Source organism: Magnolia sinica, chromosome 2, assembly GCF_029962835.1.
Source record: "Magnolia sinica isolate HGM2019 chromosome 2, MsV1, whole genome shotgun sequence".
In the NCBI taxonomy this organism is placed as follows: Eukaryota; Viridiplantae; Streptophyta; class Magnoliopsida; order Magnoliales; family Magnoliaceae; genus Magnolia; species Magnolia sinica.
In genome coordinates, this window is record NC_080574.1 from 8001452 (window position 1) to 8145630 (window position 144179).

The window sequence follows — 144179 nt, forward strand, 5'->3', positions numbered from 1 at the left end:
ATACAGATTCTAAACCTTCTATAATCCACGCCATTTGGCATAATCACATCACGCCCATCCATTTCGACGCCCAGAATAAAAAAAAAAAGGGACGTACAATCATCCACATTCTTACATGTTTGGCCCACCTGATGAGCGGGTGGGGTATTTTTTTGGACTTAGACAGGCTGACCCAAGGACACGTCCAACAAAAGTTCAAAATCTCATGCACGTGTGCTGCATTCCTCTCCCTCCACGTTCACACAAGTCCATTTGCAACTTCAGCTCAGGTGCTAGGAAAAACTACATCACCTGCAGAGGGAGATACATCTAACTGGATAACACAAGGGCAGTTATACAATACTCAAGCACCTTGTAGCACTTGATACGCAGGCCCTATGAAATTTTACAACTAATTTACAACAACTCAAATTATACCGACTAAATTGTCGAGCCCACTGTATCTAAATCAAATTCAAAATTTTAGATCGTTTCAACGAGCCTAACTTCTGATTCTTGGACAATTGTTTGTTGAAACAGGACCATTGAATTTTTTCAATTTAACCGTCCATTAAATTTCCACCAATCTAATAATTATATAAAAAAATAAGCATAAATTTTGGTTAATGGTAGATCTAAGCTTGGAAGAATAGTTTGGACAGTTTAATTTGACTTAAGTCTTGCCACGTATGCAATTTATAAGTAACTTCTAGCGCCAGAGTATCAAAGCTTCTTATAACCTGAATGTCATGAGTTATGGGGCTTTTTATTATTATTTATAACAAGAGAAAATTACAACTGTACGACCCCTATATGGCCCATTTACATTTTTACACCCACTCCCTTTCACCTCTCAAGAATAAGCCCCAGATGTACGGACGGCTTGCCAAAGGCCGAAAATGCCCCCTGCTTTTTCCTTCAAGCGGATCGGTGGTGCTTGAAGACGAGCTGACACTCTTCGAACTCCAAGTTGTACGAACGGTTTAAAAGAGATCAAAGTTACATGGCCCCACAGTTATGTATTTATTATATCCACAACGTTCATCCAAATTTCGAGATCATTTCGGAGCATTATCAAAAAAAAAAAAAATCATATCCAAAGATCAACTGGACCACACTACAAAGAGCAGCAGGAAAATTGACTTTCACCGTTAAAAATTTTGTAGGGCCTACCATAACATATATTTTCCATCCAATCTATTCATAAGGTCACAAAGACCCGGATGAAGAGGGAAAACAAATTTCATAATGATCCAAAACTTCTGTGACCCCTAAAAGGGTTTCAATGGTAGACATTCAATCCTCCACTGCCTTTTACAGTGTGGTCCACTTGATAGCTAGATCTGTCTTATTTTTCGTCTCAAGCCTTAATACGAGTTTGCCAAATAGATGGACGGTTCGGATATAACACATACCTCATACTAGGACCCACAAAAAGCATTGGGGATTACAACAGCAAAATAATAATAATAAATAAATAAATAAAACTAAGAAGTTATGGCTATGGATTTTTCTATGGCTACGAATCATAACCGTAGCCATAGCCGTAGCCCATGCTTTTTCTATGTCCTTTGATATGTATCAAAGGTATTTCGATATGTATTGAAGGTCTTTCAATACAACCGAAAAAGGTCAGAACTGTCCAGCGAGTTTGCATCAAATATCCAGCAATTTTAGATACAAATGAAAGGTATTTCTACCTATAGCTACGGATTATAACCGTAGCCAAAACTGTAGGCCGACTACTCTGTGCAAATTTTATTTTATTTATTTATTTATTTTACATGGAGAACTTTATTCTACCTACAATTTTCTCTAACACATATTTATATAAATATGTATATATAAGCATATAAAAAAATTTCTCTTTTTTTTTCATTTCTTTCTTTATTCATTTAACAAGAATATCTTCTAAACCAAAATTAGTTACTTGACGTACCATATATGATTTTGGGGTAGGAAAAGCTACTTTAGCCAACCAACCTGGTTATTTTTCAAGATTCTATCAGGTCGATGGTCGAAAATCCATTTCATTCACTTCACGGTCAATTTCATTCATGCCATTTACTTCACAATCAATTCTATGCATTTCACGGTCAATCCCGGCGATTCCCCTTCACTTCACGGTCAATTCCCTTCATTTCACGGTCAATTCCCTTCATTTCACGATCAATTCCATGTGTTTCACGGTCAATCCTGGCTATTCCCCTTCACTTCACGGTCAATTCCATGCATCTCACAGTCTCACGGTCAATTCAATGCATTTCACGGTCAATTCCCTTCATTTCATGGTCAATTCCATGCATTTCACGGTCAATCTCGGCGATTCCCCTTCACTTCACGGTCAATTCCATGCATTTCATGGTCAATTCCCTTTACTTCACGGTCAATTCAATGCATTTCACGGTCAATTCCCTTCATTTCACGGTCAATTCCATGCATTTCACGGTCAATCCTAGCGATTCCCCTTCACTTCACGGTCAATTCCATGCATTTCACAGTCAATTCCCTTTACTTCACGATCAATTTCGTGCATTTCATGATCAATTCCCTTTATTTCACGATCAATTTCATGCATTTCACAACCATTGAATTGAAGGGAATTGACCGTGAAATGCATGGAATTGACCATGAAATGAAGGGAATTGACCGTGAAATGCACGGTATTGACCATGAAGTAAAGGGAATTGACCATGAAATGCATAGAATTGACCGTGAAGTGAAGGGGAATTCATGGGATTGACCGTGAAATGCATGGAATTGACCGTAAATGAAGGGAATTGACTGTAAAATGCATTGAATTGACCATGAAGTAAAGGGAATTGATCGTGAAATGAAGGGAATTGACCGCAAAATGTATAGAATTGACCGTGAAGTGAAGGGAATTGACCATGAAATGCATGGAATTGACCGTGAAGTGAAGGGGTATCGCCGAATTGACCGTGAAATGCATGGAATTGACCGTGAAATGAAGGGATTTGACCGTGAAATGCACGAAATTGACTGTGAAGTAAAGGGAATTGACTGTGAAATGCATGGAATTGACCGTGAAGTGAAGGGGAATCGCCGGAATTAACCGTGAAATGCATGGAATTGACCGTGAAATGTAGGGAATTGACCGTGAAATGCACGGAATTGACCGTGAAGTAAAGGGAACTGACCGTGAAATGCATGGAATTGACCATGAAATGAAGGAAAATCACCGGGATTGACCGTGAAATGCATGGAATTGACCATGAAATAAAGGGAATTGACCCTGAAATGTATTGAATTGACCGTGAAATGCATGGAAATGCATGGAATCGACCGTGAAATGATGGAATCGATCCGTGAAATGCATGAATGATGAAAAAGGAATTCGACCGTGAAATGCATGAATTGATTGTGAAGTAAAAGGAATTGACCGTGAAATGCATGGAATTGGCCATGAAGTGAAGGGGAATAGCCGGGATTGACCGTAAAATGAAGGGAATTGACCGTGAAATGCACGGAATTGACCATGAAGTGAAGGGAATTAACCGTCAAATGCATGGAATTGACCGTGAAGTAAAGGGGAATCGCCGGGATTGACCGTGAAATGCATGGAATTGATCGCGAAGTAAATTAAATGAATGAAATTGACCGCGAACTAATTGAAATTGATCGCGAAGTGAATGAAATGGATTTTCGACCATCAACCTGATGGAATATTGAAAAATAACCAGGTTGGTTGGCTAAAGTAGCTTCTCCTACCCCAAAATCATATAGGGTACGTCAAGTAACTAATTTTGGTTTAAAAGATATTCTTATTAAATGAATAAAGAAAGAAATGAAAAAAAAAAAAAAAAAAAACAGAGAGAGAAAAAATTTTATATGCTTATATATACATATTTATATAAATATGTACTAGAGAAAATTGTAGTTAGAATAAATTTCTCCATGTAAAAAATAAATAAATAAAAAATTGCATAGATTGGCACAAACTACAGTTATGGCTACGGTTATGACCGTGAAGAATATTCGATATGTATCGAAAATTACAGGATTTTTGAGGCAAACTTGGTGGACAGTTCTGGACCTTTTTCAATCATATCGAAGTACATATCGAAATACCTTCGATATACATCAAAGGACATATCGAAAAAGCAAGGGCTACGGTTATGGCTATGATTATAATCCGTAGCCATAAGGAACCCCAACTTTCAGAAATCACATTTCTCAAAAAGCAGGGGCATTTTCAACCTTTGGCAAGTCGTCCATACATATGGGGATTATTCTCGTGAGGTAAAAAGAAGTGGGCTTAGAAATGTAAATAGGCCATAAATGGGTCGTACAGTTATAAATTTCTCTTATAATATGGCCTTTACGGTATGTCCAAATAAAGGTTTTAGCCTTACCTTTCTAACCGTTAGTATTTCTTTTTTTACTTTTGGCCAACTTTTTACTCTTTTTTGGGACAAAATGCTCTTCTTGTATTGTACGACGGTGCATGTCTGGAATTGAAAAGCCTTTTTCAAAATCGGAGTGTAGGCCCCACTAAAATAGGATTGGGCTCCAATCCTTAGGAATTTTGATCCGTTCATTTTAATTGGATAGTTGTGAATTATAAAAAGAATTTTTTTTCTATTAAAACTTTATGTGGCCTACAAGGGCATTGTTTGTTAATTTTGAACTATTTTCTGTAATGTAATATATTTGTAATGATTTTTCCCTCAAACTTGAGTCGATGACATTAAATTAAAACTCATTTCATTTGTATAGGGTGAATTTACTCCATGACAATTTAATGGACCCTACATAAGGAAAGTATGGACTTATACATAACACTTACTTATTGGATTGACCTCCTTTCTTACGCTTACTCAAATTCCTTTATTAATGCTCTCCTATGCTTCAATCAGTTTCCATTTTGCTTCCCCGATCATTGATATTGATACTTCAGCTCAAAGATCAAACACCTTCCATGGGGCTCCATTAAGGTGACCAAGGTTATGGAAGTTGGGTTGAATTTCCTACAACTAAGGATTGGAGTTAATACCTAGTAGGGATTCACTTATATGGATGTTGTAGAGGATCTAGACATAGATTTTACTATTGATTCAAGTTTAATATGTTGAACAATGTGGGGATCAAGTTCATCTTTTTCATTAAGATTTTAGCCCTCTTTCAAGTGATAAATTATAAGGAATGTGACTTAGATCTCATGAAATTTAGAGGCTAAGAATGAGAGATATGAGTGGGGAATCTCATAAGCTTCTATTGCACCAAAAATTAATGAAAAAACCCAAACACCGAATGACTTATATAAAAAACTAAGTTCTAACTTCTAACAGTAAAAAAATGAAAAATTTTGACTATTGCAATGGAATTGAAATAACTTTAATGGGATCGAGCAAATAACATTTTCATATGAAATATTTCTGGACAAGTATGATACTCTTACTCGAAGTCATCAAGTCGTTTTAAATGTCATTGAGAAGCTTCTTTGATCCCATTAAGTGGGATCTCGATGCCGTCGAGCAACTCAAATAAACAGGTCAATGCTTGCTGGATAGTTTTGAGTTTCCTACTTGATACCATCGAGTGTATCTTCGATGTCGTCGAGACCCATCGATTGTTAGTCAATGAGATCAAGGACCACTCGAAATTTATTATTTTGATCATTTGATTTCACAACTTTACACTTCTTCTAGCCTTACTTATCATGTTCCAATTGAGCCCATAAGACTAAAGGATGATCAAAAAAAGTTTACCTATTACGGTTAGAATCATGTAGAGGCCAAAATTGTTTTGGGTCTAAAGTTAGGGTCGCTAAGGCACTTTACTTATATGTTCTTTACTTTCTTAATGATATAATCTTCATGTGTCTTCGGTCTTCAGCTTCCAATGGCTCAACTGACTGCCTAACACACCAACGCATATAATTGAAGGTGCACAATACTAACACGATGTACATTGGTATGATCACATTTCTACATTGGTATATCAAGCTTAAAGCTAATACTTTGTCTTTCATGCACTATAGATTCCTTTTGCAAACCAAGAAAACCCGATCCTTGCTTACACTATGATAATGTAAAGGTCTCCCTCAATTGTTCAATATTATTTTTATAGTATGTGAAGGATGATTTCAACAAGTGCCATGTCAGGAGAAAGATGTTTAGAAAAACCCACTTTGAATATTTGCTTGATGAAGTTAGCCCCACAAAGGTCATGGTTGTTGTTGAAGAGTGATCCCCTCTCAAAAAAACTTGACAAAGTCACCTAAAAGCTGTCAAAGTGGAGTGAATGACATTGGATGAATGCCAAGAGCTTACCGGAGTGGGTCACATAGAAATGGCAACAACGGTCCTGACGACCATCTAAGGTGGAGGTGGTGGTCCCTCTCTCCAAAATAAATAAAATAATAATGATAATAACATAAATGGGGCCGTGGCCCCGTATATATAGATTTTTTGACTGATTTTATAGGGCCCACCATTCAATTCCATTGAAATCCACTCCGATCAGTAGCTCAGAAAATTAATTTTAAGGTATGATCCTAAGAATAAGGGAAAAGGACATAAACGATGGCCCATACCAGAAAAAAAACAGCTCCGAAAGAAATGTCATCGTTATCTCGATTTGAGAGCCACAGAAGAGTTCAACAAAGATGAAATCAACACCTTCAAAGGTCTCAAAATATACATAATAAAATAAGCTCTTCAACAAAGATGAAATCAACGCCTTCAAAGGTCTCAAAATACACATAATAAAATAAGTGGGTCAGATTTCACATAAAGTGGACCAAATCCTTATTTAATAGAACCTACTCTTTTCTGTACGCTGTTAAAATGACATTTTTGTCCTTTATTTTATATATATATATATATATAAGTAAAAAGCTAACCAGGGTTTTATAATAAAAAATAAATAAATAAATAAACTAGCAGTATGGAAAGCAAGGCTTAAACCTAACTTTTATAAGACCATAGGACCACTGTTATAAATAAATAACCTCCTGACTTGTAGAAATGCTCCAGTGGTGAGTTATAAGTTATAGTGCTCCTTTGTATCAATTAACTTGGACATTCCAATCTCTTGATCTTAACTGTCCATTAAATAAAGACCAAACTTCATGGTCCATCATGCCGAAATCACACGGATAGGAATATCCAATCCATCCTTCAGCTGGGCTTATTTCCTATAGCCATCGTTTTTCCAAGCCATGCATGGATACGAAGGTTAGGATTGCCTGATAAAAGTGATTCTTTAGAATCATATGCAATCCACAGTTGTCCCAACAAATAGATGGGTCAAATTGTTTTTTAGACCTATTTGTGTGAAATGATCTAGACCGCCCATATTAAGGCCATTGATCAAACGGTTAATATGTGACGTCATATTAGTGTGACGTTTTAGTGATAACGCTTGAAATGTGCGCTGGACCTAATGAACAGTCTAGATCAATGGATTGGACAGTGCAACAAAGAGCACCATAGCCTACAATGCTATGCGAAGACTGGAGCAGTTCTCTATGGCTTATTTGGCTGAGATGAGAATGTAAAGAACAGAAGCATAGGTTTCAAAGGAATTCCATATATAGACATTGACAAGAGGCCTTTATAGCATTGGGCTTGGGTTTTGAAGTGTTTGTCATGGCCAAGCAACCTTCTTCTCCCGTTTGGATGATGCATTCACCTGTGGCTAATAATCTCTACGTGGAAGATGGGATATCCAGTGTAGATAAAGAATCTGTGGTGAGTGAAATCGTTTATCCAATCAAGTCCCACAAGGCAAATCATCTACCACCGTCGCCGCATCCTCTTCCACCGCCTTCTCATGAAGTTGGGAAGAAAGCCGTCGTTTATCTGACTCACACTCACAAGGTAAACCACCTTCAATAAACTAACATCAGCTTAATCATTGTGAATGCTTGGCTCTACAGATCAATCAATCCGGACCATCGAATTGATGGGCCACCTTGTCATTAATATCATCTGTACTTACTATATATCTTTACTGTTTGTTTCATGAACAGATAATCGCAGAGCTCGTGGGGACCTACATTCTTGTATTTGCAGGGTGTGGATCGGCGCTCATTGACCAAAGAGGTCCCATATCGTTGGTAGGCATGGCCGTTGTGTGGGGCCTAGCAGTGATGGTGATGATCTACACCATCGGGCATGTCTCAGGTGCCCATATCAATCCTGCCGTCACCATCGCCTTGGCTGTCTCCAGAAAATTTCCATGGAAACATGTAAAATCAGCAACCCATGCACTAATAATAACATAGTAAACCATAATCCTATGTATATATTGTACCATGTATGATGTACTATCAGTGTACATAGCCATCAATCTAGACCATCCATTTTATTGAATTCCCGAACAATGTATGATGTGCTATCAGTGTATGTTGATCTGTCTCGGTCGCGTATTCCCAACCGTTTGATCAGTTCATGCTAACTAATGATAGTAGAATATACGGACTATGGATTTTATTTGATTTAATTTTTAATTATTCTAGAGCTGAAACAATGCACTTGGCTTGGCAGGTGCCAGCTTATGTACTAGGTCAGGTGATTGGTGGGATCCTGGCGAGCCTCACCCTCCATGCATTGTTCGGGAAAGATAATCTACGGCCGACGCTCACTCTACCTCAGGGAGACACCAGCCCTATCAATACTATTATTTGGGAATTCATCATCACCTTCATTTTGATGTTCGTAGTGTCTGGCGTGGCCACCGATCAGAGGGCGGTATGATGCTTGATGCCATTTGATGCTTTGATTGCTCTTTTATGTTTTCTGATATAGAAGAATTGGAGGTATAGACGTAGGGCATCTATTATAGGGCTGAAAGCCGGGCGGGTTCAACCCAACCGACCCACTGGGCTGGGCTCCTGCAGGATGTATCGGGTTCAGTCCCGGGCTTGGGCTATGCAAGCACCAACCTAATAAAACTTGGGCCAGGCTTGGGTTGAGGTCTTAGGTTGCCTGACCCAACCCGAACCCGATCGAATTATAAGTTATAAATTGTAATTGAGTGCGGATTGTCTGTGTTAAAGGCACATGAAATTTCAATGCAATCGGGTCTCATTAGTCCACATCATTTTTGATGACTCAAGCTAACAAGATACTTAAGAGAAGTCGTATATTTTAGCTTGTTTGTTTAGAGAAAAATTGAAGTTTTTTACTATAAATAACTACATATATAATTAATAAATTAAATTATTGGTATAAAAATTAAGAGTAAGGATCCTTTGTTTGCGTCAAGCATGACTTTCCAGCTGTTCTGTTTTGTCATTGGCCCATGGCAATCAACAATGCAGTATTAAATGCAGTGTGTAATAACATAGTCCAATTAAATTGCAACAACCATAATTTTCCTGCTTTGACACAAACAGAGGATCTGGACTCAAAATTTAAAATGTGTATTGAAGTATATAAATTAATGTAATCACGAAAATATTAGCATGTCTCCACTCGACCAACCCGGCCTGCAAACTAACCGAACCTGCTTGGGTTGGGCTTGGGCTAAGAACTTCTAAGGGTTGGGTTGGGTTGGGTTAGGGTTGGGGTATAGGATGGTCTGATTATCACAGTAGAGTGCATCCAAGTAGTGGTCCATCCATGGATTAACCCATGATTGGACGGTGAAGATGGTCTAAATGTCAGTTGGAGAGGAATATAGTTTATACACAAGACATTTGCTCGGGCCAGTGCGCAGCTCTTTTTCACCAGTTTACCTACATTACTGGACCCTTAGATAGTCCCATTTTTATTTGAATGCTTCTGCAACCACATCTTTTTAAAAATACCAGGGTATTCTTGTCCTTGGAGAGATTAACATTCCTCCGCTTTGAAAGATGGAGGGTATTTTAGTCTTTTGCTAATGCTTTTTCTTCTTACAGGTCAACGAACTGGCAGGAGTTGCGGTAGGAGCAACGGTCCTGTTTAACGCTCTCATCGCTGGGTAAGGACTCCAGATCATCATCACTCTACATTTTACATTTAATGTCAGATGATCTTGTAATAAGATCAACGGTATGGATCAATAAACCATGTGCCCACCATGAATGGGCCATAGGTGAGCATGAGCTGCTAAAAAATGATCCTAACCATCAATCTATGGTCAGTTAAAATAACATAATTGTCAATGGTTTTCACTAGAGGTGGGCATCGAGTCGAGTCGGACCGGATTGGGTCCAACTTGACTCGATCCGATCCAAATCCTTGCTGGCCTGACTCGAACTGAGTCCCACTCGGTCTAAGAAACCTAATCGAGTTGGATCGAGTTGAGTCTAGGCAGAGAGAGGGAGAGAAAGGAGGAGAGAAAGAAGGACATGTGAGAAATCGGAAGAGAAAGAAGGAGAGAAAGGAGGAGAGAAGAAAGGAGATGAGGGAAATCGGGAGAGAAAGAGGGAGAGAAAAGAGGAGAGATGGGTGGGTGCGGTGCCTCCTTCGGGTAGAGAAAGAGGGATTAGCGTTCGTTCGGATTTCGGATTGGATCGATCCAGATTGACCACGATCCAAACTCGATCCGATGTACGATCGGATCTGAGTGGTCCTACTCAATCTGCACCGATCCAGGCCTTCGAATCGGACCAGATCTACCAGATCGGGTCAGATTCGCCGGATTGGATCGGATTCTGCCCAACTCTAGTTTTCACTCAAGTCCATATTTTGAATGATTTGAACAACGAACTATAAAGATGAAGCATGAGTTGCCGAAAAATATCCTAAACATCTTCATGGAAGCCCATTTTTTTAATGGTCAGGATCATTTTAAATTAGTGGTCTATCCATGCTGTGCACTCGATCCCGAACTGAGCCTTTCACTGATGGGTGGTGGATTCTGACTTTGGTGTCCTGCAGGCAAGTGACTGGAGCTTCCATGAATCCTGCAAGGAGCATTGGACCTGCCATTGCTGCAAAACACTTCCATTCTCTTTGGATTTACGTGGTTGCGCCTATCTTCGGCGCCATCGCGGGATCAGCCGTCTACACGCTCATTCAGTTGCCTGACAAATACAACAAAGACATTTAAATATGCTCTAATCAATAAGTGATCAAATCGGTTTTGATGCAATGTGAATTTCATTAGATATTTTCTTACTTCTTAATGTGTATATTTATTAAGATCTTTATAATTTTTTATAAATTTCTTAAAGATCTCTCACCTCTTTTATACATTTGTGTTAGGGAGTCATTTGAAGGGATTGAGCTCCTTATTGTAATTGCTTTACTTTCAAGTTGAAAATGGAAAAGAATGCAACTCCATTTTGAGCACTACCTGTGGAAATGTAATATCTGGTGTTTCAACATGATTGAAGTCCATAGGAGGTGATCGGTGTCGCGAGACAGGTGATTGCTAATGACCAGTTTAGATTCTAGCAAGAATTCTTTTCATTCCAATATTTTAAATGACTTATATGGATTAAATGTTCACTTTTAAAATTTTCATAAGGGTCACTTTAATATTAATATGACATCTAACATGTTAATGAGGTCACACAAACTTGAATGTATAAGCAGTTCTAGAATCTGTAAGTAGCTTTTGAATCAACAAAAAAAAATGAGGAAAACTTTGAAATTGCATTGAGAAATATTCATTTGATTACATCACTTACAAAGATAAAATCAAAACCTTGAATCGGTTAGAAATAATCTGAAATAGCAAAACTTTTCTAAAGCATAACTCGCTAGAAATAAAAACATGTGGATAAATTTATTAAAATTGAAATTTTCTAAAAATGATAATCTTCTTGAAAATTGTATTGTTAAACCAAAAGCGTGTGTTTTCTTGCTAAACACTCATCCTCAACCTGTTGTTTGGGTTGTGCTGACCCCATAAGCACTATTACATAAAGATTGATAAGTTATGCATTTCGTGATGATACTTAAATTAAAAGTTACAATTGATTTATAGTACACACTTCAAACAACAATTTCTCATTATCTGAAATGAATTTCTTTGAATTAGACATATATAAGGCTAGTTATGTCATAATCTACGTTTGGATTCTTTTGGTTCAATCATGCTAAGAAGGTATATGTGGCCGACAGAGTCATGCACTTCCTACTTCGGCCAAGTCACAACACGACTCAAGACTGGGCAAGCTAGTAAGAAAATATTGTATTAGATTACCTGTCTCCCAATACCTTGAATATGAAAATGGTCGGTATTTCCCTGTGAATAGGATTACTGTGAAAATCCAAGCCATGCAAAAGATCGGCACCATCATGATGATTGTCATACAAGAAAATTAGGCTGATCGGTTGATCACGTGGGAAGAACTGTATATTGGTTCAGATTATCGGGAATGCATTTACTTTTATGATGTGGTGAAGTTCATATTTGGATCGACCAGATTTTTAAGGTGGATGATTTTCATGATGAGGCCAACATTTTGGACGTCTTGGATGTATTACACATATAACATTGGTGGAGAGAAAAGACCGATGCCGTAGGCTTATGGTGATGAGGGCAGCACAGAGCTATAATATCTCTAGCCATTTAAAGACGGTCCATTAATTTTTTTAAATATGGGTTTAGATTGCTCGCATGATCGTTGGATCGTGGGAGTCGTGCATACAACAATGCATGATTCAAGTTTACAGGCTGAACAGGTGGCGTGGTCCAATCATACAAACCATTGATATCGTGGGCCCCACTGTCAAAGTTTTATAAACTAAGGCCCCATTTGTTAAATCTGAAGTCTAAAGCCTAAATATGAAGTCTAAATCCTGAATCTGAAATCTGAAGCCTCAATCAGAAATGAAGTCAAAAAACTCGTTTGATAATTATGGCTGAAGTTTGAAAATTTAGTACTGAATTTGAAACAATCTGTTTGTTAACAAACATCTGAAATGTCTAAAGTATGTTAATTTGATACATTTAACTTTATCTCTTGTTTGAAAATTTTTTATATTATAAAGAAATTATTTTTTATTAAATAAAAATAAAATTATTCTATTTAATTCAAATAAAATATGAAGTACTTGATAGAAAATTAAAATATCATTATTCACAAAAGTCAAGGTGTGCCCATATACGTTTCCAGCACAGGAACTTCCTACGAAGACGAGCTATATAGCTGGTGTAAATACGTGTTGTGCGAAGACGAGCGCGGACGCTTCTCAAGGTCTGAGTTATACAAACGGTTCAAAGGAGATCAAAGTTACATGTTCCCTACAATAATGTATTTATTATATCCACACCGTTCATCAAATTTTTGAGATCATTTTAAAGCATTATCCAAAAAATGAATCATATCCAAAACTCAAATGAGCCACAACAAAAATAGCAGCGGCATAATGATTTTCACCTCTAAAAAATTCACAGGGCCCACTATAACATTTATTTTCCATTTAATCTATTCATAAAATTAAAAATATCTAGATGAAAAGGAAAAACAAATTTCATATTGATCCGAAACTTCAGCAACCCTAAAAGGGTTTCAATGGTAGACATTCAATCTCCCATTGCTTTTTCCAGTGTGGTCTAGTTTATCTTTAGATCTGTCTTATTTTTCAGCTCAAGCCTTACAACAAGCTCACAAAATGGATGGACGGTTTGGAAATAACAAATACATCATGATGGGACCCACGAAACTTGCTGACGTCAGTAAACCAGCCAATCCTCTTCCTAATTCCGTCCCAGCCTGGCCGTGGATTAGCTACTGACAGGTTGAGTAGCAAGACCGGCTACTGAAGTAACGTCACCAAGTTTTTTAGGCCCCACCATGATGTATGTTTTGTATCCACGCCGTCCATTCATTTGGAGAGATCATTTTAAGGCAAGATCTAAAGAATGAGTTAAATCCAAAGCTCCAGTGGACCCCAGCACAGAAAACAGTGGAGGCAATGACGCCCACCATTAAAAATTTCTAAAAGCCACGAAGTTTTAGATCAACCTGATATTTGTGTTTTCCTTCTTTCATGTCTTTTTTAATCTTTTGAACAGGTTCGATTTCAAATAAACATTATGGTGGGCCTTAGGATAGTTTCAATGGTGGGAATCACTCTCCCCACTGTTTTCTGTGGTGAGGTCCACTACAGCTTTTTATCTGCCTCATTCCTTGGATCATGCCCTAAAATGATATCTCAAAATGGATTGACGGTGTGGATAAAACACATACATCACAGTGGGGCCCATATAACTTGGTGAAGTCACTTCAGTACCTGACACACTGCTCAACCTGACAGTATCTAATCCGCCTCCCCCAGCCCATCCGCTTCAAACGCGGATTGCGTCCTACCCCCGTCCGGATGGAAGGGCTCTGTGGGGCCCACCATGATGTAAGTGTTTTATCTAAGCCGTTCATCATTTTTCTCATATTATTTTAATATGTGATCTTAAAGATGAAGCAGGTCCAAAGCTCCAGTGAACCACACCAAAGGATGCTGCGGTGATAATGACATCCACAATTGAAACCTTTCTAATGGCCACTATGATGTTTTTTTTTACCATCCACTTATTCATTAGGTCAGGTAGATGTGGATGAAGTGAAAACACAAATATCAACATGATCTGAAACTTCTCCAGCTCCCAAGAAGTTTTTAATTGTGGACGTTCAATCCCTACCTTATGGTCCAATTAATTATTGGACCTGCTTCTTGTATTAGCTCTCACCTTAAATGATCTGAAAAAGTTGATGGACAATGTGGATCAAACACATAAATCATGGTGGGGCATAAAAAAGTTTCACAGGTTAAAGGTTGATTTTGTATTTCGCATACAATTTAAAAGAAAAAATTATCGTAGTTATTTGAAAAAAGGGTACTTTAGGAAGCAAAAAATTTTCGTTTAATGAAAAATCACAGCGCACATTCCGCGTTCACCATTAAGCCAGACTCTTATCACGGAAAGAATTCAGTGAAAAACCACTTAGCGCTTTCCATCTTCCGCGTTAATAATGCATTAACAAACACCACTAAACATGGAAAGTTTTCCCTATTCCGCGTTAAGTGCAAAAATTCAGCGTTAACAAACACGGCCTAAATGATATTCCAATCTCGGGGAGTCTATGGTTAATGAACCACCAAAGGTGGCGCCATCATATCAAAGGTCTGGATCAACCAACATGGACCCAGCTTTTTCAATTTGAAAACATGAACCGTGGATTATTAATGACGCGTGCATCAATCCAGACCGTAAACGGCTTTACAGCAAATTAGCGTCCGATCGGGGGAATGATCACGTACGTTAGCAGATACGCTAATTACATGCTTTCGAGCAGTGTGGAGCCCACCCGTGATGTGATGTCTATATGAATTCCCTGGACAGAATGCCAAATTTCTTAGAAGCCGGCAACAGTTAGCGATTTCACAAAAATTCCCTGTGAAACTGACAAACATCGCTAGCTGTATGGTTCGGATTACTGTAATTAAGGTATTTAGTTTCTTCTTTTGTTTCTTTGCTTATGAAAGTGACAGAGATATCGGTTCTTGTAATGGTTGTTTGACAAAGATATGTATGACGGCTTCTAAGAAATTTGGCATTCTGTCCAGGGGATTCATATAAACATCGCTAGCTGTTTGAAATATCTTCTCTGTCACTTTCATAAGCAAAGAAACAAAAGAAGAAACTAAATACCTTACAATAATTCAAACCATACAGATTCTAGCTAAAGCTCCTCTAATCCACGCCATTTGGCATAATAACATCACGCCCATCCATTTCGTCCATCTAATCCAAAATTCACCCGCACCGCCAAACCAAAATACAAGCGCCCCACACATGCCAACACGGTGCACATGTGCCAGATCCCAGCCTTTCATCAGGCGGGTGGGGGTATTTTTTCGGACTAAGACATGCTGACCCAAGGACATATCCAAGAAAAGTCCAAAATCTCATGCCCATGTGCTGCATTCCTCTCCCTCCATGTTCACACAAGGCCATTTGCAACTTCAGCTCAGGTGCTAGGAAAAACTACATCACCGGCAGAGGGAGCTACATCTAACTGAATAACACAAGGGCAGTTATACGATACTCAAGCAGATTGTAGCACTTGATACGCAGGCACTCTGAAATTGTACAAGTAATATACAACAACTCAATTTAAACCGAGTAAACTGTCGAACGCACTGTATCTAAATCAAATTCAAAATTTTAGATCGTTTTAATGAGCCTATAGCCTCTGATTCTTGGACATTTGTTTGTTGAAATAGGACCATTGAATTTTTTTTCAATTTAATCGTCAATTAAATTTCCACCAATCTAATAATTATATAATGAAATAATCATAATTTTTGGTTAATGATACATCTAAGCTTGAAATAATAGTTTGGAAAGTTTAATTTGACTTAATTATTGCCACGTATGCAATTATTAAGTAACTTCTAACGCCAGAGTATCAAAGCTTCTTATAACCTGACCGTCATGAGTTATGGGGTTTTTTATTATTATTTATAACGATGACCTTTAAGGTATGTTCCAAACGAAGGATTGGGCCTTTTGTAACCGTTAGTTTTTTTCACTTTTGGCCAGCCTTTTTCCCTTTTTTTTGGGACAAAATGCTCTTCTCGTATTGCATTGTACGGTGGTGCATGTCTCAGGAGTTGAAAAGACTTTTTCAGAATAGGAGCGTAGGCCACGCTAAGATCGGATTGGGCATCACTCCTAGGGAAATTTACTCCTTTAATTTTAATTGAATAGTTGTGAACTATAAAAGGGTTTTTTTTTTTTTTTTTTCTTCTATTAAAACTTTATGTGGCCAACATGGTGTTGTTTGTTAATTTAGAACTATTTTCTCCAATGTGATCTATTTGTAACCTCAAGCTTAAGTCGATGACATTAAATTAAAATTCATTTCATTTGTTCAGGGTGGATTTACTTCATGACAATCTAATGAACACTACATTAGGAAAAAAAGTATGGACTCATAAATAGCACTTACTTATTAGATTGATCTCCTTTATTACGCATACTCATATTCTTTGAGTGATGCTCTCCCGTACTTCAATCAGCTCCCATTTTACTCCCTCAATCGTTGATATTAATACTTTAACTCAAAGATCAAATATCTTGCATGCAGCCCCATTAAGGTGACCAAGGTTATGGAAGTTGGGTTGAATCTCCTACAACTAAGTATTGGAGTTGATACCTAGTAGGGATTCACCTATATAGATGTTCTAAAGGATTTAGACATAGATTTTACTATTGGTTCAAGTTTAAAATGTTGAACAATGTAGGGATCAAGTTCATCTTTTTCATTAAGGTTGTAATCCTCTTTCAAGTGATAAATCACAAGGAAGATGACTTAGATCTCATGGAATTTAGAGGCTAGGAATGAAAGATATGAGTGGGGAATCTTATAAGCTTCAATTGCACCAAAAATCAATGAAAAAATTCAAATACCGAATGGCTTATACAATAACCAAGTTCTAACTTCTAATAGTAAAAAAATGGCAAAATTTGACCGGTTCAATGGAATTGAAATACCTTTAATGGAATCAAGCAAATAGAATTTTCAGATGAAATATTTCTAGACAGATATGATGCTCTTACTCGATACCATCAAGTAGTTTCAATGCCATTAAGAAGCTTCTTTGATTCCATTAAGTGGGATCTCGATGCCATCGAGCAACTCAAATAAACAGGTCAATACTTGTTGGATAGTTCTGAGTTTCTTACTCGATACCATCGAATGTATCTTTGATATCATCGAGACCCATCGACTGCTAGTCAATGAGATTAAGGACCACTCGAAAATTATTGTTTTGATTATTTGATTTGATGGCAGCTTCGCACATCTTCTAGCCTTACTTATCATGTTTCAATTGAACCCATAAGACTAATTAAGGAATGATCAAATAAAGTTTATCTATTATGGTTAAGATCATCTAGAGGCTAAAGTTGTTTTGGATCTAAAGTTATGGTTACCAAGACACTTTATTTACATGCTTGTTTCACTTCCTTGATGATATAGTCTTCATGTGTCTTCGATCTTCAGCTTCCAAGGGTTTAACTGGCTCTCTAACATACCGACGCACATAATTAACAAACAAGGTACACAAATAAATGTACTAACACAATATGCATTGGTATGATCACATTTCTACATTGGTATATCAAGCTTAAAGCTATTACTTTGTCTTTCATGCATTATAGATTCCTTTTGCAAACTTAGAAAACCTAGTCATTGCTTACACTGCGATAAAGTAAAGGTCTTCCTCAAGTGTTCAGTATTATTTTTACAGTATGTGAAGGATGATTTTAACAAGTACCATGTCGGGAAAAAGATGTTTAGAAAAACCCATTGGATATCTGCTTGATGAAATTAGCCTTACAAAGATCATGATTGTTGTCGAAGAGTGATCCCCTCTCGAAAAAAAAATACTTGAAAAAGTCACTAAAAAGCTGTCGAAATGGAGTGAATGACATTGGATGAATGCCGAGAATTCATCGGAGTGGATTCCACGAATATGGCAACAACCGTCCTAACGACCATCTAAGGTGGAGATGGTCCCCTCTCTCCAAAATAATTTTTTTTTTTAAAAAAAAAAAAAAACATAAACGGGTCGTGGCTATATATATATATATATGGACTGATTTTATAGGGCTCGGCATTTCCATTGAAATTCACTCCGATCATTAGCTCAGAAAATTAATTTTAAAATATGATCCTAAGAGTAAGGGAAGAAGGTATAAAGGATGGACCATGCCAGAAAAAACAGCTCAGAAAGAAATGTCACCGTTATTTCGATTCGGGAGCCACAGAGGATTTTAACAAAGATGAAATCAACACTTTCTACACGGAATAAAATAAACGGATGAGATTTCACATAGGGTGGACCAAATCCTTATTTAATGTGACCTACTCTTTTCTGTACGCTGTTAAAATGACATTTTTGTCTTTAAAAAAGAAGTGAAAAGCTAACCACGGTGTGTGTGTGTGTATAAAACTAACAGCAAGGAAAGCAAGGCTTAAACCTAAGTTTTATAAGACCACGGGACAACTGTTATAAAATTTAAAATAAAAATAAAAAAACCTCGTGACTTATAGAAATGCTCCAGTGGTGAGTTATAAGTGATAGTGCTCCTTTGTATCAATTAACTTGGACATTCCAATCTATCGATCTTAACTGTCCATTAAATAAAGACCAAAATTCATGGTCCATCATGCCAAAATCACACTGATAGGAATATCCAATCCATCCTTCCGTTGGGCTTATTTCCTATAGCCATGCTTGGATACGTAGGTTAGGATTGCCTGATAAAAGTGATTCTTTAGAATCATAACCAATCCACAGTGGTCCCAACAAATGGATGGATCAAATTGGTTTTTAGACTTATTTGTGTGAAATGATCTAGACCGCCCATATTAAGGCCATTGATCAAACGGTTAATATGTGTCATATTAGTGTGACGTTTCAGTGGTAACGCTAGAAATGTGCGCTGGACCTAATGAACAGTCTAGATCAACGGATTGGACAGTGCAACAAAGAGCACCATAACCTACAATGCTATGCGAAGACTGGAGCAGTTCTCTATGGCTTATTTGGCTGAGATGAGAATGTAAAGAACAAGAGCATAGGTTTCAAAGGAATTCCATATATAGATATTGACAAGGGGCCTTTATAGCATTGGGCTTGGGTTTTGAAGTGTTTGTCATGGCCAAGCTACCTTCTTCTCCCGTTTGAATGACGCATTCACCTGTGGCTAATAATCATTACGTGGAAGATGGGATATCCAGTGTAGATAAAGAATCTGTGGTGAGTGAAATCGTTCATCCAATCAAGTCCCACAAGGCAAATCATCTACCACCGTCGCCGCATCCTCTTCCACCGCCTTCTCATGAAGTTGGGAAGAAAGCCGTCGTTTATCTGACTCACACTCACAAGGTAAATCACCTTCAATGAACTAACATCAGCTTAATCATTGTTGTTGCTTGGCTCTACAGATCAATCAATCTGGACCATCGAATTGATGGGCCACCTTATCATTAATATCATCTGTACTTACTATATATATTTACTGTTTGTTTCATGAACAGATAATCGCAGAGCTCGTGGGGACCTACATTCTTGTATTTGCAGGGTGTGGATCGGCGCTCATCGACCAAAGAGGTCCCATAACGTCGTTGTTTCTCTGGACTCCTCACAGAGACTTCTCGAATCCACGAGGAAAGAAAGCAGAAAATAGAAATAAATTCTGATAAATTCGAAATTGATTGATGAATGATTAAAAACGAGTTTACAACCCTTTAAATAAGGGTATCAAGCAATGGGAAAGAAATCATAATCAAACTACAACTCAAACTCCTAAAATCCGCGACTTACTATAAATAGTAAACTTACTATTTATGACGGTCGTGATGTCTACTAGTGCGCAAGGTTTTCGGCCAAAAATAGTAAGTGTCCTATTTGGCTTCACCAAACCGTTCCCCTAATTATTCTAAGCTCTTTTCACGTTGGACGCAACTCCTAAAGCCTGACGGATGAAGAGTTATAATCAAACTAAAACTTATTATTTATAGTAAAAACGAAATTAAAACAGGAAAACGACCGTCGATCAAGGGGTTTTTCGCAATTCCGGGCTGCGCAACCCGGCGTAGCAGGGTTGGTTGGCTAAAGTAGCTCGTTCTACCCCAAAATCATATATTTTACGTCAGATAACTCATTCCGGATTGCAAGATACGCCCGATCTAAGGTCCGATGGTCTGGATCACTTCTGTCGTCGACCGGGCCTTTTCTGATCCATCTTTGCCATGAAACTGTCCACAACCCGCTCTACATCAGTCTCCTCTACTTCAAAAGAACTCGTCCTCGAGTTCTCATCCTGCGCTGGTTCATGATACTCGGTCAGGTCTGCGACGTTGAAAGTCCGTGAGATTGTCATGTCATTTGGAAGATCAACAACATAAGCGTTGTCATTGATCTTTCGGATGATTGGTACCGGTCTAATCTTTTTATTCTTCAACTTGTTGTACGTTTCGGTCGAAAATCTTTCTTTACGCAGATGGACCATTACTTGGTCGCCCACCTCGAACACTTTTTATTGCCGATGCTTGTCCGCTTGCTCCTTGTATTTTTCGTTCGAGGCATGTAGCTTAGTTTGTGCCTTCGCATGAATGCCCATGATCTTGTCAGCCATATGTTCCGCCGCAATGCTCATGCCTGGGAGCTTGGGCAGAGGGACAAAGTCTAGTGTGTAGCGAGGTACTTGTCCATAAACAACCTGGAACGGGAATTTCTCTGTCGAGCGGTTCACCATGTTGTTGAATGCAAACTCCGCTTGAGATAAGGCTAAATCCCACTGCTTCGGTTTTTCTCCTCAAATACATCGAAAGAGGTTTCCCAACGTGCAATTCACAACTTCAGTTTGACCGTCAGTCTGTGGATGGTAGGCGCTGCTGAACTGAAGTCGTGTATCGAATCGAGTCCACAAAGTCCGCCAAAAGTGGCTTATGAACTTCGTGTCATGGTCAGAAGTAATAGTCTTGGGAACCCCGTGTAGCCGCACAATTTCTCTGAAGAATAGATTCGCCACGTGTGTTGCATCGAGAGTCTTCTTGCATGGAATAAAGTGCGCCATCTTGGAGAAACGATCTACTACCACGAACACCGAATCCATGCCGCGTTGTGTTCGTGGGAGACCAAGCACGAAGTCCATAGATAAATCCTCCCAAGGGCCGTCAGGCACGGGTAACGGAGTGTAAAGGCCTGTATTATGAGATTGCCCCTTAGAGGTCTGACAAATATAACAACGTTGGACGGCCTTTCCCACATCACGTACCAATTGCGGCCAGTAATACCGTTCTTCCACAAGAGCTCGCGTCTTGTCTCGCCCAAGGTGTCCACTGAGGCCACCTCCATGTAGCTCTTGGATTATCTGTTCCCTTAGCGAACTGTTTGGGATGCACAGTCGATTTCCCTTGAAAAGGAACCCGTCTTGCATATGTAAGTCGCCGGGGTGACCTTCTTGGCATCTAACCCATGCGTCCTTGAAGTCGTCGTCATCGGCATATATGTCCTTGAGGCGCTCGAACCCGACAACCTCATTGCTCATAGTAACTAACAAAGTTGCACGGCGACTCAGTGCATCAGCTACCTTGTTCTGTTGCCCTGACTTATGCTTTAGTACGAATGTGAATTCCTGCAAAAACGAGATCCATCTAGCATGCACACGGTTAATGTTAGCTTGACTATTAATGAATTTGAGAGCTTGATGGTCCGTGTAAAGTATGAATTCCCTTTGAATCAAATAATGTCGTCAATGCCGCAGTGCCTGGACCACCGCATATAACTCGATCTCATATGTAGACCACTTCTTACGTGCATCGCTAAGTTTCTCGCTGTAGAAGGCTACCGGCCTACCTTCTTGAGACAAAACTCCCCCAATTCCGACATATGAGGCATCACATTCGACTTCAAACAGTTTGTCGAAGTTGGGAAGTACAAGAACTGGGGTCGTGGATAGTCTGCACTTGATTTCGACAAAGCTCCTGTCGGCTTCGTCAGTCCACTGAAACTGCCCTTTCTTCATGCAATCTGTGATTGGTGACACAATGGTACTGAAATTTTTCACGAACCGACGATAGAATGTTGTCAATCCATGAAAACTTCGCACTTCTTGAATATTTGTAGGAACCGACTATTCTCTAATTGCCTTCACCTTTTCCTCATCCACCCAAATGCCCGTGGATGTGACGATAAAACCTAGGAACAATAGGCTATCAGTCATGAAGCTGTACTTTTTAAAATTGAGGTACAACTTATTTTTAGTGAGCACTTGAAGGACCTTCTTGAGGTGTTCCATATGGGTGGTTTCGTCTTGACTGTATATCAAAATATCATCGAAGTAAACCACAACGAACCGCCCAATGAAAGGTTTCAGAACTTGGTTCATCAATCTCATAAATGTGCTAGGCGCATTCGAAAGACCGAAGGGCATGACCATCCATTCGTATAATCCTTCCTTGGTCTTAAAGGTCGTTTTCCACTCATCACCTGATTGTATTCGAATCTGATGGTAGCCGCTCCTTAGGTCCAATTTAGAGAATATTTTTGCACCCTCTAGCATGTCCAGCATATTATCCAACCGTAGTATAGGAAACTTATATTTTATGGTGATTTTGTTGATGGCTCGGCTATCGACACACATGTGCTAACTCCTATCTTTCTTTGGAGTTAACAGAGCTGGTACAACACATAGACTCATGCTTTCTCGAATAAGAACCTTACAGATTAACTCCTCCACTTACCCTTGCAGAATCTTGCACTCATTCGGACTCATTCGATAATGAGGACGATTAGGTAAACTGGACCCGAGGACAAAGTCGATATAGTGTTCGATATCCCACGTGGGGGGTAACCCATCAAGAAGGTCATTAGGCCAAATTTATTTGAATTCATGTAACAAGGGCCTTAGTCTTTAAGAGATGATGGTAGGCTCGAGTTCTTCTCCTTTTACAATTAATACATAAGCCTGTCTTGTTTTTTTAGATTCTTCCACAAAGTTCTGTATGGTTAAGAGAAAATGACCCTCCACTTTAGAAGTTTCAAGTGGTCTCCCTGAATCCATAGGGGCCAATATGGTCTTTCGGCTATCCTTGACGAAGATATATATGTTATCTCGCCCTTTATGAGTGGCGTTACGGTCAGATTACCAGGGTCGACCGAGTAGTATATGACATGCTTCCATGTTAACCACATCGCATACTATTTCATCCTTATAATGTTTGCTAATTGAAAAGGATATGGTACATCGTTCAGTTACCTTTGTTTCGCTGACCTTCTTGATCCAACCGATTATATATGGGGAGGGATGACGCTCTGTTTTTAATTACAATTTTTCTACCATGACATTGGAGACGATGTTCTCGCTGCTTCCACTGTCAATAATCACGTCACAAACCTTTCGATTCACCGTACGCCTAGTGCTGAAGATGTTATGCCGCTGTAAATGCACTTCTTTTCTTGGCGCATATAATAACCGCCTCACGACGAGTGACTCGCTGCGATCTCACAATCCAACCTCAATCATCTCGCCTCGCCCTGGTGGTATGCTCCTCGTTCTTCAATATCCGGATCTTCATAAGCGTTATCGGCATTACCATCATCGATGGCGAGGTTTGCCACTTTTCGCCTGGGACAAGTATTTGATAGGTGGCCCGTTTGGCCACAACGATAGCAGTTATCTGTTGGCCGAGCATAGGGGTTCGGGATTCTACTTGGACCAGCAGCAGTCGATACGCCCCTTTGGGGTCTAGCTTGCCCACTTCCCTGATCTCGGTTCTCAAACGTAGGAGGTTGAGTGCGTGCTCCTACGGGCTCCTTCCCCTTAGGCTGTGCAGTTCCCTGGGGCAGCCCTGCCACAGGAATCCTTGCAGTAGGATAGGTCCGTGTGTTAGGACGTTCAAGTTGCACTTCTGCACGAGTAGCCAACTTGATCGCATCATTCATCGTCCAGACGGACTGCATCTGGACCCGATCCTGGATAGCCATACGCAATCCACCGTTGAATCGGGCGACTTGCTGCGATTCAGTCTCGACCAAATCGTTACGCGCCGCCAGGCGGTAAAATTCTTCTGCGTATTCTCTCACCGACCGACTACCCTGTCGACAATTTTGGTATTGTTGGAATAATACCTGATCGTAATCGCTAAGGAGGAATCAAGCACGTAGTAGCTGCTTCATCCGCTGTCAGGTGCAAATTAGTGCTTTTGTCTGCCTGGTTCGCGCGAGTTGCAGTTGTTCCCACCAAGCTGAAGCTTCTCCTTTCAACTTGTAAGCCACAAGCTTGACCTTCTTTGCTTCAGGGATGTCCATATAGTCGAAAAATCGCTCAACTTTAGAAAGCCAATTGAGAAAATCTTCAATATGTAGTTGGCCATTGAAGCTAGGAATATCAACCCACAACCTGAATTTTTGATCTGTTCGATCTACTCGATCGCCGCTATGTCTGGGGTATTAGAAGATTATGTCATCGATTTCCTCTTCACTGGAGCCCCCTTCCTCAGGAATGACCCTTGGATGCACCGCCGGTACTATCCTGCGATCAGGGCGATTACGAGTTTCAGTAATTGGCGGTGAAGGATTACAACTAGGAATACGGAATTGCCTTAGATTTTTCACTAAGAGATCCGCTATGCGGTTGATGGAAGTTTGCAGCCCTTGCATGGCTTGCTGATTCTCTCGTTGCGCTACTTCGAAAGCTGCCGCCGTTAAAGGTAAATTCCCTGGAGCACCGCCCATGGGATTGTTGCCCAACCCGTCGTTAGAAGCCATCGATCCGAGGAGAAACCTCGATCTGATACCAAACTGACGCAGGGGAGGACGTGAGGTCGAGCACAGTCTTCCTCAAGAGGATAACTACTCTGAATCCATGGAGCTTCTTTGGACTCCTCACAGAGACTTCTCGAATCTACGAGGAAAGAAAGTAGCAAAATAGAAATAAATTCTAATAAATTCGAAATTGATTAATTGATCCATAAAAATGAGTTCATAACCCTTTAAATAGGGGTACCAAGCAATGGGAAAGAAATCAGAATCAAACTATAACTAAAACTCCTAGAATTCGCGACTTTCTATAAATAGTAAACTTACTATTTATGGACGGTCATGATGTCTACTAGTGCGCAAGGTTTTCGGTCAAAAATAGTAAGTGTCCTATTTGGCTTCACCAAACCGTTCTCCTAATTATTCTAAGCTCTTTTCACGTTGGACGCAACTCCTAAAGCCCAACGGATGAAGAGTTATAATCAAACTAAAACTTACTATTTATAGTAAAAACGAAATTAAAACAGGGAAACGACCGTCAATCAAGGGGTTTTTCGCAATTCCGGGCTGCGCAACCCGGCGTAGCAGGGTTGGTTGGCTAAAGTAGCTCGTTCTACCCCAAAATCATATATTTTACGTCAGCTAACTCATTCCGGATTGCGAGATACGCCCGATCTAAGGTCCGATGGTCCGGATCACTTCTGTCGTCGACCGGGCCTTTTCTGATCCATCTTGGCCATGAACAGATAATCGCAGAGCTCGTGGGGACCTACATTCTTGTATTTGCAGGGTGTGGATCGGCGCTCATCGACCAAAGAGGTCCCATAACGTCGTTGGGCATGGCCATTGTGTGGGGCCTAGCAGTGATGGTGATGATCTACACCATCGGGCATGTCTCAGGTGCCCAGATCAATCCTGCCGTCACCATCGCCTTGGCCGTCTCCAGAAAATTCCCATGGAAACATGTAAAATCAGTAACCCATGTACTAATAATAACATAATCAACCCTAATCCTATGTATATATTGTACTATGTATGATGTACTATCAGTGTACATGGCCATCAATCTAGACCAGCCAACCTGTTGATCTGTCTTGGTCGCGTGTTCCCAACCGTTTGATCAGTTCGTGCTGACTAATGATAGTAGATTATAGGGATTATGGATATTTATTTTTAATTATTCTAGAGCTGAAACAATGCACTTGGCTTGGCAGGTGCCAGCTTATGTAATAGGTCAGGTGATTGGTGGGATCCTGGCGAGTCTCACACTCCATGCAGTGTTCGGGAAAGATAATCTACGGCCGACACTCACTCTGCCTCAGGGAGACACCAGCCCTCTCAATACTATTATTTGGGAATTCATCATCACCTTCATTTTGATGTTCGTAGTTTCCAGCGTGGCCACCGATGAGAGAGCGGTATGATGCTTGATTCCATTCTGCTTTGATTGTTTTTCTTGTTTGTTATCTGATATAGAAGAATTCGATAGATAAACGTCCTCAACCGTTTGATTGGTGCGGGTCATCCGATATAGAAGAGTTGGAATAATTGGATGTATAGACGTAGGGCATCTACTATAGGGCTGAAAGTCGACCAATCCGACGCTGGGCTGGGCTCATGCAGGACGTATCGGGTTCAGTCTCGGGCTTGGGCTATACAACCACCAACCCGATAAAACTCAGGTTGAGGTCTTGGGTTGCCTGACCCAACCCAAACCTGATTGAATTATAAGTTACTTATAAATTGTAATCGAGTGCAGATTGTCTGTGTTAAAGGCACATGAAATTCCAATGCGGTCGGGTCTCATTAGTCCACGTCATTTATGATGACTCAAGCTAACAAGATACGGTGGAGTTCTCTCCTAAATAGATTGGGTGCTATACAACATGGCTTTTAAAGGAATAGTTGTCCTATATTTTAGCTTGTTTGTTTAGAAAAATAAAAATAAAATGAAGTTCTTTACCATAAATAACTACATATATAATTAATAAATTAAATTATAGGTACGAAAATTAAAATGTGTATTGAAGTATAATAGATTAATGTAATAAGAGAAATATTAGCATGTATCCACCCGACCAACCCAACCAACCTAACCAAACCCTCTTGGGTTGGGCTTGGGCTAAGAATTTCTAAGGGTTGGGTTGGGTCAGGGTCGAGGTATAGGAACCGTTGGTCAGTCTGATTATCACAGTAGAGTGCATCCAAGTAGTGGTCCATCCATGGATTAACCCGTGATTGGACGGTGAAGATGGTCTAAATGTCAGTTCGAGAGGAATATAGTTTATACACAAGACATTTGCTCGGGCCAGTGCAGCTCATTTTCACCAGTTTACCTACATTACTGGACGCTTAGATAGTCCCATTTTTATTTGAATGTTTCTGCAACCACACCTTTTTAAAAATACCAGGGTATTCTTGTCCTTGGAGAGATTAACATTCCTCCACTTTGAAAGATGGAGGGTATTGTAGTCTTTTGCTAATGCTTTTCCTACTAACAGGTCAACGAACTGGCAGGAGTTGCGGTAGGAGCAACGGTCCTGTTTAACGTTCTCATCGCTGGGTAAGGATTCCAGATCATCATCACTCTACATGTGACATTTAATGTCAGATCATCTTGTAATAAGATCAACGGTCTGGATCAACAAACTATATGCCCACGATGACTGGGCTAAAAAATGATCCTAACCATCAATCTATGGACAGTTAAAATAACATAATTGTCAATGGTTTTCACTAAGTCCATATTTTGAATGATTAGAACAACAAACCACATAGATGAAGCATGAGTTGCCGAAAAAGGATCCTAACCATCTTCACCGAAGCCCATTTTTTGAATGGTCAGGATCATTTTAATTGTGTGCACTCGCTCCCGAACTGAGCCTTTCACTGATGGGTGGTGGATTCTGACTTTGGCGTCCTGCAGACAGGTGACTGGAGCTTCCATGAATCCTGCAAGGAGCATTGGGCCTGCCATTGCTGCAAAACACTTCCATTCTCTTTGGATTTACGTGGTTGCGCCTATCGTCGGCGCCATTGCGGGATCAGCCGTCTACACGCTCATTCAGTTGCCTGACAAATACAACAAAGGCATTTAAATATGCGCTGATCAATAAGTGAAATCGGTTTTGATAGCATGTGAATTTCATTAAGATATTTTCTTACTTCTTAATATGTATATTTATTAAGATTTTATAATTTTTTATAAATTTCTTAAAGATCTCTCACTTCTTTTATACATTTGTGTTAGGGAGTCATTTGAAGAGATTGAGCTCCTTATTGTAATTGCTTTACTTTCAAGTTGAAAATGAAAAAGAATGCAACTCTATTTTGAGCACTACCTGTGGAAATGTAATATCTGCTGTTTCAACATGATTGAAGTCCATGGGAGGAGATCGGTGTCACGAAACGGGTGATTGCTAATGACCAGTTTAGATTCTAGCAAGAATTCTCTACGTCCTAGTATTTTAAATGACTTATATAAATTGAATGTTCACTTTTAAAATTTTCATAAGGGTCACTTTAATATTAATAAGACATCTAACATGTTAATAAGGTCACACAAACTTAAATAAAGTGAAAACAAGAGTATCATGCAATTTCTTCTAATACTTTTTTTAGGGCTAGTAAGGAGTTTGTAACAGTCAACCGTCATTGTTTCCTATGGTTGGGGTTCACTTGATATTTAAATTTACCTTAGTAGCTTTATTTTCTTAAACTAAGCTAGCAAAATGGACGAACAGCATAGCTGCATGCACAGTACATATAATCCGACTTGACTTGATGTTACCAAGTCATCTCTCAAAGCCGCATATGAATCAGTCAAACCTGCCATGTAAGCCATGGACGTCTGTGATGACAGGGTCAACATGCAATCGGGCCACGTGGGACACGGACTCTCTGGTGGTAGGGTCAACATGCAATCGTGCCACGTGGGACAAGGACGTCTGTGGAGACAGGGCAGCTAATCGGAAACGGATTGGCTACTCCCCCTGCCACCAGCCAATAGCTGGTGGTCGGTGCTCCGTGGGCCACACTATAATGTATGTGTTTCATCCATGTTGTCCATCTATTTTTTTTTCTTTTAAATCATTTGATGATTTGGTACCAAAAATTAGATACATCCAGATCTCAAGTGGACCACATTACAGGAAACAGTGTCGAATGAACGTTGACCATTGAAAACTTTTTGGGGGCCATAAAAGTTTTGGATCAAGCTGATCTTTGTTTTTTACCTTCATCTAGGTCTGTACGACCTAATCAACAGATTGAATGTCAAATAAACAGTACAGTGGGCCTTAGGAATATTTTAATGGTGGATATCTAATCACTATTGTTTTCTTGTGGTGTGGTCCAAATGAAATCTATATACCTCTAATTTTTTGTATTAAGCACTAAAATGATCTGTAAAAATGGATGAACGGAATGGATGAAACACATACATCATGGTGGGGCCCAAAGAACACCGACCATCAGCCACGGGGATGGTGGCAGGGGGGAGTAGCCAATCCATTTCCCATGTAATCCGCATCTGCTCTATGGTGATGACCATAATATATTGTCCGTGTAAAATCTACCAAGTCCATCGAGTGAGAAAGAATTATAATGAAGAGATGCTTCAAACCTCCAAGTTCACATGGTGTGGTCCATCTGAGCTTTCAATCAGACTGATTTCTATATATTATCTTTCGTGCCGACGATTTACATCTGATTAAAGGAATTCGATGAAAGATAGACATCATGGTCGCCCCACACACAAACCTATGGTTGGCGTCTCATACCCATTGTTCTCTGAGGTGAGGACTGTGGGACTTAATTTATATGTGGAATAGGCCCACGGATTTGTCTGTGTATGGGACATGGCGATCAGGGGTTCAGATAGCATACCTAGATGAGACGCCGCCATGGAAGCCGAATAAGAATACCAGAACACCTGTAGAGCTTAGGATCTTCCTCTCCTTCTCACCCTTTATGTAATTCACAAGATGGGCTCGAATTCTACCATGGTGTAAGATCAGGGACCCAGCTCTCTTTTATAGAATCTGTGGAGAGAGAGTTTGAAACCCATCACAACTCTCTCTCCCACGCTTCACATTGTAGCATCCTAGTGAAACTCAAATTGCTGTCTGCGTAAGACAGCTATAGCATTTCAACCCTAGTATGCAAAGCTGCGTAGATAAACTGCGCAGCGCATCACCTGCAGTGGGGTCCACTGGTCTACTCAATCATCCAGTCCAACTGAATGACAATCCAGACCGTTGATCAGTAAGGCCCACTAAATAGAGTTCTTACATTCTCCCACTTGGGCCTCATTGAGCAACGTCAATGATAGTCATATAAAATAATTTTGTAAACAAGTTTTAATCTTTTAAGAAAACATCCAAATAGTTAACCAATGAAATAGTTGGACAATATGAGTAATGCTATTCAATCTGGTCCATTAAAACTATCAGTATCGAAACGCGGTAGTCGTCACAACATTAATTTAAGCGAAGTGAGACTAAGTGCGATCACAAATACTTTCAATCTTAAAGACATAGATCAAGAATTAGGCAACGTGGTATAAGGATTACACACTTTAGTGTGATAAGATGTGTCTATCCTTAAGAGGTCCTGAAGCTTTTATATGTCTTCAACAAGACACGACTGTAGTTTTACTTACTCAAAATTTGCGCATATAAAGAAGCAGAAATAAATCTTTATATCAAAATCATCCAAACAAACTATATAAAACGAGATCTTTAAGTGTCTGTGAAAATCAAAGTATGCTCAACTCCCACTAACTGAAAACATCTGTGGGATCAATGACTCCCATGGATGTTACATGCTCTTGAAATAGCGTGATAGGGAGCCTTTTAGTGAGCTGATTTGCAATCATCTGCTTAGTGCCGATAAATTCCACGGACATTTGATGATTCTGAACCTTTTCCTTTACAATAAGGTATTTGATGTCGATATGTCTTAACCTTGACAAATGCTTGTTGTTACTAGAGAAGGAATAGCAGCCGAATTATCACAAAATATTTTCAATGGTTTCGTGATATGCTCCAGTACCCGTAAACTTGAGAAGAAACTCTGTAACCATAGTGCCTGATTAGATGCCTTATGGTAAGCAATAAATTCAGCTTCCATAGTAGATGAGGCTGTGGTAGATTGTTTCATGCTTTTTCACGACACAGCTCCTCACACTATTATGAAGATGTATCCTGAAGTAGACTTCTTAGTGTCAATGCAACTTGTGAAATCTGCGTCTGAATATCCGATCAACTTCAACCGATCAGATCTTTTGTATGTGAGTCTGAAGTCTTTCGTTCTTTGTAGATACCATAATACTTTCTTTGCAACTATCCAATGTTGCATTCTTGGATTAGATAGGTATCTTCCTAACATTCTAACAACAAAGGCAATGTCCGGTTGCATACAGACTTGTGCATACATGATGCTCCCTACTACTGATGCGTACGAAAATTCCTTCATTCAATTCTTTTCTAAATCATTCTTTAGACACTGAAATAGACCAAATATGTCGCTCTTCACAATGAACGACTTTTCTGAAGCACAATTTTGCATGTTATACCTTTCGAGTACCCTAGTAATAAAGGCCCTCTGTGACAAGCTGAGCAGTCCAAGTGTTCTGTCACGGTGAATCTCAATGTCGATGACGTAAGAAGTTTCACCAAGGTCTTTCATTTCAAACCTTTGAGATAAGAATTTTTTGGTGTCACTCAACATCCTGGTATCACTGCTAGCTAATAGAATATTATCAACATACAAAATCATCATAACGAACTTACTCCCACTGATTTTAATGTAAATGCATTCATCTGCAGTGTTTTCTATAAAGCCATATGAGGAAATTACTTCATGAAACTTAAGGTATCACTGTCGCGATGCCTGTCTCAACCCATAGATGGACTTCTTAAGTTTGCAAACCAAATATTCTGAGCTAGTAGCTACAAAACCTTCGGGCTACAACATGTATACATTCTCATTTAGATCCCCATTGAGAAATGCAGTCTTTACATCCATCTGATGTAACTATAAATCCATATGAGCTACAAGAGCCATTATGATTCTGAATGAGTCTTTCTAAGATACTAGTGAGAAAGTTTCCTTAAAATCAATGCCCTCACGTTGGTTAAAACCCTTGGCAACAAGTCTGACTTTATATCGTTCGACATTACCTTTGGAGTCTCGTTTGGTTTTAAATATCCATTTAGAACTAATCGGCCATATTCCAGTAGGTAACTGTACAAGATCTCATACTTTATTGTCCTTCATTGATTTCAACTCATCTTTCATGGCATCAAACCAACGAGAAGGATTAGCACTTTATTTGACTTGTGTAAAGAATTCAGGATCTTTTTCCACCCCTATGTCAAAGTCGTGCTTCTGTAAGTATACGATATAATTGCCTCGATTTACAAGCCTTCTATCTCTTTCAGATCTTCTTAATGGTTCAACTTGTTGGGTTTGATCTTGATTTTTCTCATCAGTGGTTTGTATATGAAGTTCTACGTGATGCTCTGCAGTGACTGCAGAATCGACTACATCATTAATGTCCACGTGATCTGGATTGACTATGATAAGAGTCACAGTCCTTTGTTCCTCAAATACAAAATTTTTCATGTTTGTACTCTCACTGTGTTCAGTGTCCTCAATGAATCTAGCATTCCTAGTCTCAACAATCCTAATGGAGTGGGAAGGACAATAGAATCGATAGCCTTTTGATCTTTCTGGGTATCCAATGAAGAAACAAGTTACGGTTCTAGGATCAAGCTTCTTTTCATGCGGGTTATAAATTTTGGCCTCAGCAGGACAACCCCAAACATGTAGATATCAGAGACTTAGTTTTCTCCCATTCCACAACTCAAAAGGAGTTTTGTTTACTGCTTTGCTGGAAACCCTATTTAGTATATGAACTACGGTTTTAATCACATCACGCCACAGAGATTCTAGCAATGTCGAATTGCTGACCATGCTTCACACCATGTCCATAAGGGTGCGATTGCGTCTCTTAGCCACTCCATTCTACTCTGGAGTACCAGGCATAGTGTACTGAGCGACAATGCAACAATCCTGTAAGTATTTAGTGAATGGCCTTGGATTGCGTCCTGATTCGTCATATCTGTCATAGTATTCACCACCACGGTCAGATCTGATAACTTTAATTCTCTTATCGAGTTGATTTTCAACCTCGGCCTTATAGATTTTAAAAGCATCCAGGGCATCTGATTTCTCACTGATAAGATATAGGTACCCAAAGCGAGAGTAGTCATCTATAAAGGTAATGAAATATTTGTGGCCACTCCATGAGGCTGTAGGGAATGGTCCACAGATATCTATATGTATAATATCTAATAAATCTACACTCCTGGTTGCACCTTTGTTTCTCGTTCTAGTCTGTTTTCCTTTTATGCAATCAATGCATACTTTATAATCAGAGAAGTCTAGAGAATGTAAAATTTCTTCTCGCACAAGCCTGTCTAATCTCTCACGAGATATATGGCATAACCGCCTGTGCCACAACATGGAGAAATTCTCATAGTCTAATCTTCACTTGGATCCCACTATATTTCCATGCAAGGAATTAATCTTATAGACGTGAGAAGCAATCAAGTCTAATTGGTATAAGTTGTTTACTATAAAATCGGTTCCAACTTTAATCGAATTAAAATAAATACTAAAACTTTTATTTCCAAAGTGGAATGAATATCCCAACTTATCCAAACAAAAAATTGAAACTAAATTATGCCTTATAGACGGCCCACAGAATGTATCTACAAAATTCAAAAAATGACCAGACTTCAACTTACGCCTATAGACTCTTATTGCCTCCACGTCAACCTTAACACCATTGCCTACGTATACTAAACGCTTTGCATCAGTTGGTGACCTAACCTGTAGTAATTCCTACATAGAAGTATATATGTGAATAGTAATTCTTGAATCTATCCACCAGGAATCTGCTTACACATCGGTCAGATTAGATTCAAAACAGACAAGAACAGAATGATTACCTTTCTTTATGAGCCAATTCTGAAAACCTTCACAGTCTTTCTTTAAATGACCCGTCTTTTTACAAAATAAGCACGGTTTACCTTTAACCCGTTTACGTTTAGATCCATTTCCAGATTGATTCGCATGGTTTCCAGATGGAGGACTAGAGAATCCATTATTAGAACCTTGTTTTCTTTTTCCCTTTCCCTTTATTCCCTTGCTCATGTCCATGACTGGAGGTCACCATATTAACATTTTGAACTTTTACCATCTGCCTGATCATGTCTTCTTCTTGGATGCACTGAGTGATGAGTTCATCCAATGTCCACATGTCCTTCAGAGTGTTATAGTTTACCAGGAACATGTCGAATTGGGAAAATAGGTTATTCATAATCAAATGAACCAGTTGATCATCAGTGAGTACAAGTCCTATCTCACGCCCCAAACTCAGAAACCGGGCTCACAAAATTTTTGATCGCCGAATCCGGTGCCGACAGCCTCCGTAGTACCTCATTCTCGGCTCTCAGCGCGCATGTGCCAGATTCCGATCTTGGGATCCTACAAGGAGGATTTCCAACGTACTTTTGTCTCATAATAAGCATAACCACGAGTTTACCCAAATCACAAGAACAACATCATCACCACATATCCACTAATATAATCATTCGAGTACAATGATGAAATGGAAATACAATATAAAGGTATCAAAGCAAAACTCCAAAAGCTCCACCGCACACTCCTCCCTCAGATCGGTTGCATTCTAACATCACCTGCACGCATCTATCGTGCATAAGCTTACAAAAGCTTAGAGGGTGGTGTAAGTGTGTGCTCAAGATAAGTGTCAAGTATACGATAAAGTCCATAAATCATACATCATTGGAATAAGCGGAAATACTGACAATATCATGAATCATACGATATCAGAGTAAGCGAAAATATACTAGAAAGTCCATGAGTGCTATCAGCCGTACCAAGGTTATGCGATGCAAAACATAATAAGACAATAACAGATGCTGATGATGCATTGCAATATGCAAATCCTGACGAGCCACGAATACCATCAACCTTATTTAGGCGATATAAGTGCAAAAACATAGTAACCCAAAATGCTAAGTACTGCGAATGCAATGTAATATGCGGTGCGAAATAAAATGACCATGCTGGAATGTGAATTCGGGATGATAGTACATAGTATCGCAGGTTACGGGGTCCACCACAAGGGACTTCTATCCAAACCAGTCTCATAACTAAATTTTGGATAGTCCGACTCAATGTGATAAACTCCTGATCTCAGGTTAGTTGCGCGCCCAACCAAAATCCTAGTCATGCGAAGGTACACGTAACAAATAGTCATGCACCACCAGTCCGAGTGGATAGTGAATGAATGAATGAATGAATATGCAATTTCTGCTCATTAAGTCCACATATCAGTATGGTTACTCTCTGAAAAAATCACCGGGGTCTATTACACTCGACACCGACTGCCTCCTCCCTAGCTGCACAGCCTAGCAAGCGAAATAGACCTCACTATCCCCCTGACCAGTAGTCTGCCAATACCTACCCGGCTCGTCCGTAGCGGACCCATTTACGAGCTGGTTATACTCAGCCTAGCTTATAGCCCCCTCACTCGGGCGGATAAGGCCACACCCCCTCCCAACCAACCACAACACAGTGAGAGACGCGGCCTACTGGAATTCGGTACTAGGGAGCTCATGTTCCACTCGGTCTAGACGTTGGGGCTACTCCTAGCCTCGGAGGTTCTGGGATTTTCACCCAAGGACATCCTAAGTGCCCATAGTGCTTGAACCAAATATTTTCGGTGTCTCATGTGGCCATCCATGATGTGCCTGTGAAGGCCACGACCCTGATGTCGCTAGGGCGTACAATGATCAAGTCACATATATGTGAGATGCATGAGTCACACTATCTAATCATGCAGCAATCCTACGCATACGGCGTGATAATATGGGCACTCCGTCTCATAAGGAGTCGCGTAAATAGTCTGCCCAATGGCGTATGCTATGATTAAATATTCCTCATATCAGGTATACATATGATGTGTATGGGCATGAATCATGGAATTATACTAAGCATTTTATATGGTGATGAACTATCCTCACAACGAAGATGGGCCTTGATGGCCTACACACAACAAGTATGGGTCTATCAATGGGCCCTAGGGAGAGTTATAATGTGGACATTTAACCAACATTATTCTTACAATGTGGACGTCAAACCAACATTGTTCTCAAGGCATGACCCGCCATAAATGTCATTACATAACCCATGGTGGAATCATACAATGCAATAGACCTTGTATACATCCCATTAGGCCTCAAATACATCAAATGAGCCTCATCATATGGTCCTCATACACATCACGGTAGGCCTCAATAACATCAAGGTGGGCCTCAATAACGGGCCTTGAATACATCACAATGTGCCTCAACCCATGGGCCCCAAATACATCACAATGGGCCTCAACCCATGGGCCCTAATATATCACAATGGACCTTAACAGATGGGCCGAAAATATATCACAATGGGCCTCAACCCATGGGCCCTAAATACATCACAATAGGCCTCAGCCCACGGGCCCTGAATCAACTCAATGGGCCACGCCAAAAGGGTCATAAATACACAACAGGTGAGCCCTACACATGGGTCTCATATGCATCAAACGGGAAGCACCAATGGGCCTCATGCACATCAAGTGGGTCGCATCAATGGACGGCATAGATATACAATACATTCATCACAGCAGTTCGCACAAAAGAACGATCATGGATGTAAAACAGAAGAGTGGATACATCACATAAATCAAGTGGGCCCCACGAAACTTGCTAGCATCAATACCTCAGCTATCAAGCTGGTGTGAGGTACTCCAGTCAACCTCCATCCCCCGTCCATGGATTGGACGGTGAGGATGCAATACATTAAATCAAGGTGGGCCCCACACGCTGCCATGGTGGGGCCACGTCCAATGAATGGACAGGGTGGAGAAAAGCATACATCATGGTGGAATCCCACTGTCCTTGCACTGGATGGTGAGGAAACAACACTTACATCATGGTGGGGTCCATGGATGACGTGGATAAAACACTTACATCAGGTGGGACCCATGCCCATGGACGGCGTGGATTAAAACCCATATATCCAGGTGCGTGCCACACCAACAGATTGACGACCTAATAAAATGTAGGTGGGCTCCACACAACAAATGGATACATGGTTGGGATATAACTCGGACCACATGATGGGGGTCCACGTGGTCAGCCAACGGCAATACAGCAGCTATATTGCTGTTGTAGGTACACCGTCCATCAGTTTCCAACAAAGGTGGGTCCCACATAGGGCCCACCATAATATTATATATATATATATATATATATATATATATATATATATACACACAGTATGATATTATTATACTGATCCAAAACGTCTGAAAAAGGGTTTCAATGGTTGATGTTCAACCCTCCACTATGTCGTGTGGTCCACTTGATAAATAGATCTGCCTTATTTTTAGTCTTAAGCCTTAAAATGGGCTTTCAAAAGGGTTGGACGGCTTAGATGCAACACATACATCATGGTGGGCCCCACCGTCCAAACAGTGGACGGTGTGGATACACACATCATTGGGCCCCACGCTGCACGGACGCATCCGTGTACAGGGGCGGGCGGGAGTAGATAAAACACTTACTTCATGGTGGGGTCCACACGTGTGGCCCACCATAATGTGTATCTGCCATCCAACCCGTTGATAAGGTCCCACAGACCCTGGATGCAGAGGTAAAACAAATTTCATAGTGGTCCAAAACTTCTGGATGCCCAAAAAGATTTCAATGGCAACCATTCAGTTTCACTATTTCCTATGACGTGGGCCACCTGTTGTATACGGCTCATTTTTGGGGTGGTCCACTCTTCAGAGGGGACCCGACAAATGCACGGTGTGGATGGTTCGAGACACATCATGGTGAGGCCTGAAGTGGGGCCCACGGCCCTGGCCTCTTTCACTGTCACATAGCAGGACGCTGCTGCAGCGTTAGCTTCTTATATTTTTTAATTTTAAAAAAAAACGGTTTTTTTATGGTTTTTTGCATGTGAGACCTATATTAGCAGAATCCACTCTAGCCATTGGTCTTTACTGCTCAAGACACACCAAACGAGCCCAATATTCAATATATTTTGGTGCATCAGAACATCAGGGTGAATTTCAATGGTAGACACATCGTTTGTTATACTATGGCCCACCCGAAATTCGGATCAGCCCCATTTTTCAGCTCAACGCCTAAAATGGTCTGAGGAAAGGGATGGACGGTGTGGATTGGATTCATACATCAGGGTGGGGCCTATATGAGTGGCCCACCCAAACCCTTTGAATTAAGCTGATATTTGGTTTTTCCCAACCAGCGTCCAGACGCTGCTAGACGGTCGTCTAGCAGGTTCTGGCACTGGCCATTTAGCCATGCTGGGCCCACTTAATATTTGTGTCTTCCCATCATCCAGACCCTCCTAGAGGGTTCGCAAAACGGCTGCAAAGTGGGCCCCGGTTGGGTCCACTTGGTGCCCAATAAGGATGAAATACATACATCGCAAGCGGACCATAAAAATTAGGGAAAGAGAGAGAGAGAGAGAGAGAGTGATGGAAGGACCCCGGCACTATAGGCCCTCCCTTCCATGATTTACAACATAAATCAAGTGGATCTCATTACATGTGAGCCCACTGATCAAAATCGACGGTAGAGATCTTTTCTCCACCAAAATGAAAGGTCTAGATGACCCTATTTATGCAAGGGAAATAAACATCATGATGGGGTCCATGGAGAATGGCCCCATCATGGAATGATCATGAGCATCAAGGTGGGTCATCGGCCACACCTCGGGTCCAAAATGAGATCCATACCATCAATCGGTAGGCCTCACTTGACCCATCATCAAAACAATGAAATCTAGACCTATAGAAGCACCCACCGTTCAATCTTCTTGGTCTGTTGGAATGCCGGTCTCCTTGAGCTTCTCTTTGATGGAGGGTGATGAGGTTTGAATGGCTAGGATGAGAGATCTTGGGATGGAAAGTGGGCCACACACATCTCACCTTCTCTCCTTAGAATGCATGGACGTCCACCACTCTTACTAGCTAGAAAATGTGTTGAGAAATGAGAGAGAGAGGGTTGTAAGGGAGAGAGAGTGATGGGTGATGTGAGGTGAGTGATGGATGTAAGGTGAGTGATGGGTGGGGTGAGAGGTTGGTTGACTTCGTGGTTGCTTGACTTGTGGAGAAAGGAAGTATGGGTGCTTTTGTACTTGATATGAGGTGATTGATTGATTTATTAATGGATTGATTAATGTGACATGTTGTAGAGATTCTCTTGGGATTGCAAACGCACAGTGTTTTTTCGAAATAAACGTCGGCTCACATCTTCTGACATGGGTATCGGATCGGTATGCGAGTTGTGGCGTTGGAACCTCGGCGACGGTGCGGTCGCAATGGTACAAATCTTGGATTAAGCCGACTTAAATCTACATGATACGACTTAGGGTCGTGTGTAAACGTCAATTACAGGTCGCGGATTGCCGGAATTTGACGGGAAAGATCGTAGGAGTCGACAGAACAGTATGGGCTAGGATACGGGCCTTACATCATAGAGCACGGATCTTAGAAACAACTTCGATCTGCTCTACAATGTATTCACGGATGTTGTCTTTTCTATCGTAGGACGAGCGAGTCAATTTATTCAGAAGAATGCCCACTTCAGATTTATCAAATTTCTTAAATCTTTTTTCCATTTCAGTCAGGAAAACTTTGGCCTTATCTGTTTCAGGCATGGCACCCTTCATCGATTAAGAAATTGAATACTTAATGACTTTCAGGCATGTGTCATTTGATCTAAATCATGCAACCCATCGATTATATTCAACTTCAGTAGCATTATCAGATGGCTTTAGCGGTTCTGGTGTTATCGGGGCAAGATCTAATTGAAAACAGTCCAGTACAACTTTAATGGCGTTCTTCCATTGAGCGTAATTAGATCCATTAAGGGCGGGGACTTGATTCTGATTAGTTGGAATTGAGACTGAAATGAAAGAAATACATATATACTCACATTAGTTCATAATTTCACAAATCAATTTCGTGAATATAAACAAAATTATCAGGCAAAGTTAATCAATTCAGTTGCTAAGAGAGATATCAACTGAATCATCGAAGATGAAAATGGGCCCAACCATCACATCCTGATGAGAATCTGTTACATCATCATCATTCCTCCTGTAGGAGGTAATAATAACGTGTTGGTGATCCTCCTGAACATGAAGCTAAGTGATGTCAGTCATGTAAATCTGAGATACTCAACACCTGTGGGTAAGATGAGTCTTTCAGCTTTATATTACCAGCACAATTTACTTTACTCGTTCACATGTCTGTCATACGGTAATCGTCTGTGTTTTCGTTACCGTACGCACGAAAATGTGAACGCAACTGTATGCAATCTGCTTATCCCAATATTACAAGTTTGTACTTGTAATATTTTCATCGATTGAGGTCACTATGGTGGTTAACACAACTGAATGCAGCATTACAAATATGGATTTAGGATTGCAATCATAATCTTGCCTCTCAATGGATTATATCTTAATTAGTCTAATACGGCCCACAAGATGGTCGATATAGATAATTAGAAAATATAGGAACCTTAAAGTGAAACATGCGGATAATTTTCATATTATTTATTACAATGGTCTATATCAACTTCTAAGGATGGGTGATGGGCCAACAGTAGGGCCAAATCAACACTCTATTTTGTTAGGTCATTGAAAATAACTAAAGCAAATCTAGTTCATTACATTTTCACGATAGATAAGAAAACATCAACCTTTAACAACTGGATGTGTAGATTCATATATGGGTGTCAACATGATGGATGGATCGGCCCATATACTAAATGTTAATCAAATATAGGTTTATCATCTACATTATCTATCTAGAGAATGTGTCATATTGATTGCTCATAGTGAATTGTTCACACTAGATGTTGGCTAACAAATGACCCAGCCATAATGGTCCAAAATTGGACTATCCAAACAGTCATTCTATATGGACGCGGCCTTCCACATAGAAAACTTTATATGTGGGTAATGGGCCGCTACCCAGATACGGCCCATGATAGACTAAGGTACTAATCAGATGGGCATATCTGCAATGGCCGTGCTGCAGCGTCAAGTCCACCGGATAAAACAGCGTGAGCCCACTCGCGGGTCCATATGGTGGACCCGAATGCATGTAATCGGGTCTGTAGGACCGATTTTCTATGAGGTCGGCTACGACCGAGCAGCATCAACGACCGATCGAGGGTATCAGCGAGAGAGAAAATTTCCTCTTCCATCGTCCATGATGCCGATTCGAGAAAGATCAGGCCGTATTTTCGACCTGCTGAGAGCAGCTGCAGAAGGGAGAGGAAGATTTCTGCTTCTCCGCAGATGGATTCGCAGCCAATCGAACGCCCGGTCGCCTTCATCGATGACGATGATGAAGATGCTTTCTCCTTGAAGGTGGACTACATGCCCGACGGTAGTGCTGAAATCCATGACTGCCTCTATGGAAGACACAGGTGGATATTGGAATTTCCTTTTTCCAATCGAAAATTTGGGTATTGAAACCCTAATTGTATGGATTTGGGGCTTTGAGATCCGAATGCCCAATTTTCGAATCTGATATCTAAAATCCCTAATTGAAACTGGATTTAGGGTTGTAGGTCTGAAAAACCCTAATTTGGATTTGTGGATTCGAAAAATCCCTAATCTGAATTTGGGATTCGAAAATCCCTAATCGCTGTATTTGGGATTAAAATCCCCAATTTTCTCAATTTGGGGATTCAAATCTGAAAGCCCTAATGTCACAATTTTGGGGATTCTGAATTGAAAATCCCCAATAGACATCTGGATTTGGGGATTCCAAATCCCTAATTCGAACAGTAGTCTTTAGGGTTTTCGAAATTCAAATCCCTGATCTGAATATTTCTGGGTTCAGGGATTCGGAAATCCCTGATCACAACAGTTTCAGGAATTCGAAAGTCCCTGATATGATCAGATATAGTTGGATGTGATCATCCATACCTATGCACAGATGGCTCCAATACCAACTGTGGGACTTAATCTATATGCGGAATAGGCCCACGGATCTGTCTGTGCATGGGACATGGCGATCAGGGGTTCAGATAGCTGCGTACCTAGATGAGACGCTGCCATGGAAGCCGGATAAGAATACCAGAACACCTGTAGAGCTTAGGATCTTCCTCTCCTTCTCACCCTTTATGTAATTCACAAGATGGGACTCGAATTTAGCTGTGCAGTGCATCACCTGAAGTGGGGCCCACTGGTCTACTCAATCATACAGTCCAACTGAATGACAATCCAGACCATTGATCAGTAAGGCCCACTAAATAGAGTTCTTACAAGGACCACATGAGTTGTGGATCTAGCCGATATTCTGCCCCATTTCTTAGCAGAGAGGCTAGCACAAGATGGTCAGAGTAGATTTTTACACATAACGTGGTGGGCTACCACAGAGTTGGGTGTTCCCTACTGCGTAAAACAGGTGGTGCTGACGATTCCCGTCAGTGCAAGTAGGCACCATTGTGGGGATTTCCTGTGCCAGGGCCATGATGTTGCTTTAGTCGTAACAAATCCACTCCGTCCATCAGTTTTTCAAGATAACAATAGTACAGAAGTATAGAAATCAGGTAGATCCAAAACTCATGTGGGCCACCATACGAAATAGAGGGGATTCGACACTCACCATTGGAAACTTTGTGGGGTCTAGATAAGTTTTGTATCAGGATGATATTTGTGCCTACAGTTTATCTGACTGGTAATAATAACCTTATGAACAGTTTTGATAGTATATAAACATCATGGTCAGCTCCAACAAGGTTTCAACGGAGTAAGTTTCCGTTCCCACTTTTTTACACGGTGTGTCCTTCATGAGTCTTTGATCTAACTGATTTTTATTTTAATATACTATTGTGATCTTTCAAAACTGATGGACAGAGTAGATTTGTTATGGGAATTTCTGTGATCCCCACACAGCTTCCGACAAGAGTAACTTTGTGTGCGCGCAGAGAAAGATTTGCTAATTCACTGCGAGTGGGAAGCCATACACATTCATACACAGACAATTTCCTTCTTCAAATATGAAACATGAGTGTGAGATCTAAGCTTTTTATATGATGTAGACATTGCACCTCACTTGATCAATAGTTCAGATCTCACACGTGTTTCATAGTTGCACTTGCTCCCTTTGTAGATGTGCACGGCTCCCAAATGCGTGTGGAATTAGCAAACCTCTCACGTGCGATAGTAAAGGGGCATGAATACGGATAAAATTAAAACTAATGACAGGAGTGCCTTCTTCTATCAACGGTGACGGAGCGTTCACTGGAAGGAAACTAGCGGCGAGGGGTGTATTGGTATTAATATTCTATTCGAGGGGGCGGTAGGTCCTTTTCCCTGTCTTCAATGCCGCTTGTTCCATTCCATCTGTTTGCCTGATTAGGCTACCGGCTCATGTAATTTCGGAATGCGATCCTTTGCACTGCATATGTTTGATGAAATGCTTGTAAGGGTCGTGTTCTTTCTTGGAGTATTAAAAGGTTGAGAGGAAGGTTTACAGGAAACAGATTCTCTGAGAAAGATCTAAAGAATTCGGAAACTGTGGGTACCGCGAAAGAGAGGTGATGAATCGTCCAAACATTGTGATTTTTGGACCATGGCCCACTCAGTGTTGGAAATACGAAATTGATGTTTTAGATTCCATCTAGAACCCATATGAATCCATTTCCAGCCTTTCTCCCACATCCAAATGTGAGAAATTTACTAATGGATTCCATTTCGATAGGGGATACTTTCCAGGTCACCAAAATACCCCTTAAAGCGATCTCCAGTATTCGGTTATCTTGATCTCTGAACACATGACAAACATTTACGAAATTCAGACCGTTCATCTGTTAGGCCCACTACTTTAGATGGGTTTACCCCAAAGATCAACTTGGTCAGGTAATCATATCCATTTATTGGTAAATGTCCCGACCGCTAGAATGTGATCCTTGATAGTGTAGAATGGCGGAATAGGGATTCATTTAGCCGACACTGATTAGTTGGAATAACGCTTAGATGTTGATGATGATGAGGTGGGCCATCAGAAAAAATAAACTCCAACCAATTCTACAATTTCAGTGGGAAAATGTATTTCAATATGTGGTTAGGATCATCTGAACAAGGACATTTATGGCTTATGGTCCATCAACGTTATGGAGATTGAATGCTTGATAACTAACTCATATATTCGATTCTAGCATTGTATCCTTCCTCAAAGAAAATTGCACAAGTTATCATTCAAATCCTGCAATGTGAAAATCTAATCCATGCTAACGGTAGTTTGTCGAAGTAGATGTACCCATGCTGCTGCAAGTGGTAATTGGATTTGTTAAAGCTCTGTTTGGGGCAATGCGGAGAATGGGACTGCATTGTGCAGGATTTGGTTTTTCCACTTTCTTCATCCCAACTTAATCAGACGAGTTTCGGGTCTGACCTGATACACGTCCAGCTTTAATTTGGGCAAAAGAAGCATCTAGCTCACACTGCATTCTGTATGTTTGTTTCATTTGGCATTTGCAAGTTCAATGAATATTTGATGCCTTTTCATGACTTGAAGCAACAAGAGCTGCTTGAACTCACAAACAGAAAGGGACAACGGATGGCGGGATCTTTCATGAGAAGAAGCGGTTCGCTCTCACTCATGGCAAATCCCATTATTTCAAAGGCGTGCAATCTGTACTCAACAGCATTCCGGATTCTTGACAAGGAGAAAGAAATCGAGTCATATTCTGTAGCTGACAAGCTAAGCAATGGAAGAACCAGTTCCACTGTCACCTCGTCAGACCGTTCGACCACAATGCATCTCTCTCCATTGCTTCCCTCTGGGAGTGATCAAACCAAAGACTTTCATATTGAACTTGTAGATCCCGGTCCTTGGCAAGTTTCATCCATCTTAGCCCATGCGTGGAGCAGAACAGATCAAACATCGGTAACATCAGATTCCCTAAATGAAACAGTTGATGGGGCAGCTAATCAATTCCAAACAATTGAAGATGACACCCACTTTGATGAAATTGTGGACATGAGACACCGTGGCAAACTCTTCTACAAACTTGATAGGGATTCCCGCGAGTTTGAAGAATACAACATCAATTTCCGCAGAAAACACTCTCCGAAGAAGAACAAGGAAAAACAAGCAAAGGCACTCAGGAAAGAAAGTAACATCAAGGAAGAAGCCAAGAAGAACAAGGAAAAGCAAGCGAAGGCAACGCTTGGGAAAGAAAGCAACAGAAAGGGTGAGTCAAGGACTACTATCTCAGCATCCGAAGATGCGGAACTTGCAACACACACAAAGAATTCTGGTCTACTTCAAGAAATAGGCAATTCAGTTGGAAGCGTCAGCAGGACCCAGTTGGACGGTAAGAAGATGAGGAAACCGACGTATAATCAACTCACTGGTCCTTACCATGAGCCTTTCTGCTTGGATATTTACATATCGAAGAGCTCTGTCCGTGCCTGCATAGTTCACAGAGTAACCAGCAAGGTCGTTGCCGTGGCACATTCAATTTCAAAGGACTTGAAATATGACTTGGCATCTACAAAGGATTCAGCAGCCTGCACTACTGTGGGAGGAGTCCTAGCTCAGCGGGCAATCGCCGACGATATCCACAATGTGGTGTACACGCCACGGAAAGGGGAGAAGCTCGAAGGGAAACTTCAGATTGTTCTGCAATCTGTCATCAACAATGGGATCGATGTCAAGGTGAAGATTAAACAAAGGGAACCCATGAAGGTACCAATTTCATTTGTGAAACAATCATTCGGGAACGCTTCGTAGATAGTATTGGATTGCTCTGGTTATTTCCGTTTTTTCTTTTCATGTGCTTTGTTAGTATAGAACTAGTTAATCGTGTCACTGTTTTGGATTGCTCAATCGAAAGTTTGCTTGGAAGAAGGCTAACCTTAAGCCATGTTTGGATTGCTGGAATCCTAATTGGTAAAAAGCCTATGTTTAGAAATTAGACTCATCTGTGCTAACGAGAATTCCATGTTTATGGGTTTAAAATGTGGAAATATGGAATCACATATCACAGCCTCACTTTCCTGGTGAATCGTGTATACGCCAAACCAGTGAAATTTTTAGAGGAAATCCTCGTGTTGCCACACCATCCAAACATGCCGAGATATCACATCACTTAAAATCTGTTCTCCATTTCCATTCAATTACACAGGAATCCAAGTATCCAAACATGCCGTGAAACAATTGAACCGTGGATCTTGAACGACTTGAATTTCAGCATTATTTTGATTGCATTGCTTGCTTCTTTCTTTTGTTTTCTTTTTTTAAAAGGATTTTTTATCAAAATGGCCCTAAGGTATGGCCGTTGCACATGTTTAACTTCCCCTTTTGAAATGTGTATGTTTTTGGCCTTCAGACAGTTTTTTTTTGGACGTAACGGCCCCTTTCCATCAATGGAATCTAGGAACTGTCTGGGTAATTGCCAGGAATTATACTGTGCATATCCACAGAGAAGGGAATTTGAAAACATGGCCATTGACATGGAACTCATTTCCATGGACTTTGCAAGCTACCTCCTACCAAGGAATTTCAAAATGTATATCAAATTCCATCGTGGAAATAGATTACAGGGGCCCAAATGCAAGAATTTGCATATACATATGGATTTCATTTACATAGACTTCTTCTCGTGATGGTGAATACATCAAAAGGTCCTGACTATGCCACTACTGGGCGTCCCACCCGGGAATGGACCATAACCCCAAAATAGCCCAGATTGGTTGATCCTAGCTACTGATTTCGGGACCTTTCCCAGCTGAGTTACTATATTTCTTCTTGCAGGCCACTACTCAGAAAAGTTCCAACTATCCCACGGTAGGGATTTCTCGGCCCAGTCATCCCACAGTGGGAGGCACCAGAGCAGTGGCCTTAATTACTGAGCCATGGGCTCCATCTCTGAAAACCGGACCCTAAAATTCATAAGAAGAAACTCCCATCTTTTCGCATGCTGAGCTTGTTGCAACTGACCCAGCACATCCACATCAGACTATGGCTCTCTGCCCTGAAATGGATCTGCAAGTATGCAACTCCAACAGCAGAATGAGCACGTGCCACAGATCTGGACTTGTCCATTCCGTGGCCCACCTCCCGGATTAACCATGAGCTGAAACCAGCACCTAACAGAAGTTCATAACTACTGGTGTATCGCCTAGGATGATCACAAAGAGACAGGTTCTTTAGCGGTTAGAAACGACCTTTGGATGCATTATCTGGGGCATTGGACCGCCCATGCAATGGCATTTCATCAACGTCGGTGATAGTGGAGATTCTTTACAGAATTTGATGATGGACACATGAATAACAATTGAAATTAGGCAAGAAAGGGAAACTAGTGGAATGAAGAAGGAACTATTTTTTACACATGATTTTGCTTTTGTGGAAGTAAAGAAAAAGAAAAGAAAAGAAAAGAAACAGCTTTGAAGAGCTCGTCTAGGCTTGTTACACACAACCATCTCCAAACAGCACAAGCAGCTGATGGGAGTTGCAGATTTTGATACCTGAATGGCCCAAATTTGAGAGATTTCCAGCTTCAGTTAATGGGATGATATTGCTCAGAGACCCGCCTCGGTGGCAGCTTCCTAAGGATGAAGAGTACTAGAGTCGATGGAAGAATCTCTACCAACTGAAAGAAAATGGGAGGAGAGAGATGAAGAAGCCAAAATAGTGTAACATGTGTAGTGTTAGACTTTGTGTACATATTTATTTCTTGGAATATATTGAGATTTTCTGAATTTTGAGTTCATTTGCATGGATGTGATTACCTATATTTAGATTGGTCATCATGATGAATTGTGGGCCACATTTGTTGATTAAAGGCTTGGCCCGCTTCTCACGCAGTGTAGACCATTGTGCAGGTACAGGTATGCACAGCAAGAGTGATGCATATTGAGATGCATGCGCATTTGAGATGCACCTCCACCTTGATCTATGAGATGATCAAGATGAGATCTCATGCAGATCAGCACAATCGGCCCTGTATTCAATCAAATCATGTACGCCCACATATTGTAGTGGGGATGGAACATTGGTTGATTAGATAGATCCCGTATGGTAATCACGTAAACAACGGACACTTGATCACTCACGATATGTGAATTGAGCCACATGTGTTGTGAGACTAATTACCCACAAATGAGGGGTGGATTTCATTGCAGTCGTTGTGCGAGTAAGCTAGTCCCATAGTGACTCTCATGTCCTTATTACTCTACGCTACATGCTAAGGTTGCAATGAGGTGATTATTTTGGTGTGCATTCTAAAGTCACGTGCATAGATTTGGTTGGGTTAGAAGCACGATGGGAGAGCAACCAAATCAAGATCAGGTCACGGAGACAAGTTAGAAAAAGACTGTAATGATCACATAGTGAAGATGATGTACAAGAGACTCATCTAACACATCGAATCAAATGGATCATCAGATTTTATGGCGAACTATTATTCAAAAAAAACATGTATATCACTAAATTAATTTGCCCAACAGGCTTTGATAAATCGAGTTGGCAATATTAAAATTTGTTCGATCCAAAGAAGGATAAGTGTGCATCACGATCGGAGCATGAGGATTTATGTGCGTGTTCATGTGAAATCAAACGTTGTCAAATGAATGGCTTAAGACAAGTAGTGGAGATGGGAACGAATTATTTCTAATCCACTTGTGAATTTAGTGCAATGTCATTCCCTTATTAGGAGTAATAGTCTCAGAGATCTCACGGTAGATCTTACTTGATTGAAGGGTGTAGAATGTAGATTGTGTTTTTTCTTTTTCTTTTTTTGTGAGGAAGTGTGGTAACTTGGTACACCCATTACCACCACAATTAAAGAGATGTTGAAGTTGGGGCTTTGGTTGTAGACACTTTTCACTCTCCTTCCAACCCAGAAATCTCCTCCCTAGAAACCCTGGCCCACCAAATCTAGAGAACCTATTCATGGACTTGGCCATTTTTTACTTTACATGTATATAGGAATGAGGCTTGTAGAATAGTGTGTAGTACTATCTTCTTTTCTCATGGTTGAGAATCTCTCTCTTGTGGGCTTTTCTTCGTCTCCATTTGTGTTTTTGTGCAATGAAGAAGACAATCGTGGTTATGCATTCAAGGTAATTTTGTTCATGACTTTTTTTAAGTTGACATATTTTTTAGTGTTTCTGCTTTTGTGTGCTCACTAGAAGAATGCCAACATCTCTTACATCTATCGACCATCCTCCCATACACATACCAAATGCAGACTGCTCATTGGATGATGTGTTGTGGCCCAAAAATTCCCAAGAATCACATCTGCCAGACAATCTAACCACTTGAACAAAGGAAATAGCGTTTCCTATTTTTATTAGTTTTTAGTCATCACCATTTTCCCCACATAAGCTCAATCTGATCAAAACAATTAGTATGGTTAAGATCATCTAACCAACCCGATTTTTTGGGTACGGCTCATCGATGATGGGGCAAGTGGGACAGGAGGTAGAGATTTGGTGCATGTCCCGTGCATCCCATCTGGGTGCATGTGATACTAGCATTCCTTGCACGTACCGTGTAGTAGATGAGATTCAGAACATAATGGTTGAGGACATCAAGGTCAGCATTCTTGTTGAATGCGGAAAGAGCAACCTGCAAACCAAAACAGGATGTTGAAGTCAATGTATATGCTGCTTGTATAATCGATACGGCTCTAGGCTCCCTTTTTTTTTTTTTTTTTGCACCATTGAAAAATTGGTAGTGACTCTTCAAACATGCACGTGGCATAGCTAGTTGTGCAACAAACCAGACTATTGAGCATAACTGAAAAGTGGCACTGAGAAGATGACATCAACCATCTGATATTTGCTATTGAATTTGGAGCACTTACTATTTTACTTTTGACCATCCATTTGATTGCCATTAGTAGGATGGTTAGGAACGCTCAAGCAGTGTGATTTCAGCACAATGGGACAATTTAAATGGTCTGGATAGCTGGACATCAGACTATTAATACTACTTGAATGATTGATAAAGATGCTATAGAAAAGAAAAGCAGACTTACCACAAAGCATCTAATCAAGAAACAAGTACAGCATATCCCGGTTACAAAACCAACCTGCCACAAACATGAAATTAAGTATCAGGAAAATACTCCAGAAGCATGAACTCCAAGAAACATGTGCGGCTGTACTATGCAAGGATGTCTTTTAGTGCATTCTCCATAAATCCTCATGAACGGCATTGTGCATGTTTATTTTCCCAGGATATGTTTAAATGTCTCCTCCTTTCAGAAATTTCATATTCTATCGAGTTTCATTAACTTGTTTTCAGATGGGGTGCCTGGAAATAAATGGTTTTTTTTTTTTTTGTCTAAAGGCCATTGCTCTACTATGGTACAACCCCACGTGCCAACTTCTAGAAACCTGGACTTACGTAACACACTGAAATTCTAATGGTGCTTCCGCTTCCAATCCAGATTCCAATGAAAAAGCTCATTTAGGAACCCTTGCTGATTTTTTTTAATGAGATTTGAGATTCCATTTCTAAAACTCATTTTGTAATTCTGCAGCGGCTTTACAGCCAAAGCTATGTGAATTCAGCACCATGGGAATAGTCAGTGATGAACCCAACAAATCAAGTGCAAAAGACACTACTTTCCAGTACATGATTCGTGTGGACTAGTCATGATATACATCATATGAGGACATTGATAAGGGCACCTCAACCTTCAACCAAGGGTCTCAAGAAGAAAACATCAGGATCCATGTCCTGGCCAGTTGTTTCTTAGTTGCTGGATCTTCATAACCTCTCTTAAACTGTGGTGTAGCACAAACAGGGCCTGCCGCAAGCCCAACAGACCAGATCCTGTGGTAGAAATTTAATAGCTGCAAGTATCCCACTTAAAAAATTTGTACTGGAGTAGAAAACCACTCCTACCTCGCATGTCCGAGTCTTTGGGTCAGTAGCATGCTACAATCACGTACCACTGCCCTTTGGGTCAGTTCACTGACATTATTGGCAACCTTGCTACATACTATCTAAAAATGCAGCACCGCTGTACATCCAAAAAAAAAAAAAAAGCCTACAAGAAGGGAACCAGGTATTCAAAAGGATAACTTCCCACCTACATAAAAACATTGCATAAAAAACATGAAACTAAACAGGACCTCAAAAACTAAGAAAGGTATGGATATAAATAGCTAAACCCCACTTATGAGTGGAATTTTATTTTATTAGATTTAATACCATGAGGATGCATTTAACTCGGTACTTAAAATAAGATGAGGAAACTTAGAGCATTATATGCAGAAAAAAGAAAATAGTCGCCCTCTATGCAAACCTCATTCAGCTTTTTTTGACGGCCTCTAGAATCAATCGGGAAGCGCCTCAACATGAAGAACAACCTAAGAGGGAAATGCAGTTCTTTAAGATACAGAAAAACATATGGAAGCATCTCATGACATAGTACATAAGCATAACAATTTCTTTACAGTTATAGATGAGCAATCACCTCCCACCATATATCAGAAATCCCACAGCAGCCAGGAATGAAACAACTGCACAAAAGAGAAGTTTATATCAGCAACCCTACCACATCACGTGTTATTTCCAAGAAAAGATAACACAGAAAACTAACTACATCAATATTTAGACGTGGGTTTTGCTAATGTCACCGCTTCGTGGGGATGTTAGCAACATCCCCAAAGCTTTTAAATGACAAATGGGATAAAATATCACCGATTTGAACCATTCATTTATTCATACAACTAGGAGCAAGCCATGGTGCAAAATCATGCCAATCGGTTGATCCTAGACTTCCAATCAATAGCATGGAAAATGGACAATCAAGATTGAGAAGAGAAATAAAATAGGTCCAATCACCATCTTGAAACATATATTCAATAGTTCTCACCTTGTATTGCTTATGATTCCCAAGTATCATTTTGGTTTGATGATTCTAACCATATGATTGGTGGCTTGTAAATAATGACTATTGTAATAAACTGGCCGCATTCAAAGGTTTAGGATCATCAGATTGGCGTGATTCTTGCAGCGTGGTTGCCCCCAATGGTACTATTGAATGAACCATCCCGGTTGATAATTGGGTGTTCCACGCATCATTCAAAAGCGTTGAGGACATTGCTAATTTCCCATGAGTGTGGGGACATCAGCAAAACTCGTTAGATATTGTATAAACCGATGTTAGATGACTAGCACTAAAAGAAATGCAGTGTTAACTGCAAGTCATTCTTTAAGAGGATTTTAATTGTATTGACCGGCAAAAAAGAGCTTAGCAACTTCCACAGCAACAGGATTCGGAGTTACTTGTACATAAACCCAAATGCAGACCTGTCAACATAATAGCATTAGTGACTAAAAGAAACGGTTCCCCCCTCTCCCTTCTATTAAGAGACTACGAGAACAGTTAGCTAGCCAACCCCAATTAATTGGGATAAGATTTAGATGATGATGACTGAGAAAACAGTTCGCTAATGTAAATAACCAAAGGAGCATTATTAGGTTTTAGTCCCTTACCTGTAAGAAGTAGACTACTCCATTGATTATAAAATATGTAGGTCTAAGTTTATCTATGGGAAGACTTCTTGCCTGAAGGAAACAATGAAAATAAAAGTGCTCAGTGTCAGGATTTTGCACGGTTATTGGTTGTGGGATGGCTTATATGAATAAAAAGGATACCTGGTAATATATCTCCGCCCAGAATAACACAAGCAATGTGTATGTTGAGAAAAACAGAAGACCAGGAAGATCTAGAAGAACCATTTCAAGAACCTGTATGAATAGAATATTCTCATAACAGAACACTTCAGTGGAATTAATTGGATGAGGAACATAGAAAGCAGTCCATAGATAATGGAATAACTAGGTATTGATTGACAAAACTTGAACTTCATTGCAATTGCAAAAGCAGGGCCTGTTTGTTTCACTGATTTCCCCGATAATGTAAAGAAAATATGTCATCATTACGATTTGACCACTGCCAAACCAAACACAAGAATCGTCGGTCAAATCAAGATGTTTTCAAGAGACAGAGAATTTGTAATCATTGCACTTTTTTCATGTAATTAATACAAAATCTCGAATCCAAACAATGGCATCGGTGTATTTTCATGATGATTTAATGTCAAAATGCCATCATTACAATTTTACCACTGATAAACCAAATAGAAGAATTGACAGTCAAATGCAGGTGTTGTCAGGAGACATGTAAAGTAATCTGTAATCATTGCACATTTCCTTTACATTATTGTGGCAATTGGTGAAACAAATAGGCCCTAAGAGCCAATATTTCTCATTGCACTTATCTATGGAATGACAGATGAAAATGTGAAGAACTAACTGATCCTGACCCATTAGGTTGGGACTAGTGTCCTGATGCACCGCTCCTAACAAGTAGGCCCATGTTCCAAGGTTCCAGACCGTTGATCTGGCAAACTAGAGTGGATGGTGGATACCCCCACAAAACTCCCAGATTAAAATAAACTAGCCATCCTATCATTGGCCTTTTTCACAACCATTGATGCATTATTTTTCTCAGCTACCTATTTTTAGGCCACAATTTTTATTTGGAAATTTACAAAAAAAAATACCTAATTAATATGGAATTTACATTATGGTACCTTTTCAAAAAGGTTTTCAAAAAGCTACCTCAATAATCGATACAATCACCATTCCACTACCTTTGGCTACATTTCTTTAATGGTCGGTTGCATGTGTGCTTGAGCAAATGGGTTGGCTTCTTGGGTATGTCCAATCATGATGTTTACGTAAAATCCATCCCGGTCACCAAGTGTGTCACCTCATGTTTAGCCAATGGCCTAAAAATCACCCCCCATCCTTGATTCAAGTGGACACATGATTGGAAATAGTGTATATGGCAACAATCTCCCTCCAAACGGTTTCCCTTGGTAGGGCCCACTTGAATCACGAACAGGCTTGATTTTTAGGCCCTAGGTCTAAATTTTGGTGTGATATCTAATGGTCGGAGTGCATTACATATAATAATCACGGTGAGCCCGATAAAAACTAAGGGTGAACATCTCTCTCCCAACCGTTTTCTTTGGTGTGGCCCACTTGAATCACAAGTTAACCTAATTTTTTTCACTCCGGGCCCAAATCACAATCCAACCGTGTGTGGCCCACCTGAATCACTAGTGAACCTAATTTTTTCACCCCGGCCCTAAATGAGGATTACAAGTCCAATGGTTAGAGTAGATTTCACATATACAGCACGGTGGGCCCTGCCAAAAATCAAGTCCCAACGTCCCTCTCCAACTACATGGAGAGAGGTTATTTAAAAGGAGGGCCCTTTTGATCTTGATAGGAAGCAACCTAATGTTTATGTAAGATCCACTCCGATCATTAGATATTTAGTCACATATTCAGCCCCAAGCCTAAATTTTGGTGTGGCATCTAGTGGTTGGAGTGGATTTCATATAATAATCACAATGGGCACTGTCAAAACCAAGGGTGGACATCTCTCTCCCAACTGTTTTCTTTGGTGTAGTCCATCTTAATCACAATTCAGCCTAATTTGTTTTTCTTTGGGCCTAAATGAGGATTACACATCTAATGATCGGAGTGGATTTCGTATATACATCACAGTGGGCCCTGCTAAAAATAAAGTCCCAAAGAGGTTATATAGGGGCGAAAAAAGGAAATTGTAGGAGGCACCCCTCTTGATCTTGACAAGACCCACTGTGATGTTTATGTACAAGGCTCAAAAACGATAAAAAAATCAGGTTGACCTATGATTCTAGTGAGCCACACCAAAGGAAACAATTGGGAGAGAGATGTCCACCCTTAGTTATTACGGGGCCCTCCATGATGTTTATGTAAGATCCACTCTGACCATTAGATATTTAATCCCATGACGGGCTCAAAAAAAAAAAAAAGAAGAAGAAGAAGAAGAAGAAGGAAGGAAACAATTGGGAGAGAGATGTTCACTCTAGATTTTTACGGGGCCCACCATGATGATTATATGAAATCCACTCCAACCATTAGATGACACACAAAATTTTAGGATGGGGCCCAAAAATCAGACACATGATTAAGGTGGGTCGCACCAAGGGAAATGGTTTGGAGGGGGCAAGCATTGCCCCTTACGCTGTTTCCAATCATGTGGTCCACTTGAATCACAAATGGGCCCTTGGCCTAACATGTGACACACCTGGTGATCAGGGAGGATTTTACGTAAACATCACAGTGGGGCACACCCAAGCCACCGGCCCATTTGCTCACACGTTAGCCGTGATGGAAGGTAGTGGCATAATAATTATATCAATTAATGAGATAGCTTTTTGAAAACCTTGTTGAAAAAGGTATCGGAACATAAATTCCATATTATTATTTTAATTTTTTTGTGTAATTTTTTTTGTAGCCACCCAATCAGGGAGATTTCAGGGCATCCCTTGTCCACTGTGGGGGCCCTAATGTTTAGGAATGCCAAGCATGGACCCACTTTTTATGAACTTGTGCATCGGTAAGCTATTTATGTCCCGAGCTTGATAGCTACTCTAGAAATTATTGGAGATGGATGGCGGTTCCTACAGACCCAAAAAAAAAAAAGAAAAAAAGAAGAAGATCCAAAGTCATATTTGCATAAAGCATCAGCAGATACATGTGGAACCTATAACCCAAGGAGCTGACATGATGTTCAGTTCATGTGAAGAAACTTACTTTTGGTCTGATATCGAACACACTCCTGTAGAATCCAAAGAGAATAGCACGTACTGGGGAACCATTAAAAAAAAAAGAAAAAAAAAAGAAGAAGATATGATAGCATTAGCAACTAAGAGAAGAATGCTGACATTAGAGACATGTGAGTGCAAGTAGAATAATTGCAACTCAACCCTTACATCCATTCACAATAAAATTCATCAAGTGGAAAACCTTCTGAGTTGTCCAACCATACTCCGGTACTCTCAGCTGAATTCGGAAGAGTTGGACCTAAAAGATAGAAGCTATTTTAGCATACATGCCACGTGTAAAATTGCTTGAATTATGCAGGCAGAGGCAGGAGAAGAAATGAAGAGAGATCGAAATGAAAAGATACAGTGGCTGTATCAGAAGTTCTGATATAGCCTTCTTTTTTTTCCTGCCAGCATGAAGGTGGGTTGCATCAGGATGATCACCTGATTCGAAGGTCAAGGCAGTCAAATCATTGTGTGGGACACACCAGCACACTGAATCATACCATTGGCTTTCCAATGATTTTGATGTTGTTGTAATAGACGATATGTTGTTGTAATGGATGATATACAGATTGCAAATCCTAACTTACTAATCTTAGAAGATTAATGTAATCTCTTAACTGTACATACAGCTCATTTCATTTCAATCCTCTCTATAAAGGGAATGACAAGATTTGGTTAAATCAGTTAAAGGGTCATGTCTCTTGACAGTAAATCAGTCTCTAAAATACACATTCTCTCATGGTATCAGACTAGACAATCCTCTCCTGATCTCCCATCTTCTCTTGAATACAATATTCACCTCCTCCTACGACGTAGTACCCTGTGGCATGATCAGAATCTCCAGTGGTCACAGTTGCTGCATCCAGTGATGGACAACAAATCTGGCGCAAATCAAGGCAGCTGGCAATGATGGAGGTGGTACCGAAGATGGGTTTTGTGTTGCAACAGATGTGGGTCTGGCATTGGGAACGGTGTTGCCAGAAAAGGGTTGCTAGAAACGAGCCGTGGGAATACCCTGTTACAGCAACATGCGGCGATTTGAAGAGGGTGCAGCAAGGTGCAATCTCAGGATCAGATGGTGGTGGGGACACGGTAGATCAGAACCCTCACTCCAATACCATGTTAAAACACGAGAATACATTCTAGAAACTGAAGCTTGTTTATTTTCCCTAGAATAACAGGAATATATAGAAGATGAGAGAGAGAGAAATAGAAAATATCCTAATATAATAAGATTACTCTAATATACTCATAAACCGCCCTTTGAGCACTCAGATTTTGTTATTAATAAATCACTCTTGGATATATCATCATGTTTGGGATCCTGAGCCCCATAACATCTTTATCTCGCTTTCAGTATCATGTGTACTTTATTAACGCATATAGTCAGTTCACGTGGACCTTTCCTCTCATATGTAATTCTGACTACATTAATGTCTTTGCTCGGTTTCAGACAATAGTGAAAAGTCTGTATGGCTCAAAGAATTTCTTTTCAATCCAATAATGGTGGTATATGAATGATGCATTTGGATCTTATGGAATTATTCACTAATTTCTGTCCTCATACCCGAACAAAATAGGGTTGCAGAACGTAAACATCATCATATTGTTGAGAAAAGAGTCAATGCTGATGTAACTTACTCAGTTTCATACCGTCATCCTTTCAGCTTGAAGCCTTCAACACGACCATTTACTTGCTGAATCGATTGCAGACACTAGTATTAAGAAATTAGTATCCATTTACAACTGGTGGAGATCCTTTTGCCTGTTGTAGCATTTTAAGGGCCCGACAGTGTTTAATGATGACGCAACCAGACATCTCTTATTCCGTCAATCAAGTGTGTCAGTTCATGCACTTCCCTACTACCTCTCACTTCCAAGTTGTTAGGTGTATCCTCCGTGGCATGGTAGACAGGGGTTTGTTTATTCACAAACATCCGACTTCACTATTACCGCTTTCTCCAATGCTGATTAGGTAGGCAATGTAGCTGATGGTAAGTCCACTACTGGTTATTGCATTTCTTTGGGCTAATCTGAGATCCCAATTCAATATTACTGCTTTCTTCGATGCTCAATTTCAATTGCTCAGGTACAAGCTCTGCATCTTACAAAATCTGCTTCACTTGTAGAGACCTAACCACACTTAAAAGACTATTGCAATCTCTTAGCTGCCAGGTTATTCATGTAAAGCCTCTGTATAAACGGAATGGATTATGGATGCTTTCGTTGTGTACCACTCAATGAGTCGATCTGCCTGATTTTTCTATCAGCTGATCATCATGGTGAGGCCCCCCTTTTGAACAGATTGGATATTCTAAAAGTGATATGCTGGTCGGGAAAAATGGTTGTATCAGAACTTCTGACATAGCCACAGTATCTGATTGTTTCTCAGAGAGAAAAACCAAAAGATATAAAAATTGAAAAAATAGAGAAGAAGAATAACAATAGCTAATCACCAACGTCATCATCATAGCCTAGTCACAGCTATGAGGTCAGCTTTCTGGATCTATTTTTGCAAGTCATGTCTGAAACAAGGATTCTCATGATTGCTTGGCATGAGTTCCACAAGCGGCCGGCATACCGACATCAACCCTACTCCGATGGGGTTTGGGTGCATTGCTTTAGGTGAATGCATGATTTTAAAATAAAATTTAAAAAAAAAAAAAAAACCAACAACAACAACTAATGTATGACATTAAATCTGGCTCAAAGCATTCATCTTCAACCAATAAAAAAGGGGAAATAGTAACATTCATCCATCATTAATATAAAATCTGGCTCAAAGAATTCACCACAACAGTTCATCTGTTGGAATCCATTGTCATATCAGATGTTCCCAGCCGTCCAATTGGTGGGCTTGCAGATACGCAATGAAGCCAATGGTCCACCTTAGACAGGGTCCCAATCAGACAGGGATCATCAGATAGGGAAGATTATCGAGGAGGGCCCTATCTATGGTGAATCACGTCATATGAATGATTTATATCATCTAGATGTGGGTCCCACAGCTCATTGGGACGAGCAAACTGCTCATGTCCACTAAATCAACCAACCAGCAGTCGGTAATGTAGGACCCACCGCCTCTTCGTTATTATTCATAAAACAAAGAGGTGAATTCTGGATCAGAAGTCTCGAATTAAACTGTGTGCCTGGCGGGAATCCCATTGCATTTTCAATTCGGATAGCTGCCATGTCCGGAGCTGGCGTGAATTGAATCTTGAATGTACATAGGATTCCCGACCCGCCAACGACGGATAGATGGAAGGAGATCTTAGTATACAAGCTCCTGTGTACGGATAGGAACGCAAGGAATACAGGGGGAGTTGTCGAGATTGAAAGGAAATCCTCAATGCAGAGTAAAAAAACAGAATGGAGAGAGAGAGAGAGAGAGAGAGAGAGAGAGAGAGAGATTACGAGAGCGACAACGGCGACGAGAGCGTACGAAGCCGAGAGAGTATAGAAGGCTCTTTCCTGCCATTGTTTTGAATCGTCCATCTCATTCCACGAATCTGAAGCGCCTGCTCCTCTCGCAATTGAAGAAAGATGGAGAAATTGCAGGAAGACGGAAAGAAGAAAGGAAGGACAGGGCAGAAGGGAAGCGAAGGATCGCAGCTGTGAGAGTCTTTGTGACACGTGGCTTCTCTCTGGGTGGCCACGTGGAAAAGACTGTTGCGTGGCGGGCTTTGACGGTTGCGGCGGTGCCATGGCGATATTCGTAGATTGTGCCGCGGACATGCCAACTGCCGCTTTTCCTTGTTGCGAAAATTGAAAAACGAGAGGCGCGATGCATTAATCAACACGCGCTTCCGTACTTCGCCACACTTGTGGAAATGGCGCACGCGTGAATCATCAAAGACGTTCAAAATGTGGGGCCCACGAAGTGAATAACTCCTCCTGGGGAAATGACGCTTGAATTCATCATTTGGGTTTTGCAGTACATTCGCGCGTGTGAATTAGAAGACCGCGAAGGTGAAGAACAGCCACCGGCCCGGTTGGTGTTCCAGTTGAGCCGTCATAAACAGGGATGAACCGGACCGGACCGGTTCATCGGTGGTCTTAATCGGGGAGCTGTTCGGTCGTGTTCATCAGCAGATCGCTGACTGTGCCTATGTTTAGATATCCAAACCGCGATCGTTGCTCATTTATAAGAAAACTTAGACCGACGGTTCACATGCCAGAAAGATCTGAGCCGCTCATCAGGCAATCCGCAATTTGTTAGATTCCATGTCCCAAAAATGAGACAGAAATCTGGTCCTCCTAGGGGCCCGACTCGTGCATGGAATTTGATTGCTAACCAATCTCTCGATTGAGAAAGGAAAAGAGAAAGGGCGCGGATTTCCACTGTAGCCGTGTTGATGTTAGGAAGATATTCAACATGTTCATTCACTTTGCCCACTCATTTTGGGACGAGGGATAAAAATAAAAGGGATTTAAAACTAAAGTGAACCACAAGAGAAGAAAAATTGAAAAAAAGAAAAAAGCCTGCGGTTGAAATCTTTCAGAAACCTAACTGGATGTTATCTTTCATCCAAACCGTTCATAATGTTACTCCCACTGCAATGAACTGAAAACACAAAACATTAGCGTGAGGCTCTTCATTTTTTTGCCTCCCATCCTAATTGAGCTGTCAAAACGGATGGACAGGTGAATTTCTCACAAACATCACGCTGGGCCCGCCTAGCTTCCAAGTGCCACCTGGGTCCCAAGGGAAACAGTTCAAGAGTTCAGACCGTTGGCGGATTGGTGGACAATGCAGGTAGACCATACTCCCAAAACATCTCCTCAACTGGATAATCTTAACCCTTTAATCCACCACCTGCAAATACTGTTCAAAAGAGAAACGATCAGAATCAATGGATACATGGTCATCGCCAAGATTATCCAAATTCTAGATTTTGGGGAATGGTCCATCTGGCCAGATGCAACAGACCAATGGTTTGGATCACGGATCCATGATCTGAAACTATCAGATTGAAAACTCGATTAGACTCTCTAGTTTCCATATGGAAATGATGGTTAAGACGCAAGTGGAGGACCGTATACCAAAAATAATATTAATTTGAGTGTATCAATATTGGTGAACTTTCAATACATAGGTCAATTCAAAATGTCTGATGGCCTGAGTTCATAGATTTATCTGTCCACTCTCTAGATGCTAGGATTCTTTAATCCAAGAGTTTTGAAAGATGACGATTCACAGCTACTTTTTTTACATTGGACTGTTAAAATTGAGTAATATGTGCCAAAGTGTGTAAGTTTTAAATGCATGCATATCAAGATTCACACCTTTTTAGAATATCTAATGACTCGTATTTTTCAATTGCTTGGGCAACCCGCTGTCCCACCTAGGGTGCAACTTGGGCGGGTCAGTTTAAGTTGGGGGTAAACTCAAGCCCGACCCGTCATTCAGTTGGGTTAATTTGTGGCCTGATCCAACCTGAGCTCTCCAGCTCGACTCACCATGCTTTCAATCCTAGGGTGGTGGTTAGAGGTGTACACGAGTTGAATTGAGTCAAGCTTGGCACAGATCGACTCGACTCGGCCACTAGCTAACCCCAACTCGAACTTGGCTCCGCTCAGTCCTCAAGCCTGACTAGCTGGCTCGGATCGATTCGGTCAGCAGCTCGGGCCAATTCGAGCCGAGTTCAAGCCAAGATTGAGCCTGTGCGGCATTTTCAGAAACACATGGAGTGCACTTTCAATTTCTTATTGTATGTAAAACAACAACAGTTGTTTACAAGTATTTCATCAAACACCTTATGGGCAACATCAAAATCAAGAAAAAAGGATATTTGTTTCATATACATACCCTCCTTGCCACCGGTTGACACTTTGTTGTGTCATTTCATCAAGCACTTGGTGAGCAACATCAATTTCAAAGTAACCGAGTCACTAAACTGGTTCGATCCGAGTTCGATTCAATTTAGGGTTTGATCCAAGTCGAGTTGAGCACGAGCAAGCTTGAACTCAGTTCAAAATTTTTTCAAGCTCAAAAAATCAACTCAAATCGGCTCAAACTCAATTTCAAATCGAACTCTTTCAAGTCAAATCAAGTGAACTAACCAAGCTAACTCAGTTTGTGTACAGCCCTAGTGGTGGTGGGACAAGTGGTCCAGCTGCCATATAGGGCCAAGCCTTGGGCTCTTAAAGTTTGCCCAAGGGCCGGGTTGAAATCTAGGCCCGCAAGCTGAGCCGAGGTTAATGATAATGGCCTAGTTGGAAATTAAGTGGACCACTGTTATATGAAAGGAAATAATGATTTAAAGAGACTAGGGGGCAGCTCTCATTAAACATATACATGTAGTTTAAAAGCACATTTGGAAGTTTTAAATCATTAATAATTTTTCTGGTTAACTTAAAGGTTAGCTCAGGGTCAAGGCACTTGATTAGGGAGAGAGTTGTGCCAGGGTCACGCCATACCTTAGCCCGATCCATTGACATCCCTAACCCTAACCCATCTTGGGTTATTAAAGGTTAAGGGTAAAAACGTCGTAAAAAATGTAATTCCTTGGCAAGGGATGGTTCAGATGCTACCATACAAAGTGTCAATGAACGGCCTAAATTAAATACATAAAAAATATATATGAGATTGAAGTCCACACAAATTAAGATGACAAATAAATGAATCATGCTATGGTGAAAAATGAGGTCTATGATACAAACAGTTGGGCTTCAACCCACAATATTAATACTATATATTAAAACTATGTGGTATTCTCTATATTTCATTCTGGACTCTAATTGAATTTCTATGAAAGTGTTTCATTTGCTTCTCTTCTACAAAAGTTTCATTTTCCCATCATGTATCGTAATTTTTCTTTTGATGATCGTTTCAACTTTTGGTGAAAAAGATATGCTTTGATTATATTTCGTCTCTTTAACAAGTTTAGTAATGAGTATAACGACTCTATTAATCAGATGGAGAAAAGAACATTTTATCAGCTCAGCTTTTTGAAAAAATTTCAAACAAACATTTTTAATGGAATCTTTCTATTACTTATTTGATTGTGTTCAACTCTACACATTCCTCTACTCATAGTGTAACACCTCATTTTTTTTTTTAACGGTGAGTTCCACCATATCATTTGGTGTAGCCCACTTGAACCTTGGATCAACCTCATTTTTGGGCTAATGCCCTAACTTGATCTGGAAAAATAAATGGACGGAGTGGATTTTTCATAAACATCATTAGTGGGGCCCACCGTGTTTTTTTAAAATATAATAAAAAAAACAAAACAAAAATGACGTGCTTATGCACGTCACATAAAACCAATCCCACTTCCCAATTTTCTCTCTCCTTCTTCTTCGTAATACAACTGCAAACTCAAAATCTATCTTTGGCCATCAACCCACCATTAGCTCCAGCATCAGACTTCAACCGAAAATAATGCCGACTCTTCTTTACACTTGACGAGAGATGTGTGACATCTGCAAGCTTCCAACCACAATACCCACTAACCAAGTTCATTGAAGCTTTAAAATCTACTTTCCTTTAGCCCCATGGGACCCATCTGAGCCATTTAGAATAAAGGGCACGTTGATATCTATCTTATGCAAGAATCCGCCATTAAAGACCGCGGCATCTCCTTTGTCAAGTAGCCACCACATGATCTACATGAAGTACTATTTCAAATTTAAATCAGAAGTCATCTGGTCCGAATGGACTGCATGTGTATCAATCTTAGATCTTCTTGCCTAATTCAGCCATACATGGGATATGTCATACTAAATCAGGTAGGTAATCTTCCCTGTTGAAAATTTTACATTAACATATAAATTGATTTGATTATTTGTTATATATTCAATTTATTTGATTATTATCATTAGTTGCACATTATTTTATTTGATTCTTAATTGCATATTATAGAGGTAATTTATTTGAGTTATTAACTGACTTCAATTAATTATCGTTATGTGTTTAAATTACAATTATTTCCTTATTATTAGATGATGTATAATGTATTTGAATTCACGGGTGCTCTACCCCAAAAGGATCACTATGTTATTTTTATGGGTGCTCTGCCTAGGGTCATTCCCGAAAGGATCGGCACGGTACGGGTGCTCTGCCCAGGGTCATTCCCGAAAGGATCGGCACGGGTGCTTTGCCCTGGGCAATTCCCTAAAACGATTAACATACATGGGTGCTTTGCCCTCGGTATTTATCCTGAAAGTTTATTAACTAGGTGATCTGCCGAGGGTCATTTCCTAAAAGGATCAACACCGGTGCTCTGTCGAGGGTCATTCCCTAAAAGGATCAACACATACGAGTGCTCTGCCTTAGATTGAACCAAAAAGGATTTTAGATGACTTATTATTATTGTCATGTAAAATGTCAATTCAATACTCGTAATTAATCCTATTTATTTTATTGAGTTGTATTGGTATTAAAGTAGAATTTTCAATTTTGGGAATGATGTGACCCTACGAGCCATCGCGCTCACACCCTTGTAGATTGTTTTGTAAGGTTTGTGTATGAAGAGCCAATTGGACACGATTGAAGACTTTTCTTTTTGTTTATTTGAAAATTTCTTAAAATTCAATGTATATTGTTATTATTTATTTTTGAATGTCAATGTAACTAAAGATTCAAGGATTGAATAATGGACAATATTTAATAACAATAATTCGTATCCTTTTACTTGTTCTGATTGCCTTAAAAATGCATGGAAATAATGTGGGTTGTGTCATATATTTTATTTAAAGTCGACTCACGATCCTAAAATTTGAGTTTGGGCCTGGCCAACTCGGGTTTCGAATTTCAAGGCATGACAGATTGGTATCAGACCCTAGGTTTTAGATTCTCACGAGGACCTTAGATGTATGTTATACTAATGATTAGATTAAGTCTAGGTTAGAATCAACTCATGACTTAGAATAGAGATTGAATTAGAGACCCCAACTTAGGACCCCCTTTGCTCTTGTGAAAAATTAAAAATTCAAACTTAGGATTCCTTTTCATTTGTGTTAATATGGAAGCTAACCCTATTTAGACCTAACATCAGGTAAGGAACTCAATCTGAACTATATATGAATTTTATAAAATTTTAGCTCTCTACTGTTTGCTAGATAGCAATGGATAGCAAGATTTGACTAACTTCAAAATTTCATAACTAATTAAGTACAACTCTGATCGAGGTGATTCCAAATCTAAATCGTATATTAATAAGTTTATTTTCATAAAAAAAATTTATTAAAAATTATAATTCCATACTTTTATTAGATCGATTTTGGGTTGTCGTCAGACCGTTCATAAATCATTTAATTTTGGACAACCTTCACTATCTGAATTTTAGAATTTTCTGTAAACTCGGTATATATTGAAATTTTATAGCGTGTTAACCATCTTATAAATATATCAAAAAATAAAATAATTTAGACCAATGCAATGTTTGAAACTATCCAATGCATCAAATAGAACAGTGTCTTCAACATCAGAAATTTTTGCACTTCAACTTTGATATATACCTCAGCACTGTCCCTGTTGAACCATCACGTATACCAACTCCAACCACCAAATCCTACCTTGGAAATCCAATAAATATTTTGTGAAGCATATTTTCAATCGATTGTAGATTGTAGTTGTAAACAATTCGAGTCATATCACTCTATCATGAACGCCTGAACCTGATGCCTTTAGAGTTAATCACTTGCAAATAAAGTAGCTAGGACCTAAAGTATTTTTAGGTTGCTTTGGTTATATTGGCCATGATCACACTTCTATATCCCTACTATCAAAATCCTATTACAATTGTAGATTTGAAAACCATGTCACATGTCTATGCACGATCCCTTCCTCTTCGCCAACCGTAAAATCAGGGACCACATAGGCAAGTCTTTATGCCACCTCCATGGAATGGGTTGTCATCCATGTACCAACGATCTCCACTGCACTCTTCAACGCAACCATCATCTCGAAATCACTTTCACTATATTTTCAAAAGTTCCATGGTCGTAACCGCGAGGTCACAACAGTCAGAACACCCACAGGACATCTCAAGGTCACCCTAGCAACAACATCGATAGCTAAGGCCAGGAAGGACCTCTCCAACATCGATAGCGAAGGCCAAAAAGGACATGCACCATAATCTCAAACTTAGGAACGTATCAATGTCATGATACCACCCTTAGACCACGTGAATCGCCTTACGTATACTGAAGGCCCATTTCGAAGTTATGACAACCCATCACTATAACATAATGATGCGATGTAGGAGTGCAATGCTATTATATTACAATGCAAGGATTTAGCGCACCAATGAAAAGAATTCCACAACAAAGCACCGAGAGTCAATCCGAAGCAAGATCACACTAACCATCCCACAACAGATCAAGTGAAGAGGTAGTGAATATCACTAACCCCCGCACTGGTAACCACAATCGCGACAACAACACTTAAAGACTCAACTGCAACGCCAGACTTCTATATGGCCATACCAAGTATCTTAGCAACAACATTCACCATACCCATCACATCGTAGCCATGTCAAAGACAGCTTCAACAATCTCAACAACTACCTTCGCCACATCAATTACGACAACAAAATCAAAAACCTCCATAACACTGACATCAGCCCTTGGTTGTGTTGTCGCACTACCAGAAGAGAATAAGTTTCTACCAATAATTTCATAATACCATCACCTGAAGAGATATCATACTATCTACAATGATATTCGAGTGTAGTCGATAGTATAGTAAATTTTGGAGATGAAATTTTTATTAAGGTGGGTAGAATGTAACACCCCATTTTTTTTAACGGTGAGTTCCACCATATCCTTTGGTGTAGCCCACTTGAACCTTGGATCAACCTCATTTTTGGGCTAATGCCCTAACTTGATCTGAAAAAATAAATGGACGAAGTGGATTTTTCATAAACATCATGAGTGGGGCCCACTGTGTTTTTTTTTTAAAATATAATTAAAAAAACAAAACAAAAGTGACGTGCTTGTGCACATCACCTAAAACCAATCCCACTTCCCAATTTTCTCTCTCCTCTCCTTCTTCTCTGTAATACAACTGCAAACCCAAACCCATCTTTGGCCATCAACCCACCATTAGCTCCAGCATCAGACTTCAACCGAAAATAATGCCGACTCTTCTTCATACTTGATGAGAGATGTGCGACATCTGCAAGCTTCCAACCACAATACCCACTAACCAAGTTTATTGAAGCTTCAAAATCTATCTTCCTTCAGCCCCATGGGACCCATCTGAGCCATCTAGAACAAATGGCACGTTAAGATCTATCTTATATAAGAATCCGCCATTAAAGACCGCGACATCTCCTTGTCAAGTAGCCACCACATGATCTACGTGAAGCACTATTTCAGATTCAAATCAGAAGTCATCTGGGCCGAATGGACCGCATTTGTATCGATCTTAGATCTTCTCGCCTAATCTAGCCATACATGAGATATGTAACACTAAATCAGGTAGGTGATCTTCCCTGTTGAAAATTTTACATTAACATATAAATCGATTTAATTATTTGTTATATATTCAATTTATTTGATTATTGTCACTAGTTGCATATTATTTTATTTGATTCTTAATTACATATTATAGAGGTAATTTATTTGAGTTATTAACTCACTTCAATTAATTATCGTTATGTGTTTAAATTACAATTATTTCCTTATTATTAGATGATGTATAATGTATTTGAATTCATGGGTGCTCTGCCCCAAAAGGATCACCATGTTATTTTTATGGGTGCTCTGCCCAGGGTTATTCCCGAAAGGATTGGCACGGTACGGGTGCTCTGCCCAGTGTCATTCCCAAAAGGATCGGCATGGGTGCTCTGCCCTAGGTAATTTTCTAAAACGATCAACACATACGGGTGTTTTACCCTGGGTATTTATCTTAAAAGTTTATTCACTAGGTGCTCTGTCAAGGGTCATTCCCTAAAAGAATCAACATCGGTGCTCTGCCGATGGTCATTTCCTAAAAGGATCAACACACACGGGTACTCTGCCCTTAATTGAACCAAAAAAGATTTTAGATGACTTGTTATTATTGTCATGTAAAATGTCAATTCAATACTCGTAATTAATCCTATTTATTTTATTGAGTTGTATTGGTGTTAAAGTAGAATTTTCAATTTTGGGAATGATGTGACCCTACGAGCCGTCGCTCTCACACCCTTATAGATTGTTTTGTAGGGTCTGTGTATGAAGAGCCAATTGGACAAGATTGAAGACTTTTCTTTTTGTTTATTTGAAAATTTCTTAAAATTCAATATATGTTGTTATTATTTATTTTTGAATGTCAATGTAACTAAAGATTCAATGATTGAATAGTGGACAATATTTAATGACAATGATTAGTATCCTTTTAGTTGCTCTAATTGCCTTGAAAATGCATGGAAATAATGCAGGTTGTGTCGTATATTTTATTTAAAGTCGACTCACGGTCCTGAAATTCGGGTTTGGGCCTGGCCAACTCGGGTTCCGAATTTCAGCGCGTGACACATGGAGTACAATAATATACATTCTTCTATTTGTATAGTACATTGATATGGTGTAAGCTTTACTAGAGTGGCCTGTTTGAATTAACGCTGCCTTCGCTCACCCTCTTATTAACACTTTTTCCTCTATACACCTACCCATTTGCCGAAGCTTCTGGCTTTTGATCAAGGCCCGCTTTTAATGTTTGCATAAGGGAATGTACCTCTTGCATAGAGTCTTTTGTTCCTTCAAGATCCCTCCTCAATCTTTAAATGGCCAGAATTCTATCTACATAGTTCCACATGCAGTTAGAGTTGGGCATCAAGTCGAGTCGGACCGAGTGAGGGCTAACCCAACTCAATTCGATTTTGAAATAGGCCTGACCCAAACTCGACCCAACCTACATGCTTGAACCAATCCAAATTCGGGTCTGCCTTGGACTAATCCGGACCAAGTTCGACCCGGTAAAAAGTACCGAGTCGGTTTGAGTTGGCACCAATTTGGATCGAAAGATGAGAGAGGAGTGAGCGAGTGGAGAGGAGATGGAGGAGGACGGTGGTGAATCCGGTGATGATGGTGGGTGACTATCGGGCTTGAAAGAGGAGAGAGAGAGAGAGAGAGAGATGAGGAGTAGGAGAGTGGTGATGGTGGTGGGTGATTGTTGGGATTGGAAGAAGAGGAGGTTGAGGGAGGAAGAGAGAGTTTGGGATCGGATAGTGTGGGATTGGGTGCGGTGTATAGGATTAGATATACTTAAAAATTATAATTGTTTTATTATACATATACTTAAACCTAAGTCGAGTTGGTTTCGGATCAAGTCGAGTTTGACTGCATCAAGTTTCAGGTCGAGTTACTCGGTAAATCGAACTTGACTAAGTTTAAGTTCAAATTGGGTGAAGCTTACTTGGTTCAAACTGACTCACACATTCAGTTCGGGTCGAGTTGGGTCTGAATGAGTCGGACGAGTTGAGTCGGACGAGTCGAATCGGTTCGTCCCCAGCTCTGCATGTGATAACTTTTTTGGAGCTGTCCCTACTTATGAAGAGATGACTACTGTCCCAACCCATGGGAAAGCCTTTTCTAGCATATGCACGTAACACCCCCCAATCAGAATCAAATAGGATTAGGTCAAGGAAAAGTTCGTGATGAAACTGGAGTTGGCTCATGTACTAGATTGCTTGGCCTGCTCTGACCCCAATATCACTTAAAAGTCTCGTTCTCATAGCTCGCAGCTTGCTGATAGTGGATAGTATACGTAGCTAATTCAAAAGTAGAGGTATGGCATAAGCAATGTATCTTGTTGCTAGGTCCTGAATCAGACACATGAATCAGGCTGGTCTGGTCGAGCCGTCAGTTGACCCTGCTGTCAAAACTTCATGCCCTAACCCAAGTGGGGGATGTTTTACTATCTGCCCAAATCCAACCTAATTTTGAAAAGAAAAATTCAGAAAGCATGAAAGAATGAGTTGTGAGGCAGATCAAAATCTTAAGTGGACCACACCACTGGCAAATAATTATGATTGAACAACCACCATTAAAACTTCCTAGGGCCCACTGGAATGTTTATCTGCAATCCAACCTGTTGATAAGCTCACACAGACCAAGATGAAGGGAAAAGCACAACTAACGGCTTGATCTAAAACTTTGGTGGGCCCCAAGAAGTTTTTAATGATGGGAATTCAATATCTACTGTATGTGGTTCACCTGAGATTTGAATCTGCCACATTTGGAGGGAGCTGGCAAAACTGATGGACGGCGTGGATATACAACACATACATTGAGGTGGTGGCCCCACTAAGCGGTTTTCCCTGCCTCGCCTAATCCTGGTCCTACGTACAATCGGTAGTAGGTGATCTTTGCAATCAAACGTCTTCCATGACATCAATCAGAAGAAGGCCATTAATCATGCGAGACAATACAATACAATACAATCATTGAGCGTGTGGGCCCTCCCATGACCATCCCTACACTTCACTCGGTCAGTAATTTTATCCTAAATACTAAATGGTGGCAATCGGTCCACGCGACACGTGGCATACATGCACACCAGCCCAGGATATCAGAACCCGTAGGCCCATTGCCGATGGATCTGGGATCTTAACCGTCGGAAGATCCCTCTCATCAGAGATGGATCAAGCCTCGAAGAACAGACGCCGGGATTGCGTGAAAAGGGCTTTCGCAGTAACTTCCTGCGCTGGGAAGCTAGGTGGGGCCTTTGATCATTGTGAGAAATCCACTCCGTCCATCCCTATTTCCAGATCATTTTGGGATACGAGACAAAAAATGAGGCGGATCCAAAATCCAAGTGGACCACCGTTGAAACATGGTATATCGGCGGAAGTTTTGTACCAGGTAAGTGCCTGTTTGTTAACACTGGAAATTTTTACTTACCGTGGAATTTAGAAAGCTCTATGCGTCTAATAATGTATGTTAACACTGAATATAAAAAAGCGGAGCCATAAGTTTTTGCTGAATCATTTTAGGAACAGCAGAAGCCTGACTTACACCCAGATTCATAGCTCAACTGGTAGACCGAGTGAAAGATACCTCGTTTCACCATTGAGGTCTTGGCATCGACTCCCTAGTGGGGGTGACTAACAGTGAAGTGTGATTTGACAGGGGGTGTACTAACAAGCTAACAAAAAAACAAAAAACAGAAGCCTGACTTAATGGCGAATTTAAAATCCAAAATTACACAATGCTCTACCGATTAAAAAAAATATATAATTTATTATTACCCAGAGAGATATTCTCATTTGCATAATACATAACTTTAACTTTCAATGTGTGTCACTTCTTGATCCCACCATGATTTATGTGTTAGATCTTTAGTCTATAAACTTTTTTATTTTTAATATTATTTTAAAGTGTGCTACTAAAGAATAAGCACATCCGTTAAAACTTTCTTTAGTCCATTGTGAAGCTTATTTGAACTTCTTTATAAGGTCACGCGAACTTGGATGAAGTGAAAACACAAAAATCAATTTGATTATAGCTTTCGGCGGCTCTAAGAAATTTCCAATGGTAGGCATGCAATTCCCACTATTTCTTATAGTGGAGTGTACTTAAGCCCTTGTTATGCATTGTTTTTTGTCTATATTTCTTAAAATGACATAGAAAAATGAATGATATTTGTGTGGATTTAAAGTACATATAGTATTATATATAGTACTATAAGCTTCACAGTCTGGGTCCCAACCATGTCTTTGGGTCAGCGTCTCACCTAAACCACTCCCTTTTACAGTAACTTCATATACTGGATGTTAGGTGGGGCCCATTGATGTTTGTGAGAAGTCCACCCTATTCTTACATTTTGCAAGCTCGTTTTAGACCATGATAAAAAAATTTGAAGTGGATCCAAAACTCAAGTGGGCCATGCGAGAGAAAATAATAGAGATTTAGTGATCACCGTTAAAACATTAATACGGCCACTAAAGTTTGGTATTAGCCTAAGTTTTTATCTTTTCACTTCATCCCAATGGTAATGACCTTATAAATGATTTGTATGGCATACAAACATTAAGGTGAAGCCCAATAACATTTTAATGGTAGACTTTTCTTTCTCCAATTTTTCCTCTTGTATGGTCCACTTGAATTTTTAGATCTACCTCATTTTTGGTCACGTGTCCTAAAATGAGCTTGCAAAATGGATGTATGGGTGGATTTCTCACTAACATCACCATGGCCCCACATAACAACCCAGCACAAGAACTTCCTGTGAAACCCCTTCGCTGCAATTCCCATCCCACCCCTTGGATTTCTCGTCCCACCGACAACATCCATGCTGTCCATCTTTATTGAAAGCTCATTTTTGAACATGATCCAAATCTTAGACAGACTATAGTAGAAGAAACAATGGTAAATGATCATTAAAAATTTCTCATCGGCTACAAAAGCTTTGGATTAAGATGATATTTGTGTGGTCTATTCATCCATGTGTTTTTGACCATATCAACTGGTTGGATGGCAAGTAAACATTTCGGTGGAATCTGTGAAGTCTTTAATGGTAAGGATTCAATCACCATTGTTTCACATAGCAACTGTGTTAACTAAACATATTTCAAACATTTTAGACATTAGTTAATAAACCAGTTGTTCTAGATTTACCATTAATTTTCTTACTTCATATTTTGACTTTTGTGACTTTAAATTTATCAAACAGGCCCAAGTATTTTGAATTTTTAGTTCAGCCTGGAGACAATATCTTATAAATGGTTTGGATGCATATTAGAGATGTACATGAGTCGAAACGAGTTGACCTTGGCACAACTCAACTTGGCTCGGCCACTAGTTGACCCTAGTTCGAATTTGGCTTTGCTCGGCTTAGTTCGGTCAGCAACTTAGGCTAGTTCGAGGCGAGTTCAAGCCTGTGCAACATTTTCACAAACCCATGGAGTACACTTTCAATTTCTTTGCTGTATGTAGAACAACAACAGTTATTTATATGTATTTCATCAAACTCCTTGTTGGCAAGATCAAAATCAAGAAAAATATAGTATTTATTTCATATATATATATATACATTCCTTGCCACCAGCCAACACTTTGTTGAGTCATTTCATCAAAAAACTTGGTGAGCAACATTAGTATCAAAGTAACTAAGTCACCGAACTAGTTTGATCGGAGTTCGATTCGAGTTAGGGTTCAATCCAAGTTGAGTCAAGCTTGAACAAGCTCAAACTCCATTCAAAATATTTTTGAGCTCAAAAAATCAGCTTGACTCAGCTTGAACTCAGTTGCAAATCGAGTTGAATCGAGCTTTTTTGAGTCGACTCAAGCGAGCTAACTGGGCTAACTCGGTTCATGTACAGCCGTAATGCAAATCAGCTAAGGTGGATACCCGGAAGATTTTATTGGAAGTCATTTCTTTCCCCACTTTCTCAACTTGTGCGGCCTACTTGATTTTTGAATCTACATTATTATTTATCTTATGCCCTAAAATGAGGTGACATAATAGATGGATTGAGTGGAATTATCACAAACATTACCGTGACCCATTTAACTTCCCAGCGCAGGTAATCCGTATCCCCGAAAATCCCCTCCAAAAGAAAATCTTGCCCCATGGGATCAATTGAGTTTTCCTAGTTGAATTTAGGCCGTTGGCTGAACTGTGCATTTTCGGGCACCGACCAGACAGTTCAGGTCATCGATTGGAGGGTTTCTTTATTTTCTTCTTGCATTTCATAGCCTTCATGAAGGATTCACAAGATGAACGGTCTGGATCATTTAAAGGTGGGGCCTGCCGCAAATAAAATCAGCTTTTTCATCCGGCCAATAATCATTAATCACACGTCCTGAAAAGCCGATCCAATCATGGTAAACGTGACAACGTGACACACGTGTGGGATCTAGAAGGCCACTCGTCAGACGGGTTCCCCACGAAGATACCTAGGTCCAATACTCAGCGAGATCCACTAATCATGTGGGCCGCACGTGCATGAAAGAAAAATGGACGAGTAGATAAAAGAAGAACTGTTTAATTCCCTTCTGATCTGCATGCTTAGTCGACCTGAAGTTTTGGGCCTTGGGCTTGTTCAGAATGGGCCCCACCTGATTGGTGGCCCCAACTTCCGTACATCGGTGCCAAATGCAGGGGGAAACGGATTGGCTACTCCCCCTGCCACCAGCCAATGGCTGATGGTCGGTGCTTTGTGAGCCCCACCATTATGTATTTTTTCATCCATGCCCTCCATCTATTTTTCAATATCATTTTATGGTATGAGACCAAAAATGAGATACATCCCAATCTCAAAGCGGACCACATTATAGGAAACAGTGTTGAATGAACATTGACCATTAAAAACTTTTTGGGAGCCATAAAAGTTTTGGATCAAGCTGGTATTTGTTTTTTCCCTTCGGCTGGGTCTGTATGATCTAATCAACAGATTTGATGTCAAATAAACAGTACAGCGGGCCTTAGGAGGATTTTGATGGTGGATATCCAATCACTATTATTTTACTGTGGTGTGGTCTACCTTAGATTTTAATCCCTCTCATTTTGGGCATCAAGCCCTAAAATGATATTTAAAAATGGATGAACAGAATGGATGAAACACATACATCATGGTGGGGACCACAGAGCACCGACCATCAGCCACCGCCCACCGGGCTGGGTGGCAGGGGGATTAGCCAATCCGTTTCCCTATTACAGGCACAAGTCCGCTAGCCAGCTCGCTGCCACCTCTCGGTGTAGCCCTCTTATGGCTTGTATCCCAACCTTTGACAGATGACTCGCGATGGATTTAAGGTTCGGCGACTCAGACTGACTCGTGCTGTCTTGAGTCAAGTTGCGCGACTGGGTCGAGTCGGGTAAACCCGTCTGGCTCAGCTGAGTCAGGGTGACTCGTTGCTTCGAACCAGATGGGACTCGTCCGAGTCCTAAAACTCATCACTGAGTTTTGGAGGATCACTAATTTCAATGGTCCAGCGGACTACTAATCTAGATCTCACGAATATTTCTCCACTCTAGTGAACTGGATAAAGAATCAAGATCCACGCGTGGGAACATCAAGTCAACCCGTTGTCAACTGAGTAGGTCCAGAAATGAGGAATTTTAGGATCCACGACCCGAGGCTTCGCACACTAAACCCGAGTTTTGGATTCTGATAAGTGGGGCACAGGATGCGATAACCCGTACCGTTGATCTGTAGATCTCTACCATGGATGGGCTTACTGTGAAAAATTTACACTCGTGAAGGAAGATTTCAGTTGTACTTTTTCAGATGTATCTCTTTTCTTAACCGTTTATTCATATGCCATTAATCAGGAGGTTATTGATCATGTTCTATCAATGAATTTTTCCAGGAAAGGTCTAAAAAGGTGGAAATCAACAGACGAATGGTTCAGATTACCCAATCATGGGCCCCATTTGTCCGAACTTAAACCCGCGTATATTTTGCGATGCTGCCCCGTCCGGAATACCGCCGGTGCATTTCAAAATCCCTCTCCTGATATTTGGCGAAAAAGCAGGGGCATTTTAGTAAATGTAGGCTGTTCGTAGATACTCGCAGGAAGAGATCTCGGCCATTCATCAAGCAGGCTTCGCCCGGTAAGTGCTCTAGCCCAAAAATCAGGACGGTTTCACGTCAGGTGGGCCATAAAAGTATTAAATTTCAGCCATTGCCCAATGTTGAATGTCAACTATATATTTTCCGTACGTGTAACCCACCTAATCAATGGCCTGAATTTTTGCAATCCATATGTACAAGAAAGGTTTATCTTGATGAACGGACCTGATTTTCTACATGTGAAGGAGGCACGTGTCACTGCGATCGACTATGCGTGTAGATGAGCTGGAGTACCTTTACATGCTTTTGTGGAGTAGATAATAAAAAGTCAACACTAGAGGGATTCGGGGTTCTTTTTCAGGACGATTTCTCTGGTTCATCGCGATGAACCAATTTGCTTCCATTCGACCATCTTGCGTTGTCTCGACGTTGAATCCAGATCGTCCATGATGTGGGCTTACCATAGGTTCTCGGCAGCAGAAAACCACTCCCATCCGTAGTCATCAAACGGCGCGTCAAAACGAAAACAAAGAACAGCGAACGGTCCAGATTTGAACTAGGAGTCCAAAGACCAGATCCTCCTTTGTGGCTTCGGAACCATTGGCCCACCAGATGGATGCTCCGTGTCCAGGCACGATTCATCCACGTGTAGGATAAAGAGCGCGAGAAACCGGGTTTGGTACATCGAGACGAACCAAAAACTCTTCTTTGCCCTTTTCCACTCGAAAAACCTCAGAAACGGTTACGAAGTCGAGAAAAAACACAAAATCTACGATTCCTTTTCTTTTTATAATCCCATTTTTTCTTTTCTTTTCTTTTCTTTTTGTTTTTTTTGAGTGTTGAAAGGTTTCAGAAATTCTTACATTGGAAAAGAAGAAGAATCAAACGACCTTTTTAAATTGCTCTTTGTATTTGTTCCGTTGAAGAAGGTTGATAGATCGGTGAGTTGAATTCTGTAATACCCAAATGGGAATTTTTTAAAATTTGGCGTTTTGGGATGTTTTCATGATGGGATTTTCTTAGTTTCTCGATTTTGATTGTAATTTTTGGTTTTGATGGAGCAGGCCGTGGAAATGGCGGTGGAAATTGAGGTTTCTGAGTTGGGTTTTTCGTGAAAATCTGCTATTGGGTATTGAAAGAAGAGGTAGATGCTGTGAATTTAGGTGGAAATAATATATGCATATGGATAGATTATGCTGTTTTACTGCTGCTTATTCTCAGGTGAGGATTTTTATTTTTTGATTCCTTATATCATGTCCATGTATTTTCATGCTTCTATGTGTTTTCTGTTGTAGTTCTTGATTCTGAAATTACAAGGTTTAAGGGGTTTTGTGTATTTTTTTGGGGTTATTATGTTAGGATTTGTGATTGAATTCTGGTTTGGGGTGAGAGATTGGGTGAAATTCTAACATCGGTTCCTTTTCTTTTATTGTTTTGTATTTTTATTTTTTTTTCAGGAACTTTAATTTATTTTCTACTAATTTTTATTTGTTTAGTCTGGCACTGTTTTTTTTTCTAAAAGTATTGGTCGTTTCCTCTCGGCGGAAAATGAATTTAAGGTTGTGTTTTGCTCAGGCAATCAGAAAAATAGTTCTCTAATTTTGGGATTTCTACTCCTGGTAGAATTTCCAACTATCATAAAATTTCATTTGGGTATGAAAATGCTCTTTCTTTCCAATGCAACAAAAAGGGCCCCACATAGTGTGATCAACAGGAATTCTGCTGAGAGTAGAAATTCCAAAATGGCAAGTTTATTGATGCAACTAGATCAAGGAAGAAACTAACTGCAATAAGATTCAACATACTAGATTTAAGTTCAAACCACAAAAGAGGAAAAAATGTAAGACTGAGCAAACAAAATAGTCCTCTAGTCTTCAACTAGAGATCACTTCCACCTACCCTCCAACAACTACTGTAGAGAAACAAGAGATTTGCTTAAAGAGAGTATTGTTCAACTGTCTTATTCCATAGGACGAAGCCTTATTTATAATGAGTGCTTACAATCTTCAATAAAATCTTTGGAATATAAAAATAGAATTCCTAGCTAGCCAAGAGGTAAAAATAGGAAACTACCTTAATAAGAAAATATTTATATAAGAATCTCAAAAAATAAGAAAAATCTAACATCACTTCTTACCTAATATAAGGCCATGAAAGAAAAGGAAATTTCCTAACGTGGAGATTTGAAAGAAAAGGAAAGTAGAGATGGGCTAAAAAGGGAAAGTGGGTCTTTTCTTGTGCCCATGTATGGAGTGTGGACGTGTGGTATGTCGTCCGATTGCATCAATTCCCCCGGCTTGGAAGAACTCGGCTCTGTCGTGTTAATGGCAATGTGCCCCTCATAAAGCTTTGGGTTGATGCGTTGGAAATCATATGTTGAAATCCATGTGCCGTCAGATCTTGGTCGGCCCTTCCACTTGACGAGAATCTTCTGATACCCTTCTTGGTGTGTGGAAACTATTTGATCATCCAACATCTTCAATGATTTTTTTTTTTTCGAACTGGCGTGGTACCTTGGGTATCTGGATAACTTGTTCTTCTGCTCTCTCTCTCTCTCTCTCTCTCTCTCTCTCTCTCTCTCTCTCTCTTAATGTTCAAGATAAACTGTTAGGTCTTTGACATTAAAAATGAGGTTGATCTTCATTTTGGGTGAAAACTCGAGTAGGTATGCATTATCACCTAGCTTCTTCAAAATACACTGAGGACCTGCCTTTTTTGGAGTGAAGCTTTGTATAAGAGCCTGTTGAAAACCTTTTAGGCTTCAGTCGCACCATGACTCTATCTCCTTCTTGAAAGTGTCCAAAAGGTCATCGAACATCTGCATGCCCCTTGTAATTTTCATTACTAAGGGTGCTCTTTTGCCTAACTTCCTCATGTATCTTCTTAATATGTTGCGCAAAGGCTTCAATGTCGTGGCTTGATCTAGTCACAATAGAAAGTGGGATTAAATTGATAGGTTGTTGAGATGGCATATTTGTCACAATTTCGAAAGAAGGGTCTTGTAATGTGGTTCATAGAAATGTTATAGGCAAACTTAGCTTGTGGTAACACGAGGTCCCATAAGCTGATATGATCACCAACCAGGCATTGATGTAGATTCCCAAGACTACGGTTGACGACTTCAATCTGTCCATTTGTTTGCAGATGATTAACACTCGAGAACTTTTTTGCATCCATCTTAGACCACAAGGTGCACTAGGAGTAGCTTATAAGCTTAACATCATGATCAAATACAATTGTTTTAGGAACACTGTAGACGAACCACTTCTTTGAAGAAAACATTGGCGATGTGAATGGCATTTGATGTCTTCTTACAAGGAATGAAATAGGCCATTTTCGGGAACCTGTCAACCACAACATAAATAGAGTCATAGCCACGTTTAGTCTTAGGGCTTGTTTGGATGCTCATATTGTGGAGTATTGTGGCGTGAAAGGCGTAATTATTACTCATGCCCCTCGTTTGGATAGAAGTTGCGACGAGCGGATTTCAGCTGCCTAAACTTCGGTTAGTCAAATCATCATAAATCTTTGCAGGGGCGGCGTATCTGCCCTAAAAACATGCATGTTTTTGTGGGTTTTTGAAAATGTCCGTTACAAGGTAATATTCATGTAGGGCCACCAAGTGAATTACACAAACTCTTGTCTCTTCTTCTTATAAAGAAGGGGCTGTCATATGAAGAAGCTAGGGGAGGGGTTCTCCTTCAACAAGTGGAGATGATCACCATGACTCGTCGGCAACCAATCGGCCAGTTTTTGGAGTAGCAACAGTAGTTGTGTGTAACTTTATCTCTTTCTACAAAAACACAACTTCCATTGGAGTCATGGCATCTACCGTTCTGTGCCCTTTACATATTCCCATCTACAGAGCTGTTAATGGGTGCCATTCTATCTGCTGTATATTCTGTAGATCAATGTTTTTGGTATCGCTCGTAGCGTAGCTAAAATGCTATGTGGCATAAGCTATAGAGCATGTAGCATAGCGTATGCTACTTAAATCTCCTCCTCCTCCTCCTCCTCCTCCTCCTCCTTCTTCTTCTTCTTCTTCTTCTTTTTTTTTTTATAAAATTTAAAATTTATTAGTTTTTTAAATTTTACTTTTTCTTCTATGCTAGTTCAACACCTATTTTAAAATGGTGGTGACTCATCCCCATCACACTTGGCACTACATTAGATCAATCCGGACCATCTAAATTGTGGTCTATATCGTGGATAAAGCACTTGGATCAATCCAAATCATCCAAATTGCGGTCCATATTGTGAATTTTTGATGTTTCGATTAAAAAGAAAAAGAAAAAGAGGTCACACTTAGAGATGTTTGAAGGCAAAGAGACATATATTTTGCATGGAAATATGTGGTCGACGATCCAGATTTGTAGTAAAAAACTCATAGGAATTATGTATTTTATAAAATTTATCATATTTTTCTATTATTTTAATTAAAAATATTAAGTATCGTGTAGCTTACGCTATCTGCTATGTAGCTTAAATAAATGGATTAATTCGTCATGCTCTAACAGTTCGAACTTTTAGAGCAAGTGGTTAATTGTCTCGCATCAAATTAGTATCATAGCGGGAGGTCTCGTATTCGAGACTCCTCACCGGGGGTGAATAATGCGGGGGCATTTTCAAACCGGACTCGAGTGGGGTGGCATGTGGGATGCAGGGGCACACTCGGGGTTGGCAGCCCACGTAACCCATGGATTTGGGGCTTGTGTGAGGCGGGTGACTTGTGTGAGGTGGAGCCCACGAGGGGGTGGAACCCATGGCTTTGGGGCTCACAAGGAGGGTTCAGCCGGGTACCTAACCCATGGATGTGGGGCCTAGGCTATGAGATAAAGGGATTAATTCGTCATGCTCTAACAGTTTGAGCTTTTAGAGCAAGTGGTTAATTGTCCTGCATCACTTATGCTACACGCTTAGCGCTAATATGAAGGCAATGGTGGTCAGTTGGGCTAAATATGTGATATATGCTAATCCTAGTGCCACACAAAGATTCAAGTGACAAATCCACTTCGACCATTAGTTTCCCAAGACCACTGTAGATAGAGTAAAAGAATCATGTAGAACCACAACTCAAATGGGCCACACCATTAAAAAAAACATCTAGAGGAAACTTCCACCGTTGGAACGTTCCTACAGGCTACAACTGACCATGATTTCTATATGCCATGCAAACCCATCACAGGGTTGCTACCACTCAGATAAATTGTAGGCAGAAATATCAACCTGATATAAATCTTCTGTGGCCCCCACATAGTTTCCAATGTTGAGTGATTGATCCTATTGTTTGGTGTGGTGTGGCCATAAGATGTTATGGATATACCTGTTTTTTCTATACTCATGTCCTTTTCTGGTAGTAAGAAAGTGATGGATGAAGAGGATTTATCACGTGAAGGTAGGCGAGCCTCACATAAGCTTGGACCATGGGAACTTCCTATGGGCGGGGGCACGATATGAACATTTTTTTTATTTACACACTCCGTTGAGTCCAATATCCAAACAATGTTTTATTCACACAAGCCCTTTATGATGGCCCTTGTGGACCAATCTTAACACATACCACGCTTAGTGAGAATTCACTCATTTACATCGACAACAGCTGCAAAATGTCATAATTACGCATTTTTACACCAGAATACTCTACAATACAGGCATCCAAACATGCCCTTGGGCAATCTCAAAATGAAATCCATGCTGGTGTCTTCCCATGGAGCATCTCGCATAGGCAGTGGGGTATAAAACCGGTATTCTTCTTGCTACCTTTACCCAACTGGCACACTTGACATTGATGAACAATAATTCTAACACCCTTCCTTAACCCGACCAATGGAAGTAGTTCTCAACTAGGGCTGTTGTTTTGCTGATGCCGAAGTAACCACCAAGGCCACCTAAATAAAGTTTTCATATAACAAGCTCTTACAAGGAATTTTTTTGGAAGACACAACCTTATGTCATAAAATAAGTACCCATCGTGCAAACGAGGCTACTCGGTGCCCGAGCCAGCAATAAGCTTTGAAAATACCTTCCTGAAATCATCATCTACTATATATCCTCCTTTAAGTTCCTTGAACCCAATAACAGAAATAGATAAGGTAGATAAAATATGTAATTTTCGGCTAAGGGTGTCTACTACCTTATTTTTGATGTCAACCTGATGTTTTAGGTTGAATGTGAACTCCTAAATATGAGCACTCCACTTAGCGTGCCTTGTGCTCAACTTCTTTTAAGAAGTCAAATAATGTAATGCCTCATGATAAGAGTATAGCAAAAACTCTTGATAAATAAGGTATGACGCAATGTTTCAAAGCTTGTACAATAGTATAAAACTCCACATCATATGTAGAATACTTCTTTCGCGCCTTATTGAGTTTCATTGAGTTTTTCAATTAAAAAGGCCACTGGATGTCCTTCCTGGCTGAGGACACTTCCTATGCCTATGTGAGATGCATCGCAAGCAACTTTGAATACCTTTCTAAATCAGGAAATCTAAGAACTGAAGTTTCCCTCATTTCCTGTTTGATTTCTTGAAATGCCTTTGTTGCTGCTTTGGTCTACTTAAATGGATCGGCCTTCATACATTCAGTAATGGTTACCACGATGGAACTAACATTCCAAATAAACCGTCGATAAAACATTGCTAGCCCCTGAAAACTGCGAACCTCATGAATGGTCATGGGAGTAGGCTAGTCGACAATGACCCTTATATGTTGAAACAACGAATCCTAGAAAGACCATGCTGGAACTCATGAAGGTACGCTTCTTTAAATTGATGTAGAGTTTCTCGTGGCATAATACTCTCATCGCTTGGCAAAGATTGTCCAAATGATCTTCTCGTGAACGACCATAGATCAGTATATCATTGAAGTACACAACGAGAAACTTGCCTAAGAATCGTAGAATTTGTGTCTTCATTTTATGAATGTTCTAGGTGTGTTTGTCAAGTTGAAAGGCATGACTAGTTATTTATACAATCCATACTTTGGCTTGAAAGTGGTTTTTTATTCATCTCCAGGATGAATTCTTATATGATGGTACCTACTTCACAAATCAATATTTGGAAAAGATTGTAGCATTCGCCATCATATCTAGCATGTCATCTAGGAGTGGAATGGGCAAACGATACTTTACCATTATTTTATTGATGGCACAATTGTCAACAGACATCCGCTAGCTGTTGTCCTTTGGTGTCAACAATGCTAAAATGACACATGGGCTGAGGCTATCACGAATGAAGTCTTTGATCAACAATTTCTCTACCTGTCGATGAAGTTCTGCATGCTCTGTTGGGTTCATTCAGTATGCTGAAAGATTTGGTAATAGCGCTACATGTACCAAATCAATCACATGTTGAATGTCATGTATGGGTGGAAGCTCACTTAGTAGTTCATCAGGGACTAAATCCTAAAATTGAGTCTAACTATCTTGAATCTCAGGTGGTTGAACAACAACATCACCAACTATATCGGTCTTGCATCTTTCTTGAGCATACATGATTCCACGTTTTCTATGAATCGGGCCATACTCAATGTGGCGAAAGCCGACTTTGCCTCTTCGGGTTTGTCATCTTTCATAGGGTTAAGAATAATGGCTGTTCTTAAAGTTGTATGTATTCTTACAGCCTTAATGAGTTACGTCATTGTCGTATATCCATGGGCGCCCTAGTAATATATGTGTGATCTTCATTGGAATGATGTCACACCAAAGTGATTCTTCATAACGACCCAAGGAGAAGTTCACTAAGCACCTTTTGCTCATGGTGATGAACATGCCATTCAACCATGCGTTCTTGTATGACTTGGGATGCTTGTCAAGTTTCAGCTTCAACTTGTCCATCATGCTTTGTGAGGCGATGTTCATATTGCTACCTTTGTCAATAATGACCTTGACAACCTTTCTACCACACAATACTCGTGTATGGAAGATACTGGTTCTCAACTAGTCTTCGTGGGCCTCTTCTTTTACTATTTTTAGATCCTTATGACCACCAATGATAACTTATTTTCATTAAGGCCATTTACTGGTTTACCTTCCACTTGGTCTGTAATGAAGCTTTCTTTGTACCATTCAACCTTTTGCCCCTTGTAAATTTGGAGATTACAAGAGGGACACTGTTGCATAATGTCCACAACCACCACACTTGAAACAAGTGTTGGTCTACTGCCCTTGAGTTGTTACAACGGCTTTCCCTTTGTGTTACCGCTTTGAGAAAGGGGATTACAGGCAGAGTTCTGATCAATTTTATAATTCCGAGGAAAGTTACTGTGGGACTTATTGGTTGCAGACGCATTATGGAGCAACTAGTAGTGGGATGGGTGGATGCATAACCCCTACCTCGAGGGCTATCGCTCCTTATCACCAACTTCTGCTCTGTACTTTCCGGGTCATTTGATACACTTCGTCTACATCATTGAGCTGAATGATCACCAATTCTCTTTGAATATCGAACTGTCGTCCATTGCAGTAATACACCACTAGTTGTTTTCCAATTTCTGTTGGGGGGCAACGAATAACTAAGTCATAATAACGTTGTGTGTATTTCTCTACAACCAGATTGTCCTGCTGAAGTGTGAGGAGCTCCTGGAAAGAAGTCACTCATAATTCAGCAGTAAAAACCTCTGCCTCAAACTCGCCTTCATTTCCTCCCAATTACTTACAGGAGGAAAGCCACATCGCTGTAAATCTTCTTCGATAGTGTATCACCAATCTTAAGCCGCACCCTTAAATTTCAGGGAAGTAAAACATAACTTGATGGCATCTTTCATTTCGTACGAGCGAAAATATCGCTCCATTGACCTTAGCCAGTTGTTGAATACCTTGGAATCCAAATTACCATCGTAATCTGGAATCTCAATCTTAACATGCTTGGTGTGATTCGCAGCGCGGACATTTCTTCCTCCTTTAGATAATTTGTTTGAGGTTGTTCATTCCTCTAGCTCTCGGTTGTATATAGCGATGTTGTTGGACCTCATAGCCAAGCTTATATTCTTTTTTTTTTTTGGAGATCACCATTTTGGAGCAATTAGTGGATGACACCTGAAATAGTATGTGTCATTTTGTGACAATCGACAGCGCAAATCACTCGCGTTGGTGCTAATTTTGACAGATTTAGTACGTAGTGCTGATATATGCAGATATATCTTATTGTGGTGGTCAATGACGTCATACCTAGAGTGTTTCTGCCCTTTTCGAGGGTTTGGATGTACATAGGGGTGGCAGTAGGTCGGGTTCAGGTTGGGTTGGGGTCAGCCCAAGCCTTACCCAACCTTCTATGGCCCAACTCATCTTTAAGAATGGAATATGACACCAAGGCAATGCAGAACCTAGCCCAAACAGTGGATACATACATACCTTAAAAATTCATCCATACTTTTCTTCTTTGTTTAGTTCCAGGTTTTGGTTTGGGATGGATCATCTAGCCCAACCCATTGATAACCCATATGGGCAGGTTGGGTCGGGTGGGATTCAAATAAAGCCATATCCATTTACTTAAATGGGTTATATTTATAGCTTGAGCTTTACCCGCTACCCATATAGCTTGGCCCGAACCCACCTCAAAAGCAGGTCAGGCCAGTTGATCCTTGGGCTGACCCAACCCATTGCCACCCTAGACGCACTCTCCTTTTTTCTCCTTTGAGATAATTACAGGACCCACCCTAATTTATTTGGATGGGGTTTTGGGGCAGAAACATGCCCGTCCTTGACTAGCTTTCTGAAAAAGGCACTGCCCCAAGTACCTGCATTTTCAGATGGACATTTGAATCATCATGGATTACTGATCTAACATTGATCCAGGGTACATCCCCACAAGTCTACGACTTAATATGAGTAGTTTATTTATTTTGGTATCCATGCATGGAAATCATTTGCTTTAGAGAATGAGTTATGTTAGACTTATTTTAAGGTTGAAGTTAGGTTTTGCCGTTTAGCTGGCAGGAGTACGTTCGTCATGCAGTTCCGGTAAGGGGAGAAGCCATCAGGGACCAATTAAGATTACTTATGGATTCAGCTTGGTTAAAGGGAAAGCAAGCCATCCAATGGAGGATTATCATGTTGCGAAATTTGTTCAGATAAAGGGGCATGAGCTTGGACTGTTCGCTATATATGACGGGCATCTGGGAGATACTGTGTCTGCTTACCTGCAAAAGCATTTGTTTTCCAACATTCTAAAGGAGGTGAGTTTTGGTAAAAGTTGAAAATTTTTAAGTGGTTTTCTAAGGAGACTTGGTTATGAGAGGCCCGTCCCTTCTGCTCCATTGTGGTTATCCAACCCTTTCAATCTAGTAGGTTACATCGTAGATGGTCTGCATGGCAAAATTCTTGTGGGTTCAAGATCACCATCACCATGTTGTTGATCATTGTTTACTCATATTTGTATGAATGATGAATAATGGAGATCTCTTATCAGTCGCATTCATTTCCATGTGGCACATGTACGGTGAACAGTCTTCATGCTTCATGATGGGGTGCAAGTGGTGAACCTCATCAGCAAGCCTCTAATGGGCAGGCCTCCCTAGCATTTCTCTTTTTTCAGATTCTGATGAATTTTCTTGTCTAATTATAGGTCTAATCTGACGTGTAGTTATTGTTATTCCAGGACGAGTTTTGGACACATCCAGATAGATCCATTTCAAGAGCCTACGAGAGGACTGACCATGCGATTCTTTCCCAGAGTCCTGATTTGGGGCGAGGCGGCTCCACCGCTGTCACTGCCATCCTCATAAATGGCCAAAAGTTGTGGATTGCCAATGTTGGAGATTCAAGGGCAGTTCTTGCGCAAGGTGGGGAGGCAAGACAGATGACGACTGATCACGAGCCCAACACAGAGCGAGGAAGCATTGAGAACAGAGGCGGCTTTGTTTCAAACATGCCAGGTTCTCCCATAGCAACACTTTCTAAAATCTAATGCTATTTATTGATTTTATTGTGTTTGGGGAGCTGTTTTTACATTATTAAGGGTGCATTTGGTTGCAACTTCAGCAGAGTCCATTATTATCAACTTCTAAGCAAGAATGTAGCAATGCGTAAACACTGTTTGGCTGGCTTTTAAATATAGCTTTGCAGGCATTTTATGAAATATATATATATATATATATATATATATATATATATATATATATATATATATATATATATATATATAACACCCTAGTCATCATTCATCATTATCACCATCCTCACCACCACCACCATTGATTATCATCAATCCGATAACTACCACTTCTGACGGGATATCTCTTGCCCTTGGCATTGCACTAGGAAATTCCGGTTGTAGACTTCAAATCAATACATGCATGGATAGATTATGGAGGGATAATAGGGAGGGAGGGAGGGAAGTGGATTCAGTGTCTCGGGCTGGAGGTACAAAAGGGAGCTGTGATGGGGCATGCGTTCAGGCTGTGGTGGGGCTGTAAGAGTACTTTTGCAGAAAGTAACTTGGACCAACTTTCTATGGGAAGTAAAAAGGGATTAAAAGTTAAGTAGGAAAAAAGTGCTTTTTCTTTAAGATGATCATCATCTTCATCTAAGCCTAAACCCTACTAATTGGGGTTGGCATACACGAATAATGTTCTGACATTCCACTACATATGCTCAATTAAACCATAGATCATCAGGTGATAAATTTATTCCTGAACCTTCACTTCTGATTCTCTGTTTATTACCAGCAAGCTAGCATTCTAGATGATCCAGAGGATGGTATTTTAAAAGAAATAAGAAAAAGAACACCCTAGAATTTCCAATTACACCTCGGATTATTGATGCAACTAGCCCCACCCTCACACCCCTTAGATCAAAAGGTGTGGGCCCCACAGGTGATAAGATCAGATTGGTGGGCTCCACAGGAGGTCCAGTTAGATCATGGACACCACATGAGTGCCCTGTTCATGCATGAGAGCTTTTCACACGTGTGCACTGTTTGTCTGTGCATTGTCTGCATCCTTGCACTATTCATCCATACACACGCATGGACTGGTTATTAGCAAGTTATTCTTAGTTAAATTAGGAATCATGGCCTATATATACAAGGCCATACATATGTAACTCTACATGATTATTTTATTGACTTCTTTTCTTCTAACCTGTGATGGGTGAAGATTGTGGGGTTTGGTGCTCCCAAAACAAGTGTCGTGATGCTCTTCTTCTATCCTTTTGAGTAAGTGTTTCTACGATTAAAGGATAAAAGTTTTTTTTTTTTTTTTTTTCCGTACATAATCTACTGCTGTAATTTCTATATTGGGCTCACATTCAAAGGCGGTATGTCGACGGTCAGATGCTTACCATGGACATGACTTCTATTTTATATTTTTGGGGTTTGAGGATAGAGTGGTTTGGCACCCGAAACCTGTTCCTTGCTACGAATGGGTCGACAATTAGAAGTAAAACACCAGCAAGCTTACTCTTAGCTCCAAATGTCAGAAACTAAACTCTGTTAGCAGAAGGCTAGAAATCTGGCTAAGACAGGTCAATGGATGATAAGGAACTGTTGGCCCGTCTCTTAGATCTATGAACAGTATTTTCGTGGTTAATGGTTAACTGTTGGCATGTACATTTCTTAAATAGCAGTGAAAATTTGGAGTGGGACCTTTGGTGGAAACTGTTAGTGGTACCTTTACCTGAACTTAGATATTTCCTAACCTGCTACCTGTTAGCTCCAGTATATATTATGAATTATATGAAGTTATGAATGGATTGGTTATGCATGAATGTTATGCTGTTAGTGCAAATAGATAGGGATGTGCATATCCTTAGGAGCGAATAGATGTCCATGGCTAAGGTGATTTTGAAAGGGTGGATACTGCGTATGTATGAGTAATCATGATCACGGCCAAAAATGACAGAGAAATGTGGAAGGGAATCAGTCACTAAGAAGTCCAAGGTTTAGCAATGTTAATATTGACAAGAGATGGATATCCTTAGGAATGAAGAGATGTCCATGGCTAAGGTGATTTTGAGAGGGTGGATACTGGGTATGTATGAGTAATCACGAACACGGCCAAAAATGACAGAGAAATGTGGAAGGGAATCAGTCACTAAGAAATCCAAGGTTTAACAATGTTTAAGATTGACAAGATGGGGTACTGTTAAGTGATGTGCAAAAGTGCTCACTAATATGGCAAAATGAAGTGTCTACATGCACATCCAATGCTGGTTGGATATTCAAATGTGGTCTTGAAAAGAATGACAATACCATGTTGCCTTGTTATGGGCTACTCAAACCTGTGATGATACTTCTAACACTGGCCCTGACTTAACCCCATGATGACATCTAAGCCTTTTCCCAATTAGTTGGGGTCAGACACAAATCCTGTTCCGCCATCCCACTGTCAAGGGTAATGCAGGAGCATTTTCACACCGGGCTCGAGTGGGGTGGCCTGTGGGATGTGAGGGCACACTCGGGGTGGGAGGCCCACGGAACTCATGTGATTTGGGGCCCATGTGAGGCGGGTGGCTCGTGTAAGGCGGAACCCATGGATTTGGGGCCAATGAGAAGGGTTTGGCCGAGAACCTAACCCATGGATGTGGGACCTGGGCTTCTGGGATAAAGGGATTAATTTGCCATGCTCTATTAGTTCGAGCTTTTAAAGAAAGTGGTTAGTTGTCCTGCATCAAAGGCCATATCCTCAATTAAATGTTGTTGTTGTGCATCACTTCTAGGGGACACCCAAGCCAACCCTTTCCCATTTCTCACTGCACCTGGGTGCCAGTGTGATGCAGGATTTTTAGGAAATGCCCTAGCATGAGCTTGAAACAGCGTGCCTGGATTCATGAGAAAAGGAAATGACAAACACAAATCCTTTATCGAGGCTGGGGCTGGCAACGAGAGTGCAAAAACTCACTATCGGAGTCAACTCCATGATTTGCATACCATATCAGGATGTTCCTTGATTTTGTTAGGAAGGAGAACTACCATTTCCTTTTGGTCTTTAACTAGCATCCACCCAAGGTTTTAAGACCCAGACAAATCCCATGCTACTTGTCCGAGTTGACTTGGATGGGGTTGGATCCATTGCAGTTCAACCCAGTGGGTCAGAATTGAGAATGGAGGGCAATTGGGCCCGATTTGCCGAGTCATGACTCCACTCAGAACCAAACGAGTCAATCAGAGTCACCATGTCTTAGCATCAGCCTAACAACGGAATGATGGGCAACCATATCTAACTTGAATTCGCATCCTAATCCTGGCCAGCTAGGTACAATTAGTAGATTCAATACACAGATTTTCTCTTTGGAGGGTTTTGTTAATTTGTGGGATAATGTATAGTCCAGGCCATGTCATCCCACCAGCCTTTAATTACAACTTATGGAGAAAACCCTTGATTGAAAGAAAAACCAAACAAAGAACACTATCGTGTGTATGAGTGGATAGTGCAATGTATACTGTAATCTTCTGTAGCAATGCGTATCAATGTTGGATCTCTGGATGTCGCAAATCAGGAATGTCTTGATAGCCATAGAGCATGAAGGAGAGTTATTTACTTGTTAGATTTTGGACCCGTATGTTAGTTGTTGGGCATCGGTATATTTCTTTAGCATTGAGCGTTGAACTATCAATTGCAACTGCATGGTTAGATAGCCCTTGGCTGCGAAGCGTCTAAGTTCCTCTGGTTTTGGGGCATAGAAATATCTCACTGACGCCATGTGTATATGCATGTAAGTAAAATAGCTCTTCTTACTCTGAGAATACGCATATATGTGTGTATGTATGCTGGTATCCACGAGTTTATACAGGTTTCAACCCTCTGCGTGTAGACATGTGGTTGCCATGCACTCACGCGTCTCTACCACGGGTGCTAACATGGCGCCCTCTGATTGGTGAGCAGCATCTGTAAGAATTGCAGCTGGAAAGCTACTGGCACCCTGATTTTTTAACCCCTGTGAGCACCTGCACTCTTTTGGCAGCGTGCAACAAGGATGCAGCCGCGGTACCCGCATATGGACAGGGCAGTGTTGCAGTATCCCCATTCCCACAGGGCAGCACCATGTCCTGCATTCAATTTCTGGCAGAGCGCCATGGCTATGGTGTACGACCTCTCCCTCTCTGACTTGAGCCGTGCTGAGCGCCTGAGGCCATGTCAAGAGCCACGTCATGTTCGAGCTTGTGATCTGGTACCACTTGTGGCTTTCTTCTTCTTTGGGTTGTTCTGTGTTATCTTTAGGAGGCTTACTTGGTAATCATGGGGCATGTGTTAACCCCAGCTTATTTGTCCGTTGCACTCTAAATTTCATTCCATTTTATCCATCAGAAGCCAGATGAATCTTTCTCAACCCACCATATAAAATTAAATTGATTTCATTTGCTTCTTCCTTGTTCTCAGCGGCTTGAAATCTCTGGCAGGGCCGACTCATTACAGTTACATGTTCCAATGGTTGCCTGCGTGCCGCCAACAGTTCCTGGCAAAATCATGTCTGGAGCTGTGCAATTTAGTTGACCTTTGAATTGAATTACTGGGGATTGTTCTAACACATACAGAACTTGATTGTATCAATTTCTCCCTCGACATGGCCCATGACAAGGAAAACTCGAATATACACACCACCATAACTCTATGGGTTGGCGAACGAACCACCAGTCCATGAAATTTGATGCCATGATCATACGTATATATGCACATACATGGATACAATGTTCATTACAGGAGTTTAAATTTCTCCTTTATTATTTGTTGCTGCGGAAGTTTTCCGTTGGATGTTGTGTCCATGCATCTCAAAACTGACTGCTTATGGTACTTTCTTTCAGGAGATGTCCCAAGAGTCAATGGCCAGTTAGCTGTTTCCCGCGCCTTCGGTGACAAGAATCTCAAATTGCACTTACGGTCAGATCCTGACATCCAACATGCAGATATTGATCATAGTACCGATCTCCTTATCCTTGCAAGCGATGGTCTCTGGAAGGTCTATCATCCTATCCAATGCACTCTCCATTTCACTGCATGTGCCACATGAGCAGTCACATCTACAGAATCTCTTTTTTGCTCACCCCAAAAAACTGTCAGATGAGGCCCACCTTCTAGGGGTCTAGATCATTTTTATGGTGAGCCCCATATATACAAAATCATCGTATTGACATCCAACTGTGCCCCCACAACATATGTGGACCAGACCATTCGCTGTAATTATTTTTATTTTTTTAATCGGATGTCAGGGGAGACAATCACTCACATCCCTTCAAATGACGGTGCCCAATGGCTGAATGGCTTGGAATTACCCAAAGGTGGGCTCCACCTGCTGCTGGGTCAAACAAAAAGAAAATCCCGATATTTTTTTATGAAGCATTATGTGAAACCTCTTTTTCATCATCTGTCTTTTTTTTTTCCAGGTCATGAGTAATGAAGAGGCAGTCGCTCTTGCCAAAAAGTTCAAAGACCCACAGGCTGCAGCTAAGCAGCTGACAGCCGAAGCATTGAATAGAGATAGTAAAGACGACATATCTTGCGTTGTTGTCCGATTTAAGGTGTGAAGGCCATTAAAATCCCTTTACGTAGGGCTCCATTTAGAGACCGTAATGGAAGAGCATTCGTGCGGCCATATGATGAATTCTCATGATATGCCATCAGGACTACGAAAAAGGTCAGATCTCTGTCACCTCTTGTTGTAAATATATCTTTGCTAGTTTGTGAGGCTTCATATTGTTTGATTTCTTCCATGTATTAATAGCAGTCCAACGTATATGTTGTTTTTTTATCTGCTTGGAGACTGCAAAAGCTATCACTATCAGACTGCAGGATTTTATATTTTACGTTGATTAAATGAATGGAAAGCATGTTTTTTTTTTCCCCTGTCCACAGAGAATGTCAGATTATCTATTTCCAAAGACTGCATCAAGGATCTATCCCTTGTGAATTAAGGTCTGCTTGGTGTGGGGAATTCACCGTCATTTCTGTCCCATTATTGCTTCTTCTTCTTCTTTCTTTCTTTCTTCTTCTTCTTCTTCTTCTTTTTAATAATAATAATAATAATTTGGGTGCTAGCATTGTTCCGAGTATCCCGATATTATTGAAATATCCCCAATATTATCCATATCTCTAGCTCGGCGATACCAATAACATCGGTAGTGATACCAATAACATTAGTAGTATCAGAAATTCCAGGCATCGACGGTGTATCTTTAAGTGTCGCCAATGTATCGATATCACCAATATTATCAGCTGTATAAATTCCAGGTATCGCTTTTATCGTCAATGTATCAATATGGTCAATATTTTCAACTGTGTAAATTCCAAGTGTTGCTTGTATTGCCAGTGTATTGTCGATATTTCTATAATATCGCCAATGTATCGATATCGCCAAAATCTGTTTATTAACAAAAATCCATTTCAAAATGTTTTTACTGGCTCATGTTTGTATCTAGTGTTCAAATTATCATTGATAATATTAATCATATCACAATATTACCATAATTGCAACATGGGTGATATTGATTCCATAGTCTTTCGCTTTCTTTTAGTTGTCAACGATTTCTCTAATATATTGATGGATGTTTGGATGAAAGGTTGGATGATTGGATTGATAGATGGGGTGGTTGGATGGATAGATGGGATGGTTGGACTGGTTTCTTACAACAACACATGCTTTTAGGCCTCCATTAAATGAAAACTTAATATATATGTATTATGTTTTGTGATTTTTTTTAAAAAAATTCCTAAATATGCAAATATGTATATTTTAGTTGCTCCTGTAGTTTTATTGGAAAATTCCACTATTTTCCTCTGTTTCCCTTACTTTTCCCTGCATTTCTGCTTATTGGCAATATTGTTGACGATATTGATATTGTTTACTGTATACTCGACCAGCAAAACTTGTAGTATACTTATATACTTCAAATACAATTTTGGATGTTACTCTAGGGTGTGTTTGGTTGCATATCATGATATTTGGTGCAACCAAATGCACCATTGGCCATTAGCTGCGGTCGTGGTAAAAATTACTAGGGCAGCTGATGTAGAGCGGTCGTGGATAATTTCATGCCAAGATGGACCAGAAAAGGCCCAATCGGAGACGGAGATGATCCGGACCGTCATAACTTAAAATGGACTTATCTCGCAAACCGGAATGTGTTATCGGACGTAAAATATATGATTTTGGGGTAGGACGAGTTACTTTAGCCAACCAACCCCACCATGCCGGGTTGTGCAAGCCGGATTTGCGAAATACCATCAGATGGATGGTCATTCCCTGTTTTAATTCCATTTTTACTATAAATAGTAAGTTGTAGCTTGATTATAACTCTTCATCCATTGGGCTTTAGGAATTGCCCCCAACATGAAAAGTACTTGGAATAATTAGGAGAACAACGTGGTGAAGCCAATTAGGACACTTACTATTTTTGGCCGAAAACCTTGCGCACTAGTAGACATCAAGACTGTCAATAAATAGTTAGTTGCAAATTCCAGGAGTTTTAGTTGTAGTTTGATTTTGAAAGTTCTTCCATTACTTAATACCCCTATTTAAAGGGTTGTGAACTCGTTTATTTCATTCATCAATCAATTTCGAATTTTATAAAATTTATTTTCTATTATCTTGTTCTTTTCCTCGTTAATTCGATAAGTCTCCCTGAGGAGTTCAGGGAAGTTCCGTGGATTCAGAACAGTTATACCCTTGAGGAAGACGGTGCTCGACCTCACGTCCTTCCCTGCATCAGCAGCCAATGCTACTGATTTTTACCTGGTTTCCACAAGACAGCTTAAGTTGGAGTCTTATTAGGGTAGGAATGGATAGGGTGTTTAGTTGCTGCAGTATCTCTTCGTCCTCCCAGGAATAAGGCTGTTAAATGGGCTGGGCTTGGGTTGATATATTAGAGGCTCGGGTCTAATATATCACGCCCGGTCTGTTGGATGGAAGCTGCCTCATTTTGAATCACTGGAAATGAGTTTTTCAAATATGCAGAGGCAAGATGTCTTCATCACATGGATATATATCCTTAGATGGGTGCCCAACAGGTCCCTTGACCACAACTAACCCTACCCAACCCATTTTTTAAAAAAGCCGGGTCTATTTAGTAGATGTGATCCGATCTGGTTTCTCAATGGATAGCTAGCTACGAAAGGTGGCTGGGTTTGGGCTACAGCCTGTTTCGTTTGGCCTGTCATGGGCATGGCCTAGAGTCGGACCCAGGTATAACTTTTGCAGGCCAGGCATAGACAGATCTTCGCCCAGCTTGAGCTTGGCCTGTTGACAGCCCTAATCATCAGCGCGCTTTGTGGCACTTTATTGCAATTCATGGTGCATACGGATCGACAAACGAAAGCACCTTGCGCGATCTCCGATTGAAAATGGGCCACACCGCCATCAAGCTAAAAAAAAAAAAAAACTGAGAAGGCCCAGTCGGTTGGTCGGTTCAATCTGCGGATGAATGGATTCAACATCTAACCACTAGTTAAGATGATAATGACTATGATTATGAAATATGATAATGGGATTTTTTTAATGTGATATCCTCTTCTTTGGTCTTAAGTAGATCTGTCAATGGGTTGGGCCCATGCCAAAGCGAAGGAGCGTGGGCCGGATAAATTCCAAATCAGGCCCCCGCATGTAAATCTTAGAGAGTCAACGGAAATGTGCCCGGCCCAAAACTAGCTCTTCTAGTGATTAATTGGCCACACGTGAATTGGGCATGGGCCATTGGTCATCTTTATTCTACCCATCCATCTTCCTCAGATGCCTGGGGTCCACACGATGGCAGATCGGGCATGGTCTTTTGCGCAGGTGGTGATCTAACGGTCAGAATTATTCTATCAATGGGAAATTTGATGCATGGCTCATCGATGGTCTGTTCTACACTGGAGCCTGACCATTTCCGAATACCTACGTGTCAACTTACGTGACGCCCGTTTTGGACAGTATGGGCGGGTTTTCAGATCTGCACGGAGGCCCTGTAATCCAGACCATTGATCTGTTATGTCCCACTGCGGATGGACAACGGCCCAAAAATCTCTCTGAATGAAAAATCCCACCGAGCATCCTCGGACTCCTTTCTTTTGGATTTGGACGGTCACTCGTGGGGGTCCCTCTCCTCAGCAATGCGTTACATTAATAATAGTTCCCCCATCGAGGTTATTTTTTGGTGCGTAATCCATAAACCGTGGGCCGCAACGGACCAATGGTCTGGATTTACGAACCATGGGCCCCATTTGTCATAAATGAAAACCCGCGTATAACGTGCAAAGACGCGGGCCATGGACCGTGTAAATCCCTATGCTAGTTTTAGGGCTTTCCAGCATCTCTCTCTATATATACCTCGAGTCCAGTAATCTTCTCTCGCCATTGCGAAGCAGCTCTGTTTCTAGGGTTTCCTTGTTTGTTTTATCTACCATTTTTATTTTATTTTTGTTTATTTATTTTCTAGGTAGATCTAGGCCGTTGGATGGTCTTAAGCTAATGGTTTGATTTGCCTCTTCTTTCGGCTGCAAGAGATATCTTGATGGCTTTGTTCTGGAGGCATATATTTTTGTCCAGAGATTGGAGATTATTTACTCCGGAGTAGCATCTTCTTTTCTACTCTGGATTCCTCCGCTCTGGTAAATTTCAATTTCTTATTTCTGTATCTTTTTCTTTTTCCTTTTTTCCTTTTTCTTTCCCTTTGTGTGGGGTACCGTTGAAGATGGGGTATCCCTAAAACGGAAGATCCTAACCCTTTGATTATTGGCGTGGAGATAGATGGTTAAGTCCGTGTTTGGATGTGAGTTTGACCTAAAAATGCAGAGGAGCAACATTAAATGGCCATCGGGTTGCTTAAAAACAGGAGAAATACTCTGATTCTCTGGCCGACTAGGAGGATGATACGCGGGCTGTTAGAAATTACTGAGAAATTCTAACGTGGTATACAAGTAATTTAAACTGAATCGTCCAAATTATTTGAACAGTTTAGATTTACAGTGAACAAAATATCACACTTACATAGTTATCTAAAACTATCAGATTGCTGGACATTTGTTAGATGGTTTGGGGGAGCAAATGCTAGAGACCTTGAATGCTCTAGTCCAATGCTAATTGTTCAAATAAAAGAAAGAAATTGTGGGAAAAGGACCCAACAATCCTCTAGTCCAATGCTAGAGACCTTGAATGCAAGACTGAGAGCAAGCTCAACAGTCCTTCATCATAAACTAGAGATTAACTAGAGAATTTAATGAAAAGAAATATCATTTAACTTGTCTTATTTCATCAGCTATGGACCTTTTTTATAATCAAACATATGAGAAAATAAAAAACTATCCAATTAAGAAAGTGCTGTGATTAACTAATGTAGAGATTTGCCCAATAATGTAAAGTAGAGATGAGCCTAAAAAAGAAAAGTGGTTTTTCCTTATGTGGACATGTGTGGTGTGCACGTGTGAGATGTGGACATTTTCTTCAAATCTTGATCAATTGGCCTGAGTAGCTATTTGGTTACATCAATTCCACTGGCTTTGGAAAAAAAAAAAAAAAACTCATCCTTGAGTTTAAATTGCTAGTCTTAATTTCTTGCAAAGATCCTCCTTTATAGTTCCATCTCCTTCAGCTTTGTTGGCAGTTTATGGTGGAGACTTACATGCTTGATGGGCAGCTTGTGCATAACACGCACCCTCTCTTCTTTTGCTTCTTGCTGGTCCTCCATAGACTAGGCATTGATTGTGGTCCATTCATCATCATAGAATTGTTGATACTTGTTAATCCTTCATTCTCCTCTACTGTATCATTGGATGGTTGATCATCCATTTTCACTTGTGCTTCCTTCCATTGAGTTGTTGATCCACCAATAGGTGTAAATTCCTCTTTGAGTCACCAAACTTGCCACAAGCATGTGGTTCTTCGGGGCTCCAAGGACAATGGATTATTGATCCACCAATAGGTGTATCCATGGATCCAACAAGTAAGCCAATAGAGAATTCCTCTTGAGTCACCAAACTTGTTTCAAACATGTTCTTAGGAGCTCCAAGGATAATGGATTGAAGTCCACAATCCTTTTCTTCTTCAATCAAGGGCTCAAGGCAAGCTCTTATCTTCTCCTTTAATACCTTGATTTCTTTTGCAATCTCTTGTGAACGCTCTAATCTCCCTTCTTGAGTTTCCACAAATTCTCCTCCTGCTTCTTTTGAACATTCTTAGCGGTCACAGACATCTCCGTGTGTGATAGAATGCTTTTGAATAATTGGCATGTGGGGGAGGGGCGTTTAAAGGAATCACCACAAGGCACATATGGAAATGGATATGACTAAAGGTGATACAAACAATGATCTTAATAATCAAAGTAACTCGGATAAGAATAGTGCAATGATGGGAGTCCAAATAAGGATAATTATGGGATACCAATTTAACGCAAACTTCAAAAGGAAACACAAATAGATCAAAGAAAAGAAGGAAATTGTGGTAAATGACTGAACAATCCTTTAGCTGGATGCTAATGCAAAACTGTGAATAAGCTCGGTAGTCCTCTAATGGTTAAACTAGCGATCTCTTTACCCTTCGACAATAGTAAGAAAATCAGAGAATATACTCAAAAGAAATATCATTTAATGTGTCTTATTTCACAAGCTATAACTTTATTTATAATCAATCCTTACAGTCTATAATAAAATCTAGGAAATGAATTCTTAGCTAATCAAGATATGAGAAAATAAGAAACTATCTAAAAAAAAAAGAGTACTTAAATAAGAAAAATCTAAAATTACTTATTACCTAATACAAAGATATAAAAGAAAAATGAAAATTTTCAATATAAAGATCTTCTTAAAAATAGAAAGTTGCGTGGAGCATAGAGGGCACCAGACAACTTGACTCATCCGACTCGCTCAGACCCGACTCGACCCGTACTGAATGGATGAGTCGATCACGATCGAGTAGACTTCCGTCCAATCCGAACTCAAATCGAGTCAAGTTCGGGTCACCCAGTAACTCCACTCGACTCAACCTGAAATCTGACTCGATATTGACTCGACTTAATCCGAAACATGACTTGTATATATATATATATATATATATAAAATTCAAGATTTGACATTTCAGATTTGAGATGTTGTGTATCTAATGGAGAGGCTTCAATTCCGGCACGTGCACCTAGGTTTTGAGCTGTGATTTCAGCCAAGGATACCCATTGCACCCGGCCTGACTCGGTGCCTATGACAGAGTTGGACCCGGTTCGGATTAGTCTTTGCCGGACCCCGACTTGGATTGGGTCGAGCATGCTGGACTCGATATCAAGTAGGATCAAGTAGGGTCGAGTTCGGGTCATGTCTATTTAAAAATTGGGGCGAGTCTGGTCAGTCCTTACTCGGTTTGACTCGGCTTGATGCCCAACTTTAGCGGAGCATGCACATGTGTGCCTTTCCTTTAAATCTTGATAAGTCAGCATGTGTAGATATTTTTTGATACTCTGCTGGGATCCTTTTGCTGGGGTGGTAGACTCTTAGGAGTTTAAACACCCGGTTTAGCGTTCGAGTATCCATACGTGGTGAAATTCCACTACAGCGTGAGTGTGTGGGGGTGTTTGTGTGCGTGTGTTTAAAAAATAATAATAAATAATAAAAAATAAAAAATTGTCTTGTTGACACTCTGCTGGGTATGCCCTTTGATAAGCAGCACTCAAAAAGGACGGATATCTAGGAAAAAAGGTCAAGCTCAACCATGGAAAATCAAGTCCAACTAAAACAAAATGGCCTGTTTGGGTGCCACTTAACAATGAGTTAATCTCTAATTATGTATTAGAGATCATGATTTTTGGTTGTCAACATTGTTTTTATCCCTTAACAAAAAGAAATATCATCTCCACTGTATATTTACAATTAATTAAAATAAGATGGACTGATTTTTATGTGCTACCAAACAAGCCCTAGCACGATTGCAATTTCCATGAAGCATACAAGGAACAAACTCATGGGGAAAAAAAAAACAGTCGGCAGATTTGGTGGACGTTCCAAATTCTAAAAATAAATGTCAATCAATGAAGCAATGTCGTCCGCATATATGATATCCTGGCTGTTCACTGAGTGGGCCAACGCCCAAAAATCAAGCCCTTTCGGGGTGTTTGGAGCATGGGATTAGATGGGTTTAAGTGGGATGGGTTTAGCAAAACCTAATAATTAGGTTGTGCCAAGGATTGCCAATTGCCATGTATCCCATGGCTTGGAGGACATCCGACTTCGTGTTTGGAAGAGAAGCCGTCTGGAGTGGAAACGGATTGGCTACTCACCTTGCAACTACCGGTTAGTGATCTGTGGGCCCCACCATGATTTATGTGTTTCAACCATGCCATTCACCCATTTTTTCAGATCATTTTATGGTATGACCCCAAAAATGAGTTTGATCCAAATCTCAAGTAGACTCCACAGTGTTGATTGAACCCCACCATTAAAAACTTTTTGGGAGCCACAAAAGTTTTCAATCAAGCTAATAACTATTTTTTCCTTTAATCCAAGTCTTTATGACCTAATCAACAGGTTAGATGTCAAATAACCATTACAGTTGGCCCTAGGAGATTTTTAATGGTGTAATTCAATCACTACTGTTTTCACATGGTGTGGTCCACATGAGATTTATATCTACCTCAATTTTGTGGTGGAGCTCTAAAATTATATTTCAAAATGGATGGATGGCATGGATAAACCACATACATCATAGTGGGGCCCACATAACACCGACCACTAAGCACACGAAATCCAAAGCTGGATTGCAGAAATCCCTGCTCCGGCGCAGATTCCAGGAAGGGGATTGGCAACCCATGCCTGGTGTGAGTCCCAAACATGGCCTTACAATGATCCATCCATGGTATCTTAATACCCACTCCCACCTACTACCCTTCAAACCCATGCGCCAAACGCCCCCTTCAAGAATTCAACATGCTTGTCTGGCTCTATGCTATTAATGATAGGTCACATGGTTTTCCATTCAAACGAATGGAGCGCATGCCTCAGTTATCCAGACCGTTGATCTGTTGTGTATCTAAAGTTCTCCTGGATTGGATGATCTTAGCCACCAATATGTAGAATTTTTGAAGTTGCATGTTGAAGATCGTGCAACAACCAAGTTCCTCCGTGGCCCACCGTGATGCATATATGATATCTACGCTGTCCCTCGGTTGTCCCTCGGGCCTCACCCTATTCTTTTACAGGCCATCCAGCTCATTCATCCATTGGATTTTAAACGTGATTTTACATTTTTTTTTATGATGGTATGGGCCCATTTGAGTTTTAGTTGGAGCTGATTTTTTTAATATTATGGTGGACGACCTGGCGCAGATAATGGACAGAGCAGATGTGACACGCACACACGTCATGGCAGACTCCATGGAGAACGGGTGTTCCACGTTCTTCCAACAACAGTTGTTGCCTTGTTGGAAAGGATTCAGGCCTAACCTATAGGACGCAGTTTTGTTGGATCTGTGACTGTGTGGCCCACTGAGAAATATATGTTTTATATCCACGCTGTCCATCCGATTTTCCAGCTCATTTTAAGGCACGACCCCAAAATTGAAGCAGATCCATCTCTGAGGTGGACCACACGACATGAAGCAGTGGGATTGAACGGCTACCATTAAAAAGTTCCTATGACCCACCCACCGGAATGTTTATTCGCCATTCAACCCGTTGATAAGGTCACTCCCCACCGATGAAGGGAAAACACAAAAAAATAGCTTCGTGCTCGTGCCTTAAAATTTTAAAATGAGATGGAAAAAACGGATGGACGGGGTGGATATAAAACACATCACGGTCGGCCCACTGTCCCGGATCCACCGAATCCGCCTTGAAAAAGAACTCTGGAATCGAAAATCTTGCTGGCGTTCACACGCGTGGTGGGTACAAATCGTGGGCCCCACTACTAGTGGGCCCTTGACAAAAAATTCAATGGAAAAAGGAGTCAATGTTAATATCAATCAATGGTTACGATTGGTCAATCAATCTGGCCTTTTGACACGCGTCGAACGATTTGCGCAGTTTCAGGTGCGACGGAGCGGAATTGTATAGTTTTACATATCTGCGCAAAACACTCAAGCTCTGTAGGGTCCACAATGACTCGTATCTAAATCCACTCCGTCCATCCGGTGAGAACCATCATTTTAACCGTACATAAAAAATATCGTCCTATAAAACCTCCTATGGGCCACACCAATGAGAACACTGTAAAACTGCTCCTAGAACCTCTAATTTTACATGGTGTGGGCCACGTGATATTTGGATCAGACTGATTTTTTGTGCTTTCATTCATCCTGGTGAGTTAAACCAGATTTTTGTGCCCCACACACAAACTTATGGTTGGCATCCCATCCTATTCCATGAGGTGTGGCCCACCTTAATTGTGGATCTCGCTGAATTTTTGCCCCAGGAACTAGAATCGAGAAATAGAACCTGATCTACGGAGTGGATTTTACATATAGAACACAGTGGGACCCACAAGATTGGGCATTTTAAGCGAAGCTTAAAACAAGTGCTGTAGTGGTCTCCGGTCTAATTTTAAGGGCTTGAAGTAAGATTGATGGACGCCATTTTTTAATCACTTCAAAGTTCCAAGATCCAGCTCATCGACCTTGTTTATTTGGGAATTGATAACATACAGGCGCTGCATGTGAACTTCCTCTAACAAGCCCCGTGTTTCCTGCCAACTTGTCACTTGTGTAAACATCAGAGCCGTTCAAAAGGTGGAACAACCCTTGAAGATGACTTGAGGAGAAAATCAGTCTGCTCGAATAATCATACAGCCGCACAGTATAAATCATTATACAGCCAATGGTCTGAATCAAACACATATGCGAAGACAGTGAAGGACCTGATCTACTAATTTTTAACCAAAGTATTCTTCATACTGTGATCGATCTTTTCAACGGCTGAGATTTCCTCAAAACATGACTTCATGTAAACATAGGAATACAATGCTTGTACTTGCACGAGAACATTTCACCATTCAAAATCCAAATCCAATGCACTTGCCGTTTCGGATTAAAATGAGAAATTAGCGGTTGTGGACTCCACCTTTTATCCAGCAGGTTTTAGGAAGCAATACAAATTTTGTTGGGAACTTAGACCTGCTCGTACGGACAGCTAAGTTGAGGGCGAAAATACCCCTCCTTTCCCGGAAACGGATTGGGTACTCCGCCTGCCACCAGCCAATGGCAGATGGTCGGTTGTCTGTGGGCCCCACCATGATGTATTCTTTTCATCCATGCCGTCCATATATTTTTCCACATCATTTTATGATATGAGACCAAAAATGAGGTATATCCAAATCTCATGTGTACCACATTACAGGAAACAGTGTTGAATGAGCGTCAACCATTAGAAACCTTTAGGGGGCCACTGTGATGTTTGTGAGAAATCCTCCCCGTCTAAGTTCATTCATAGGGTCAAAAAGACCTGGATGAAGAGGAAAAACAAATTTTATAATTATCCAAAACTTCTGTAACCCCTAAAAGGGTTTCAATGGTAGACGTTTAATTCCCCACTGCCTTTTACAGTGTGGTCCACTTGATAGTTCAATCTATCATATTTTTCATCTCAAGCCTTAATATGATCTCTACAAATAGATGGACGGTTTGGATATAACATAGACCTCATTATGGGACCCACAAAAGCAACACCGCAAAAAAAAAAACATAAGTTTTTGCTATAACAGTAGTCATAGTGTATCAAAAATTGTACTATTTTTTAGGCAAACTCGTTGGATAATTCTGGACTTTTTTGATAATATCAAAAGACCTTCAATACATATAAAAGGACATGTGGAAAACTACGGGCTACGGTTATGGCTACGGTTATAATCCGTAGCTATAGGGTCCCACTGACCCTAACTCACTAGTTTTTTTTTCGTTGTAATTCCCATGGCATTTTGTGGGTCCCATTATGAGGTATGTGTTATATCCAAACCGTCCATCTATTTGGCGAGCTCGTATTAAGGCTTGAGACGAAAATTAGACAGATCTAGCTATCAAGTGGACCACACTGTGAAAGGCAATGGAGGATTGAACGTCTACTATTGAAACCCTTTTAGGGGTTATAGAAGTTTTGAATCATTATGAAATTTGTTTTTCCTCTTCATCCAGGTCTTTGTGACCTTATGAATAAATTCGATGGAAAATATATGTTATGGTGGGCCCTACAAAAATTTTAATGGTGAAAATTAATTTTCCCGTTGCTCTTTGTGGTGTAGTCAAATTGATCTTTGGATATGGTTCTTATATATATATATATATATATATATATATAATGCTCCCAAATGATCTTGAAATATGGATGAATGTTGTGGATATAATAAATACATAACCGTGGGGCCCATGTAACTTTGATCTCTTTTGAGTAGGGCAAACTAGAAATTGAGCGAGAGGAATTGAAAATTGAGCCGGACAAACATGAAATTCAATGGGTCAAACTAGAAAATGAGCGGGGCAAACATGAAATTGGGTGGGAAAAATATGAAATTGAGTGGGGCAAACTGAAAATTGAAGAATAAGACACATACCAGAACATAAATTCATTGCTAATAATGGGGCAGCCACCATGTCAGTGAAGAGGAGATCGGCTCCATGATCGCCCCGTAACCTGAACCCTTGCTAGGTGGGGTGGTGTCGATGTTGATCAAGGTAAAGGCGTGCGTCTTTTTTTTTTTTTTTTATGTATGTATTTTTTCTTTTTGGTCTGCTAACTTCTTGTTGCTCCCTCTTTGCAGGGTGTCATTGGAGTTCTCTCCTCCAGCCAAGTTTCCTCAAGATGAGGGGTCACGTCGAGCAAGCAGGTCGGAGGCTCGAGACAGCTTAAGCTGAGATCCAGGCCCAAGCTGCGAAGCCGGAAGTGGCTGCGACAACCTGTGCCAAGGTCGAAACCTTACAGATGGCCCTGAGGGTCGCCCTCTCCTCTTTGTTAATTCAGGTTTCTTTATTATTGTTTTGATTTCTTATAGCTCCATGCTATTTCACTTTTTCCCTTCAATTTGAACACTAAAAGGAAACAATTTGTTTATTTCACATCTGATAACTTTTCAACATAAGAGAGATATTTAGTTCATAAAATTGGTTCTTTCATTGACTATTGGAAAATGATGTCTGTAAAGTTTCTATTCCCTCACTTATAAGTCAATTAAACATCCATTCCTTGCTAATAATGACAGCTTGCCCCGCTGAATGCAAACGACTACATAAGCAGAGAGAATGCAAACGGTTTGCTATGTCTTGTCTTATAAATGAAAAGCCACCCAATTTTCAAGAGCATATTAGGTGCACCCCAGCCTCACCTAGAGTGATTTAGCCCTTACCGTGAGGCATTTTCATAAACACCTGAACTACAATAGTTTTACAAGTGTTTTATCAAACACCTTCTAAGTAACATAAAAACCAAAAAACAAAAAGAGAGAAAAAAGGTATTTGTTTAATGTACATGTTTGCCTCGCTCAATTTTCGGTTTGCCCCGCTGAATTTCTAGTTTGCCCTGCTGAATTTCATGTTTGTCGTACTGAATTTCTAGTTTGACCCGCTTAATTTCATGTTTGCCCCGCTCAATTTCTAGTTTGTCGTGCTCAATTTCATGTTTGCCTTGCTCAATTTTATGTTTTTCCCACTGAATTTTTAGTTTGCCCCGCTGAATTTTTAGTTTGCCCCGCTCAATTTCATGTTTGCCCCATTGAATTTTTAGTTTGCCCCGCTCAATTTTATGTTTGCCCCGCTTAATTTCATGTTTGCCCCACTGAAATTCATGTTTGCCCCGCTGAATTTCTAGTTTGCCCCGCTGAATTTCATGTTTGCCTCGCTCAATTTCATTTTTGCCTTGCTGAATTTTCAGTTTGACCGCGAAGTAATTAAAATTGACTACAAAGTGAATGAAATGGATTTTCAACCATCGACCCGATGGAATCTTGGAAAATAAATAAGTTTGTTGGCAAAATTAGCTTCTCCTACCCCAAAATCATATATGGTACATTAAGTAAATTATTCTAGTTTAGGAGATGCTTGTTGAATAAATAGATAAAGAAATGAATTAAAAGAGAGAAATTTTTTTATATGCTTATATATACATATTTATATAAATATGTATTAGAGAAAATTGTAGCTAGAATAAAGTTCTCCATGTAAAAATAAAAAATAAAAAAAAAAAATTTTATTATTATTATTATTTTTTTGCATAGGATAACACGGACTACAATTGTAGCTACGGTTATAACCCATAGCTATAGGTAAAATTACCATCACTATATATTGAATACTCTTCGATATGTATCGAAAATTGTAAGATTTTTTAGACAAACTTGCTGAACAGTTCTCGACTTTTTTTTATCAAAGCGAAAGACCTTCGACATTTTGAAGTACATATCGAAAGACCTTCGATACATATCAAATGGCTTATTAAATAAGCAGGGTTGTGGCTATGGCTACGGTTATAATCCGTAGCCGTAGAAAAACCGTAACCATAGGCACCCTTTTTTTTTTGTATATTTATTTATTTATTTTGCCGTTGTAATCCCCATGCCTTTTGTGGGTCCCATCATGAGGTCTGTGTTATATCCAAACCGTCCATCTATTTGGTGAGCTTATATTAAGCTTAAGGCAAAAAATAAGACAGATCTAACTATCAAGTGGACCACACTGTAAAAGGCAGTGGGGAATTGAACGTTTACCATTGAAACCCTTCCAGGGGTTACAACAGTTTTGTATCATTATGATTGTTTTTCCCTCTTCATCCAGTCCTCTGTGACCTTATGAATAGATTGGATGGAAAATAAATGTTATGGTGGGTCCTACAAAATTTTTAACGGTGAAAATTAGTTTTCCCGTTGCTCTTTGTGGTGTGGTCCAGTTGATCTTTGAATATGATTTTGTTTTTTTTGGATAATGCTCCGAAATGATCTCAAAATATGGATGAACGTTGTTGATATAATAAATACATAGCTGTGGGGCCATGTAACTTTGATCTCTTCTGAGCCGTACGTACAACTCTCGGTTGGAGGAGCGTCAGCGCACGTCTTCGAAAGGAAGGGAGGGTATTTTCGTCCTGAAATCCGGTCTGCGCCCGTGAAGGTCTAAGTTCCCAAACTAAGTTTTTATCGTTTCATAAAAACAGCTGGATAAAACGTAGGGTCTACAGTCCCAAATTTCCCGATTAAAATTGAAAAAATTAGCTGAATGACCTGATCTACTCGGGTAGAGCAGCTGGATGATACGCAGATACTTAGAAGTTACCTATAAATTACACACGTGGCATATACGTAATTCAAATTAAACAGTCTAAACTATGTGTTCCTGTATAGACATATCATTAACTAAAAATTAAGCTTATTTGATGATCTCTCTATCGGATTGGTGAATATTAATTGGACAGTTAAAATGAAAATATTCGGTCGTGCTGTTTCAATAAATAAGTGTCCATTAATAACTAATAAAAGAATAGGATTCTTAAAATAATTTTATTTCAGGGTTACAGTAGACAGCGTTTTACCGGTTCAATTGAACATATGCCGCGTGTATGATTTTTGAGTGCTTGTGTATGAAGCATCATTCGCAGCCGGAGTATCAAATTACTCCTCGTGCGTTCCCACCATAATAACTGCGCACTCGCACTTCATCTCCCGCCCTAAAAAAATATTAAACCAATGAGTCCGTTTTGCTTCTGTCGCCACTCACGATCTTGCGTGTAGCGCCACCCACGGGGACCCACGTGCTGAGATGTTACTATGATCTGATCCGTCCGTATTCTCTTTACTATAACAAATAACCCTTTTTTCCATGATTATGATGCAGAGAGAGTATCCTAGCGTTTGATCTTTAGATTTCTTTTCATTCTTCTAAACTCATCTGTAGATAGAGACGGTTAAGATATTGTTTCAAATTAATTTTCAAATAATTAGAAAGTTATAGATTCCACAATATTGACGGTTGAGATCATTGGAAAACTCAAAGTGTAGAGCCCAGCGAACAGCGATAAACAAAGTATTCTCAATCGCGACAGAAGGGACACGAACTCCACTATATAAGAAAACGCGCTGACCGATATCATCTTTCTCCAGAGAGCCAAGAGCCAGAGAGCCAAGAGCCATGGATTCCGTTTCCTTTTCTTCACAAAATCCCTCCTCCATACAAAAACCCCATCTCTTCCAAAACCCTCTCCCCGCCTCCGATCCCGAAATCCCTCTATTCAATCTTTCTATCCTCCGTCAGAAGATTGATTCCCTCCGCCAATCCCTTTCTCAGTCTCTCGATTCCAACGCTCCGATCTCCGCCGAACAGATCAATCTCGCCTCCACTGAAATCGCGTCTGCAGTCCACCTGATCATCGTAAATGGAGCGGCTCTCGTTGCGTTTTCTCAAAACCAGAGTATCCGCCCTGAGATCGGAGATCGGACGGTTCCGATTGCCGGAAATCCTGGAAATCGGCCAGATATGACGTGCCCGACGAACTCTACCGTCGCTGGAATAATTATGGATCCGATTGCAGGAGGATCTGCAAGAACGTCAGACCTATGGAATCGGACGGATATTCAGTTCGCTGGACAGGTTTCCGAGATTTCTCACTTTGTTGGAGAAATTGATGATTCGATCGCAGGGAAAGCAGTGGAACCGTCCGATCTACGTGATCCGACAAATCCTCAGCTTACAGTAATGAGCGTTGAAGATATGAAGATTCCAACTGGTTTTTTGGCCTCGGGGATGCTAAACAATCCAGAAGATGTAAAAAATTTGCCGGCATGGCACAAAAATCTGCCAGGTCTGAAGCTTCCAACCAAATCTGCGGCCTCTGGAAATCTGGGAAAATCAGCAGGTCTTAGAATTGCAGAGTCGGGAGATCGAAAGGACGACGGAATTGATGGCAATACTGAAATCGTTGAGCTTGACATGGTGGAATTGCTCGTGGAGCACGTACATTTCTGCGAGATCTGCGGGAAGGGATTCAAGCGCGACGCTAATCTCCGAATGCACATGCGTGCGCACGGCAACCAGTTCAAGACGGTGGAAGCCCTAGTGAAACCAGACCGGCCGGAGGTCGATTCGGGTAGGAAAATCCGGTTCTCGTGCCCTTTCTCTGGCTGCAGCCGTAATCGGTCTCACAAGCGGTTCCGGCCATTGAAATCGGCTATCTGCGTCAAGAATCACTTCAAGAGAAGTCACTGCCCAAAAATGTATTCATGCAATCGGTGCAACAAGAAGAGCTTCTCGGTCCTAGCTGATCTCAAGAGCCACCTCAAGCACTGCGGCGAGTGCCGGTGGCGCTGCTCCTGCGGGACCAGCTTCTCGAGAAAGGACAAGCTGTTTGGGCATGTGGCTTTATTTGAGGGCCATATGCCGGTGGTTGTGGAAGAGAAGCCGAAAGAGGTAGTTGAAGAAGAAGAAATGCAATTGGATGAAGACGAGCACGTTGATCCTAGTGGTAAGGTTTCGGATTTCGGGTTGCTCGAAGATCTTTGGGAGGGATTTGGTTCAATTGGTGGGGGTTCGTTCGAAGACGCATTAGGGTTTCTCTAGCAGGTGCGTAGGTTTTTTTTTTTTTTTTTTTTTTGATTTAGGATGCATATATTCTTTCTGTTGTATACGTGTTCTTCTTCTTGGCCTGTTTGGGTTGGTGGATTCCAATCGTTTCCTGTTGAAAATTGTAATTATTATGGATGCGTGATTGAATATAAGCTGTAATGGTGTAAAAAAACTGCTGTCTCTACCTGCAATGTTGCCGTTCGGTGTATCTTGAAAATCAGGACGAAACTACCAGGGATTCTCCCATCATTTCCCATAGCCCATGAGTCTTTTATACCCTCTCGGTAGGCCACAGGCCTATGATATCAAAGCCATCCTCGCAGCCGATATAACCAAAGGAGATTGTATTGTTGAATCTTCTCCATTTTCATCTTCACAACAGGGAACGATTGCCTCTACGAGAAGGCCAGAGGTGTTCCCACTTTGCAAACCCACTCCTGCACCTCTCCTTCTTTGATCTTGAACATCATCTGAATTGGTGCAAAGTCTCCGTAAAACTAGCTAGACCCAAAGTCATTGTCATCCCAGATCCAGATGGAGAACAGCAAGGTTGTGCATGGAAAACCTGACTGATCAGGGGGTAATCTCGGAAACTAACATGCAGTTCATGTGACAATCTTCTCAACGATGAAGAAGTGATTGTTGTTTTTGAACATGCAGTTAGAAAACATTGCATGCTAATTCACATGGGGATTACTCCCTGCTTGGTCCTCATGGCTCATTCTACCATTGCCTCCCTTTTGCATACGAAGTCATTTCGATTCTTCTTCTCTGTGTTCGTTATTTGCATGATCAGTACTGATGCCCCATTGGTGCGTTCGTATTTGCACATGGGTGATGAATGCCCACTAGTCTATGGTGGTGATCATGCTGACAGTCAATGCACTTCTATTCACCAGTGTGAAGCCCATCCACCAATATTTGGGAGTTTCAAGTCCCACAAACTTGTCGTACCATACTAGCATCAAATATGGTGTGGTACATGCTTAAAGCCGCCCACTTGTCGATTTCATGGCTTTGGAACCATGGAATCATCAGTTATATTCAAACATTAGAAAACAGTGGGAATGTCTAGTCTTGTGGTCTACCATTTCAGAACCGCACCATTGATTCTGCTGTCTTCAGTAGTATCCAACCATAGGAAGTCGGCAGAAATACGTGCATGCTAATTATTTTCACATGTAAATGAGCGTGGACATAGAATGGGGTTTACACCACTTTTCAGTTGACAGATAAAGTAGTTCGCCATCCTTACGATTTTCAAGTACACTACGACAGAATCCATCAACCCAAACAGGCACAATCATGGCTTTGAACTTGCTGAAATAATCATTACAAACATTTTGTTGCAATAAAGATGAAGCTCTTTTGAATTCCGTGTTATATGTTCATATGCCTTTACGATCTGATTCTGTAGCTGGACTGGCTCAGTTGGATGGTTCTCTGTTTTGCAACCTTGAATTGGAATTCAAATTCTTTGGGTAAATTCCTGCGTTTGGTTGTGGAAGGCCCATTTTTTAATTCTTTGGTGGCAGAGGGTGGTCTACAAATTCTAGGCTTAACAATTTCATCCCAATGGTCAGATTTTTGAATTGCTTACCAATTCCGGGCTCATTTCCTGGTATCCAATCACAGTTTCTGGATTCCAAGCCCATTTCACAGAATGAAATTCCAGGTTTCCAAACATGACTGACAGAATCCAATCTTAGGGAATCCAATCCCTGAAACTGAATTCTCAAGTGATTCCAAAATTCCGAGTTACCAAATGATGACAAAGTTAAATTTCTAGTTCATGGGAACTGGTTTAGTTTAGCTAGCTTAAGTATTTACATATATATGCACCAAAAGGAAGTGACACGGCTGGCATGCTCTGAATTGGATGGATTTTGCATTAGACCCATTCATATAAAGTTTTACCAGGTTGTAGTCCGTGCTAAACCATGCTCATACATCAACTTTTGATGTAGAAACCATCCAAGACATTGGATATGAGAACATCGCTGGAGTTTGTATCACCTGCTAGCTGTCTTGCTGAAGGGTGCCCTGCCCTGCATTTATCCTGCCTGTAGGTTGAGCAAAAAGTAGCAAAGGACCAGCAGAATTATGTTCAGCTAGAGATGATGGCCTAGTTGAGATCATTGATTGAGGTTGTGGATACTCGAAGAAAAAAGAGTAGAAGAGATCCCTGTTGAGTAGATTGATGTACAGGTAGGTGATGATGTGACGGCATGTCATAGGCAGCTGTGACAACTAACACCCGCAATTTCTGGTGACTTGTGAAGAGAGACCGTGGATAATGCCCTACTGTCTATTCTGTAACCAGTGAGTCCAGTACCTGTGTCTGGTGTTGGTAGGAGTTGAGTTATTAACAAGAGTCCTGCCGCGTAGGGCCCTCGATCTTTTGTTTGCTGAGGGAGATTATAAGGCTGGGAGCATTATAGTTTGCAAAGAACCTGAAGGGAGGAATACATGATAGTTGATGTGAGACATCATTTAATGGTACATCATTTAATGGTATCCTTGTGTTCTCAGCTTGCACGACTACGGCCATGATTCAATGATCCAGAGGATTTCATGTTTTAGCGGTCCCAACATGGACAGACCAGGCCCAAATCTTCTCCATCCGATGAACCTAACCCTTCTAGGAGTGGCCTGCAAATAAATTGCTGAGGAAGTAAATACAGCAAAGGTTCACATTCAACTGATAGAAGTCCATAGGTTAGATAGATCAATAGGGTCTTCTAATCTGGGAGGTTTATAGAGTATGATCCATTGACTGTGATGCCCATCATACCACTGTTATGGGTCGCAAAACCATCTGGCCCACTTGCATAAAATGAAGAGCCAGGGTAGCATACTTATTCTGTGGCTAAGGATCATGTAATTCCTCAACAAAGGGAGTCAAAGAGAAACAGTGGGCAGCTGCTGCAGAGGTCTATGCAGAACCGCCAAGAGGGTCCATATCAGGGTGTTATGGCTGACAGTGATCATATAAAAGGAAAATTTTCTGGACTTGTATGGCATCCCCCATAGGATGGTGAAATCACAGAAGTGAAAACCGATGGTTGTAAAAGTTAAAGAGATGGCAGATACTGAAAGATTTTGGCATGCTGGCTGCAGATAGTGTTTAGATAGGGAGAATCGAAAATGTGGAAGTGGAAAACTATGGAATCCAACAGTTATTCCAATGTTTGATTTGGAGTGTGGTTCTCTATGGAAATGTTGAGACGTCAACTGTCAAACAGTGAGAGCTCTCATGTAACCATTGTAATCTAGATTTAACAGGTTTTTCTTGGGGAATGGTTTTGCTTTTTCTTTAATAGGAAAAACCTATGATAAGGAAATCAATTTCCTCCTCTCTATTTTTGGTTTCTCAAACAGAGGAAATTATCACATCAGTGGAATTCAATTTCTCCAAATGTTTCCACCAGTTCAAAAAGCCCATACATCGGACACTAATAGCACTTGCGTTGAATGATATTTATTCTTTTGAAAAGACCATCCAATTTCTGATAGAGAATGTCCCGAAATTGCAAAGCTGTTGGGCCATTCTTGATCTACTAGGTGGCAGATAGTTTAAATTATTGTAAAGGTTAAGTTAGTTGGAACCTATGAGAGGTAACACTGCTTCTAAACAAGTGATTGTAAAAGCTAAGAGAAGGCAGGCAGTAGACCATTTGGTATGGTGTCGTGGGAGTTAGTTTCTACAGAACCGTTTGATGTATTAGATGCTGCGGATATACATAGAACTGTGTTAGCATAACCTGCATATGTATATGGATGGTGTGACTTTTGCTATAGGAGTCCCACTTGGGGGGAATAACTTTATGGAGAAGGGCTGGATCCTATGTTTGTTTTGCACCATTACAAAAATGGAGGTGATCCAGCTTTACCTTTCCAATAAAAGGAAAAAAAAAAAGAAAAGAAAAATATGGTGGTGATCCATTCTTCGACATGTGACACTGATATACAGCTACCCAGACCATCGAAACCCATTGTGCATGGAGCATATATCTAAAATCACTCTGATCAATCAATTTTAGCTATCCATTATTGCTACTAAATGAATGGTTAAAAGGAAGATAGTGGTCCATATTTAAAGTTAAAAATCAGATGCTTAATATCTTCTTCTCAGTGAAAATTTTCGGTTTTGCTCCACTCAAAGTTGGGTCAGATATTTGGACAGTCTGGATTGCTGACTTGCTGTAAAACTGTACCATGTGTATGTTTGAAGAGTCACCACCATGTTTTAGTGCAAAACTAACATCAGGGTCCATTGACAATTCACCCCCATGTGGTGCTCTGCGCTTGGTTAGTGAATGTCACCCTGTAACTATGCAAGTTATGCTAGTGTTTTCATTTTTTAATTTTTTAATTATTTTTTATTTTATTTTTGTATAAATATGATGTGTGATTGAGCTGATGAAGAGAGGGAAGGAAGAGGATCAATAAGCTATCCATGTTTTAGCAGAGGATGCCCCAATTTTGAAAGATGCCGGGGCATTGTTAGTTGTAAAGTAGCCTCACAAGCTTGCATCATCTGTGGGGCATACAAGTAACCATGTATGATAGGCAATTTCTTGGTCTAGCCCCTTTGGAATCAAGACTTGCAAGCTCACCTTTGGGATAAGGGTTTCTTTTCTTCTTTCTTTCTTTATATTTTTGGTCTTTCTCCCATGCGTCAAACTGTACATAATCGGGGACCACCGAATAGATTAGACAAATTCTAAAAAAGTACAAAACCATAGTAGGATGGCCTCTTTTCTTCTTTTTTCTTTTTTTATTACATAGAATAATGTTCACATACAGCACTTCCTTTCCCACCTATGTGTGACATGTGTAGCACATTTGATCATGCAAAAGGTGGAATATTCTGTAAGGATCCCCTGCGGCGAAAACTGGACCAGTACGCTCATTAGGTGGACTCATGGTTGATGGGCCGTCTTACCATCCAAAATCATATTGGGTGAGCAACCCTAACTTTCTAATTTCATAGATTTTTTTTTTTTTTTTTTCCTTTTCTGATTTCAAAGTAGAGGTTCTTAGAATTTCAGCCGCTTAATCCTCTAAACGTCTACCAATCAGTTAGACATACTTCTAAGTGTAGATTGTGTTCTACAATCCATCTAATTGTCATCACAATTTTCACGGTTTAATTTGAGTTATGTCATTCTAAATAAATAAATATGTAATAAATAAAATATAGAGTTATCGTTTACCACATGTACAATTTCTTACAGCCAGCACATCAACCGTCTATGCTAGAGTATCAAGGTTTTTCTCTGCGGGTATACTCAATGTTGTTACGTGATTTGGAATGTAGAATAGTATATTAAAATGGATGTTGGATCTTTTTAGTCAGAGAATTGCTAACTCCCCACCTTCAGTGGTTGGCAGCATCCCAAGTTTATTAAATGACACATGGGATGACCAGTCGCCGATTTGGACCATCCATTCATTAGTGTTAATGAGGACAACCTATAGTGCAAAAATCACACCATCGAATAATCCTAACATCCAATCAATATCATGGAAAAACAGTCAAGATTGAACAGAGAAATTAAGCAGGTCCAATCATCATCATGAAACATCTAGATGATGAATCTCACATTGCATTGGTTATGAATCCAAAGTATCACTTTGGTTTGATGATTCTAAAGATGTGATGTACGGCTCAATAAAAAGAAAAAAGAAAAAAAAGAAAAGTATATGGTTACTTATAACAAATTGGTCTTATATAAAGGGTTTGGATAATCTGATGAGTATGAATCTTGCACCATGGCGGCTTGCTCCCAATACTAATATCGAATGGACTGCCTAGATTGATGATTGGTCCTTCCATGTGTCCTTTAAAAGATCTTGGGAGGTTGCTAACCTCCCCATGAAGGTTGGGATGTTAGTATTCCCTAGTTGGTTATTATCTAATTATTTTGGACTTGTGTTAATTTCCCTTCCATGGGATTTAGAGAAAGTGACTACATTTATTTGTATAGCGTATAGCAAGCTGGTCATTCAGCCTCTTTAGCTGGGTCAGTTGAGTCACCAACATGTGTTACATAGTGACCCATTGTCCTTGCCAATTTCGTACGCACGAGAGTTTTGAGTCACCAGCGTGGCCATCCAATTTTAATGCGAATCAAGGGCCTAGAGGTTTTCACTTTGCTATGGCCCACCTGATTTTTTAATCGGGCCAAAAAGTTGGCCTTGGGGGTTTTATGAGGTGACTCATTTAATGGAATGTCCCGATTTTATTCCCACATCATGTGTCAAGTGTTCTCATGAAGTTACATTTAGAAGCGGTCCCCATGAGAGCATTTTTGTGTACACACACCTTTGCATGCTGGCATGCCCACAGCAGCACGACAACACGTTGGCACACCCCCAGCAGCATGAATTAGGCGGCGGCCTGGGGCGCCGTGTTAAGCAGGCGGGGCTAGTGCCACGGCGGGCAAGGCATCGTTGGGGTGAATTAGTCGTGCTAAGCGGGCGGGGCTAGTGCCACGGAGGAAAGTCCCCTACATTCCTCTCTCTCCAAATATGACCTGATCCAAATCTGACCTCAGTTCACCCAACAAGGTTGGGGCGAATGGTCGTTACCGTAGGTTTGCTCCCTATAGGTGTGGGTTCGATTTCTCTCTTTGGCTTTACCCGATACACGTGGTTGTGGGTGATTGCGTGTATCCACAGTGATTAGTCTCACTTCAAAAGAGGTGGGGACACCCCGTGTCTTTCAAAAAAAAAAAATCTGACCTGAATTTTAATGGGTTGGGTTTGGGTCCAAAATTCTAATCCAATTCATCTTGGCTTGGGTCCAAGCTCCCTCGACACATCCCACCCGAATCCAGGGAGAAAGAACAGGCCGTAGTTGGTAGATGCCTAAATGAGCTCATCTCATTTTAGTTAACAATAATTATTTATAGAAAGCTGGTTCCTCTACAAAATGTTGAGAATAAGTTTATTTTATAATATTTATTCAACTGCATGGCAAATATATTCTTTCCCGTGTGGAGCCAACCTTGTTGTACATATGTCATCTAGCTAATCCAACACCCACATCAAGTGAGCCCCACCATGATGATGGGATGCCTAAAAAAATCAGGCCTGCCCAATCATCAAGTGGGCCACGGGCACCCAAAAAACCTCCTAATTTTGGTGGTCCATATGATGGATCAGCTTGATCAACCAGACTCACACCTGGCAAAAGAAACCCAAAAAAGAATCTGATTACGGAGTCCAGTCTCTGAATAGAAGTAGGACCTCAGACAAAAACCCCAACTAAAGAAACACTGATATTCCTGAAACATTGATTATTTGTTTCAACTCAAATAGCGGCTAGGCAGATGATCCTCCATTTCCTTTTCCCAAGCACTCTACCATGATCGCCATGCCAATTGAAGAGGGATTCTACCGATTCCAGCATTGATTGTAAAACACCAGCAGAGCCAATTGAAGAAGAGGGATTCTACCGATTCCGGCATTGATTGTAAAACACCAGCAGAGTGGAGGATGTTTCACCAAATGTCAGTGGAAAATGGATAATGAATGAACAAGTGAGCAACCAATGCTTCCCATCCAAAAGCCGCAACCTTGAGGGCACACTATAGGAGCATAACGGTCCTGTGTGGGAAGACGCTAAAACTTACGTCGAAGAGGACTTGTAGAACGTCTTCACTGAGAAGCACCCTGATCCAGCAAGAGCCCATCTCAGTCCATCTTCAGCTGCTGGAGAAGGAGCAAGGTGCTGTAACCGAGAAATAATGTAGGTCGATTCTTGCAGTTGAATTTCCGAAAGAGATCTCCTGGTAGGAGGGATCCACGCTCCAACTCCCTCATGTTTGACAAAGCAGTCCTTGACCACTATATTCGGGTTGTTAGCCGCTACAAAGCGCAAGAAAATAAATAGCTAGAGTGGAATTTCCCTCCCGGCAACCTAGTCAGAACTTAATATTCATACCATTACCCAAGGCGAAGTGGCATCTATCAAACACTAGGGATGCCACCCTAGCTATTCCTTTCCATAAGAATGAAGCCTGATACATTGAGGATTGCTTTGTCCGCCACCCTAACTATGAAATTATCTACCTCCATAGACTCTCCTTCTCAACATTAGACCTCCACGCCCATTTCTCAAGAAGTGCAATATTCATTGCTTCGATGTTCCGAATATTAGCTCCCCCTTCAGAATACGGACTACAAGCCTCACTCCATTTAATTAAGGAGTTACTACCGACCTCCCCAAATTTCACATGAATTGTTCCTGAAGTTTATCAATTTTTTGAATTATTGACTTTGGAAACTGAAATAAGGAAAGGAGGTAGATAGGAAGTTACAAAAGGAGGCTTTAATTATATTCAATCTTCCTCTCAAAGAAAGTAGATTTAGCTTTCATATATAGAGCTCTCTCCAATCTTTCTAGAAGTTTATCCCATAAAGCCAAATAAGTTTTTATCAATGCATAAGGGAAGACCAAGATAAAGAGTGGAGAGAGAGTTGACCTTGCAGCTGAGAGAAGAGGCTAAAGAATTTGTTACCTAAATCTCACTTTTGGAAATGTTCACTCTCAGTCCTAATACAACCTGGAACCAACAAATGGTCATCCCATGAAAAGTGATCATATTTTCATCGGCCTTGCAAAAAATCAACATGTCATTGGCAAATTGAAGGCTAATGAAAATTTTCCATGATGAATCCAGAAAAGAGACCTATCTCGTCCCCTAAAAAGCATCCCACTTAGGGCCTCGGCCACAATGACCAAAAGGAAAGGAGATAAGGGATTACCTTGCCTAACACCTTTGGATGGTTTAAAGAAGCCGAAAGGTGCAACATTTATCAGGACCGAAAATTTAAGAGAGGAGATACAGGCTCTAATCCAAGTTATCCATTGATCCCCAAATCCCATTCTTTTAAGCATGTAATCCAAGAAATATCAATCAACATGGTCGTGAGCTTTTTGAAGATCCAACTTGCAAATTAAGCTCTAATTCTTAGCCCTTGCGCAAGAATGCACACATTCATTAGCAATAAGCATGCAATCCATAATCTGTGTATCTTCAATGAAAGCAAATTTGAAAAGGGATATAATCTTAGGGATAACCTTCCTAATCTTTTGACTCAAAATTTTCGAAACGATTTTGTATGGGTTGCCAAGAATACTAATTGGTCGAAAATCCTTAAGATCTCCCTCCAGCTTAGGAATCATGGCTAAGAATGTACTACCTAATTCAGTACCAAGCCTATTATTGTCAACAAATCGACAACAAAAGCAAATAACTCATCTTTCAACATATCCAAAATGATTGAAAGAAAGCAACTGAAAAACCATCTGGCAAGATGCTTTACCTCTTCCAAGGCACCAGATAGCTTCTATAACTTCATCAAAGTCCACTTTTCTTTCAAGATCATTCGCCGCCTCTTCCTGTCCCAAAACCCAAAAAAGAAAGATTATCAATAGGCAGTCTTGTTACATTATCAGCAGAAAAAATGTTAGAATAGAAGTCAACGGTAACTTGAGAAATGACACTTTTATCTGTAGTAATGACATCCTTAATGGTTAAGGAAGAAATAACATTCAATCTGACCCTGACATTAGCTATACTATGGAAAAACTTGGTGTTATGGTCCCCTTCCTTCAACCAGATAGCCCTCGAACATTGCCGTCACTTAACTTCTTCCTCCTTTAATCTAGAACAGTAATATTATGAGGCCGGTTCGTCTTCAAAGTTTGCACAGTAAGCTTGTTATGCAACCACCTGTGTGGGGCCCACAGTCACGTGTGCATGATATCCATCATGTGCACCCTGTCGTTGGAGGCCAGAATCAGGATGATCCAAAACTCAGGTGGGCTACACCTTGCAATATCAGGCTTAAAAACCAATAAAAATCAGATCCTGTGACCCACTCTAACTGATTTTTGGATTGCTTGATTTTTTTAATCTATCCATTCATACTACTGGGGTACATTTGATGAATGGATTGGATAGCATCACGGTGGACTCCATGCACAATCTGAAAGGATTCATTGGTGAGGTTTCCCATTCCAACTGTTCCTTATGGTGTGATCCACCTGAGTTTTGGATCGGTTTGATTGTGAACTTGAATGGCCACACTCTATGCACGGGGCTCCCATTGCGTAATGTAGAACGCAGCACCAAGGTCGTACTGTGACGTGTTAAAGTTCTGTGGGCGTCACCATCATGTATGTGTTATATTGAACCCTCCATCCATTTTGCCAAATCATTTTAAGAAATGAACTCAAAAACAAGGCAGATCCAAAGCTCTAGTGGACTACACCACGAGAGCAGTGGGACGATGAAGCACACCATTGAAACCTTCTTAGGGCCCACCATGATGTTTATTCGCCATCCACCTTGTTCATAATCCTATTCATAAGGTCATGCAGACTTGGATGAAGGGAAAACACAAATATCACTTGTTCCAAAACTTCCATGGCTCCCAATAAATTTTCAATGGTAGGCATTCAATCCCCATTGCTTTCTGTGGTGTAGTTCACTTGAGCTTTGAATTTTCTATATTTTTGGCTCATGCCCTAAAATGATATGGCAAAATGGATGAATGTTGTTGATACAACACATACATTATAGTAGAGACTATGGAACCTTGCCACATCAACAGACTATGTAATTCAAGTCCAATACACGGGGTGCATGTGAGCCCTACAGCAAAGCTAGAGGAAGCAGCATCTTATATTATATTAGAGAGGTGGAACATGCAACGTGGAGAGAGGAGATGGTTTAAAAATCACGAGAGTGGATACTGTCGTGCCTGAATACAGGTTGGTATAATATCCAGTTATATTAGACCGTGACATGATACTTTTTTATTTTCTTGTCAGACACATGCTCTTTCATTGGCCCGCTGGCTCAACATGACAACGCGCCGCTCTTTCATTGGACCTTCAGACACTTACCATTAGTTGGCCTGCTACGCATGTGTATATGCATATCTTGGCAATGAACCTTCTGAAAGTTGGTGAGCCCTTTTTTAATAAATATAAGGTGGGCCAATAAAATGACGGCATATAAATGATCTAACAGAACTTATATTAGCCAAGCGGGACGGCATATCATTACTTGTCATGGTAGCTCATCACTATTTTAAAATGGGGTTGTATGGTACAAGTTCGTTTAGATTGGTAGGCAAGAAATTCACTGCCCTCTGCAGCTATCTACGGGCCTGCCAGGAGTAGATTAGGAATGGCCCACCTTTATATATATATATATATATATATATATATAAATGCATCCATTAGTTCTGACGGATTATTTTAGGGCATGAACATAAGAATGAAGCATATCTAATTATTGGATCCTAACTCTTGCTCGGGTGGTAGACTCTCAGGAGTTTCAACACCTGAGAGTGTGTGGGTTTGAGTATCCATAGGTGGTGAAATCCCACTATGGTGTGAGTGTATAATAATAATAAAAAAAAAGCATATGTAATTATTAAGTGGACCACACCATAGGAAACAGTGGTGATTAACCATTAATGGGCTATAAAAGTTTTGTATGAAGCTGATAATTTATCTCTTCATCCAGGTGTACTGATCTTATCAAAAGGTTGAATGGAAAATAAACATTACTGAGACCTTACAGTAGGCCTTGGGAAGTTTTTAATGTTAGGGCATTAAATCACCATTGTTTCCTATAGTATGGTCTACTTGAGATTTGGATTTTCTTTACTTTTGGGCTCGTACCCTAAAATGATCTAGCAAAACAGATTGACTGCATGGATATAGAATACATGTATCAAGGTGGGCCCCACGGTAAGGGCCACACCATCTTGGCTGAGGGCTTGAGGCTTCAGCCAGGAAGCACCTAATCTCTGCTCCTTCCCTAAACGGCCATCTCCCCCTCAGCCCTGCTCTTTTGTTGTATGAATTGTGAAAATATCCCCTGTTTTTCTTCGAAGTTGGCAGCCCTGTCTGGTTCTAGTTCTGGTTCTTGATCTATGCCATGGTACAAGGTGGTGCTTTTGGCTATGTTTTATCAGCATGGCCTGATAATTATGACCGTTGGAGCAGAGAGAGCCTGTGTGTGGCTGGATGCATGGTGGCTGTCTGTTTATCTCTGCTGATCCTAAGATCATGTCTCAGCATCTTCAGCTGGCCTGTGCGTGGCTCTCTCAAATCAATCCTTTTTGCTCTCAATTTAGATATCTGTCTTCTTCAGTGGCTGCGCTTCTGCTGTAAATCCTATCTGTTGTCTGAATTGGGCCAGAGCTGAGTGCAGCCCCAATGCAGATGGACCATGGTGTCATCGAGATGTTTGGATAGCAAATGGGGGTGGTGTTTTATCAGCAAAGTTTGCTTGGAATATATGAGATGGTCCATGTTAGTCACTTGGTTTGTTTTCTATTGTACGGGCGTGCCAAAATCGATATTGCTAGGGGTGCACATTTTACTGGTAGAACCGTGGAGCTGGACCGGAACCATTGGATTAGTCCAGTTTGGTTCGGTTCTAGACAACACCGGTTCCAGTTCCGGTTCCAAAATTGCAAGAACCGTTGGATACGGTTCGGTTCCCGTTTAGGGGCATGTAGAACTGAACCGAACCGTGGACCTGAACTGTAGAACCGATCCGTTGAACCGTGGCCCAGAACTGTGGATTTGAACCTTGGATCCGAACCATTGATCCCAACTTAAAAGATTAAAACAAAAAAAACCCTATCTCTTTCTCATTCTCTCACCGTCTCCCGGCTCTCTCTCTGGTCATCACAAGACGACGTTCCCTCTCACCTTCATCATCAGCACTCCATCGGCATCAACATTCCCAAGGTTTAGGTGACCACAATCACCCACCAGCTCAGTCGTTACCTCAACCAGGTGAAAGATCTTCTCAGCTTGTAGGACAGCCAAACCAAGTACCACACATTAAAATTGCTCAAGGTTCTTCTGCTGATGTGCTTCAAAATCACATTCACTTGAGCATGTTGTGCAATTTATAGTTGCCCTCTTCACAATCCACTCCTCAGTATTTGCAAAATCCATTGCATTCGTTAGCACTGTTTGATCAGCTAAGGCATCATCTACCCCTTTTGCAGCAGCCACAGCTAGAAATATCATTGCAACCGACGCAATGCCAACCATCTAGTCAGACCCAGAAGCCATTAGCTCAACCACCCATCATCGGTGCTACCCAAACAATAGAGAACCTAAGGTCTGGATTTTTTTTCACCTTTTTTTCTTTTGTTGAATTTTCTAAACACCTAGAACCGTGGAACCGATCCGGAACCGAACCGGTTTTCATGATCCGGTTTTGGCTCGGTTCTAGTGTGCTAATGGTCCGGTTCCGGTTTCGAAAATCCTAGAACTTTAGGAACGATTCGGTTATGGTTTTACCCCAGAATCGGACCGAACCGACCTGTGTGCACCCCTAAATACTGTAATTCGATTCAAACCGATCAACTTTGACCCCAAGTGTCAAAATAAGCACATATGTCCAAGATGAAGTTTATGACTAGATTCTCAGATGATCGGTCGCTTACTTTGTAACTTGCAGAAGTTTATAATGATAAGACGATAATCAGAGAGTGGATTCTTCCTCCGAAAGAGGATAACTTTGTGCCTTGTACAAGAGAGGACTTTCATAATTCCATTGCAAATCAAACAAAAGGAAAAAACTTACAATCAATCACTACAAACAATAATAAGAATGCATTTCTTGAAAGAACTGTCTATATTGGATAAAGAACAAATCTAGCGGATGATCGCATACTTGGATTACAACTAAAAATTATGGCTAAGAATTACTACTGCTCTTATGATAAGTCGAAATAAAAGATAAATTAATAGATTTAATTTATTATTGTTGGTTGGGTGTTTTTTTTATATAATCCCTTCTCTATCACATTCCTTTGTTATTTATAATTTTTTGTTGTAGCTTATTCTTTTAGATTATTCTTCTATTATTGCAATGGTTACGGCAGTCCAAAATCCTTTCTAGATTCTTCTCTTTTCTAAATTCATCTATTAGTATGTTTTTTTGCACGACGGTTCCACTTTTGTTGGCCGAGATTTGTTCTATTTTTCAACTACTCATTTTGCTTCTGTACATTTTTCTACTGCTCATTCCGTTTCTAAATGCCTCTTGGATGCTCGTTCCACTTGTGATCTTAATTATGATGTATTAGTGTGCTCTCACTTTCTTTAATAAATAAATAAAATAATCATAACCCGTGCACTATGTTGGACATGCTTTTTACCACATGATTTCTGGCTACTCACTATTTTACTTCTAATAACCATTTGATCACCGTCAATTGGATGGATAAGATTTGCTTGATTAGTAATTTTAGAAATATGCTTGGTAAATGTTGTACACCATAATTTGGGTGGGGGTGTGGACGACCATACATTAGTGCCATTTTTGGGCAAATATTACAAATAGGCTTTGGTGTACCCTAACCGAAGCTGTGACCACTAAAATGAATACACATAGGCAACATAGGACCGCGCCGGTCAACATTTAGAAATTACTTAGGAATTGCATACCTGGCATGCAAGTGATTTAAATTTAACCATCCAAAAGTATGGGTCCCAATTTAGATACAGATTTAAAGGTTAAGATTGTTAAAACCAATCTGATTTGGGGATTAGTCCAATATAGGGACAATGGTTGGGAATTTAGTTGAGTAATACAGGGAATGCATGCAATTAATGAGTGCATGTGTATTAAGCGTGGCACTCTTCCAGAGTATCAAATAAGCTTCCTTCGTAACTAAGAAAGGATGCATGCATTATAAGGGAGTAGAGTATATAATATTGATAATAATATGGGGGAGCTAGTTATTTTTTATTGTCAGATTAATGTTGAGTAGAGCATCTAGACCTTGCATCTGGTACGGCCAACCATGGAGATGGGATGTCCCGGAGATCAGGTCATCCAAACTGATGTGGGTCACACCACAAAAAACACAAAACCACACCCAAAACTTCAAATTCAAGTGGTGTGGCCCACATTTGTTTTGGTTTGGCTTGAATTTTCAGGCATCCCTTCATCCTGATTAGGAACATCTTTTGAAAGGGTTGAATGTCATATACACACCATGGTGGGCCCTACTTACAATCTATACTCCTATGGTAAGCATTCTCCCACATGTTTGGTAGCCCACCTAAATCATGGATTAGCTTGATTTTTGACCGAACATGAAATTTCAGCATATTAAAGTCTAGCATCGATCATCCACCATACTTGTCCCAGTCGACCTGACACATAGATTTTGAAGGCGATTGGGGTGAAATTGGCCTCTATCGTTGAGTAAGGGTGCACCGTAAGGGACCAAAGATGATATGTCCGGTTTCAAACGATATTTTAAACCTTGCTTGATAGGAAAGAAGAAAGACTTCTGTAAGTCGTGAGACAGAGGGGAGGGAAAGTGGATTTTAAAATTTAATTGTTTTTGGTAAACCATTCTAAAAACTATTTAAGTTTGGCTACTTGCCTTATATATAGTATAGATGCCTGTTATGGCATAGATTGAAATATAAAATGTTTAGATCCTGTATATAAATTTTAATTAGTATTTGGTGCAAATCAAGGATATAGGACCAACATTTTGTGTGATTTGGAACGAAAATCTGGATATCGCAGGTGACTAAGGTTTTCATTGAGCTAGGTTTAGGTCAAGAAAAATAAAAATTTCAATAGGGCCAGACTCAACTTGTTCAAAACCCGGGTGGAGCCATTCCCAATTCTGGCTTGTTTAATTTGTGAGATACAAATGAGCTGTAACCAAAGTAACATGGACCAAGTTGAAAAATGCACAAGGGCTAAGGTATGGTAGGTGGCTGGGGGATTCATCATACAGCTTTTTATATTTCTTAGAAAATTTCTGTTGACGTTTCTTGGAGAATAATTAAAATTTATTTAGTTGATACATGTGTTTTCTACAAAAAAAATAAAAAATGAAACTATGATATAGTCTATCAGATTTCCCATTCCTCCAAAAATGGAATATGTGCAAACCAAACTTTTTTTTTTTTCTCAGATCCTTACCCTTGGTTCAGTGGTAGACTCTCAGGAGTTTCAACACCTGGTCAAGGGTTGGAGTATCCATAGGTGGCGAAATCCCACTACAAAAATAAGAAAAACCGAACAAAGAAACTCTACCTTTATAAGTAACATTAGTTATAAATCATCTTGCAAGTTACAACTCTCATTTCTGTTGATATTTTTTAGAGAATGATTAAATTTTATTTGATTGATACATAGGTTCTACACAAATTTAAGAAAAATTCAATATTCTGATATGATTCATCAGGTTTTCCGTTCCTCCAAAAATAGAATATGAAATAGCCGAAGGGCGTGAAAATCAACTAAAAAGTACAAACCACACTTTTTTATTGTATATAGAACTTAAAGAACCACCAAGCTAAGAACTTAAAAAATCAAATATCAAAAAACCTAACAAGGAAACTCTCCCTTTATAAATAACATTGGCCGCAAATCATCATGCAAGTTGCAACTCTCATTTCTGTTGATATTTCCCGTAAAATGATTAAATTTTGTTTGGTTGATACATCAGGTTTACTACAAAAATTTAAGAAAAATTTAAACCTCTAATATGATTTATCACCATTTCCATTCCTCCAAAAATGGAATATGAAATAACTGGGGGGTGTGAAAATCAACTAAAAAGTGTACCAACCAAACTTTTTATTTCTTGCATGTAGAATCTAAAGAATCACTACTCTAAGAAATTAAAAGAAAAAAAGAAAAAACCCAACAAGGAAACTCTCCCTTTATAAGTAACATTGGCTACAAATCATCTTGCAAGTTGCAATTCTCATTTCAGTGAGATATGTAACAAGCATCAATTAATTGTATCTCATGCAACCCCAACAACATCTTTCTATTTAAATATAAATACATCATAGTAATTACACTTTTTGAAAACACTACTTGTTGATATCAATCATCTCAAAAGCAGTATCAGCATGCATGGAAGCAACGGCTTTTGCCCAAGCTAACAGCTTCTCTTTCATCCACCACTGCTCCTCCTCCAATCCTTGTTCGCTCAGTAGATAAGGTGGTGGAGTTCCATTCGTCTCTCCATCATCCTCTTCATCATCCGAGGTACCGTAATTGATGTAATCGACACCGGCCATCGCTAGAGCTTCGATCGACATGGCCCACTCCTGATTTGTTTCTGATGTTACAAAAAAAAATACAAGCGTTTGTATGTTTTTATAGATACTTTGGTTTTGCACGTGCGTCTGCTCTTTTCACGGGTGGAAGCTTATACATATCTTTGCATCCAAGCGGTCCGAACGTGTGGCTAGTGTACGTGTAGAGACTATAGCTCGAGGATCCTGACCGTTGATCCAAAGTAACCCGCAATGGATGGGTTACGCCTTTGAAAAATTACGGATCTAATGATTCTAGGATTTGGATCTGTGGTCTATGTATAAATGGTTAGAGAGAAAACATAACAATATATGAGAAATAAATTGTAGATGGTATTGATATATTATTCAATCTTGAGAAATAATTCAGAAATCCTTCATCCATAGTTGGGCCCATCATATTAACGGTTAGGATCTCTAAAACAACGGTATAAATTGTATAAATGGATGTACAGTATTCACATTCTGATGCATCAGTGCCCTATTATAACTCCCGTGATAGCAATGCGTTTGGTTCGATTCATGCATTCGTGTACGAATGATCTGATGACTGGTAGGACTCATGTAATGTTGTTACTCTGGATGAAGTGCTAAGCCGTCTCACGCGATGGGATATTTAAGAGTTTTTAGGAACTCGTATAAAATCTGGACCGTTTATCAGGTGAGGCCCACCACTAAAATATGTTGGTAAAACAAAAGGAGTAGTAGACCCCTCAGATGGACCACACATTTATGAGGAAAACGAAGACCAGTGGTATTAATTTGAAACGTAAATGGGATTTTCCTGATCGACGGACTTTGATTTTTGGCTGTATCAATTTCGCTGTGATCCAAATCTGATGGGTGGATGAGATCACTCACTGGTGGGCCACAGTGGCATGTGTGCCTTTTGAGACTAATCTCATACGATCAGTCTCAGCACTACTGTATTAACATATTAGAAACTCTACGAGCAGATACAACGGTGGTCCCGTGACTACGCGTGCAAAGCACGAGTGGGCCTAGTGCATGAACTGATAACGTAGCATCAGCGTGATGGCTTTTTCATGCGTGATCCGAGCCGTTCATTATCTTGTGGCAAAAACGATAGAAGTAAAACTAACAGTCAAGAGTCGATGTACATGAGTATGTGGGCATTCGATGTACACGAGTGGCCCACCTGATAATGCTGTATTTTGGTGTATGGCCATGTACAGTGGGGCCCACCTGATGGACAACGCAGATCTTGCAGAGCTTGTCGGGCACCCCCGGCCAGAGTAGATTTTGAAATTCTGATCTTCCCACAAGTACTGAGGCACTTAAGTACACCGATCGTCCGGTGGCTCTGCGTATGTGGAAGGGAAGAGTTCAGATTTCATGTACACGTGGCCCAACTGATGAGCTAACCAGCGTGGATTTTGGGCCATTACAGATACATGGTGGGACCCAAATAATAGTTACAGAAACGTTTTAAACTCTGTATTATTTTAAATAAAACACATATAAGTGTTCAGATGTTTAAACTCATGAATTTTGAGTGGAAAATATTCACCTTCTTAAGTGGAATAAGTTAAAATATTTTTATTTTTTCAAAAAACAAGATAGACGTTTTTGGCGGCGATTTAAAAATGAAGATCGGTAGCCGCCACAGATTGATAGAATTGAATGGAAGATGAAATTTTTTAATAGAGATATATCAATTCATACAAAGATTACTTGAAAAGGAAGGAGTTGAATCAGGTAAAAAAACATCATTTACTTACCCGCATGGGTTATATGGCAATTGCATGGAAATTCATTCCAACCCAAGTTATCTTTTTGAAGGTGCATTTGGTCACACCAAATATATATCATGATATTTGGTGCAACCAAACGTACCTTAATCTTATTTACATGTGATATATGCATGAATAGCCCTTTCCCTTTTGGAAGATTATGTATAAATCTTCTTAATTTTTGAATCGTTTGATTTTAAATGTAAATTTAATACTTACAATATTTATCTTTATACATGGAATTAATGATTGTTGTTCTTATTTAAAATACCATTATGTTACAATTGAGTGTAGAAATAAAAATTACAAGAATTATATTTACATTTGAAATTAAAAGATTTTTTTTAAAAAAGAATTCATGAGTAATCCTTATTTCCTTTTCACTTTGTTATTTGAGCTCAAAATGCATTCAAGTCTGACTTTTTGGGAGTTCTTGTGATTATCTTTCGAAAGATTGAGATTGAATTAAGCATCATCATTTCCTACTCTCTCTCTCTCTCTCTTTTCTTTTTCTTATTAAAATTTTTTTTTTGTCACATGTCATTCTAATAACCATGGATCCACCTGATAAATGACCCTAATCTTCTATTGGTCAGTTAAACTCTGGAAATTTAAAATAAGGGCCAACTTTGCAACAAAGTCATTAGTTGAAGTAACACATGGATGATACAAAGTCTGCATGGGTTATTTATATACCATTCCTTGGCGACCCTATGACAGGCCTGTTGAGATGTGGAGCCACATCTAGGGGCCGCTCGACCGGTCGAGTGGCCCACTCGACTAGTAAAGGACTGATTCGATTCAAAGTCCAGCGAGCATCAGGTTTTGAGTTCTGAGGTGTTTGACTGGTTGTGGCCCATGCTCGACCGGTTGAGGGTCTGCTCGACCAGTCAAGGTTACGCAGATTCATTTTTGGATTTGATGTGGACTGGATTTTTGAGTCGGTTTTTGCAGAGGTGTGAAAGGGGAGTTGCCTAAACTATAAATAGGGGTCTCTAGGGCTTTTCTAGATATGATGAGAAATAATTCTAAGGTGTGGGCAAATGGTTTTCTCTATACTTTTGAGGGAGAGGTTAGTATATTACCATGTAATCTTCATTTTTCTTTATAGTGAAAGTTTGCATCCGTGATTTTTTTTAAACCCTTATTAGGGTTTTTTTCGCGTATACCTTGTCTTGTGGTTTGTTTGGAATACTTTGATTCTTTTTCTAGTTTATATTTCTTTCTATTTATCGTTTGTGGGTGAGACCATAGATTGGATCTTGGTTCACTGCGTTGTTGGCGTGCTGCGCAACAATTGGTATCAGAGCTATTGATTTTAGTTCTGTTGGGAGCAATGACGGAAGAAGGGAAGACTAGAATTGAGAAGTTTGATAGTTCAAACTTTAACTTCTGGAAGATGTAGATAGATGATTATTTATATCAGAAGGACCTCTATATTCATCTAAGAGGAAAAGAGAAGAAACCAAAAAAGATGACAGATGATGAATGGTTTTTATTGGATCGGAAGGCTTTAGGAACGATCCAACTCTCTTTATCTAAGAGCGTTGCCTTCAATACATCAAAGATGAAAACTACAAAAGAATTAATGGAAGCCCTATCTACCATGTATGAAAAACCCTCAGTATCCAAAAAGTTTCATTTTATGAAACAACTATTCAACATGAATATGTCAGATGGTGGGAGCGTGGTTGAACATCTAAACGAGTTCAATACAGTCACGAGCCAGTTGGAATCCGTTGGCATTGTTTTTGAGGATGAGGTCAGGGCGTTATTGATCTTATCCAGTCTGCCAGACAGTTGGGATGGTTTGCTGATTGCTGTGAACAATTCTTCAGGGTCGACAAAGCTGAAATTTGATGATATGGCCGTTCTAATTCTCAGTGAAAAATTCAGAAGAAGGGCATTAGGAGTTTCGAGGGATTCAGGGAATACTCTAAACGTTTAAGGAAGAGGAAGATCGCTAAACAAAGGAGGTAATAAACACGAACGTTTTAAGTCGAGGAAGAAGTCCAATGGATCGAAAGACAAAGATGGGTGTTGGCATTACGGCAAGAAGGGGCACATGAAATGTGATTGCAGGGCGCTTAAGAAACAAGAAGGAAGCTCTCAAGGCGGGAAGGATTCAGTGAATCTATATGAGGAGAGTGACAGAGAGGCGTTGATATTGTCTTTTGATGCGAGGAATGAGTCTTGGGTCATAGACTCGGGTGCTTCGTTTCATACCACTTCATGTAACCTGGGTGATGATGAGCTGTACAATATCATTGGAAATGGAGACGTTCATATAAATCAGAAAGACAGAACAACTTTAAAATTGAAGGATGTCAGTCATGTACCGAGTTTGAAATAGAACTTGATCTCAATGGGGCAGTTGGCCGATACCGGTTATGTGACGATATTCACCAGTGATTTCTAAAAGATCACAAAAGGTGCCTTGGTGATATCTCGAGGCAAGAAGAAAAATACTTTTTACGTGACTTCAGGATCGTATAGTTCACTCGCAGTCGCATCAACTAAAGTGAATGAGCAGTTATAGCATCAGAGGTTGGGACATATGAGTGAGAAATGGATAAAAGTGCTATTGTCAAAAGGGAAGCTACCAGGGTTGAAGTCTATTGACTTGAAATTTTGCGAGGACTGCGTGTATAACAAGAAGAAGAGGGTAAGTTTCAAGAAGACAGGACGCGCTCCAAAGATGATGCTAATAGAAAACTGTAGAAAACTGTGGAGGCTGAAGTCTGTTGGAGCTTGTACACACTGATGTGTGGGGACTGACACAGGTATCATCTCTTAGTGGTTCACGTTACTTTGTTTCCTTTATTGATGATGCTAGTAGAAAACTGTGGATTTATTTTTTAAAGCACAAATCTGATGTGTTTGATGTATTTAAGAAGTGAAAAATGATAGTAGAAAACAAGACAGGTAAAACAGTAAAATATCTCAGATCTGATAATGGGGAAGAATATTGTGATAAGAGATTTGAGGAGTATTGTGCAGCAAATGGAATCAAACATCAAAAAATGATTCCACGGACACCGCAACAGAATGGTGTGGCTGAGTGCATTAATAGGACCAGCCTTGAGCGCGCCAGGAGCATGAGGTTACATGTAGGGTTGCCCAAGACCTTTTGGGCAGATGCTGTGAATACTGTCGGATATCTCATCAATAGAAGTCCCTCAACACCATTAGATGGTGGGCTACCAGAAGAAACGTGGACTGGGAAAGAAGTGAACCTTACACATCTTACAGTGTTCGGTTGTACTTCATATGTTCACATTGATGCAGAGCACAAAAACAAGCTAGATGCATGCGAAGTCCAGGAGGTGCACGTTTATAGGCTACGGGCAACATGATTTTGGCTACAGGGGATGCAGAAAATAAGAAAATTATCAAAAATAAGGACATAGTCTTCAATGAAAAAGTGATGTATAAGAACGGTGTACAAGAAAATAAGGCCAAAGAGAAAGAATTCATAAAGTTGGAAGAGTTACCGGACATGGGTGTTACAACACCACAGAATGATCATGCACAGGAGTGTTATAAGGCAGAGTTGCATACACCGATTGTGAGGAGGTCTACTTGGGAGAGGAGACTCACGATCTGATACTCACCCTCCTTACATTATCTACTGTTGACAGATAATGGTGAACCAGAGTGTTTTGAAGAGGCATTACAGTCGGATACACGGGTTAAGTGGGATCAGGCCATGGATGATGAGATGGACTCTCTTGAGTCTAATTGTACATAAGAGATAGTCACTTTACCCAAGGGTAAGAAAGCTCTTCATAACAAGTGAGTTTACAGACTGAAGGAGGAGCACAATGATTCGAAACAGTACAAGGCCAGACTGGTTGTGAAAGGGTTTCAACAAAAGGCATGTATCGATTTTACTGAAATATTTTCACCGGTAGTGAAAATGTTTATGATTCGCATGGTCTTGAATATAGTGCCTACAAAAGACTTATATCTAGATCAGCTAGATGTTAAGACAGTCTTTCTTTATAGGGACCTTGAAGAAGAAATATATATATATATATATATGTATATATATATCAGCCGATAGGATACATGGCACCAGGAAAGGAGAACAATGTGTGTAGACTGAAGAAGAGTTTATATGGCTTGAAGCAGGCCCCGAGGTAGTGGTACAAGAAGTTCGATAGTTTCATATCGGGAACAGTTTTAGGAGATGTTATGCGGACCACTGTTGCTATTTGAAGAAGTTTGATACGTTATACACCATTATTCTTCTGTACGTTGATAATATGCTTGTGTATGGTTCAAGCATGAAGGATATCTCAGATCTTAAAAGACAACTGTCTAGAGAATTTGCCATGAAGGATTTAAGAGCTGCAAAACAAATCCTAGGCATAAGGATAAAGCATGACAGGGAAAACAATAAACTAGTTTTGTCACAGACAGAGTACATAGTCAAGGTACTTGATTGATTCAATATGAGAGGTGCTAAGCCGGTTAGCACTCCATTAGCCAACCACTTCAAGCTATTTAAGGAGCAAGTGGCAAAGACGTAGGAGGAACGAGACTACATGGCTAAAGTCCTATACGCGTCAGTTATTAGGAGTCTCATGTATGTTATGGTGAGCACGAGGCAGACATTGCTCAAGTAATGAGAGTTATTAGTAGGTTCATGAACAACCCCAGGAAGAAACATTGGGAAGCTGTGAAGTGGATCCTTAGATACCTGATAGGTACTAAGGATGTAGGGCTGTGTTATGGAGGATCGAAAATCAAGCTACAAGGTTACGTGAATTCAGATTTGGCAGGAGATATCGACAGCAAAAGAAGCACTACATGTTATGTTTTTTCTCTGGGTAGTGCTGCAGTCAGTTGGGCCTCTCAGTTATAGAAGATAATATTTATCAGTACGACAGAAGCAGAATATGTTGCGGCTACAGAAGCGTGTAAGGAGATGGTATGGATGTAAGGTTTCATGGAAGAATTAGGTAAGAAGCAAGCAGATTGCAAGTTGTACAGTGACAGTCAGAGTGCAATATATATACTTGACTAAGAATTCAACCTTTCATTCAAGGACCAAGCATATTGCCATCAGATATCACTTAATACGTTTGTCACGGGAAGATGGATCGATTGATCTGGAGAAGATTCGTACAAGTGAGAATCCTGCAGATATGCTGATCAAGGCGGTCACACGGGAGAAGCTGAAGCTCTGTTCAGCTTTGATTGGTCTTCGGGCTTGAAGATGGCGAGGTGGTGCACTCCAAATGTAAAAGACGAAGGTTTATGACGATGTGTCTCCAAGTAAGATATTGTTGAGATGTGGAGCCACATCTAGGGACCTCTCGACTAATCGAGTGCCCTACTCGATCGGTCGAGTACCCACTCGACCAGTCGAGGACTGACTAGACTCAAAGTCCAGTGAGTATTAGGTTTTGGGTTCTAAGGTGCTCGACCGGTCGTGGCCCATGCTTGACCTGTCGAGGGTTCGCTCGACCAGTCGAGGTTACGCAGATTCGTTTCCGGATTTGATGCGGACTGCGGATTTTTGAGTCAGTTTTCGCAGAGGTGCGAAAGGGGAGTTGCATAAACTATAAATAGGGGTCCCTATGGATTTTCTAGATTTGATAGGAAATAATTTTAAGGTGTGGGCAAAGGGTTTTCTCTGTACTTCCAAGGGAGAGGTTAGTATATTGCCTTGTAATCTTCGTTTTTCTTCATAGTGGAAGTTTGCATCCGTGGTTTTTTACCCTTGTTGAGGTTTTTTCCATGTATATCTTATCTTGTGGTTTGTTTGGAATGCTTTGATTCTTTTTCTAGTTTATATTTCTTTCTGTCTATCATTTGTGGGTGAGGCCGGAGATTGGATCTCGGTTCACTACGTTGTTGGCGTGCTGCGTAACAAGGCCCATGATAAGGAAAGTCATGAGCCACATGCTTTTGTAGGTGTCTACTAAATTTCAGTTGGAATATATATGGCTAGATATTGTTCATCCACATTGTCACAAATTATTAGGAAAGCCATCAAAACGGGTTGTATGTGATTTGGATGGATTTGCAAGGTACATTGGAAGATATTTGGAGATATACGAAGGGGATTCTATGATAATACAATTGAAGTGCATCGAGCGACGTCATGTCATCCACGAAGCGGTCAAGTGAAGAGTGATTGTTCTAAAACAGTTATAGATAACAGGTTCAGAAGCAAAGAGGATTAAGACGTGTTAAATGGTTATAACAACCATCAAAATGTGAGAAGCATCTAGATGGCTAGATTGGGGGTATAAATGGTGAAAGATTTCAATGAAACAATTTGTCTCATGCTAACCCAATCAAATCAAATCTATCTTTCAATTATCATTTTAATTATCTGTCGTTTACATTCCTTAGTGTAATCCATTTACTTTTCCACTAGTCAATTACATTTCATAGTGTGCCCCTTTACTTTTGCATGTTGTTTACATTCTTTATTGTAATCCATAGCGTTAATCAAACAGCTGATAATTTTAGTTGTAATTTAGATCTACACTCATACGTAAGATTCAGTTCGAGCATCCATTATAATCCTCTATACAGGAAGGAGTTTTACAACTATTCTCCATAATTGATTATAAGAATTCATTTCATGTTCTTTTATTTGTATTGAAAAGTCCTTTAGTTTCGAAGGCAAATGTTTAACCCATTATCAGTGGACAAACCCTACATTCTAAATATTGCTTAATCCTTTTAACATACTGTGCGAGTAGTTGAATAGACGACCAATCTTATTTGATCCCAGTCATATACTTTGTATTTGCCTATCTTGGCACTTGGGGTGTAACATCCCAAATTTTCACGACCAGAGTATGTACTCGTGCCCGAGGAAACCAGGTGTTAATATTGTAAAGTGAGAAGGTCCCAAGGACTTGTCCTGAGATTTTGTCCTATCGACATCACATTCAAATACACTTTAGATGGAAACCAGCCATAAGAATGATATTAACTGTCTCTTTATCCCAAAAGAAAATAATCAAATTGTTCAAGGCTCTCATAACAGGAGCACAACATAAATTCCACAAATGGCAGAAACTCAAGTAAAACTAAATTCCTATCCTCTACTTTATTCGTCATGTTCTTCCTCAAGTTGGTGATCCTTAGGTTCTTCCATCTGTTCGTCACCTGCATCATCTATACAGTTGAGAGAGGGTTAATGCCCTACTCATAGTGATGATCATCCTTCAAGATTAACAATAATTCAAGAGATTCATAAAAATAAAGTAATGATTCTGATACTCCACTAATACATGAGGTATTAGCATGCGCAACCTGCCTACAAGAGGTGCAATGTGTGCGGCTCATCATACATAGTGATCATCACGATGTGAAGTATAATTCATAGGACACCCGGTTCGACCCGCATCCCATAACTACGGATATTTGCCGGCATGGCCAACACTAACGTGAATTTATGCGAACATCTCAAGACAACACAACACGCGGTTGGGGGATTTACGTAACACGATATGTTCATGGAGCGACTATTTGCGACATCCAATCCCAAAAGTTGATGTAACACATATACCGATTTACATACATCGATTTGTGCACCACGCCAGCCAACCCACGGAATTGCGTGCCGACCAAGAGGGCCGCTACCCGTAATGCATTACGTCCATGATAAGATAGCCGAATCACTAGTCATGATACTTTACATCACTTGAACTTATAAAAATAGATCATAAAGAATATAAACTGAATCATGGAGGTTCTGGAATGACAAGACATATGCCCATGCCATTAATAATGGACGGCACGAGGCCAAATATAAGAAGAGAAGAGTGACAACGGTCAACTCAAATAAAAAGATGAGTGGCAGAGCCAACTCAAATATAAAGACGAGTGGCAGGGCCAACTCAATAATGGATGAGGCAGGGGCAAGGCTTGTACCCATGGCCTCACATAGATTCAAATAACTTCTCTTATATTTGACATCATGTCATAATCCCAAAAGGGCCAATGAATCAATTCATAGGAAAATTCCCAGAGGACATGTAAACATGAAATACATGATAATTCATATCATAGGAGGCACGAAAGAGCCCCATAATTGATGTGAAACATATAATGATGAAATAATTGATAATTCATATCATAGGAGGTACGAAAGAGCCCCATATTTGGTATGTAATGTCCAAATAAGATACATGTACAGACAAATTCAAATTCATGAAGGCAGGAAAAGGAAGAATTCAATTATCAACTTAAATTAGAGTAAGCCTGAAGGATGAAACCCTCACCTTTGAGGTTTGTTTCTTCTTTGAGTGTGGATTGGTGTTGCAGGTTGAAGTTTTAACTGAGGTGATTGTATGACTATGATTTCAAGGAATTTAACCTTATCTCGACTCGAGTCTACACTCAAATCTTCAAGTCAAATCGGCTCGTTTCAACTCGATCCTGGTCATCTTGAATCCACCAGCTGGTCAAGAAGGAAAGGGAAGAATTTAGAGGGAAGAAAGAACCGAGTATGAACTCACCTCTGTCTGGGCTGACTCGACACTCAGTGAGTTGCTGCCATCCTTTCCTCTTTCTTCCTCCTCTCGTTTTCCTCTTTCTTTCCTTTTTCTTTTCTTTCTTTCCCTCTTTTCTCTCTCTTTTCTTTTCTTTCTTTTCTTTCCTTCTCTTTTCTTTCTTTCTTTCTTACTTCCTCTCTTTTCCTTCTTTTCTTCTTCCCCTGTTGCACAGCAGCAGGCCTGGCTGACCGAAACCGTTGCTCGGTTGCACGTCCTCTCTCTCTCTCTCTCTCTCTCTCTCTCTCTCTCTCTCTCTTTCTCACGTTTTCTCCTTTCTTTCTCCTCTGGAGAGCACGCCCCCTCTTATAGGTTGAGTGCTCAAACTCTAGCAGAGTCTCGTTCGGAGACAGCTTCCGCTCCTGCGCAGCGGAAGGCTCGGACGCACGTTCTTGTGCGTAAGGGAGACTGCGGTGGGGTCTGTGGGGCCCGCACTCCCTGGTGTTTACGAAATCCATGCCTTCCACCAGCTGGGCGATGGGATTCCGGTCTGGGATAGGCCACTTTGACTTGCATTTGGCGCGGCCTCACAGGATTACACATGCTGCGGTAGATTGAACGCAGCAGAACGGGCTGCTGATGCAGGCACGTGTGCGAACATAGGCACACTTGGTCAGCATGATTCTGACGGTTCCGAGCTCATCTACAAGATGGACGGTCTGGATTTACCAAGTGGCCCATGATGGTGGCCCACAGCACCTCCCAAAACGGACAAGGCTCGTCCGTTGCGTGCGGCGACGAAAAACAGAGTATCCGGTTTTGAGCCGGAGTCGGGTCAGCGTACGCTGACCGACCTCTCTGATTCGATGCACGGTGATAGCACCGCTGTGGTGCACACGCATAAGCTCTGCGGCCCACTGTGCTGCTCGAGTGATCAATCTACACCGTCCATTCGTTAACCTATCGAATTTCAGGAGCTGAGTCCGAATTTGAGGCATATCAAAGATCAGGGCCCTAGATTTTATTGTTAAAGTTTGACCTGTCTATTGAGTCAGCTTTACGATGAATCAAGGGTTGTAATTTTCTTTTCTTTTTTTTCTTTTATGTGTACGGTTACATTATGGTATAAAGGCACGGTATAACATTTTCATATCCAACTAGTTGTGGGAACCATGTGATCATGGGTCTATATCAACAGTGTTATTGTACTTATTGCTAGTTTAAGGGTCTTATGAATGGGCGTCACTTCAGATGGTTAGATTCATGTCCCGGTGTAGGTGTAAGGTAAAAATGGTGAGATTTGTATTGTACACATGCATAGATCATGCTACTCTTCTTGGTAACGCTCGAGGACTTTTCGACGCTCGAGCATCGAAAAGTTTGGGGCGTTACATGGGGTCATAACTGTTTGGTTTGAATTGAGCCACAAATTCAATTATGGCACATTCGTACTTGTTACGTGACAAAAATTACAAATGGAATGCCAACACTTCCAATTAACCATCATTTATATAGCATAATTAGGGGTGTACATTGAGTTGAACTGAGTTGAGCTGGCCTTAGCTCGACTCGGCTCGGCCACTCGCTAACCTCATCTCGAACTCCGCTTGGCTTGGTCCTCGAGCCTGACTGGCCAGCTCAGCTCGGTTCGGTAAGCAACTCGGGCCAGTTCAAGCTGAGTTCGAACCAAAATCGAGCTAAGTTCGTCTGTGCAGCATTTTCACAAACACCTGGACTGCACGTTCAAAATCCCACTATTTTAGTAAAATAACATAAATGGTTTTACAAGTATTTTATCAAACACCTTGTAAGCAACATAAAATCAAGAAAAGAAGGGTATTTATTTCATTGATGTGCTAGAATGGCAAGGTACATATCCTACCTTTCTTTTACATATCTTGCCTTCCCTGCCATCGTCCAGGCACTGCATGCTAGTCAGGGTACATATCCTGCCTTCCTTGCCATCGTCCAGGCACCGCATGCTAGTTAGGGTACATATCCTGTCTTCCCTGCCATCGTCCATATCCTACATTTCTTCTACAAGCATATCTTTCCAGCCATCGTCCATATCCTGCACATCATAACACAAACATCTCTTCCCTGACATTGTCCATATCCTGCACATTATAACATAAGCATCTCTTCCCTGCCACACTCGTTAAGTCATTTCATCAAACACTTGGTGAGCAACATCAATATCAAAGTAATCGAGTAACCGAACTAGTTCAATCCGAGTTCGATTCGAGCTGGGTCCGATCCGAGTCGAGTCAAGCTGGGGCTGACTCGAACTCGGCTCGAACTCATTTTCGAGCTCAAAAAATCAGCTCGACTCAACTCGAACTTAGCTTCGAACCGAGTTGAATCGAGCTTTTTCGAGTCAAGTTGAGCGAGCTAACCGAGCTAGCTTAATTTGTGTACACCCCTAAGTGTAATCCCTTTACTTTTCTGCCAGTTAATTACATTTCATACCGTAACCCTTTACTTTTACGTGTTGTTTACATTCCTTAATGTAATCCATGATGTTAATCAAGTAGCTGATAATTTTAACTGTGATTTGGATCTACACTCATAAGTTGGATTCAATTCGAGCACCCATCGGAATTCCCCACCTGGAAAGGATTTTTGCAACTGCTCTCCACGATCAATAGTAAGAATTTCCTTCTTATTCTTTTATCTATATTGAAAAATACTTTCGTACAAAAAGCAAATTTATAATCCATTATAAGAGGACGAACCACACCCTCTAAATATTGCCTTATCCTTTTAACACAATGTGCAAGTGACTGAATTTGTGACCGATTTTATTCAATCTTAATTCCATACTGCGTGCCCATTTATCTTGCCACTTGCAATTATAATTGTTTGGTTTGAATTAAGTCATAATTCAACTCTGACATGCCCACACTTGTCAATCGAGCACCAAGGGCCCGTTTGGCCGGTCGGATTGGAAGGGCTTGGATGGTATTGGAAGGGATTGAAAGTCAAATCCCGGGATTGGCCTGGCGTGCCAAACAGAGTCGGTGATCTGATCCCAATCCCATGGATCTTAAGACAATCCACTGACAACACCATCATTACCTTTAAATCCCATCCAATCCAACCTAATCCTTTCAAATTTACCTGGGACGTGTTTGGTTTGAGGGATTGGAAGGGATGAGAAGGTTTAATCCCAGGATTGGCCGGGCGCGCCAAACAGGTTGGATATAGCAATCCACGGATATAGCAATCCCATGGATCTCCAGACAATCCACTGACAACACCATCATTACCTAGAAAGCTATGCCGTCCACCCTAATAACATTCAATCCCTCCCAATCCACCCGGCCAAACGGGCCCTTAAAGCCATGACCTTAGCATTGGAATCCATTCTATCTGCAACGATTCCACAAGCAAAACACCAACTTGGCTCACACGACTCCACCGCATCATTTCCCACAGATGACTCATCCTCACCAACGTCGTATCCTTATCTATTTAAGAGTACATCAGGTGGGGCCCACCATGGGGACTTTGTGGATGGCTGCCTCGTGACCACATGGCACTGCCTCGTGACCACATTGCCATGTGGAACACATCGTTGTGTACTTTTTCTTTACAAAATCACTGACTGCCGAGTCACGTTTTGCTCGGCAGAATTATCAACCAACATTTAAGTATGAGGGAGCCATATGATACTCTGGCAGCGTATGTTGCTTGATACTCAGCCACTTATAAATTGCAGACTAGTCATTCGACTGGATTGCGGACCCACTGTAGATGAGTCCAAGTCCCAAAATCAGATTGGATGAACAATACTAACGTTTGATTCATGGACAGCTGTTTGTTGAAATAGAACCATCGGATATTTTTCATTAATGGCCGTCGAATAAATGTCCACCAATCCAATAATCATAAAATTGATTTAGCTCAAATTTTAATTAATTATACAGATAAATTTAGCATTACAATTTGGACAGTTTAATTTGACTTAATTTATACCACGTGTGCAATTTTAAGTAACTTTTAAGTGCATGCGTATCATCCATCACAGTCCATCAGAGTATAAAAATTTACACTCTTTAAATGTAGACTCACGGAGATATCATACACTGACCGGAGCTGGCACCTACGAGGTTTCTTTAGCAAACCCATAGCCACGTGGGTACAACTTTAATGAGATCCACCCCGTCCATGAATTAAGCTGACTCATTTTAGCCGTTGAACGTAAAAATCATTAAAACAAAACTCAGGTATGCAATAACTTAATAAATAGTTGGGATGGAACGTGCACCATTAGTTCTTCGTAAAGGCCCACCGTAGTGTTTATATGCCATCCAATCCATTCATCTGATGTTCCTTATCAGGATGAACGGATTAAACAAAAATCATAGAATTCGAAAACTTAGGTGGGCCATACCATGTGAATTCTGGTGTAACGTTGTTGGGGTGGATCAGCATGATTTTTAGGAGGAGGCCGAACAAAGGGTGATGCACCTGATGTGATGGACGAGGTGGATTGTGGATTTTATTCATAGTTAGTCGTTTCCCTGCGTTAGTGAAAGGAACCCACAGGCACCTAGTGACAGGTGTGGCCCAATATACGAATGGTCAGGATTAAGACATTGTATCCTTTGAGATGCAGGATTCTGTAATGTGAGGACTCCTATTTGGTGATCCAGACCAATGATCTGATAGGCCCACCATGGATGTGGGGTTCCCGAAATTCTCCCATGTTGAAAGATGCGAGCCCAAGAATGTTAATGTGTAAGACGCAGTGCACCGATGCCTGCCAATATCTTTGTTTCCTATTCTTCATTGCCACTCCACCATACACGTGGCTACGTTGTTGGTGGATAGATGTGAGCTATTCCACGTTAAGGAAAAAAAAGGGGGCAGATGCTGGTTTAGCACCATTCAAAACACGGGACGCGGCTTCGTTGGATCACTGACTGTGGGGGCACACTTGGGGTTTGTGTCTTATATCTACGCTGTCCATCCATTTCGCCAGTTCATTTTAGGGCATGAGTCCAAAAAATAAAATAAAATAAAATCCAAATATTAGGTGGACAACACCTAAAATCCAAATTTTAGGGCCTGGCCTATTGGGCCATTTATGGGCTAGAATAATAGGCCCAATGGCCCAATTCCAGGCCTAAAATTTGATCGAGTTTAAGAACGGACAGGTTTAAGTTCATTTAAGAGCCTGTCAGCCCAGCCCACTTGGAATTTGAACGGAATTTTCTCATATATCATGCATGATTGATCACCATTAGCCAACAGCCCAGATGTTGCATAAAAGTGGGTGGTCGAGCTTGGTCTCTGAGCCATGCATAATCATCATGGGCTAGGGTATATGCTATCCAACCTATTCATAAGGTATACAACAATCCATCGGACTACCGAGCATCAATCGCTTTCTCAAGATTGTGGATGGGCGTCCAACTGGGCCGGAGTCAGTGCAGCATGGTTGCGGCCCACTTTTGATCTGATTCGGGACATTTTCAGAGCCATGGGCTTTAAGCCTATTCCTGATGAATTGTTGAGCTACACCTGGATTTTTAATCTGCCTTAAGGCCAGACAAATGGCCCATGCCGAGATTAGCATTGTTGGGTCGTCTATTTGCTAGTGGGCCCACTCCCTGCTGATGCCAATTTCTGGTCTCACGGGCCAGTCTGAGCCTGCCAGACAAGAAAGGCCCAGCTTTGTCCATCTGCATATGCTTGCGACCAAGATCACCACTAGCTGTGATTAATGGCTCACATTGCTGCACGGTAGGATGATCTGAACCATACATCTTTTTATTTATTTATTTTTATTTTTACTGTAAGAAAACCTTCTAATCTCTATTAAATAAATCTGAACCATACATCTTGTGGTCCCCATGTTGGTGTCAAATAAAATAATGGAGATTTCACCTCTTAGTCCATGAAAACTTTCGTATGAATGTGGACCGTTGTAGTTTTCTTAACTTCATCCAGGATAAACCCCTCTGATGGATAATGCTGATCACCCATATAGTGGGCCCTTAAATGGATGGTGCAAGCACTGTTGATCCCAAAACGTGCGGTTTGATCTACCCTCCAGACAATGCAAAACAAGTAAAAATTTTCATGCAGCCCAAGCCCAAACTGCAACCCATTACCCTATGGCCAAACCCAATCCACTCTCAAGTTAGAGAACTGGCCCATCTAATTGTAATCAGGTCGGGCTTGACACACCTAGCTGAACCACACTCGAGTTCAAGAAAGAAATATGGGCCTAAAGGTGTGCCCAAGCTTGCCCACTGTAGTAGATACATACAACCATGTATATAGCATGCGTATGTATTAAGCTGTTTTGGGTTTTGGGCCGATTGGGTTTGGTGGTCTGTCTCATGTTGAAACTATAAAATTGTGGAATTGAATGATCGCGCTGCCCATCGAGTGTGGAGATTGAATTGAAAGGATCGCGTTGTCCATTGTTTAAAGAGTTGAAGAGTTTAAAACCCATTGAAACTCCTCTCCCTTAGGCCTCACATGAATTTGTGAATCCTAGTGTCACTGTTGTAGCGCATTGGCCCTTACACAATTTTAAATGAATTATGAATCACAACTTGGGGTCGATTAGTATGCCTAATCACATTATCCAACCCTTAGACTATATAGGCAACTCAGGTTAGGCTTCAACTCGAGCCTGACCACATTAGCAAACCCAAGCCTGACCTACCACCCATTTAGCTTGGTCCGAACTTGCCAATAAAGCCGTTTGGGCTACTTGGCCCGTGGGCCCTGTGAAATATAAAAAAAAAAAAAAAACAAAGAAAGAAAGAAAAAAAGAAGAAGAAGAAGAAGAAGAGAATGTTCCATGAGACAGCCATAAAAATCAATATCATTTATTTCAGCTACAAAGTAATTGCCACAGCTTTAGCCCAAGCTAACAACAACTCTTTCATTCGTCTTTCCTCTGACAATTCAACTATACAAATGCTTCTATCCTTTCTCTTCTTATTCTTCTTAAATCCATCTTCTTTGGCCAGCAGATAGAGCGGTGTCAGCCGTCGATCAGTCTCTTTATTATCCAACGCTCTGAAATCAAGACCGCATTTGGTGTAATCAACACCAGCCATTGCTAAAGCTTCTATAGACATGGTCGTGTTACAACTGAGTTGTGGGAGAATGATATGGTACGAAATATTCAAATGTTCTAAGCTTGGATGGATTTTTATAGGTTTCTCTTCTTCCTTCTTCTGAGTCAAATGGCTCACGGGTTTTTCACTACTCTTTGACGAGAAACAAACCCATCGTTGTATCCGTGGTTCCAACTTCTTAGGCCCGGATAAAATAAGGCAGATGGAACACTAAAGTGGACCACACAATAGGGATTGAACACCCACCATTAAAAACTTCTCGAGAGCAATAGAAGTTTTGAATCAAGCTAGCTGAAGTTTGTGTTTTCCCCTCATCCAGATCCATGTGACTTCATGAAAAGATTGGAATGCAAATAAACATCAGGTTGGGCTTAGGAAGGTTTCAACGGTGGGTGTCATTATCACGGTTGTTTCCTGTTGTGTGGTCCACCCAGTGTTTCAAATATCGATACTATCGGCCAATATTATTGGTATCGCACCACTGCGAGACGATATACTCGCAATAACCTCTGGAAGATATCAAAAAATCCCAAATTCAAATATCGGCCGATATTATCGGCGATATCACACGATATATCGACGATAGCACGCCATTTCCTCTCCATTATTGTCGGACATCAATGCATGGACAGTCACGGGTGGATTGCAGGGGACTCACGAGTCCCACTGTAGCTAACCACCCACACACCATAAAAATCGGATCCGAGCAATGGAGAATCAAAAAAAAAAATGAATTAGAAAAAAAAGAGAAAGAAATCGAAGGGTACCTGCTGTAGCGGTGATCGGAGGTGAGCCATTCGACAGGTAAGTGCCATTTTCTTCCCATTTTCTTCATCTTCCCTCTT

At 40.4% G+C, this 144179-nt stretch overlaps 5 protein-coding genes across 9 annotated transcripts; 4 read left to right on the top strand and 1 right to left on the bottom strand.

The window, feature by feature from the left end:
• Positions 1-7595: 7595 nt before the first annotated feature.
• Positions 7596-10989, top strand: LOC131238030 (aquaporin NIP1-1-like). The gene is made up of 5 exons (XM_058236158.1): positions 7596-7826; positions 7949-8197; positions 8496-8699; positions 9854-9915; positions 10818-10989. The coding sequence occupies exons 1-5, from the start codon at positions 7596-7598 to the stop codon at positions 10987-10989; spliced, it is 918 nt and encodes a 305-aa protein (XP_058092141.1).
• A 32071-nt stretch (positions 10990-43060) lies between these two features.
• LOC131233630 (uncharacterized) lies at positions 43061-46124 on the top strand. The gene is made up of 2 exons (XM_058230415.1): positions 43061-43662; positions 44881-46124. The coding sequence occupies exon 2, from the start codon at positions 44923-44925 to the stop codon at positions 46099-46101; it is 1179 nt and encodes a 392-aa protein (XP_058086398.1). The 5' UTR covers positions 43061-43662; positions 44881-44922; the 3' UTR covers positions 46102-46124.
• Positions 46125-47538: 1414 nt separating this feature from the next.
• LOC131233639 (tobamovirus multiplication protein 1-like) lies at positions 47539-59729 on the bottom strand. 5 transcript variants are annotated; one of them, XM_058230425.1, is made up of 11 exons: positions 59424-59729; positions 56172-56262; positions 55993-56045; positions 52993-53085; positions 52831-52902; positions 52572-52644; positions 51806-51851; positions 51635-51698; positions 50357-50410; positions 49867-49944; positions 47654-47965 (listed from the first exon to the last, which is right to left on the bottom strand). In XM_058230425.1, the coding sequence occupies exons 1-11, from the start codon at positions 59712-59714 to the stop codon at positions 47873-47875; spliced, it is 1008 nt and encodes a 335-aa protein (XP_058086408.1). In that variant the 5' UTR covers positions 59715-59729; the 3' UTR covers positions 47654-47872. The 5 variants fall into 5 exon arrangements, with proteins under 5 accessions (XP_058086415.1, XP_058086428.1, XP_058086408.1 ...); XM_058230451.1 differs by having other exon boundaries at positions 52993-53117; positions 59424-59582; XM_058230432.1 differs by lacking the exon at positions 49867-49944 and having other exon boundaries at positions 47539-47965.
• Positions 59730-76211: 16482 nt separating this feature from the next.
• LOC131233667 (probable protein phosphatase 2C 9) lies at positions 76212-92230 on the top strand. Its single transcript, XM_058230460.1, has 6 exons — positions 76212-76401; positions 76525-76681; positions 85387-85632; positions 86055-86331; positions 91197-91351; positions 91776-92230. Exons 2-6 carry the CDS (start codon positions 76637-76639, stop codon positions 91914-91916), a joined length of 864 nt encoding a protein of 287 aa, XP_058086443.1. The 5' UTR covers positions 76212-76401; positions 76525-76636; the 3' UTR covers positions 91917-92230.
• Positions 92231-107417: 15187 nt separating this feature from the next.
• Positions 107418-110242, top strand: LOC131233675 (zinc finger protein WIP6-like). Its single transcript, XM_058230467.1, has one exon. It carries the CDS (start codon positions 107436-107438, stop codon positions 108858-108860), a length of 1425 nt encoding a protein of 474 aa, XP_058086450.1. The 5' UTR covers positions 107418-107435; the 3' UTR covers positions 108861-110242.
• The last annotated feature ends 33937 nt before the right edge of the window (positions 110243-144179 follow it).

Coding starts and splice junctions, on each gene's coding strand:
- LOC131238030 (XM_058236158.1), top strand. CDS start 7,596: ATGGCCAAGCAACCTTCTTCTCCCGTTTGGATGATGCATTCACCTGTG. Junction 7,827..7,948: donor ATCTGACTCACACTCACAAG/GTAAACCACCTT, acceptor TCTGTACTTACT/ATATATCTTTACTGTTTGTT. Junction 8,700..9,853: donor TGGCCACCGATCAGAGGGCG/GTATGATGCTTG, acceptor TTCTTCTTACAG/GTCAACGAACTGGCAGGAGT.
- LOC131233675 (XM_058230467.1), top strand. CDS start 107,436: ATGGATTCCGTTTCCTTTTCTTCACAAAATCCCTCCTCCATACAAAAA.
- LOC131233630 (XM_058230415.1), top strand. CDS start 44,923: ATGGCGGGATCTTTCATGAGAAGAAGCGGTTCGCTCTCACTCATGGCA.
- LOC131233639 (XM_058230425.1), bottom strand. CDS start 59,714: ATGGCACCGCCGCAACCGTCAAAGCCCGCCACGCAACAGTCTTTTCCA. Junction 56,263..59,423: donor TCGTCGCCGTTGTCGCTCTC/GTAATCTCTCTC, acceptor TCTATCTTTTAG/GTCCAACTCTTCCGAATTCA. Junction 50,411..51,634: donor GTCAAAAAAAGCTGAATGAG/GTTTGCATAGAG, acceptor TGTTTGTGGCAG/GTTGGTTTTGTAACCGGGAT.
- LOC131233667 (XM_058230460.1), top strand. CDS start 76,637: ATGCATATGGATAGATTATGCTGTTTTACTGCTGCTTATTCTCAG. Junction 85,633..86,054: donor TTTCCAACATTCTAAAGGAG/GTGAGTTTTGGT, acceptor TTGTTATTCCAG/GACGAGTTTTGGACACATCC. Junction 91,352..91,775: donor CAAGCGATGGTCTCTGGAAG/GTCTATCATCCT, acceptor TTTTTTTTCCAG/GTCATGAGTAATGAAGAGGC.